This window comes from Orbicella franksi, chromosome 11, assembly GCF_964199315.1.
Source record: "Orbicella franksi chromosome 11, jaOrbFran1.1, whole genome shotgun sequence".
Lineage (NCBI taxonomy): Eukaryota > Metazoa > Cnidaria > Anthozoa > Scleractinia > Merulinidae > Orbicella > Orbicella franksi.
The window spans coordinates 4656263-4798398 of record NC_138155.1 but is presented as its reverse complement, the minus strand read 5'-3'; the positions used below and the strand labels follow the sequence as shown (position 1 = coordinate 4798398).

Sequence of the window (142136 nt, the reverse complement as noted above, 5' to 3'; positions counted from 1 at the left end):
TTCATATTCTTAACCAACTGGACGTTCACCATATTAAACATCTACTTTGTCTATGCAACAACGCTGTCTTGCATTTCCCTTTATAAAGACCTGAGGAGTCCCACGCAGACCACTCCAGGGGATCAAGTAGTGGAGATGGAAATGGGGCACGTTGACGGCAACGACTACGGCGCAGTGGAACGCGAAGAATCCCGCGAGAAAGACGCCCTTCGGTTTCACCACAAGTTGCTGTGGTTTCTCTACGTCATCTCTGCAACTGCAGGGGTATGGATAACCGCGGGTTACTGGACCGTGTTGGTAGGCGATGACCCTATCGATGCAAATAATATCACTAAGCACGCGCTAAATTCTGTCTTCATGGTGATTGACACGTGCCTGAGCTCCATCCCAATCCGTCTCTACCATTCCATTTATCCGCTTCTGTACCTTGTCATTTACATCGTCTTCTCCGTCATTTATTGGCTCCTTGATGGCACCAATATACAAGGGGAACCTTTCATATATGAAGCTCTAAACTACAGCGACTTCGACCCGACCATTGGAGGCCTGTTAGTTGTTTTCCTCCTCGTGGTTTTGCCTATTTTGCATCTGATCTTATTTGGCATCACCAAGTTACGAGATCATCTTTACAGGAAGTATAAAGCATGAACTGACACTGCCTGAAATGACGCAAGGTGGACATGACCAGAAGCCATGACATGACATGACAAGACGTGACATGACGTGACATGACGTGACATGACGTGACATAACGTGACATGGCGTGACATAACGTGACATGACGTGAAATGACGTGAAATGACGTGATGTGAAGTCGCATTACATGGTATCCCAGCACATCACCAGACCCGATCTGACCTACAATCCACGACAAAAGTCCTTAGCACGTCTGGATCAGATAGCATGAAAATGCGTTGACAAGCTATTTTGGAAACAACAAGTAACGACATCACTGGAATAGTGTTTTCTACGATTTGTATGAACTATATTAAGGCTGTCTAGCCATGCTACAGGGTCGAAAAACTCATGGGATGTATTCAGGTTTTAATAAAAGGGTGTTTTTTAATAATTCTGAATGTTTACCTGCTGCAGGTTTGTAATAAAGAGTGTGCACCATTCGCAGTGATGCTGGCGGTAACTTTCATAAGTTCCATAAATTTCAATTACCTTTATTTAAAACGAACAGAATGAAGAGCTGTTTGATATATATCCATTGTAAATAAGATGATAGTCAATTGGAATCCTGTGGGATATAGTTTTATATTTATTCTTGATGAATTATGTGTAGCTTATTATGTACAGCCTGTTCTTAATTAATCTAAGTATCTATTTGGAAAGTTTTCACATAATTCAGTCTTGTACTTTAAGGTCACTTGAAGGTTTGAAACTTAATAAACTATCTATCATGATATCAGGAGGTAGTAGTCCGCTAAATTTTCTTCATTTAGTTTAGCACAGTTTATTCATTTGTAGGACGGCACTTCGTTCCTGTATAAAATCCAGTAAGAAGGGCCTTTAACCATCTCAAGCACGTTGAGGCAATTTTTTTCTGTGAAACTAGTATTTTACATTATTATATGGCTGTCTCTCACATGGACTGGGAACTACCGAATTCACGAATTTGATTGGCTGAAATCGATATTGACCGCGGTCCAGATTTTCCCATCTAGACCGACATCTAGACCGGTTTCATTTTGCGTTGAAAAAGTAGCAAACTAAAATACAAAAATATTCACCATTTTCTTTTATTTTCTTCTCAATTATTTATGGAAGTGCCAAAAAGCCTGATGACAAAAAAAAAGTAGAGAGGACGAGCAAATTTCGGCAGGTTTAAGTTAAGCTCATCGCCCCTCGCAAGGAAAATGTCAGCTAGTACAAACCAGTTACATTAAACGAATTAAAGTTTTCTTCTTTGCCATATAACAAACATCTTATTAACCGAGCTAAGTCGGTCTGTACGGGAGAATCTTGATCTCGGTCAAGATTCTCCCATAAAGATCTCCTGCTCGGTTAATAAGAGCTAAGTAACGACCACTTGAGTCAAAAAAAGAAATAATTTAACGTCCTTAAATTCCTTAAGCTGATTCAAGGCCTGGCTAAACTAGGAAACGTTGTTGTGGAAGCATTGTCTTTTGTTATGTTTCCAGGGTGGCTAAATTAGCGGGAAGCAAACAAAATTTTTTGCTGTCCCGGTGGCTGAACGACGAAACATTGTTACGGAAAACAAAGAGTCAAGGGTGCGCATTACAATAAACTGACTCCCGAGCAAGTCTGGAATTCAGTTTACTTTGCTTTTGTAATCGTCCCTTGTGATACCATATTTGACATCTTGACATCGATTTGACAGTAAGCCACATCCTTTTCTGTTCGTATTCATGTTACATCCCGCAAACAGGCTCTGTCCTCATTTAAGGTAATAAGTGACTTCATCTCTTCGTCCTGCCAATTCCTTTCCGTCTCCCCCTTGACCCATGAACTTCTCGCGGCTCTTCTACTTCGACTTCGTGGCCTGCCATTTTTGTACGCTCGCCGTTGCTGGGAAGCACTTGTAGTAAACAACATTGGAATCTAGTTAACATTGCTTTCATGGTGGCTAAACCGGAAAACATATCTTTCGGAAGCAAAATTTGTGTCCGGGAACCAAAAAATGCTTTTAACCCGAGGTAAAAACAGTTTCCTGTTTCCGAGCAGCAAAATTTGTTTCCCCTACGTATGTTTCCCCCGCGACTAAATTAAATTTGGAGACATTTGCCTCCGTGACAATGTTTCCTAGTTTAGCCAGGTCCGAACATTTTAATTGCGTTTCTTGCTGATGATGTGAGCCGGCACAGAAATCAATTTAAAATTAAGTTGAAAAGGTGACAGGGGAAATAAATAAACTATATTACGCATCGGCAGGTGTTTCATTATTTAGCAGAGCTCTGAGTGTATTAGCGAAGAACTTGTTTCTTTAAAGGGAGAAATGATTTTACTTGCGTCTATCCACGGCACGTAATTTTCTGCGAACAGATAACATTAAAGATTTCTAGACGAAGCATAAGACCCAATCATAATTTGGGAACACGAACGAAGTGCAAAAACGCAAGCCAAAGCAAGTGTCAGTGTAATTCGTGACTTTGCCTTTTTGTACTTCATGATTTTGAATTAACGCACTCTACTGAATAATATCACAGTCTTCTTTGTCTCTTGTAAAAGGTAGCTTTTGACCAATAAAGCGTTCGCAAACGCAATCTATATTTTATTTAGCTGCGAGATGAGGTCACAGGATAAAGAATATATTCTGGAATGATTTTTAATGGCTTTATTTTGAGATTAAAATCAGGAAGTGAAAAATGGTAATACATTGATTTTATAATAAGCTGCATTTAAAATACAAAAAGGGAAGCTTTGTTTCATAGCTTTAATGCATTCAATGGCGAAGGATTACACATTTTGAAAATCAATGAAGCAACCGACTTCATTACGTAGTCAGCAAATTAAAACTTTTCGACGATTCCACTAGTGATTCCGTGCTTTTAAACAATCTGTACAAACAAATCTCTTTGAAAGCGGCCCCAACTCTGCCGAAAGGTACTGCCTTCTTCTGGCTGAGACAACGAAAACTGTACAGTAATATGCACCAATTGCTTTGTGGTAAAGCCGTTTGCTAATCTGCGGTTGCCGATGAGGTGCTAATTGCTGGAAATGTAATGCATACGCGAACAGATATCTATTTAAAACGTTTAAGCTGGTATCTTTTCTGTTGCTCGACGAAATCGAAATGTCTTCCTTTATACTTATTTATCAAGCCATCTATAGGAGCAACCGAAAGCGTTCTGGAGTAAAGCGCACCAATGTCTCTGTTGCTCAAAGCTTTCTGACGAGCTGGTCTAAATGATGTGTCAATTGCTGGCAAAGAGATCCATTTATCATTTCTGTTTGCCTCCTGCCCGTGTCTTGATATCCCTCCACTAATAGTTTTGTTATAAGCTCGTTGGTGGTTTTCTTGCGACCTTACGACAGAATTGCGTTTTAGAAAATCGATATACCTGTTACTGTCTTTATGACTTGTGGTTAATGTACTCTGTGCGGGCTTCATTGAAATTTTTATATTCTTGGCACCGCGCTTTTGGGATTTGCAATGGCAGCAGTACAAAATGTCCACATTGCGTCGCGCATTAATAAAACCGTCCTCCAAAGATTTATCCTGTCTCGCTGTACTTTTCTCTGGCGTCCAAAATGGAGAATAAAACGTCTTCGGAACGACACAACGTTTAAAAGCAGAATTTTTCAACCCAAAAGAAGGGTTATTTTCCGCTTTCTTGAGATCCGTAACCCTGATGCTTTCTCGGTTCTTAATTGCATAGTCCCGCTCCTTGTCGCAGGTAGTATGTTCCTCAAGCGATAATAGCTTGAAATTGTCGAATGTTGTTTTTTCAGGTACACTTCCATAAATATTAATATTTTGCTGGAAATTATTTCCGAGATCTTCGCGCGAAGCAGCCGGCGTTGTAATGTTTGCAATCTGCTCGCTTTGGCTGCCAGTTTCAACAGCATCTTTATCGTGACTTCTTGATAGCGTGTTGTCAGTTTCCGTCGCTTCTTGTCTTGTGGCGTTTTGTGTTAGTTCTTCCGCATTTTTGGACACAGTTCTTGAGAGCACTTTCTCAGCGCTTGGGTCAACTTCATTTGTACAAGTATTTTTGTTTTCAGAAAATGAGGTTTGTTGCGAAGCACTGTTTTCCCTTTGCGACACCTTCACGTGCTCGCTTCTGCTGACAAAAAACGTTTCAGCGCCGTCGGTGGTATTTAACTCTTTTTCCAATTTACTCTCGTGTCTTCGCGGTGAAGTTAAAAGTACCGGACTCTCGCTCATTAAATACTGATCTTTCTTATGAGTCGCTGTCGCCGACACTTCATCAGTTCTCCCAGCTATCGAAAAACCTGCTTCAAAAGTGTCAACAAAATCGAAGCTAATATCTTCATCGAAAAAAGTGTTGACTGTCTGCCCAAGGAAATCTTCGCCTTCCCGATAAAGAAACGGACTTGAGCTCAACGAGCCTAGATCGAAACACGGGCTATCCATTTTCCAAACATCTGAATCGAGCGGAAAGTCCGTGCTTGAAATCCTTTAAAACAAGCACCCTGATGTCCAAAACAAAGAAGTAATTGTTGTCTAGATTTTGAAAAAAATGAAAACCATCAGCTGCTGGTGTCGCCATGGAAACAAAAGGGCAATTTATTCATTGCATGGGTGTCACAAAGGGGACGAATTTTCCTGATTGTCGTGAAGACTTAAAGGTGACAAGAGCTTGTTTGTACATGTGCAAGTCTCTTTTGTTGTCTAACCAGCTTTTTTAAAAGCTTCTTTATTTTTAGCACGACATTATGCGAAATATCAATAGTAGAAATTAAATATTTCAGGTTTTTTAAGAAAGCATCTTTTACATAAACTTGAACAAAAAGACAATTCCTACCAAATGCGCGTCAGTGAAGACTTTATAACAATTTATTCTTTTAAAACTTGTCAAAAAGTGCCGCCTGCGTTTACTTTTATTTCCTAACCTCCTTCCAGATATTCATGATATAAATTTATGCCCTGTTTATGATCACTAACACCAGTGGTTGGAATCAAAATGAAATGATAACTAGAAAGAACATGAATGATTTTAGTCATAATCAATAAAAACTAAAGTGCTTTATGTATTGGCTAAACTGATGCCTCGATTTTAACGAGGGTTGAAACATATTGACAGGTCAAGGGACGATATAACACGACAATCAGAAAAGACATCGAGAAATTTAAGGTGACTGTGAATTTCAGCTGCTAAAGAGCTAAATAGACAAGTAAGTTTTTCCGGATTAAGCCGACAGTCGGAAAAACGCAAATTTTCGCACTGACTTTAAAAAGAAAAGGTAGAGGGACGATACAGCACGGAAATCTGAAAATAAGACATTGAGCACTTTACGGTGACTACGACTTTTAGCTGCTGAAGAACTAAGTAGACAATTTTCTCGGCTAAATTAAGCCTGCTGAAAACGCAAATTTAGCAAGCATCGATCATTAAAAAGAAACGATTTAAATCTTCTTGGAAGATCACTCTACAGTCTCCTCCGAATTTTAAAGCAACAAAGTAAAGGAATACAGAAAAATCTTCAATTAGAGAATATTCGTTTGACAGTAATTATTTATGAAATCCCAGCTCGGACTAAACTGTTAATGTAAATGTTTGTGACGCAACCAGTATGATAATTACTAGTTTGCAGGACTTTGAAGGTGAAAATAAATTAGCAAATAACATAATATCTTTGGAGTGGGATCGGAGTTTCAGGTCTTTTCTTCAGTTTAAACTTAAGTTGTGGGGAAAATAATGCAGGAAAAGTGAAGAAAAGCCATATATGAGATTTTTCTCCACTATACGCTGAGGAGACTATGCACGGTCTATGGAAGAAAATTTATTTCAAATTTATATTTGTTTGTGTTCTCCATTAAGCCTAGATCTCTTTCTCTTTCTTCATAAAAATCTTAAAAATCTTCAAAACACTCGTAAATTATCTTAATCGTCTTTGAGCTGCAAGCCCCTTATGGCATTTTAAGATTGAGGATGAAATCTAGATGAAAGAATAGTGCTAAGCTCACGATTTCTTTTTCCAAATAGCAATGACGACAAAACAAACAAACAAACAAACAAACAAACAAACAATCCAAAACAAAACAACAACAGGAATCAATGCCAAGTTTAAAATTTGCTTTCAGAATCGAAGAAAACGTCTTAAATATTAGTTCCCCAATGAGAGAAGCTTGCGATTTTTTTCGGTCCCAGATCCCGAGGCGGGCTCACGTGCGTTACCACGTGTCACAGTTCAGCTCAAGAATTTATTTTTATGAAATAGTACAACTGAGTATTTTTTTGTCACGCAATCTTTTTCTATTGTGTCAGACGTGTAAGTCAAACATTTTTCAAGGGTTTAAAGCAGACTGTTCCACCTATTCAGTGGTGCCTCGCCTTTTTTTGGAAATATTAAACATTAATTGCAAGCTGAAGCGATCAAGAGTCAAACATGGTGTTCGAAGAAGACAGAAAACCTTTACAACCCGTGGATTGGGTTATAATAGCCTTCTACTTCGTTGCCTGCATTCTTGTTGGCCTCTGGGTATGTACAGTCAACAGCCCCTTGTGTTTGTAAATGTTACTGTACTGTTAAATGGAAGTTCAACCAGCTACCGTACCCCAGAACAGAGCCTCTTTATTTGTTCTAGAGGTTCTAGACGATATTTTACACCTGAGGTTTAGAGATTGCTAGAGACGTCCGATCCAAGACCTGAGCAATGCAGAGATATTTTAACAAGGTCTTAATGAATTCTTAGCCGGTCTCATGCATGTCTGCTGCTTCGTTGCAGCGGCTATCTGATAAAATTGCAACTAAGTAAACGATTTTAGCTGACTGGATATTTATTCTCAGCAACGACGCTGTTCTAATTAATCTAATGAATTTTCGAACTTAACTTTTTCTGCTTTGTAAGTTAATAGCACAAAGATTACAACTTTTCAGATTTATAGAAATTCCTGTCCTTTAAACCAGCTTAGCAATACCTTGCCTGATATTTCGAAATGTTAAGCGAAGGAGCTTTAGAACTTGAACTAAAAAATTAATAACAGTTCTCCTTCGCTGGCTTTCAATACAGGCGTCTTTATCAAAGCCTAGCTGGTTTTTAAAGTACAACTGCATGCAACTGACCTTTCCATAAGTACAAATAGAATGTTTGTTTAAGTTGGCAAACTGTCACTCGACCCTGTTTCAATAATAACTGAGATTAAAGTGAGGGTCTGTACGGCGTGTCAGCTGAGAAGTGCTTAGAGTTCTAACCGACAACTCAGAGGTACTCAGAGAAGCATCGAAATAACGTGAACTGTTAGAATGAAATCATGTTTATAGCAGTAACACGCTTAACTTCATCTAGCTAGTTCACAGGTATGCCATGCACCTAAAGTGAACGAAACAAATATTTCAAATGATTGAACACAATACGACTTAACATGATCTCAACTGGCTGGAAGCAGACAAGCTGGCTTTTAACAAACGTAACCGAGGAGTTGAACTAAGGTCTCGAGCGGGACTTGAACCCGCGACCTGCGAATTTCAAGCCCAGCGCCCGAACCACTCGGCTACACCAGTCTTCCTTAGCAGATTTGAGTTCTGGTGTGAGATGCTGTAACTTAGAGGCAATGTAAATGGACACTTTTCACTTTATTCAAAGTTTAAACAAAGAAAGCCCAATCTCAGCGTCCGAGAAGTAATTTGTGGGTATTATAGATTTTAGATGGGTAGCTTATGAGCAAAATGTTTCACGAAAAATTGGTTGAATTTTAATTTTAAAGTTCCCGATGATTTCATTGATCCTCGACACGTGAACAGCAAATGCCACACACGCGTTTCGTTGCTTTTGTGTAAAGACGTGACCCATAGTTGACAAATCGGAACGACAGAAAAATTGAGCATGATCCGTCGTTTTTACGGTTTTGTAGACGAAGATGACCCTTGCCTTCCTACCTGGTGAAGAGCTGCGAAGATAATTTTTGACCTTTTGACGAATGCAGACAATCTAGCGAATATTTCGGCAGAATTCATGAGATTTTATGAAGAATGTCAAAGCACAAGCGACTAGCTTTAATTTTAACTGAGATTTGTTAAATTCTCACAGCTGAAAAATTTGGCAAAACGTTTTAACTGGTAGCTGAGAAATGACCAAATTTTGACTGACTAACGGAGAATCCTGACTCTCTCTAACATCCCTCTATAGCCACCTTGGTGGACTGTGAACACGATATGGCTTACTCGCCTAAATTGTGTTTTCTCGATGATTGCATAAATGAAAAAAATCAATCAATAAATATAATAATAATAATGATAATAATAATAATCAGAAAATCAGCAAAAAGGAAAGAACAGTATCTGAAATGGGAGCCCGTAATCACAGCGTAGATGACGCTAGTTTTAGCAAAGATTTTCTGTGTCTACATTCCCGTTTTACAAGGTTATATCAGCGTTTAGTCTGGCCTCCCAAGTGAATGATTGGACCGGGATAATAAATGTTCGATCGTGTAAGTGACTGTTTGTCTGTGAATGAAATCTTTTCCAGACCAAGTTCAGACAGCAGAAAGGAAAGGCCCAGACCGCAGAAACGTTTTTCTTAGCTGGAAGATCTATGATGTGGTGGGCGGTAAGTTTGACCTTTGTAAATGTTTCATCTCCAAGCAGCGCCTTTACATGTTTACGATCAGCTAAGAAATGCAATTGATCGCCGATTAGAGGCTGAGCAATCTCAGTGATCTGATGTCATGATTATGGCCATGCAGCTTACAAAAGGTTCTCAGATCTTATACTGTATAAATCTATTTGAACGAGTCATCAAATTAAGGCGCCAGTATGTTTCGCCTTACCTTTTGAAGGTTGGACCCAGTTTGTTTGTGAGCAACATCGGCAGTGAGCACTTTATTGGGTTGGCTGGGTCAGGAGCTGCTACAGGGATTGGTGTAGGATCCTATGAGTGGCAGGTGAGACAAATCCAATAGGGCCTTACGTGAACAGAAAAGCATTATTGCTAATTCAAGTGTCTCTGTTATCATGGAGTGATATGAAGTCGCAGTACTAGCCCGGTAAATAACTATAGCGGAAAGTTACTTTTCTGGCTGGTGGTACGGGAATAAAGAAGCTCTCCAAAAAGAACCTTTGTCGCAAGTTTTTTTCAATTCCGAGCCTACCAACTGTAATATATTCGTAACCGGAAGTTGTGTTAAGCTGTTGTATTACCCAAGATGCTTAGAGAATAAAGTTGTTGTGTTGAGCAAGCCTAGTCAACTTGTGTTGTTATGTCACCGAGCCATACTTTTGCTAGTATGTTTCATTTTGGCGACGAGGATGGGATCCTCTACATGCACGAAGACGCATGAGAAATCCAGTGAAGTTTTGATTTTCTCTGTGTGAGGAAAAAGGTTTGTTTTCGACCGAGGCAACTTGATCAAAGTTTGAGCACGTGCTATCAAAATGGCGGGAATTGGATTGTTTGGTCGTGTCGGCGAGTTCAGCCCTGAGCGAGAGACTTTTCGTTCCTATGTGGAAAGAATGGAAATGTTCTTCATGGCAAATAATATCATAGAAGAAACAGGCGAGGGTAAAGAGGAAGCCAATCTCGCAGTTGCAAATAGAAAACGTGCTATCTTTCTGACTGAGATTGGACCCGAAGCATATTCTACCCTGAGCAATCTGCTGGCACCAGTGAAACCAAAAGACACTCCTTTTGCGGACATTGTCAAAGCATTGGAGAAACATTACAATCCAGCGCCATTGGAGATAGCAGAGAGTTTTCATTTTGGAACTCGCTATCAAAAACAAGACGAATCCATCAGTGACTTTATTGTGGCCTTGAAGAAGTTATCGATTCATTGTAACTATGGAGAGTTTCTCAACCGAGCTCTGAGAGACCGTTTTGTGTGCGGATTGAACAATCCCAAAATACAGAATAAACTTTTGAACACCGAGGATCTTTCTTTTGAGAAAGCGTGCCAGATTGCAAAGTCAATGGAAATGGCAGAGAAGAACACCCAAGAATTCCGTCCTGTCAGTGCAAGTGATGACAGCCAAGGCATAGTAAATAAACTGGAAACTGTAAACACTAAGGAACCCTCATGTTACCGGTGTGGTGGTAAGCATGCTGCACCTAAGTGTAAATTTAAGTCAGCAAAATGCTACAAATGTAGCAAAGTAGGTCACCTTGCATCAGTTTGTCGCAGTAAAGATGTTGAGTCTGGCATGAAAACAAAACAACCAGGAGCTAAAGGTACTGTTCATAGTGTCTTAGAATCAAACACAGAAGGTTGTGATGATAATGATGAGTTAGGTATTTATTCCATGTATGCAGTTGGTACAGATAATCCTACCAACAAAAGTTATACTGTAGAAATGACCATAAATGGTTCACCATGTGCAATGGAAGTAGACACTGCAGCTGATTACTCAATAATGAGTAAGAGCACACATTCTCAGAAATTCAGTAATTTTCCACTTCGTCCGTCAAAAGTTGAATTGAAAACCTATACGGGTGAAACCCTTACAGTGTGTGGTGAAATGCTGTGTGATGTAGTGTACAAGGGCCATGAATATACATTGCCAATTATTGTAGCTGATTATGAGAAGAAGCCTACTTTGCTGGGAAGAAATTGGTTAAACCAGATAAGGCTTGAGTGGGGTGAAATATTTAGTTTAACAAGATCCGAGTTGGAAAGTGCCAAAAGTCAACTTGATGGATTACTAGTTAAACACAGTGAGTTGTTCAAAGATAGCTATGAGGGCATGAAAGGGTTGGAAGCACACATCACCATGAAAGACGGTGCAAAGCCCATATTTATTAAGCCACGTAGAGTTCCATATGCACTAAAAGATGAAGTCGAAAAGGAGTTGGATAAGTTAGAGAAAAATGGGGTAATCGTTAAAACTGACAGATCAGACTGGGCAAGCCCAATAGTAGTTGTGCCAAAGGCTGACAAATCGGTTAGAATTTGTGGGGACTACAAAGTAACCATCAACTCAGCTGTTGAAGATGAGCAGTATCCCCTTCCCACCCAACAGGACTTGTATGCTGCCCTCTCGGGATCAAAATTTTTCAGCAAACTTGATTTGTCGCATGCATATGCTCAGCTAAGTGTTGATAAAGCAAGTCGTGAGTACCTGACAATTAGCACACACAAGGGACTCTATTCCTACACCAAATTACCATATGGGGTTAAATCAGCACCTAAAATATTCCAAGCTAAAATGGATATGATTTTGCAAGGAGTAGAAAAATGTGTGTGTAAGCAGGATGACATTCTTATTGGTGGTGTCAGTTGGCAGGAGAATATCAAAATCCTGGCTGAGGTATTGGAGAGGTTGCATAAATATAACCTGCATTTGAAGATGGCAAAGTGTGAATTTCTGAAGAGGGAAGTTGTCTATTTGGGTTTGAAGATAGATGCTGAAGGTTTGCATCCAGTTGAGGAAAAAGTGGCTGCCGTAAAAAGGGCACCAGTACCACAAAACGTCAGTGAGTTGAGATCTTTTTTGGGCATGGTCCAGTACTATCACTCATTTCTTCCAGGTTTAGCAACCACACTAGCACCATTACATGAGCTCCTCAAAAAGGGTGTCCAGTGGACATGGACAAAAGAGTGTCAGCAAGCATACGACGCTTGTAAACAAGGTCTCACCAGTGATGCACTGTTGGTGCATTATGATGGGGACCGTGAACTGAGACTTGCTTGTGATGCGTCCAGCTATGGAATTGGAGCAGTTATTAGCCATGTGATGGATGATGGCCAGGAGAGGCCAATAGCCTATGCCTCTCGGACACTGAGTTCAAGTGAAAAGAACTATGCACAAATTGAGCGTGAAGCATTATCAATTGTTTTTGGTGTAAAAAAATTTCACCAGTTTTTGTATGGGCGTAAATTTACCCTGATCACTGATCACAAACCATTATTGGCAATTTTCAATCCAAAATCCGCTATCCCCACACTAGCAGCAGCTCGAATGCAGAGGTGGGCTCTAGTACTTTCGGCGTATGACTATGAGATTGAATACAAAAGATCTGAAGACCATGCCAACTGTGATGCTCTCTCAAGGCTACCACATGAGGACTCCACAGTGGGAAGTGAGGGTGTGGTCTACAGTGTGAGGGTAATTGATGATGATTTTCCAATCACTGCAGAAGATATCGGAAAGGCAACCCTTGTAGATCCTGTACTTGGTAAGGTACATCAATTTGTGATGTCAGGTTGGCCAGAAGGGTGTCCTGATGAGACCCTCAAACCCTATCATAATAGAAGAAATGAGCTGTCCTGTGAACAGGACTGTGTCCTTTGGGGCTCTAGGGTGATTATTCCACCAATCTTTAGAGCCAAAATGCTGGGGCAGTTGCATTGGGAACACCCTGGTATATGTGGTATGAAAGCAATTGCTCGTACATGCATGTGGTGGCCAAAAATGGATCAGGAAATCGAGGAAGCAGTGAGAGTATGTACAGTATGCCAAAATGTTAGAAATGCCCCACCCAGTGCACCCCTGATCCCATGGAAGTGGCCAACTAGACCATTTCAACGGATCCATATTGATTTCTGTCAGAAGGGTAATGATTACTTCCTTGTAGTAATCGATAGCCACTCAAAGTGGATTGAAGTGAAACATATGAGCTCTACAACTACTGAACGGACTATTGATGAGCTCCGTTTAATTTTTGCTACTCATGGTTTACCTGAAGAGGTGGTGTCTGACAACGGACCACAGTTTACGTCCATTGAATTTACCGAATTCATGCGCAAAAACGGCATCAAGCACACGTTGGTTCCACCCTATCACCCTCAATCTAATGGGGCAGCGGAGAGGTCTGTGAGAGTTGTTAAGGATGCTTTAGTTAAACAGGTGCTTGAGGGTAAAAAGGGCATCTCTATGAAGCACAGACTTGCTAATTTTCTATTTCGGTATCGCACAACCCCTCACAGTACAACCGGTGTGACCCCCGCTGAGTTGATGGTGAAGCGTTGCCTAAGAACAAGATTAAGTCTGATTAAGCCTAATCTGGCACAAGTTGTAGAGAATAAGCAAGAGAAACAGAAAATGTATAAGGATTTGAAATGTAAGAGGGAAAGATCCTTTGTAAGAAATGACAGGGTGCGGGTACGAAACTCGAGGGCCAATTCTAAGACTGATGAGTGGATTCCAGGCACTATAATTAAAGTTTGTGGGCCCAGAACCTATGTAGTTAGGACAGGACACAAAACCAGATATGTGCACACTGATCACATGATAAGAGCACATGATAATGTACCAGATGATGTCAGTGAGCCAGATGTCGTGGTGCCTGAATCAAGTGGTCAGAAAATAAATGATGATAATGTGAATCCTCTCGATAGTACTTCTGAACCACATGTAGATCTGCCTGAAAACGAGGATACTGTTGTATCTCCTTTAGTTGTAAGTAGTCCACCTACAGTTTTGCGAAGATCTCAAAGGATTAGAAAACCAGTTGTTAAACTTAACCTGTAACTGTAGGTTATCACTATGTCTTGAGTATAAGTGCATCCTGAAAATCTGGGGGAAAGCAGTGTAATATATTCGTAACCGGAAGTTGTGTTAAGCTGTTGTATTACCCAAGATGCTTAGAGAATAAAGTTGTTGTGTTGAGCAAGCCTAGTCAACTTGTGTTGTTATGTCACCGAGCCATACTTTTGCTAGTATGTTTCACCAACTTGTGTCAATTGCTACCTCGAGGAAAATGTTATAATCATATCGCCTCACGAATTATAATTTAAAATAGACAACTGGTCACAGCAATAAATAACGTGGGCCAAGAATATACAGTCCATGAGGAGATCAAACAAGTTGCTCTGTATGAGTAGTGACAATTATTCAATTATAGTGGAAAATAAAAAAGACGAGGTAGAAGTATAAAATTAAGAGTCCATTGGAAGTATACATTTAATTTTAAAGCCAAACCACGGAGAAGAGACCACGAATCACGGAGGTACAAAACTAGTGAGTAGTAGAGGTATATAACGTAAGGGACTTCTAGATGAGAAGCAAAATGTAAAGACCACATTTATAAGCAATAAATTATAAAAGAAATGCTTCAAAGAGCCAAAACTTGAATACACGACTAAGGGTCGATAAAAAGAGTCCACTAATATATTACCTTTCAATACTTTGCAGGCACCTTTTATCTTACTCCTTCTTGGATGGGTTTTTGTGCCAATTTACCTCAAATCCAGGGTAAGTTTGCTGTCGAATGTTTCTGTAGGACATTGTACAGTGGCAATGACAGATTATTGTACTGCGCGTATAAAAGATTCTACAGATTTCCTTCACTGAAGAGAGTTTGCTAACCATTTTGGAGAGGCTGGTCATTGTTGAAAGGTTAAAATAAGAGTAAATCTCCCACCTGGAACGAAAATATGTGGCCACTATAGAGACGTCAGCCGTTGTGGGAAGGTGGCCATTCAATAGAGATTCGACTGTAGTAATCTTAAGAGTTCGTCTGCTAACAGTGCCAGTTACATGATTAGATTTTGTATTTTTCAGTATCATTATCATAACTAAATAAATAATTGACTATTTTGATTCCTTTAGGTGTACACGACGCCTGAATACTTGCTGAAAAGATTCCACAGCACAAAGATTCGAACATGTTTGACAGCAGTGGCTCTTATCTCGTATGTCCTCACCAAAATTTCTGTAAGTGATATCCACCTAAATTCGAATGCAGTATCTAAACAACTTGTATGAACCCGAACACAAAATGAAGTTGACGACTCCATTTCGTCTTGAGCTCTTGCGTGTAATACACGCCAGTCACAACAACTTTGTCGGGGGAATCGAATATAAGGCAAAGTAGATATGTAAGCCAAGGCTTTCCTTGGAAACGCAAAGTAACGACAGCAGAAATATATATCACCTGGATAATCGATTATTATCAGTTCTTTCATTTTATGACGTCGAAAGGTAGATAAATGTTCTTCATTTCTCTATTACAGGTCGATATCTATGCCGGCAGTGTGTTTCTGTATGAAGCTGTTGGTTGGAATGTTTATCTCTCTGCTGCTTGTATTTTGGCCATCACAGCTGTCTACACTGTCTTGGGTAATTATAACTCTACAGGGATACAGCTTGTAGTTAACAGAAGCCTCTGTCACGTCGGCACCCTTAATGGGCCCTTTGCAGCCGATGATCACATGGAATGCACTCATGTCGCATGGAGAGCACGCTGCGAAACGGGACATTCAAAGCAAAGCGACCTCGACCATTCAAACTTTACTTTTGTTTCCTTCGAATGTCCCAGTCCGTGGCTTTCTCTCCATTTTGGGGGATTTTGTACCATGTGACCGTTACCTACAAAGGGCCCACTCCGACTTGAATTCCCAATATGAGGAAGAGCTCGGCGACGCGACATGAACATTCCATAATATAGCTCTGCGGAGATCGGCGTAGTCTCTGATTGGTTTTTACTTTCGCGCGAAAATTCAAAACCGACTATCAGTGCAGCCAATCAAAGCACCGCAGATGTCTCTTTAGAGCTTAGTTAGCAGAATGGCATTTTTCGGGTCGAAGATCAGACGTTTTTCCGAGAGTTAGGGATAAATAATCGAGGGCTTAAAAAGACGTGTATGTTTACTCTGGCTAAAAGACACAAAATAAATTAAAAGCAAAAATTCCTACTACAGTTCGAATGCCTCTGTTATGGTTGATGATACTGTGAATAATAGTACTTTAGTTTAGAGACCCAAGTCCACTGAACTTTGTACTTCACCAAGAGGAGATCAAGTTAAGTGTTCAAGGTACTTACCTTAATTTTCTCTTGACTTCACCAAGCATTAGTATAAGACGGTCAGGTAAGCCTCGTGCTGATCAAAATTCTTTCCTTTTTCCCTTGCAGGTGGTTTAACGGCTGTATTCTTCACCGACGTGCTGCAGTGTACCATAATGATCATTGGTGCCATTGTTGTCGCTATAATGAGTGCGTAGGTAGTTCAATAACGTCGAAATAACAAAAAGGCGCCTTTTCAGGATAGTCTGCGTTCTCTAAGTGGCAGACGTCATGCCTCAGGCATGGGCACTTTGAGAAGTGGACATTCTCTTCCCATATCCATCCATAAAGGATTTCACATTTGGGCATTCCTGAAGAAACTTGATTCCGGTATGTGGGTCAAATTTTCTCATTTGTTTGTACTTTTTATGAGCTTGACAACTCACATCATTTTATAGAAGGCATTCTATCTGTACGTTTAAATCTCTGAGAAGCGACAGAGTCTTTGCTTTTTCCATAGTTAATAGAGGGGACTGGTTATGAAACCCGGCAAACATCAAAGGAGCAAACAAAGATGCCAAGACTTATGTTGGAAGGTCCACGACCGTGCACAAACTGTTGTTTTGCGTTCATATACTATGCATGAATTACGTAACCAACACGTTTCTATTGGTCAGTTCCTCAGGACGGAGTAAACAAATATTGTGTTTTATACTTTTTCCAGAACGGTAGTTAACAAACAATGAAATCTAAAAAAATGGGACGGACAAGAACCCAAAACTTTCAGTTTTTAGTTAGCATTCCAGTTGCGGTCCCTAAATAAACTTTCTTTTCACCAAGGCTTTTCGAAAGTTGGTGGAATGGATGGTCTGTGGGAGAAATATGGTTCTGCTATCGGTCAATCCATTACAACCACCACTGTTGCACCAACAACGGTAGCCAGCAATTTCACGACAGTAGCTGCTGCTTTAAGCACCGTGACATCCACAGCTTCGAATCACAGCAGCAACCAAACTGCTGATAGCTGCTTCAAGTTAACTCCTTATTGGGGTAACCTGGTGCGACCACTGGACGACCCAGACTACCCCTGGTTGGGATTGTGGACGTCTCTGTTCATTACATCTGTGTGGTACTTTTGCACTGACCAGGTAAAATGTGAAAAAAAATCTAATTTTATTTACTGAGTATACTGAGTACTGAATTGCGATGCTCGCACCCTATAAGTTTGAATCAGTATGGAAATGGAAGTAAATGTTTTGGGCTCGCGGTGCAGCGTACAGAACGGAAACCCTAAAAGTTCATATGCTTCTGTTTATAAAGGGGGTTCGAGTTTATTGTCATTCAGTGATTGAATAAGGTGTATCGTTGTCACAGTAGTAGTATTTTTAACGGAAATCTCAGGGTTGTTTATCGTGTATTTCTGATCTACTTCATTGCCATGAATTGTTAATAGTTGCAACTTTTTTGAATAGTAAACTGGCTTGCCTTAGGCGGAAATATAAATTGTCGCTGTTATCAAAAGGAGCTATATTTCAAGAGAGCTATGTCACTATCAAGACATTTCATCGATGCACAAAATTACCACCAAATTGAGGGCAACTTTCTGCAAGAGGTGAACAAGCGTAGAAAAACTGCACAGATCACTGTAAGACAAAAGTGGACAAGGATGACTCGTTAACATTAGGAAAATTAAGAGAACAGTTGAACGTACTTCGGTTATCCCGAATACCTCTATATCTCGACCCCAAATTGGATTTTTTCTTGGATATGTTTCTTGAGCCACTCTATTATTAATTGTCTCGAACCTCAGCCATCTCGAACTATTTTTCGTTTCTCTTGAAAATTCAACATACGGGGTTTCGACTGAAATTGAAAATTTGGGCTTTTTTTAAGCTTATGTGTCAGTAGCTAACAAGTTTCATATGAAAGGTTATTTTACTAGCATCATTTGATTTAAATTTTAGGTTCTTGTCCAGCGCGCCCTGGGAGCTAAGAACCACATTCAAGCCAGAGCTGGGACAATATTTGCGGGATTTCTGAAAATCCTTCCCATGTTTGTTATGGTGATGCCAAGCATGATCAGCCGAGTTCTCTTCCCTAACTCTATTGCCTGTCCGGACCCTGAGAGTTGTAAGCTTGCCTGTGATAATAAATGGGGCTGCACCAACAATGCGTATCCTAAGTAAGTCCTCATTTTCGATTTTAGCTAACCTTGTATGGCCTGTCCAAATCTTGAGGGGGTGAGGGCTAAAAATACCCAGTTGCAGTTGCATGAATATCGCGCTCAAAAATCTCAAGGGTCCAAAGCTATTTTGATAATTTTCCAACGAGAGAACTTAGCGGTTCATCATGACCAATCGTATCCCAGCTAGACCATCGAAATATGTTAAACAAGAAGCAAAATAGCCAAAAGCAAAATAAACACAGCTAGCTAGTCAAGAATTCATGAGGTCCTGGATCCTTGGGGATGCTGGAATGTCAGCTATCAGTTAAATTTTGGAAGATATCTCGACTTTCAGTGAAAATGTCAGCCCGTTTTACAGCTACTCGTTTATTTTGTAGCTCACATCTCATTGTGTCAGTTGTTGGATAAATACCTCGTCATTTTCAGTTTCACCAGTATCAGTCAAAGCCTCCTTATAGATCCTCAATTCTCACTTTATTCACATACAATTCCTAATTCTCCCAAACGTTCTCTAATGTTTGCGGGTGGTTCTATATTGATTTTTTAACTCAGTGAAATAAGTCAACTGAATACAATTTACGATAAGTTACACCGATGTCTAATGCTAATGCCTCATTTAATACGGCTTCGCCAAAACTCACAGCACGCGTTAAATCTTTATTATACATTTGGCCGCAGACTGGTGTTGAACATCCTGCCTACTGGCATGGTTGGCTTGATGATGGCAGTTATGATGGCTGCGGTCATGTCGTCTCTGTCTTCAGCATTTAATAGCAGTGCCACCATATTCACTGTTGATGTATGGCTTCGACTAAGACCTCAGGTAAATATATACCAGATTTACTGACTGGTGAACCCCTTGAAAAAGGTTTATATACCAGTTTTGTCTGACTGGTGAACATCAACCCAGGTAATAACAGATTAGTTTTGTTTCACGGATACTGGCTTCGATTCGGGAGAAGGTATTATTGTTGTTGGAACGATAGATATCAAATAAAGTAAATAATCAGTTTTCCTTTTAATCAAGATCATTAAATCCACGGGTATCAACAAGACCACCTTGGCCAAATTTGAATCCTGGAGTAACTTTAATCAGCTCCAGGCTGCGTTCCCACTTGGTGTCCGTACATTGGTGTCTGAACACCGGCACAAAAAAAGTGTTGCGTTCAGATGCTGGTACTCCAAGTACCCAAGTAACATTTAGTGCCCAGCACAAGGTGAAGACCTTTTATTCAGACACGGACACTGTGCCCGAATTCTTGTGTGAGTACTTGGAAAAAAGGTGTGTTCACATTATTGCCAGCGAGACTGATCGTACGCGGGCAGCGGGCTCGGGGCACCAAGTGTGAACATAGCCTCAGTATCGAATCACTAGTAGACCAGATTTGGTTTTTTTCTCATTTTCATCATTCTGTTCTCTCCAAAACAGGCCCGGGATAGAGAACGAATTATAGTGGGTCGAATAGTCGTTGCTATTCTTGTTTGTATCAGTTTGTTGTGGCTACCTGTCGTTAAAGGTAAGTCCTCAGCGTTAAACCATGTCGTTAAACCATCTCGCCAACTTGTTTGGGATTTCAACATCATTCATTCATGAAACAGTTTTAAGTCTTAACTATCCTGAAATTCCAAACATTTAAATTAAGGTGGATCCCAATCTCTAATCCTAACGAAATGTTGTATCTTGACTAAACTGGCTGATCTTTATTCAATGATAAAAATGTAAGTCGAGCCCATTTTTAAGCTATAAATTTATAAGCTACAAATTAAAGGTATTTTTGACAGGTTAAACTGTTGGTATGGTAGCCTGGTGTGTCAAAAATATGAGTATAGCTTCCCTTTCATTTACAAGGTATACGTTTGATAGTATTTTTAAAGCATCAACTGTTGCAGCTGTGGTAATTTTGATCTATCGAAACTCAAGTGCTGTAAACCACTATCAATCACCGTAACTTGAGATCGTAAATGTGACCTGCTTAAAACCTGTTTTGCAGGTTTTGCTGGAAGCCAGCTGTTTGTGTATCTCCAGAATATCCAGTCGTACCTGGCACCGTCGATCTCGTCGATGTTCCTCTTGGGAATCCTGTGGACTGGACTCACGGAATATGGAGCGGTAGCTGGACTCTTGGTCGGGTTTAGTATGGGAATTGTCAAGTTCATTGTGGAGAATGTGTACACAAGGCCACATTGCGGCGAGGAGGATACACGGCCAGGGTTAGCCAAGCTTCATTTTATGTATTATTGTAAGTAATCTTCGAAAATCCTTAAAACTGAATTGAAAAATCTTAAAGCTAACCCGTGCAGAAACTTTGCTGTTAAGAAATCATCAGCCTTAGCCGGTTTTCATGCGGGTTCTCAATCCTGGTCGAACTGGAATTTGGAGCGGATGTTGGTTTTGTGGAGGGAGGAAAACCGGAGAAGCCGGCGCAAAACACTCGGAGCTGAGGCGAGAACCAACAACAAACTCAACTCACATATGACACCGAGCCGGCATCGAGCCCGTATAATGTCAACAAATAAAACTGTATTAACGCTATTTTTCTTTATATTTCAGCCAATATTCTGTTCATCATCAGTGTACTGACAATGGTAGTGGTTAGCTTCTTTACCAAAGAAATTCCACGAGACGAGCTCGGTGGCTTGACTTGGCCCACCATTAATGACCCTCCTATCTCACATGGAGCCATTGGCGAGAACGTCGAGAAAGAAAACGATGAGAAAACCGAAAACAGGGAAATACAGATAAAGGGTAAGGACGGAATATTGAACGAATATTCCCTTTACCAAAAGTCCATAACCATTACTTATGGACTTCCATGAGGGACAATTGAGAAGCAACGATTTTACTTAATTCCTGGGGTACTTCCAAAAATAGGTACACCAAATGGAAAAGTAAGAAAAAAAAATGCCATTTCCATTGCTTTGTGCTTCTGTTTCGAAACGAATCCTGACGCAAAACTTTCCGCATGAAAATGAGTTTGATTTACATAAATGAACATGCAGGCGAAATCGGTCGTGCAGTTTTCGAATAAGTGGTCGCGCACAAGACTCCCTTTGACACAGAGGCAATAACTCAAAAATATGTTATGGTATAAGTTAATAACTGGAGTTTGGTGTCTGGATGGTGTTAAAGTAATTTTGGAGCCAGCTTGCAGGCATCATAGTTAGTCTGCTCTACTAACTATGCAGGCATTAAAGCCTGATACGACACACATAACTTCTTGCAGAAATGTTGTTAGCGTCGAACATAGGGCTAGTGCTGAGTTTGTTGCTTTTTGGCCAGTATTACCGTTTGGAGGAAACAAAAATTTTATACGGTACAGCTAAAAACATAATTGTACTTTATTTACAAATTTTCAACAAACACAATTGTAACACTGTATATTCTTTTCAAAATCTCAGCCTCAGGTTATAATTCTTAAAATATCCTTAAAAATTTCGCAAATTTGAACCTCCATATTCTTATAAATGATATTCTTATCTTATTAACAAGAGTGTAATTAAGCAGCAAGACAACCGTAGTCCAATTCTGGCTCTTTGTCACGCAACGCTACTTTCTCCGGAGGCGCAGCGTTGCGTGACAGACAGAGGGTCAGAACTGGACTAGAGACAACTAGGACGTTACACCATAGTTATCCTCCAACGCAGACGTTCTTTAGCCTCGTCACGGTGAGGATGATTGCGTGACGAGCCCAAAGAGCGCTTGCGTAGGGGGCTGACAAGGTCCCATTCTCTTCCCCAGTGCTGCTCGTCTCAAAATGTCGCCGACCATGTGACCAAAAGAACCGGAGGCTCTGGGGACGAGAATGACATGGTCCTAGGTCATTTTCCAGGTGATGATTCTATTTTCACTTTCTTCTTATGCAGGCCAGACTGAATCCAATCTGCCTGATACACCATCTGCTTCTATGGCAGTGTTTCACCCCGAGGAAAAAACAGAGAGGGTATTCCTACCTGTAGTTCAGTTCCCAGTTGAAGAGCCCTGGTTGAAATGGCTTTTACGAATAATGACTGTAGTGTTGATCATATCTCTGATTGGACTGTGGATAAGATTCGCGTAGAAGACAAGAACTTAAAGGAGCTACGTCATGGTTTGTGCATCTTGAAAAGTTTAGCCTAAATTTTTCAAGTTCGTCGTTTGTAATCCGTGTCAATCTTTGCCATCCTTGTTCCTTTATGGTTTATTATTATCTCTTCGGTGTTTTGCCATCTCAGTAAATTACTGTGCTACACATTTCCTTCAACTGAAGGGTAAATACCGTGACTGAGCTCCTTTAAGGGACACTTAAATACAACTAGTCGCTTTCTAGAATGAAACCTTTTATACAGCTAGCTTAATTAGACCTTCGCGCGGAGTTAGTTTAAGACTAGATTTGCAGTACATGTAACTCGGAATTATCAGGCAAATTTAGCGCACTTCAGAGATGTTAGGGTATCAGCTTTTCAAGCTTGGTCGTTCCTTTGTTAATGTTCCCAGGTTTACCTGGACTATCCTTATTCTGTACAGACTTAAAGGACGCAAAACAAGTAAGCGTGTGAGCGTGACGTGCGAGCGGCGATGCCGCGAGCCGCTGGTAGCGCACGCTCCCAGTCCGCCTCACACGTCGCTTACTTGTTTTGTGTTCTTCCCCGCGGATTTTCCAGGGAAAGAGACTGCTCGCAGTCTACACAGACTTATCTTATTCTCTCTGGTGCTTGTCTAATATATGTTCGTCAAACCTTTGGGTGGTGTCGCCACAATATGCAAACTGTCAGAACAGTGGGTCACAAGATCTACATAGAATCTTTGATACACAAATCAAAGCACAGGGAGCACTCTTGTTGTATTCAACTTTAATTACTCGTTCACGTAAAAACTACATTATTTGTCACTCCCTTAATTACATGACACTTAATTAAGGTCTTCCAATAGATAAATGGGGTAGTCCCGTGTACACCGGTTCGATAATCTATAACCAATAAAATAATCTACTTTACATGGCTTCATGGCGGCCATATTGACTTTACTAAAAATGAAATTTCTCTCCCTTACGAAAATGATTCACTTTCTCATGCAAAAATTTCATGTTGTAGCATTACTAATATGGCCGCTGTGAAACCGCCCCGGCTCTATTCACGCCGACCAGATATGTTAAAATAAGTTTTTAAAACAAATAAAACTGGGTCCTAGAGAGTAAATAAGCGGACGTGATTGTCCAAAAATCTTTATATTGAAGATTACCGTGTCACGTTTACTTGACAAAGCTTTTGATCAATTTTTGACGTTTTAGCAACTTTCTGACACTTCCATGGCTTCCGTTCAAACTGGCTAAGTTAAGTTGCAAGAACTGGTGGACACAGCTGTCAATTGTCAGAACGAGGAGAAGCTTGACAACTTTGCCTTTGGAAGACGTTTTTGCATTTCGATCCGCCATTTGAAACAAAACGCATCGAAAGCTGCCTAAAAATTGCAAGTAAAAAAATTCGAAAAAATTCCGAATACCTTGTCAAACGTTATGGCAAACTTCACTATAACTAACCGTCCACCAAAATTAACAATATTGATCACACACCGTTAAATAAATGCAAGATCAATAAGATCTTCTAACAAATACCGAGAATACTTGTTTATACTGGACAGCTAACCTACGCGTACCAAATAAACGAAGTTCATACGATGACATGGTAGTCATGCTGGTGTTCAAAAACAGTGGGAATTCTCCTCTTTTGGAAATGCGTTTTTTTCTTATGCAAACAATTCCTCTTGCTAAGAAACACTCGCATGCCCGCTGCGAAAACGCTCTATTCGCACTAACCTACATACCTTCTAACTAAGGTTCTAAAAATACTAAAACTAGATCTTGTAGATGGGCATATGAAGAAATGATTCACCAAAGATATGAAATTATTTTAAACAGACTGAGAGAAGTCCGAAAAGAGTAGTTTTTTAAGGTATAAAGATGCTGGGAGGGTATTTAGGTATTCAAACCACGTACGATGATTAAGATGTTTTAGGATTAGCATGGATTAGCATGGATTAAAATTAGCTCGCCAGTTGAATCAACTGTAGGAATGCAAAGGTCTATTGCGACTTTCAGCCAGAGAAAACAATATGAAACTCACATTTGACCTACATTGCATAGCACCAAATCAAAACTTATTCTGTAGAAGTTAAGTTACTCAATTGTTCCTTGCTGGAATTCCAATTTTTTGAGCTTCAAAATGTTTTCTGTTGACATGTCTTCTCTTAAATCAACCAAATCTGACTAATACCGCGTTAAGGCCCTGAATCACGCACTCAAGGAAGGAAGCATAAGGCTTAGTTCTTCTCAGTTCGTTTACAAGGCATGTTAAGCGACTAAGCTTGTTTCAAAGGCGAATGTCTACCTTTGAACACTACGCCCGTTATAAATAGCATACTACTACAGACCACACTCATTACTGTTACGTTAAGAAAGTTAGTTTGTTATCATTTGGGTGTTCGTTTTAAAAATATCCAATTAGACGAAAACTGCGTTCTATTGGCTGCTATCAATATAAAACCAGTCAGAGATTACATAAAAGAAAACCAGTAGAATAAAGTCCGAAAAAATTTACGCTGACCTTGTGTTACACACGTTACAAGACCACTGAAAAAACCTTGCCAAGCAAGCGTCTTAAACCACGTTTAACGTGGACAAATCTCCAAAATGTTAAAGAAAGTAAAACAAAGTTTCTAAATTTCCCAAAATCTCAACCAAGTTCTCTTTCCTGGAAAGGTAAACGTGGCAAAGTAAACCCGCACATCAAGGAAAAAAAACCATGGTTTTTAAAAACATAATTTTAGCCATTGCCACAACTTTCCTCTTCTCTTCTCCCGCATGGAAACTTTTGAGGAAAAAAAGGAGAAAACACGACCAAAAGAAAACTAATGTGTACTTAGCTTCATCGAATGAAAGCATTATAGACTAGTGGAAATAGCACATATCTATCAGTACTGTAGAACTTGCTTTCTCATCAGAAAACAGGGAGAAAAAGTGACGATAAACTCAGTCTCGAGCAAGAAAATCACGGAGCAAGGATAGCGCGGATCTTGTGGTCTGGGACCGGTTCAGTTTAATTAAGTTGTTGGTTTCCACTTGGCTTTTTTCCCTCTCGTTTTCCTTTGTTCTTCGAAAACTATCATTACCAAATTCTAATACAATCTAAAGATATCACGAAACAAAACCTTATGAATTTGAAAATGACATTCTCTGAGACTACCCTCTGTACTCAAACTATCCAAAAATTTTTTCTACAGTATTGTAATTCAATAGCTACTGTCCTGCCTATTTCAGACGAACTCAACTTTACAGTTAATTAAAAGGAATAATATACATTCCATTACGTGACTACAAACCGCTGGACTTCTGTTTTGCTATTACGAGCGAGATGGAGGTGTTACGAGCTACATGGTGTATAAATGTTAATAAATGTGTAAAGGAGATTACCTTGTGTTTCATTTTTTCCCCCTCCAATCACGTCCTATCCTGCTACTCATGGTAATTGAGCGGATTTCACTTGAGTGTCGAATTTAAGTAATTGGCTAATTGCATTACTAGACCTAACTATGCTACACGATTGGCTTAAAAAACTCGCGCCACTTTTTCATCCAATCAAAAGTAAATCCACAACTAATCTCAACTCGCTCGCACACGTTTTCCCGCGCTTTGCGTCAACTACGTGTAATTACTTCCAGTTCTGATAGGTTCATTGGACCGTCTACGTCCTTTGTGACTGGCTAGAGAGATTACTTTGGTTTTTGCTTTACGACACTCAATTGAAAAAAGCTCTAAGCTTATATTTTCAGCCATTTTACTTTACCTATCTAGTACTGCATGTAACAATCACTGATCTATATACAGTTCTTGCCCCTCAGCAAACCTAACGATAGTAAATCCACAAGAAGAGCAAACAGACGAGTAACATTATACTCATGATCCGTAAGAACCACTTGAGTCCAGGATCTTCTCGTTCAAACTGTACTACGGTCAGTTTGACTTTGTCGTGTGTTGTAGTAGGAAGAACACTCACAGCTTGGTCTTCCGGTATGACATGCCTGTCATCGCATTTTGTAGGTCCTGACGCATCGAACGATGTCTCCAAGCGCGTTGTTGGACTTAATTTACCTAGAGATTTAAAGTAATTTTGTTGTCAGAATGTGGCTAAATGTAATGAAGGCAAAGTTTGACTAGAGCCAATGCTAGTCGGCGGCCTTTCAGGGCGTGCATACTCCGCGGGGACTCTAACGGGGCTTACGCGTTTTACTTTCCAGCTATTTAAGAGCGTACACTTCCACTTCCCCTTATTAGCACCTTTCCGAAGCTCATCAATTGGTGATGACTTTTTGCTTTTGAAAGATTTTAGCTGAATATAGCCGAGGATTTTAGCTGAAAATAACTGACGTATGAAACACAAAACAAGCATCAATTAACAGGCGTTAAAATAATAAATTAGCCTGCAAATACAACGGTGTCTCACCGCTTAGAACATTCAAAAATGTGCCGGATGTATGCCATTCCCCCACCTCCCACTCTCTTCCCCCACCAATTTACAAGCCTAACCAAAATCCCTTTAAGAAATTGTAGAAGCTCAGGCTTATAATCAGAATATAACAGTAGCGTCCTAAGCAGAACCTCTTTGGGATAGTCACGCAATCTTAGAATGCGTGACGAAAAGGTATCTGCATAAATAGCGACTCTGTAAGGGCAATTAGCAACTTGGAGGGCCCCTAAAAGGTTTAATCAGATGCAGCCTTACCATTCTTCTCCAAAAGCTCAATGCCCTCTGTGTGAGCCATTGTTCCATTCTCGACCTTTTCAGGGTCATCATCCTCGCCAATCGCTCCATGTGCAATAGGAGGTTCATTGATAGTGGGCCAAGTCAGTCCACCAAGCTCGTCTCGTGGAATTTTCCTTGTGAACAAGCTTACCACAACCATAATAGAGCCACTCACTCCAAAAATGATGATTGCTGAGGAGAGAAAGGAAGAGACGTTTCTGTATTTAACTCCCTCCACCCTACAGTCAAACGCTGAGTTACAGGTGTACACGATATGATTCTACCTTTATGTCTGTGGATGAAACCCTAGTACGTGACCATTCAAACGAAAGCTATTGAGCAGTACTTTCATGTGGTACTGTTTATTATGCCGTACAAGGTGGTTCTAAGTTTTAAGTATGAGGATGACACCCTAGTGTGTGACCATTCAAATGAAAGCTATTTAGCAGTACTTTCATGTGGTACTGTTTATTATGCCGTACAAGGTGGTTCTAACTTTTGGGTTTGTGGATGAAAACCTAGTGTGTGACCAGCTATTGAGCAGTGCTTTGATGTGGTACTGTTTACTATGTCGCGGAAGGTTGTTCTATAAACTGTTAGAAACTCTATGAGCGAAACCCTACGCTAACTGTGTGACCATTAAGTTCTTTACAAGCAATTGTTATTTCTTGTACTTAAACTACTTCATGGTAGAACAAGTATTTTTTTTTGTTCCTGCTCTCCCTGGTTTGGAATGAGTTATGAAGAGCTTAACACGTCATTCACTGCTAGTTTACAACTGCATCGGATGTATAATGCCTTGTTCAAACGTGATTGACATGATGCGTGTATTCCTTATACATCGGAGCACAGTGCACCTTTAACAGTTACAATTTCTCACCATAAAACATGAAGTGCATTTTGGCAAATCCAGGACGATCATCTACAGTGCCACATTTAGGAGTAGACCATACATTTCCAGCAATAAACTTAGCCATTCCCAAGAAGAAGCCGATCACCAGACCCGAAAGAGCACCAGCAGGGGTCAGACCAGTCCACAGGATGCCCAGGCCAAACACCATGGTGATGGGCGGGGCAAGGTACGACTGAATGGTCTGGATGTACACAAAGAGCTCTTTCCCAGCAGAGCCTGGAAATAAAAGAGTGCATTGATTTACTATTTGTGTGATAATAATTATCATTCATAACAGTAATTTAATTACACATTAAATTATTTGTGAGGATCACTGATTATACAATACAAAGTATTTTTGTGTTTCCACTGAGTTGTAGTGCTCAATTTTTTTTATGGTGATCACTTCTCAAGTTCTCACAAACTTGTCTTCCTGCATGATAACATGACCACGTGACTGTCTTGAGACTGTGAGGAGAAATTTGATACTTATCAAACTAGAATTACCTTGGATGATTGGCAACCAGCACAAACTGACACCAACGAGGATAAGTACCACCACACGGCCAACAATGACTCTTTCTCTCTCGTTGGACTAAAGCAAGGAGAACGAAGTAATGTACAGTCAATACAATTTTTAGTACTATTTTGCAGTTTCTTCTGCTTGTCCATGTGGTGATTTCTTCGTTAACTACATGTCACTGTGACATATCCCTGCTGAATACATGTACATTGTATGTCCCTTTTATGCCCTGTCACATGGACAGTCTCAAGCTGGAGTGTTCAATCTCTAAGAATCCACTGCGTTACAATGTAGGTCTGCAATTCGTGTAGAGAGGTAGATAAGTCTGCAATGTGTGCCAAAAAGATACTGTACTAATGACATCATAACTCCCAGAGGGTCACTGGAAATTCTGAGGGATTGGTTGGTGGGTTCTTAAAGACCAATGTTTTTGTAAATGAAGGTATGAATACTCCAACTACACTAGAATTTTAGGAGTAGTGGGTATTTACCACCAGAAAACCTTTCGTGAGGGAGGGGGGAAGGACATTTTCTGGAGCAAAAACCTACAGAAAGGGTAAAGATACAAAATGTACATGTAGTTTATTGCAAGGTACATACTTTATAACTACTGTATGTGTTACATACAATATCAGTCTATATTACAAAGTATACATGTAGTACCATAGGTCTGAAGCGCAGCCAAACATCAACAGTAAAGATGGTCGCACTACTGTTAAATGCCGAGGAGAGTGATGACATCAGAGCAGCCATCATGACAGCCATCATTAGACCAACCATTCCAACTGGTAGAACGTTTAGAACCAGTCTAAGAAGCAAGAAAGATGATCATCAGTACTTAAGCTGTGAATGCTTCAGTTCTATTGAGCAGTACTTTCATGTGGTACTGTTTATTATACTGTACAAGGTCGTTCTAACGTTTAAGTCTGTGGATGAAACCCTAGTGTGTGTCCATTCAAATGAAAGCTTAATTGAGCTGTACTTTCATGTGGTACTGTTTATTATGCTGTACAAGGTGACATGGTTCTGACGTGGTCTATAGATGAAACTGTAGCATGTGACCATCCCAGCAATGAACACTACAATGTATTTTTTTACAATACATGATAATGCATGCTGATTATGCTTCAAAATGTAGCTCTGACTTTCAAATCTCACTAGTATGCCATTACAACTAAGGCATAGTATGAATTCTTAAATTCTTCAAGGTTGTAAACTCACTTAGGATAAGCATTGTTGAAACAGCCCCATTCATTATCACAGTAATGCGTACAGCTGATGGGGTCAGCACAGGCAATGGAGTTAGGATACAGAACTCGGCTGATCATTCCTGGCATCACCATGATAAAAATTGGCAGGGTCTTCAAAAATCCAGCAAAGATTGAACCTGCTTTAGCGTGGATGTTGTTCTTTGCTCCAAGGGTACGCTGCACAATCACCTGTAATTTAACAAAAAATATTTATATTGTAATACAGTTCAGATTGGAGATGGCATGTAATGCTGTCTAGTTTCCACAGCATATGCTGATGAGTTTAATGCTATGTAAATACAACCATATGTACAATGTAGCTGCGGCACTCCCTGGAGGGTTGCATACACACCTGCCAACTCTCACACCTTGGATGAAGTCTCATGCCATCAGGTTGAATCTCGCGCCTACTCATGCAAACGAACTCAAATCCCTTGCATAGCTAAAAGATTTGAACTACTACAGCCTCGTCTTAAACACTTCTGAAAAATATGTATTTAAATAGCTAATGGACTAATGGAAGATAGCAACGCCGATATATAAAACGAAATAAATAAACAAGAAGATCTGTTAGATCTTATAACCGTGCTTTTAAAATTTAACTGTTCGCTTAGCACTACTGTCAGAACGCAGTGCACATTCCAAAGCAGTCATTGATGATTCTTTTCTTACTGTAGACATCACATCACTTGATCAACACAAACTGTATTATTGCACCATCAGTGGTAGCCATTGACAAATCTCCGATGACGTAATGGTCTTAATCTAGAACTTTCTTCGGGATATGTATGGGCATGAACGATATGAACGACACAATAACAACACTATTAACAACAGCTTTCTTTCTTAAAAGTCATGATTAAATTTAATTGGTGTTTTCCACGAGTAAAGGGCTAGCAAAGTAGTCAAACAAGTCATATAAAAAAACACTCTACCCGACCGATGTATCGATTTTGGTCACTGCAGTGACCACAGATTGAAAACGTGACAGAAAATTGGCGTTACTTTTGATTCTCACCAAATTTGTCATATCCCCCCCTCGGAAGAATTTTGTTAAGTTAGCCAATTTAGTATGCAAGCCACTGTAATGGTGGTCGCTGTCGGCGAAATGTTTATTTGATCAAAATTGGGGCAAAATCTTTCGGAGATGGAAATCAGGGCATTTGCAAGGATACAGAAAGTAATTTGGGACCAGTTGCTGGCTTCTAAGGCTGAATTTATCCAGAAGTACATGTAAGCTGTATTTTCGTTTTCGTGTCGAAAGCCACGCGATGAAATATTATCGGCTTGTTCTGCTGTCTTGTTCTGCTTTTTCTCTTGGTCTTTTTTGTAGCCCGCCGAGGCCAGTCTTTTGCCTAAATCAGTTGAAAAAAGTTCGAAAAAGATGTTCCCATTCAAGTTAAAGCTCTCAGGCGATAATTCTGGAGTTTTTTGGCCAAAACGTCGGCTTTGTTATGTTCGTGTTTTTCGGTTGCTATGGACGACCGTGGCTTCCTTTGTTAGGTCAAGTCTGGGGAGTGAGGTCACAAAAAATTCTAATTCTGGTTTTGTTCGATTTCACTGAAATTTTGACACGATAAAGCTGGATTGTTAAGGAATAGATTAACCGTCTGCCGATGTGTGGTAGCTATTAACGCTAAAGTGATATATCACTTCGAAGTCAGGGTTTTGAAGAGATTTTTTTGCAACGTGTGGGTTCGGCGTGATTTTGTAATTGCAGGTTTTTGTTGACCCCGAAAGAAAAAATATCCGGAAAAGGTCATTTCATGGACGATTCAAAGGAATATAAATATGTATATGTTCCGAGCTAAATTTCTGGTGAAAAAATATAATTTTTGACGAGCGCTGGGTTTTTAATTTTTTTCCCGCGAAAGTCAGTATCGGAGATGAGATTTATTAACGTTTCAACAGCTTTTGGCGCGTAAACATCATAGGTTGCGTGACTCAAAATGTGGCCGAGTGGAAGCTTGGGTCTGGTCGCGTACAAATCGAAAAAAAAATACCACGGGTAAACCATGAACCGCGCTCAGCCCATGGCCGCATGGTTAATTAAATGAGAGTGTGTAAACTTCTCCCAAATTGTGCGACTTCTAAGGGAAAAGTCTGGTGACCACATTACATTTGACGAAACACTTCCTGGGACTCAGGGACCAGAAAATATTCAAAATGCCTTAGTTTGGAAATCTGTGAAATATCCCCAAATATCCTCAGATACTGTATCTTCTGATATGATTGGCAGACGTCAAAACTCAAAGCCCTCCTACATTTAGGTTAATAATACAACGCTCCTGATTCAGGTATAGGATACAAGGCCACTTTTCCTGTCACTAAATGCTACCTTCGAATAAAATATTATGTACATGCTAAAATTACACAATAGACATACCTGATCTGTGCACCAATACCAAATACCCATAATCGGCAAGGTAGTCCACAATCCCAACCAGGGATAGTCAGGATCATTGATTGGTCGGAACATGTGATCCCAGTAAGGAGTCAACCTGAAGCACGAACTCAGGTCTGTTCCATTGTCCATGGTTGCATTTACAGGAACATATGGCTTGCCCATGGATTGGCCGTATTTCTCCCACAGACCATTGTATCCGCCCACTTCTACAAAACCTGAAAACATATAGGTATGCATAGCTCTTGAATTTAACGAGCAAGAAACAAGAGACCAGTTTGTTTGGGGTTTTGTTTTCTTATTTTGTGATATACAACATCTATACCATTCCACATACTTAGAATTGCCAGTGTGATTGCCCCAAGGATCATGATTACACATTGCAAGACATCAGTGAAGATAACTGCAGTCAAACCACCTGAAAAAATGAGAATAATAATTAATAATTAATTGATAATGATGATGATCAATAGACCAATTTTGATGTATTAAAATTCAGTCTGAAACAATAGCCCTCAGTATGAGGCTCTGGGGAATAACTACAGAGTTTGTGGGGTTTATTCTTCAGAGCCTCGTGCTGAGGTCTATTGTGTTAGGCTGAATTTTAATATATGAAAATTGGTCTATTGTACTGTCTTAACCCCTTCAGTACAATTTGCTTGTTTAACAGAACTTTGCAAGAGCTTAATACATGAACTTCCAACGAAGTGAAAAGGATGTGATACAGCATACTATAATTTATATAAAGCATTTTTGCATTTTAAAATTATAATTTTATATGTAAAGTAATTGGAACTGAGCTTTTATGTTTACAAAAGTTAGCCTTGTGACTTTGCATGAATACCTTGAAGAGGTCTTACATGTAATTGTCTGTTGCAAAGAAAACTTAGCAAAAATTCTCCACACATCACAAAACAAGTTTGTACATGTACCAACTTAATTACCTCCTCAAATGCAAATCAGTAGTTCAAAGACTGTCAGTGATCCTAAACTATTTACTACTAAGAGGTTGGCAACTTGATAATGGTTTAATATGGAAGCTGTATTTTAAGCTTACCTAAGATGGTGTAGACCGCTGTGATGGCCAGGACACAGGCAGCAGAGACGTAAATGTTCCAACCAACAGCTTCATAAAGAAACAAACTGCCAGCATAGATGTCAACCTATATTTGTACAATTCATTTAACACTCTGGTGAGGAAATGTACCACGATTCAATTTAATTTAATATACAACATGATTTACCTAGAATTGCAATTTTATAGAGACTGTCTTCAAAACAATGTGTTAGCCACATTGAGTATTAAGAAGATACATATGATGGGATCACTGAATGTCCCCGAAGTAATCACGCCAAAATCAACACTTGTAACAAACAACAAACTTGGAGGTGAATTACAAATTTCAGAATCTATAGTAACTCCATATTTGCATGGCACTGGGTAACACAGCTCACTCAAAACGTCAGGTGAAAATTTTTAGGAAAACAGAAATTTGTACTTGTCTGACATTACTGTAATTTATAAATGAATTAATGAACTTTACATTACATAATAAATGTAAGCCTACCGAAAACTTTGTGAACACATAAGAAAACAAAGCCACAACAGTCAAGTATGTTCTGATCCACTGGCTCTGGAACCTTTTTTGCAAAAATTCAGGCATCGTAAACACCTGCGGGCCAGTATAAAACAAACATCAAATTATCTCGTTTAGAAAAAGAAAAGTCAACAAATTAAAAATTCCTTGAATTTCTAAATTAGAAGTTAACTTACCCTTGATCTCAAGTAAATTGGCAGAAATACCCATCCAAGAAGGAGCAGAACCCAGCAGGCCTGCAAACAATGAACAGCAAGATTACTACTTACAGTTGTAGATGAGCTTACATACTTACTTACTGCCGTTTAATGCCTGCTGGTATGTCACTTAACATATGTGGGATATGGTTAATTATAACCCGTACAATTATTCAGAGCCAGCCAACTTCAAGTCAGTGATATCTGCGCTCACCTACAGGTGAACGTAAGCTCTATTCAGGCTAACCGGACCACTACTTACTATACGCTAACTGTAGTGACATTTCATCATTTTGCCATTTCCTGTTTTAAACACGCCCCCCAGTGGACACCCCTCCCAAGTGGAGGCTTTTTCTGGTTCCCTGTTTTCTGCATACAAGAGGTTTGGCTGCATGACAACAAGCTAGACACCTACAATTTGCTGAATACTTGTCTGAAAGGATTATTTAAAAGTTGCCGTAAATGAGGGCAAGTGCTAATTGTCATCTACACTCTGATGCTGAATATTGCCTTGAATGAATACATTGTCTGGCAAATGTTGCAATCTTACTGCTTATGTTCCCAAATATTTAATAGATTTATAATCATAAAATTCATTTATTCCCGCTCACCTGCCACTCGAAGGATACTACACCAATGCCAGTAGCAGCCCCAGACCCAGCCAACCCAACAAAGTGCTCACTGCCAATGTTACTGGCAAAAAGACTGGGTCCAACCTACAAGTCACAGCATGAAGGTCATAAAATTAATACACTATACATGTATAATTATACAGCTAGTACAATAGAGTATGAATACAGATGACAGTTCATCAATGCCAAAAACAATCAACTTACTGCCCACCACATCATTGACCGTCCTGCCAAGAAGTAAGTTTCCGCAGTTTCATCCTTTCCTCTTTGTTTCCTGAATTTGGACTGAAATAATCATTGTGCGTTATTAACTCATAATACAGAAGCCACTTAACTCCCTAAGAGTGCCATGGCCAATTCATGCACAAATTCATAACCCTGAAATATTTGACAGATCTCTATGAATTTTTGCCAGGAAAATGTTCTTGTTATGATCTGCTCTTTGATCGTGAGGTCATAAAATTGTGACTCCTAGCCTGCAGTGCAGGCGTTTTCTATGTGTTCATGAATTAGCTCACGATTGAGTAGAGTTGCCGCCATGTTGGCTTAAAAGAAGTGGGCAGGGAGGGGATCCCTCTGTCAGCCTAACTCCCACTATCCAGAACGCCATTTCGTCTCTCCTCAAGCCTCTTCCAAATTTGAATCCAAGATGGCGCTTGCTTGATCAAAATGCGCATGCTTGCCAAAATACGCCTGCATTGTGAGCTATGTGAACCCTTCCTATATGTGCATAACATTGTAAGACATGGTTGACCACCCCTGCAAGTTTTTAATCATTTTCTTTAAATTTTCTTTTCTTTTTTTTTTTTTTTGCTGCATAATATCTTGACTTGTTTCACATCAAGCTGCATGTACATGTATGCACTATTAGAGCTGTTGTGTGGTTTTGGGTTAGACATGAACCTAAAATATTAGAAAGTTGATCAATGTGTTTTTGAAATGTTTTATTCTTGTATTCTAAAGAAATTTCTCTCAATATGACTACCTTCTTCATAGCTGATGTCAATTCTTATATAGGCTGATCAGTGGCTTTATTCAAATGATGTATTGTACACGTGCATGGTACATATACTTTATTTATAATCCACGACCTGGAGCTCCTTAGCTCTTTAATTAGCTTAAGTAGCTAATGAGTTTAAAACAAAATGTTTGTGCAACACTAGCGAGTCTTTATTTGCTGATAAGGGAAAAACTGCCATGTGCCTTCAGGGTAAGGGTTAATTTATTTTAGAATACACATACATATATACATGTAGCCACTGTTTATTTATGAGTCCAAAGCATGCTTGTAGCATGCACTGTACATGCACGGCTGGAGTTTATATATCATATCGAAGCACCGTGTCCCGGATGCAAGGAATATATTTTAATATTAAAAGCTGAATGTCTGAGAGAGCGATATCTAATCTCTTGCTGTGTTGTCTTACTTGTATATTTTTAAAAAGCATGATTTCACAAGAAAATGTTCCTTAGTTTAAATGGAAGAGAGACATTGTCAAAGAAGTCATACTGATGAAGAAAAGAATTGAGCCAATATTTCATTTGAAGTCGGCAACAAAACCGTCATCTTGGCACATGCACTGTGATGAAATTGGTTAAGAATTAATTCTGTCAGCAAACCATGCTAGACTCTGGAAACATGCCACAGGTAAGAAATTAAAATACTTTTATTATATTTATACATGCATGTAGCTGTAAACTGAAAATAAAACACTTCACACTGCAAAACTCTCACATAAGAAGGTTTGAATTATTAAACTTACGAGAATTTGAACATACTCCAACCACAGGTTTGTCAGAATTTTGGGGTCAGTTTCTTACACCGGTAAATATAATAGAGCCCGGAGAACAATTTTATGGGTCAAATTAATGGAATATAGTGTACAAGCCTTCTTTCATGTGTTCAAGGGAGAGGCACAATGAACTTTTGCTTTGACAACATTGCAACCATCTGAAATAGTGCTGGGCCTAATTAGACGAAAACTTTTTTCTACTACATTTTAAACCGAATACCGAAATACATGAAGATGATACTTTGTAGTTTCCCCAATGTCCCAGGAGAAAATAAACTTGTATTAACAGTGAATGTAACTTTCATATACCCAAAACAAGTATACTTTCAATATTCTCTTCTTTAATATCAAACAAAAATAATTATACATGTATTTGAATAACATATTAACCACTCAACTGTAACTGTAGTAAACGATTCCATTTATGCAAATAACGGATTGTGCTGCCACACACAAGGCATGTTACGTAATCATGTTTATCTCGACCATGTAAAAGTTCCACCATACGTTTCCCTTCACTGTATATATGGAGTCTAAGGAATGGTTGTATCAAAGAGGTATTTTAAAACACGTGTGTTAAGAAGTATACCCTTATTCAGCCTTTCTGATGTTTTGCCCTATATTGGAACATATATTTAAAGGCTCCAGATGAGCGAATACAATTGTTTGATACGTAATTCACTGCATGGGATTCTTAAACATGTAATGTCAAGTTTCTATCGATCATTTAGGCCCTTCCATTCATATATACATGTAAGCAGTCTAATGAGTGGTTGTATTTACGCTATTAAAAAACATGCATGTAAAGAAGTACCCTTACATTTACTCGATGTTTCTGTTGTTTTGCCCTATATTGGAACATGCAAATATAGGCTATAGATATGGGTGAATTGACAATTGTTACGTAATACTGCACGCTGTTCCAAAACAAAGAGTGCAAAGAATCTAATTACAGTGTTTAAAATACTTTAAATTGGTAGATTACCCTATAAAGATTATTATTTTTCTCAATTATTCCATGATACAACAATCTTTTTTTCCTGGCCTTCCACACTGGCCAAAAAACCCTTGACATATCTGTTTGTTTACATTGTACATTTACATAGCCAACAGAATTAAGTGTACAGTAGATGGTTTTTCAAGCTTTGTCAAAACACTAAATAAATCTATCTTCATGTATACTGTAAGCAAGGGTAACGCTGAGCAAATTAAGCCAACTTCAAATAAGACACAAGCTATGCCTTTGTTCTGAGTTGGGCAACATTGATCTCACAATAGAATTTGCTCCGCAGTTTTCCTACGTTCAGTGATAGTAATAAATATCAAATGGATATTGTTTACCATTCCAAAGATATTTTTAACAAATGCATCTTGAGTGGAATAGCAGGTTCAAAAATCTTCAATTACTACAACACCTCTTAAATTGCCATTAAAATTGCTCAAGGTATTTCTCAAGCATTAATTGCTTGATTTTTATCTAAATCATACAATTTGCAGACACAATTGAACACAATATGAACACATGCAATATTGTTGATGACGCATTTTTGCAGACTGGTGGCACACACTTATCAGATTCTCTAGCCATTTTGAACAAATTTATATGAAACTGTGGTTACAACCTCATTAAAACCACAAAAATGTACATACACTGTATCAAATATATCGCTAGACAGTCTGAGGAAAGTCTAAATATACAAGCCAGATTTATGAACAAATCAGCACTGATCACATCCTTAAAAAAATTTATTTATATCAGGACAAAGTATTGACCACAGATGGATTTATTTGGGTCTGAGAGAATGATACAAATACTGAATTGATCTTGGTTCGTAATTCAAATCCCGCCAGTGACCCCAGGCCCTTGGGTCCAAACACCATGGTTTTCCCATAGTTTGGTCATGTGCTAAACCATGGGAAGAAAAAGCTGTTTAAACTTTGTGCCAGTGTTAGTCTAATATACAATATACCATGTCCAGTATACGATGACATGGTTTCATACCGCTTATACATGTATTTTCATGTACGGACACTTTTGTTTTCTTTGCGAACTACATCCAGCAGGGCGCACATGACCCCCTCAGGGCTTGGATGATGAAACCTGTTCTAGTATGCTTTGAGACTGACTTAATACTGAACCAAGCAAGCTGGTGCAAGTCTTCAAACTGGAGCAAAAATCTTGACTGGAACAGCATTCAAACAGTGCCAACTTCACCTGGTACTGACCTGGCATGACATAATTTCAGGTATATTTCTTTCAGCGTATTCCTTTAAGTACATGCATACATATAAAGGAATACACTGTTGAGCTGTAATAAATTAAAAGAAGAGGGGACTGAAGTGGACTCGTACCCACAATGAAAGTCACATCAATTTGCTTAGTTCCATTTTGAAGTGATGGTTGCTTCAGATGGTGTACTTGACTCAAATTCAATACAGGAACATCATTTGGTAAACAACAATTATGACTGATGTGGAATGTCTGTTCTAGTAATAAAAGGCTGGATTTTATGCAAATTGACGGGCTAATTTGCGGTAAAAAGAGCAAGAATAGCAAATTCACTTGAAGGATTGCTTTATTGCAACTGGTTTGCTCTTGGTAAATTTTATTTGCAAATTATAAGAAATCTTGTTCCACTACACGTATTTTGAAAAGAAAACATTCAGCAAATTAAAATGAATCAATGCTGGCAGAACTAATTCACTCATAAATTAGCGGTTCTTGCAAAACAAAGGTTAAAAGGGCTTTTCTAATGGCTAAGAGTCTTGATAAAGACCAGATACGTAATGCATTCTTTCGCGCTGTATTTTTGAAGTACTTATTGCCTGTGGCGTCAAGCTACACGCATGACTGACCAATCAGGGAGCGTCGTTGCACTGCAAATACAGTTGCAGTGTAAGTAATATTGATACGCGGCGCTCATCCGCCGCTTACATAATAACACCGAAAGTTTCGCTTAAACATATGTCGCAGACAAACCTCGCCGTTGTTCACCTTTCCAAATAACAGCTGCAGAAATAAAGTGATTCAAGGGCAGATCTTGTTCCGAGCGCTCATTCATAAGTAGCTTTCGCACATACCGTAAGTAGAAAGGCAATTGGTCCCGTGCCTAAGAAGGCTTTAAAAAAAACCGGGCCACTTTATATAGCGTGATTTACTTTGCCATTCATTTAACAATTCACACAAAAGGTGATTAACGAGACGCGCAGTTTTGTGCAGTAGGTTTAAAACAACGCTTCGCAGTATAAATCTTCAATTACTCTAAGTTCCCACACGGGCGAAGGAAATTGAAAACCGCTTTGAATCGCATCGTAAAAACATCTTCATTTCGCCGTGTGATGGTTCGTTGCCAGGCGATTTTCTTTCTCGAATTGAATGATATTTTAGCTGCAAAAGGCAAATACTAGCCAGTTTCACAGTCGAAACCTTGCAGAATTTAAAGATTTGCATAAGCCACGCTGGCAAATATTCACTGGATCGATCATCCGAGTTACTACGAGACGACCCCTTTGCAAAGCGACCAGTACAGAGCAAATATGGCCATTAGTATAATGCCTCGCAAAAGAACTAAGAAGTGTTAAACTTACCCACAGTCCAACAATGATACAAGCCAGGAAATAAACCGCTATTATCGTCCAATCTGCGGCGTGCAAAGGCTTTCTATCTTCGTCCACGAACACCATGTTTATCTGTTCAGTTTACACTGCTGGGGGCTCCTTGTACCACGTTGTAGATTCTTCGACTGAGTGTGTCTTCTTCGCTGAAGCTTTTTACAGCCGTAAAAAATGTGTCAAAACGTTTCTCAACGTGTCTGCTCAAATTGAGGAAGATTTGGAAGGAATCGGATTACCGTCTCGCTATGAAATTTCGGCGAAGAAATACAAAAGCGCCCTGTGCGTCTTTGCCGCTCTAATATTACAACCAAATAGTCAACGGGATAGGTGGGAACGAAGGGGGCGTGACAAAGGACGAGGTGACAAGGCTATTGTGACGTCAATGGCAATGATTGGTCGATTGTACCGTACACTGTTTTCACTTGTTCTTAATGCGTTCACAACCGCGCAATGTTTGTTGACAAGTTTATACGCGGAAGTCCCAATATCAAAATTGTTTCGATTGTAAAGTGGTCTAAATCTTTCTACCTTGTCATTATTTAGTACTTCTTAATTCTCTTCATTGTTTCTAGGCGCTTCCTTTTGTCACTAAGTGGATTTGTTCTTTAACGTCACGCTATTTTAGTCGATTGAGTGGAAGACGTCAGCGTTTAGCGGGAGTAAGTTATAGCTGAAAAGATATTTGCTCACAGATTCATGTCACTCTCGGCGATACTGCAGCACTTGTAACTTCTTCTCTAAATGCCAAATCGCAAAATGTTGCTCAATTAGCTCTTGGAATTAAATTCGAAGTGAAAAACATGGGATTTTAATGGAATTTAAACCTTGTGTCACTGCTGTTAGTAATCAATATTTGAAAGTCACGAGATTGTTGTTGTTTTGTTTGACGTCAGTTAAGCCTTTTCGTCTAATATCGAATATATGAATTTCAATGAACTTTTGAAATAGAACAAGGATCGCCCAAAATAATATTCCTAGCTGACTCAGTTTTATAAACGTTGGTCTAAAGTTTCAATCAACTTTTTTTTCCCGTTTGGTTGAATATGTAATTGTAGTTTGCAAACCCTGATACATTTCAGGTCTGTACAATGTTTACTTGATAGTAAATAACGTAGCGCGTAGTCCAGATTATTCACGTGATATAAATCTTTAATTCTGAATCTCAGTGAGAGAATGAGAAAATGAAGAAACTCGCAACGATTGACTTTCTAAGCTCCAAAAAATATCCAAAAAACTATCACGATGCAGCATTTAGACAGCAATGTTTTCAACCTGATATACAAATGACAAATTTGAACAGACATATGAATTTGAAATGAACCAGTTACCGGTTTGGCGTGGGTTGCATTGAAACAAATCTGATAAGATATACATAAACGATTTCAAGTGCGAGTTCCGCGATATCAGGGAAAATGTCAAGTTTTGTTCCTCGAAAACTGATACTTAAAAAACTATTTTGTCGCTAGAAACGTGAAAAAATTTCTGCAATGTACAGAAAAACAACGCACGGTGGAATTCGGTTCCTTGAAATCCAACCCGCAATGCAAGACCGCCACTTTAAAAGATCGAAAAAAAAATTAAATTAAAGTTAATGCAGACAGGAAATTGTTTAAGTGCCCACCATTCCTCATCAGTGAATCTTGGGGTTTAGGGCAAGTACGTGCAGTCTATTATTCCAAAGGTCACGGGCATTTTTGAATATTTATATTTGTTTTCAGGTCTAATCTTGACTAATTTGTCTTGAAAACTTCATGGCAAATTAAAGGGCTGTTTACTTTCCAATGAAACTTCTTCGGAAACGTCAGCACTTAGGTTCATCACATCCTTCCTTCCTCAGTGTGTGTACTTACAAGTCAATGTAAAACAAAACGAGCAGGCGAACTGAAGACTGATTGAAAGCAAAAAGAAGGCAATTAAAAATATACCAGCCTTTTGAAAACGCTTCGTTGTAGCTTCTTTTGTATCGTGTCTGTATTGTTTGGAATCGATTACAAATGCCCAAAGGCTTTATTTTAATTATTTTTATCTTAACCTGATTGGTGCGGACAATGTTGTTTACATTTTTTGCGGCTGCCGAAGTTTCCAGGAGACAAGTCAAATCTCTTTGTTCCGTTTCAGATAGTGTTTTGTGTGTCGGTTAATCATTTTTCAGGGACAAAAGAGGCACTACTTTTCTAATTACTAGAATCTCAAAGTTCTTATTCAACCGATGCCACCAATTTATCTTTCCACGGTTTTCTGTTGCTATCCACAGTCTTTCTGATCGAAGGGTAGATGTAAGAAACTAGCTCGAAAGTCTAAATTAAAAGCGGGCTAAACTAATCTAGGTCTTTATTTCCTATCAGTTTAAGACAAGAAAAAACATATATATAATTTGAAATAAGGCACTTTGTCGGCCAGTTAGAAACTTACAACGTTGTTACAGTCATGATCTGTTTAGAGTCGCGTGTACTGAGTTCGCGAAACGATTGACTTCTCACAGCTCTACTCGCATCGTTAAACCTCGTTATACCTTTAGCGGAAGACCTACCCGACACGGGCAAACGAATCGACTTATTAGTTTTTTGGTCCCAGTTAGGTCGATGTTTATATATCCCATTTTCAATGAGCTCTGCCATTGTTTTTAGCAGTGCGTATTTACTGATTCCAAAATCGACACCAGTCACTGCCTCCCGACCGCCATCGACCCTGCACAACATGTGCATGTAGAAGGCCTCATTTGAACAGGAGCTCTCAACAAAACCTGCTCGGCTTAATTACAAGGAAAGCATCTGTAGGTGACATTCGAAAGTATCTTTCAATGAAAGAATAACTGTCTTGTTTAATCAAGCGTCTTTTATAAACATTGTTGCATAATCATGTCTCTTGAGGAGAAAAACTCTCGATTACAAAATTCCGCTACAAAGATCACGTGAATTGACGATAGTTCAAGGCCATCACGATCACGCGATCACGCAAATGCTGAATGCATGCTCTCAGTTCACCATATCATGCTCTCAGTTCACTTGATAAAATAACTATAATGAAGCTCGTATTACAGTTATATTCTTAAAAAAAGAAAACTAAAAGTCACACAACACGCGTACAAATCCGGTGGCGGCGTTTCAATTTGTAGCGCGCTGTTAAAATCTTGTTTTAAAACTTGATGTGCGTCGAGAGGTCTGTTACGATGATTACAGCGCAAGGTGTGAAAACAGCGCGCGGTGTAAACTTCTGATTAAGATACACTTCCTTTTGCACTAAAGAATTGTGACTGGAAAGTAGAGCAGGTTAGAGGTCACTGAAAAAGTAGGACAAGCGATCTTGCAGATCTTGAAACTGCCGGATTTATTAGCTACTTGTAACAAGAAGCACCGATCGTGTATCTAGCTTAGGTTCACATTGGACATATAATTGCGACCAATTTTTTTTTACGGACAATATTTTTTACGAGTTTCACTGATTGCCTGAACCCTTGGGCTTTGCAAATATGGCGCTGTTTATGTCAAAGGTTGGCCAAACAATGCATTCAGAAAAAATGATCGCCTCGTCTCTGCTATTTGCTGCAACTAAAGACTGTGTTAAAACAAGAATTACAAGTCATCCCACAAGAGTCATGTTGACATGTCTAGGGTGAGCATCATGTTTTCGCAGTTGTTCCCACCCGCAATGAAAAATTTCCGGACACTATGGTTAGAACACTAAGATCTGGATATGAGCCAAGATGAGATTAAAACTCCGCTACAAAAATCAGCAACTAATCTGTGTAAGAGTAAATTGTACTAGTATATTTTTTCGCTAGTGTTTTTGTATGTGATTATATGTAATTTTTACCGCAGTCAGCTGGCTACGCCAGTATTTAACAGCAAATTTCATCCAAATTTATAACGCGTGACTGTTTGCGTGGGCCGGTATCATAATACCTAATTGTTTCCAATGAAGTACTTTGCGAGGAAGAATGGCTTGGAGAATAAACAAGCTTATCACCTGAATAGTATTGATATAATATCAAATTCTCAACTAAGACATTTTCAAGCAAACCACATTAGTATAAAGGTCTCGAAAAGGGCCGGTCAAACGCACGAGAATTTTAACACATTTTACAATGTTGTTTCACCACGAGCGTGCTGCAGTGAGATGTTACGAGGAAGTAGGCTAAACCCAGACGCTCGTAGAATTATGCGGAAACTTGAGGGAATAGGTTTTGCTGAATTTCATAATAGTGTCAACATATAACAAGTGCTCTCATTGGCTCCATGTGCCCTTGGAGCCTTGAAGTATGTGGAGGGCTTCGAGTTGTATCGACGACGGCATTGTCAGATTCAAGTAGCTCTACTTCGGTGGAATATTAAAAGAGAAGGCAAAATAGATCAAACTTGGTCATGTTTGAGTAAGAGCAGACCAGAGGAATTTTAACTGCAAGTATTGTGCAGGAGTTAATGTTAGGAGCCACGGCGATATAGGGAAATGTCTGAACATTTGAAAACACCAAACCAAACTAGTGCGCATGCTCTGATGCAAAATTGGCCATCTCTCAAGCTTGATACAACATTTAACACCAGCGTCTAGCAACACAACACACACTGAAGAGAAACCAAACGCGTAAACACATCGTGGGCAACAAAGTTTTAGAGGGTTGCGTTGAAATGTTTCGTGCGTTTAGCCATGTTTTATGATAAAATAACAATTTTTCTTTGAGGTCAGACTGAGAGAGCTTAAGGGCAAAATGGAACCGGCGTCTGTCTGAATCTGTCTTGAAGGACTTTTGTTAATTCCCAATGAAAACTGCACAGCTGACTGGTCAGAATGTCTAATTTTTATGAAAATTATTAAATGCGTCCGTTAAATAACCTGGAAATAAATCATTGTGAAACAGGCCTGATCAAGCAAGAGTCGCCGAGATGGTTTTCCTGATAGTGGTGCAAATTAAGCCTCGTGATTCCTAAGGAACAAACAACTGAAAATTGGGACTGATCGCAACTAGATTCTTTGTAAAATTATGCCTGAGTGAATGCACGTATAATGTTTGCTTCTGATAATGTTGTAAATTTAAAATGATACGTTTGGAAATACACTATGTTTTGGTGCATTTGTAAAAAGAAAAAATACATAAATAAATAAACGGATTGTCATATTGGTGAAAACTCAGAATACAACGCGAATAATTTCAAAATGCAGGCCATTTAAATTCCCATTATAGTTATCTAAAATAGACGTCGAGCCGATAATTTTAGCGCAAGATGGAATATAGGTTAATAGCATGCTGTCGGTCGTCAATAAGGCCCGCTATTAAACATAGTTCTCTTTGTCAGATCCAACCTAAAGTAGTCTAAACGCCAGAGGTAGTTAGCCCGTTGTATCACGAGGCTGTCCGCACCAAAAAAGTTTTTAATAAAAAAGAACCGATGTTAAAATGAAGAGTTTGCCTTCGGGCATTTGTCATTGATTCCAGACAATACAGACACGATACAAAAGCAGCTACCGTCAGCGAAACGGTTTATTTTTTGTGTTGTAGAGATAGCGACGATAGCGAAGGCTAATTAACTTTCAACTCTAAGATGTCTTTTATAACAAAATAAATCGAAAGAAAAGAAAATGTTTGTGCAATTGTGACCTCGACATGAGAGTTTCAAAGTATATAAGATACGAAAAAGTTAAAAAAAAATGTCGTCATTGAAACTGGACCATTGTAACTCTGAGAGTCTCTACAATGTGTAGAGCAGCACTTGAAATTACTTAACATCAGGTCAGAGATCTTGAATGCCGCGGAAATTCTACTTCTGCGAAACACGCGAGCGCAAGCGCCACCCATACTCAAAAACATAAGCTTTGAAGTATAGCTTTATCAATATATATATATTTCTTTGTCCATCAGTGAAAACGTAGGTAACATTTAAGGATGGATCGTGTTACAAAATGCAACACCAAGACAAAATATTTTGTATGATTCTGCAATATAAAGTCGCAGGCAGGTATATTTGGTACTCGCGAAGCAGCGCCCCTTGATCGACAACATGATAGAAACTGGTTGCATTAACTTTTTACGAGTTGCAAACTTTGTCCAGTTAGCACTGCGTGACAAGGTCAAACGTCTACGAATTTACTGGTCTAGTATAAGACGGACCTATGCAGAGTGAGTGAATTTTGGAATTTGAGAATTGTTTTTTTATTGGTGATGTCGAACAGAGACTATCTATATTGATTTTATGATTAGTTGAGAAAAAAAAAAAATCTTGAAACAGTTTATAAAAGCGAGGAGCCGTTCTGTTGCACATCAATCGCCGGTAAATAAATCGCTTCCTTAATATTTAAAAAAAAATTTGTCAAAAGTCACGTTCGCAGATTTCTCACAGAGTGTTTTCCGGTGTAGCAGTGAATATTACATTCCGCATCGTGTGATTTCGTGCCTGGGTGGGAGGGCTTCCGTGTTTTCGCCTGTTACTGTGTGACAACTTGCAAAGCTCAAGGCCAAAGGGCACTTCATTGTAATTTATTAAAAGCAAGCCAAAAATAATATGATAATCATTACTACTTTTTATATGCTATGGTGTTTTACTAAAGCGTTTATTTCTAAGGGAAATACCAAAAGAAAAGCTGTTCTCTTCAGTAAGCCATGAATAACACAACCGTCGATATTAAGACGAAATTAAAACGCCCGCAAATTTTAACAACCGGTGAAAACCTAGAAATCACGTTAATGAACTGAACTTTTATATCGGTTCCCCTTTAAAATTAGTTTCTTCGCCGAATTCATTGTAAACATCTTCATCGACGTTTTTTTGTAACATGTTTTGCACGCCTGTGATCAGTTGCACGTTTATGCTCTACTGAGGGAATCGAAAAGCTTCCGCTCGTTATACGTTTATATAAAAGCGTACGTCCGGTTTAGAAATAACCTCGCGCTCATTTCAGATATCCATTCAGTCGTTCGTTTTTAAACCGGGCATGCGCGGTAAAAATTTTGGTCGGAAGTGGCTTGATGAGCGGAAAGTACAGGAAATAGCGGGTTTATTTGGCGCCGAAAGTAACACTTAAAAAGCTAAGCTTTAATATCATGTATTAGCTATTTAACGTTAACAGGATATTCAGGCAAAATTCTGCCATCCCCGCTGACAGTTATTTTAAAATTATTCAACGCTCAGTTTAAAAATCTTACGGCTATTTCGTACTTCGATCAGTTACCGGCTAAGATAATGTAGAACTGATTCAAGCAAAGGATCTTATAAAGGTAATCCTTTCTAATATGATAAAACGGAGGTGTCAATTAAAATGAGAACAGAATGCTTCGATCGTTTCGAGTGATCAAAACATTGTTTTCTGACTCCCATTTAAAAAAAAAATGATAAACAAAAGATGTCTGGCCATGAATCGAAACTTTTAAGCTTCTCAGTAACCTACGGACTCGTCGCTTTTTAAGTATAGAAGGTTAAAGATTTTAAAGCGCTGTGTTTATGGGCTCTCTGGCCCACATGGAAAGCCATTACGGACTTTTCGCTTGCTCTGTCGTGTCACACTCACTATGCAAGAGGTTGAGGCCTGTCCAACGCTAAATGATAATTTTTCCCCTAGCTGCCTTAGAACTCGTGCGACGGCCGTGCCCCCAGTAAATTCGTGTCGTGATCTGAGCGTCTTTCCCCATCAACAACTCTGTACCAATCCCCCTACTTAGTAAAATCCCCTTCAATTAATCTTACCCCTCTCGTAACCCTCGGTGAGGTCGTAATCTCTTAATCTTTTAAAATGTGGAGAACTGCAGGCGTACTTATTGAGCGATAGTTCATTTACCACGTGAAGTCCAATGACCGGGAGCGCGGTGATAAAATATTTCCGGCAAAACATGTACAAGCGCTGACAAATTTTCAAAGTACTATTTTCACGGCAGCATCTCTCGAAATACTTATTCAACTGACTTTTGAACGTCGCACAGCAAAGTAGAAAATTGAAGAGAGATTAGTTTAGTCTAGATTCAAACCATTTCAACTGTAAAAGGTGAAACTGAGATTAAAATGTGAACTTTAATCTATTGGCCAATTAGTGATGTCAAAGGTTATTTGCGGTAAAGTACTTTGTTGTTAAAAGGAAGTTAGATTGTCATGCATTTTTTTTTTAAAATAAGTTCCTTGGACAAAAGTTCAAGCGTTAGGGGTTCCTTGACCGAAAAGCAATACTGGAGCAAACTACAGTCAAAAAGACAGTAACTCAAAGGAATAAATTAAAAAATTTCAGAAATCTGTAATAAAATTACTAGTAAGTTGCTAACAAAGACATTGTTATCTTTTTGACTCGCTGTTATCCTGTTCAGAATATTTGTCAAAGTCGTGAGATTCAACTTTTTGCAAAACGTGGAACCCCTTCTTACGACCTCCCCGTTAACACAGCCACCTCGTTATTACGGCCAATTTATTCTGGCCCGAACAAAAGCTCAGTCAGTCATTTTCTTATTTAAAGAACCCCTTTGATACGGTCACCCCGTTAATACAGCTAGCCCTGATTTTAGTGGCCCGTTGGTGACCGGATTAACGAGGTTCTACTTTACTTCAATCATTTTATAGCGCACAATATGCATGGATAGGTAAGTATGATTGTGTTTAAGCAAGATCTTATCACATGCTTTATAGTCGAGCCTCATTACTGATAACACTGCAATTCCATGTATTTGCTTGTCTGTTTTATTGAAAACAATGTATACAAACCGCATTAAGCAGGGCGCGATCGATGAAAACGGGTGGCTTATTTAGTTCGTACTTTTTTATAGTCAGATAGAGTCGAATAAGCTCGATTCTGGAGGCCAATTTGCCAGAAGCAGTGTTAGAACAGAATGAAATTACAACCAGTGTCCCACGGCATCTAGAAGCTTGCCATATATATAATGGGCATATAATTACCAGAAATTTATCACAGTATGGCCTATATTTGAAGAGTTCCATGGATAACCTGAATTCATGGGGCGACCCTCCAACGCTGGAAACTCTGTTGTCCAAGGTCAGCAAAGCATATCGATAATTAGCCGACTCATCATGATCGATCAGCCCAACGGAAAGACCGCATTTACAGCATGAATTACGCAGTCGTAGTGTGACTTTGCTTTTTTATTAAAAGATGATTTTCGACTTGCTCCCTCTAACTCTAATCCGATGTAATATATCCAGAGATACTGATGATAATGCTAATACCTGAATGAGATCGATGTAGGATAAGATTAACACAGACCTCTGCAAACAATGGATAACAAGACTTCGGAATAAGTTTGTGCTAGAGTAAAAAGTGTACCTGCTAGACTATTATAATGTGTACCTAAATTGTATCTACATTCAGTCGTGGTATTTTTTACGAAGTAAATTCCATATATTAGTTTGCAAAGTGACCGATATTAGAGGCTGTGATTTCTTCGCGCAAACATTAATACGTTGTACAGAAGACTAAGTTACATGAACAAACAAGTTGATAATGCAGATGGATTGTCTTGATATAATACAAAAGAGTCTGTATACATAAAGAGACATCTGTATTCAGACTTCGTTGTAGAAGAGCCTAAGTTGACCTGACGTTTTCTTATTGCTAATTAGCGTCTCATTCTACGATAATAAATTTCGATATCGGTTACCATTAACAACAACGACCACAACAGCAACAACAATTTTATTGGTATGTATATTTATATCGTAATATTCATGTCAGATTTAGACATGGTATTATCACAAAAATAAACATTGGTTATTGTCCGAGCGTGTGGTACTGAGTTGGCTTGATATCGGTCAAGATCTTGAGTTGTTTTGCAGGCCGTGTTTATGGACCGCGACGCGGTCGAATGTGCTGTCCGTGAAGACACACGCAAAAATGATCGAGGGAAATATCCAGTCATCTTGACGAAGCAAGCTTGTTCAAATAAAATATTTTATCATATGACATACATGACCTATTTTACTTGTGGGAGCGCTATCACGCTTTAGCGGGTAGCCAACCACACCACAGGACTTCCCGTGCTCCCAGGATTATCCAAATAATAAAGCAGAGTGTAACTGAGAAGCAAAATAACTGATCATCATGCCGGGAAACAAGTAAATGCTGAATTCTAACGTAACTCGCTCTGTGGGGTCCATCTTCGGTATGTGGGGTACAACTGACCTGCCTCGGGCAGTAATCTGTTGTACCAATATACTGTGAGGCAAAATTAATTGCGTTTTTGGTTGTGTAAACTATGGAAAACTTTGAGCTCCAATAATTGATCCATATGGTTTACTTACAATCGTCATTTAGAATATTCAGTCATAGAATCATGATATTGTACGAGCAATGTTTCAATTTTTACACCAAAAGGGAAATTAATTATGACTGAAAGAGCACAGGAAGTGAAAAAAAAAAAAAAAAAATGCATCATTGTTTAGTTAATTTTGCACTTGATCTGATGGCCATATGTCTTGCGTAAGATGGTTGATGCACATCGTAGCGCGTAGCGACCGCCCAGGTCATAATTAGCAGCTCACGGAATGCTTTACGAATTCTAAACTTTAACAAAAATCGTACCTTAAGGTAAAACGGCCTGGAGTTGGTTGTACTCTACAGGAGCCATAGCTTTGTAAAAAGACGTCAATATGGCCGAGTTAAGAAGTTTTATTGATGAAGCCTGTCAAAGGCAAAAGCCGGACAAATTTTTGCAGTTAAGAGCTTACTCCAAAAACATTTTGATATACGTGTTACCTTTCAGATGGAATATTCGTCAATCGTAATTGGGGTTATGGAGGGTACCCCAAACAAAACTTTAAATGCAACGGTCTCCCCTTGAAAAAAAAAAAGAAATGTTCTTACTCCAGCGCTCAAGGACATAACACATAGGGCGTTGGCCAGCTAGATTTCAGCCCTAGCTGAACCTCAACTATCGATCTGATCCTTGATGATAAGGACGTATTCACATTTCCTTACATGCTAACTACGAGGGATTTAAACTGGTTTTGTTCGATCGTTTTCACTTTTTTCGCAACCAGAAAGAGTAAGGAGCAAGAAAAAACACCTGAACATGCAAACTTCTTATTATCCTGATTGATCAATGCTAAGAGTCACGTTCGCTCAGTTTCATTTGTTTGCTGTAAGTGTTTTGGGTGTTTATCGGTGTAGCAGGTGAATTTTTATTGTCGTGCGATTTCGCCCCTACGTGTGTGGGAGGGCCACGCAAAGTTTCTGCTTGATAATAACCGAGAACATGCGAAGATCCGGGCCAAAGAAAAATTGATTAAGTTTATTAAAAACAGACCAAACTAAGGTCATTATCGTTTATTTACAGTCTTTATTTTATGCAGCTTTTATTTCTAAGGAAAATTCTACAAACGAAACTGTTATCTTGGTACCTGGGTCGTATAAGTGTTGGCCTTTTCAATATTTCCCCCTATTTTCTTATTTGCACTTGTCTCAGGTTCGATCAGGTAATTGCAATAGGACGATGAGAAGTAATATCAAGAATCGATCAAGAGTTATCGTCAGTTCCTTTTTTTAAAGAAGAAAAGAGAAAGCATCCGCGATGCAGCGGTAATAACAGCGGTAAATGTCAATTCAGGGCAATTTAATTTATTTACTGATTTAGAGATTTCTGTTTTCGAATTCATGGAAAACATATGCCAAAAGCATTCTTTTTTGCGCCGGCTGTTGGGTTTACATTCTGTACGGACCTAGGTTTATATAAAAATAGACGACATGTAACCGGTTGGAAATCATCTCTGAAGTCCTGTTCATCCTGACGGGAAAACGGCATTTTTCAAAGAACAGCGCTAAATTAAGACCTGCCAATATTGTTCATTCAGGTTAGTTTAAATTGAACAAGCATTGCAGCAATAGTCGCGAGCGAATAGAGCGATCTATAGTTAATCCGGCACCATTGATGAGTGGTAAGGCCATCAACTACAGTAAACAATCGAACGAGACTGGTTTTTTGGCGCCAAAAGAGTGACGTCTGAAGCCTGTCTTTCTTGTTTCTCAAGTTTATAAAACAGGAATTATATCCATACAGGTGAAGCGGGCTTGTTGGAAGTGACAAGATAAGATTAGAGTTTTCCTGTCGTTAATATTTGTGTATTTGAACATGCCGCAATGTATGATGAATGATGCAGTTAACAATTTAAGTCATTTACTTGTTAGCCGTGATGAAATGGTACAAAATTTTGTAATCTTCTCTCAAGCTCAAAGAAACGAAAACAACTGAAAAAAAAAAGAAAAAAAAAAACACTATAAAACAAAATACAATTTTCAGTAAAAACGTGTTTTTTTCAGAATTTATTTTTTCCATGTCTTCATCAATTTCTCGTATTACCTCAATTCCCACAGTTCCTGTTTTTTTTTTTTTTTTCACTCGCTTTCTCCTCGGCTCGGGTTTTTTTCTCATGAAGTTTTTACCATGGCAACTGTCATGGAAGTTTAGTCATAATTCCAACCTCGTCCACAGGGCATTGCTGACCTCACTAACGTTTGAAGGAAAAAACGTACAATGAAAATGACAGCTGATGCTTTTTGGAGAGGGTCTAGACAATTAGCAGTTAAGAGGTTTTGACCGAGCCAAAACAAGAGAGGAAGGGGAAGATAAACATCCATCTCCCAAGATGGAAAGTGTGGGAATATGGGCTTATATTATTGTTAACTGTGCAATTACAACGTAACGCAATGCTATAAACCTATTTGTTAAAATGTCATGCACACTTTTATGAAGTATCATAAAATTGTGCAATTGTGCAATCTACTCAAAGTTCTGTAAACTAAGTAAAGACCATCTGTAAAATACCAGCATCTTGTAACCGCGCGATTTCAATTTGTTACCGATACGCAATCTGTAAAGCACGCGATATCAATTTGTTACTGATTCCGGCACAATATCTTGTAAGGCACGTGATATCAATTTGTAAAATAACCAATAATTTTGTAAACCGCGCAATTTCTCGTCTGAAAAAAAGTGCGCGTCTTGAAAAGTGCCCAACTTTAAAACAAATGTTCTTTTACCACATCACTCTAGCAGTTATTACTGACGTAATTGCTGTTTTATGCGTTAACTGAGGAAATAGATGAACCGAATGGAATAACAAAAAAATTGTCACAACTTCAACACTAGACTCAAAGGCATGCACAATATGCTTCTACAAGTCAGACGCTGTTCATTAGACAGTTTAGTTTTCAACGCACACAAAGGAAAAAGCGAACGCGAGTGCGAAGCACGAGGGGGTGGGGGCAAAGAAGCGAGCAAAGCGAGCGACTTATCTCCGTCCCTACCCCTTCCCCGTCAAAACTCCCGTTTTGCGCTTGCGCCCAGTTAAGTTCTCTCGCGATTGTACTCGCGCGTTCAACGATCGAATAAAAATACGAGAAAACTAGGGGACAAGCTGTTCACAAAAACTGTCTTTCGAGAGATAGTGCGCACCTACATCATTTGGCGTATTATTAAGTTTTATATTTTCTGTGCTTTTGTTTTGCGCTGCGTAGAAAAGATTTGCAATTTTTTCGTGTTATGCTTAAACTAGCTAGGGCTATGACATCCCTGAGCACAATGGTATGCATCATAACAAATTCAACTCTAGCCTCGCCTCTATTCAAAGGTCTGATCAATGAGCACAGATCTGTAAAATGGTCTATTAGCCTTCGATTTGCTATCGAGGAAAATAAAAAATGAAAGGCGAATGAGAATATTAACTTAAAATAAGAGAAAGAAATCAAACAGTGGCTTTACGAAAGCATAAAAACTACTATTTATTTGTTTTTGAGCACTGGTTTCTATATACAATATTGCAAACACCAAATAAAAATATATATATATAAAAAAGTAAAAGTTTAATCTTGATTAAACCCGACATGATTATCTTTCTTTAAAAGGCTAAAAAGCCACCGAAATCCTGATCCATTTTCACCCGTGAATATAACTGCCTTGTCGCAGTATAATGTTGAGAAAACACCTTATCCCTTTAAAACAGTTACAACTCTTGCAAAAACATTGGAAAACTGAACCTTCATGTAACTTCATGTTAAACGGAACGAGAGCTTAGCTGTTAACGAACAAAAATATTTCCGTGTGGATTAACCACACCTTTTAACTGATTTGCGTTATTTGCTCCACATGGATCATGGGTAGGCCAATTACCACTTGTGCTACCATCAAAATAGTAGTAGTGATCGCCTCGGTTGACGCCCGGCCCATTGCCAAACACTTGGAAGGATGTTGGCACAGCAGCGCATTTCTTGGAAACCTGTTTAACCAGTTTACAAGTGATTGACCCCTTCCTCTGTTGCACCAAGCTGCCAGTGCCTTCCTTGCATGCGATCCAGTTGTTGATGTTGCTCTTGATCAGGAATTCTTTCCCAATGTTGCGCCACAAAGAAAAGTTCATGGCCTCATAATGTGTCTCACTCAGAGGAACTGTTGTGGACACTCGAGTGTTAGCTCCAGTGGCTGTCCAGCTTGGACGTGGCGTGACAGCGTTTGCGCCACTATTAAAACTAGAGTAGGCTGTGAAGGTGTAACTCCAAACTAGTGTCCAGCCTCCACCGTCCGTCTGTTGGTCGCAGTAGGCCTGAAATGCGTTACCATGGGAACCACCATCTGGATCTATCCAATAGACGCCTGACACGAGTGATGGCGCTTTCTGTTTCAAGTCCTTGCAGTTCAACACTGGAGACGACTTGCTCATTCCTGCGTTAAGTAACGGAAGAAAAAGTATTGAAATATAGGTTGTCATGGCTTTTTTCCCGACCGGAGTTTTTTTGTACAATGTCGAGGGAGAGGCAGTTCTGTCATTAAACTTTAAAAATTTAAGCGCTTATGTCAATCTTACAGGCAAAGAGAAATTACATCAAGCGTTGTAAGTAAGGTGCTCTGAGTTCTCAATCGTTTTACGCAATGAAGTAAGTAAATTACCTATAGGGCTTTGTTCTTCCAGATGATATTTTCCACTGGTCAGTCGCTCGATGATCTCGTACTTGCAGAGCAGAGCGTTCTTGTGAAAGTAAAGATTGCCTTGTAAGTCCATCTCCAACACTTTATATCTCTGCTGTTTCAATCCTCTGATGGTTAAAATAAAAATGATTTTAATTTTGACATTTGAAGTTCTAGATATGTTCCCTATAATCAAGCAATAAATCAGCAACAGTCAAGGGGCGATTTATTTTCATAGCGTTCTTTGAGGGAATTAAAGAAATTTCCATTTCAGTGAGTTTTTGACTAAATCGGGGGTCACAATTGAGGTAAAATTTTGATCCTATCTCGAAATTAATTAAAATCCTAATCAACAATGGGAGACATAATATACAAGTAATTTTTTCTAAATTACAAATCGAGACCAACAAAAAGATGATAAACTGGCGTAGTCCACGTAATTTGCACAAAATCTATTACATGTAAAATACCGATCGCTTTCCGGGATTATCGTTGAGTTGACTCAAACAGGTGAATGGCGCGAAGTACAATTGATTTTCCCACCTTGTTGCCGTCAAACAGGAGAAGAAAAACAAATCCAACAGAATACGGAACATCATTTTCTTTCCACGATCAGAGCCGAAGGAGTACTGAATGTCTCTACTATCGATCTGTGCTCTATTCTTGTTACAAGAATAATAGTCCACCGAGAAACTTTGACTCAGTATAATCATATCAATGTATAATTTATAAGATAACAAGATAGAACTCGTAGCACTTTATTTTTAGCTCATTCATACGGGGACCAAATATCGACGGAAGTTTGTTGACGGAAGTTTGTGGACGGACGTTTGTGTATTGTGGACCGTAGACGGAAGTGAAAGTGTCGTCGCCACCCCTCCCCGCTTCGGCTTAATAAAAGCCCAACTAAACTGCGATGTCGCTGCAATAAGCAAGTGCAAAGAATAAAAAAAAAAGTGTTTGCGATAAACAAATTTTAACATCTAGTCAGAATTTCTCAACCTCTGAAAATTGCAATATGGATTGAGAGACCGAATGTTCACACTTAGGGGACCCTAAATGGGTTATTTTAAAACACGCTACCACTAGGAATCAATGAGGCGGCCATATTGGCGAAACACATATCTGCTTTCGTATTGGTAAGTAATTATTGCTTTATTACTATGCTTTTCCTTTGGAACTCTTCAGCATAAAACGCACACATCAATCATAGCAGCCAAGATACTGTAGCCTCACCAAACCATTTTTCGAGCTCCAATTTCGAGACTTTGGAGGCTCGCTCGAACAAAAACTGTCTGACGATGTGCCTAAAATATGTCAGCACTTTTTAACATAGCAGAAAACAATCCCTTATTAAAAAGTTACTTGACACATTAGATCAACAACAGGCAATGTTGTAGGGTACATTACGACGAAGCTGGTTTGGAAGTTTAAATTAGAATGAAAAGGGAAAATGTGACTTCATCATCCTCAGCAAGGGAAAGAAATGTTGACAAAGTTCCAAGAAGAACCAAATATACCTCATTGTTTTCTGTTTTGGAAGTTTCTTTCGTAAGGTTAATATTATAATTTGCATTTATAAACCGTTAGTTAAAGATACAATTATGGTTACCGTTGTGAGTTTGTAGAACACTTGCTTGTGAGCAAACATTAAACGGAATTTAAGGTTACACTTGTGTGATTTCATTAGCCTTGACAAGCTCAAGAATTTTGTAAGGAGGAGAGAATATAGCTTTTTTTTGTGATCTGGTAGTTAAATATTTGTAATGTGGCTTTAAAGTATGTTGTTCTATTTACAAAAACTATTTTTTGCTTCTTTAGCAAACAGCTATGGTAGGCTAACACACCATTAATAAAAGCCAAACCTCATAGTTACCCTGAAACAAGGATAATTACCAGTCTGACTACATGTAGATATCCTAGGAAATTGAAAAGTGGTTCTAACAAGTGTTGATATAATGACATTTTAACAATTTTAGCATTGTTTCAAAAACAATTTCAGTTTTGTACCTTAACAATAAGTGCTGCACTGCAAAACAAAGTTGGGTTACAGGGGATAGTCCTGAACTGGTTCAAAACATAGTTAATGTTTAATAGAAGTCAGCAGATATTCTTCAGTGGAACACTCTAGATGCTTCGACCTGGATTGCCAGGTACCTCAAGGTTCTTGTTTAGGGCCTCTACTATTTATAGTTTTATTTACTCATCTCAGTTGTTCAATGTTATAGAAAAACACTTACCACATGTGCATTGCTTTACTAACAACACTCGGCTTCATTTTAAGCTTCAAGCCAGATGGCCAAGTCAATCAAGATGTTGGAATGAGGGCTTTGGAAAGGTGTATTGCAGATATTCGAAGCTGGATGATTGATTATAGACTCTTACTTAAGTATGACAAAACCGAGGTGTTGTTGATAAACATTTATTGCAACATGGTATCAGCTATTAAAATAGATTAATTTGCAACATTTGGGTACATATTGTTGATAATGATATTGCTCTGTTGCCTGAGCTTGATATTTAGGAGTCTGGTTTTACTGAAAAAATGTCTGTTTCTGCACATATCACCACGGCATGCAGGAGTGTATTCTTTCATTTACATAATATTAGAAAAATTAAGAAATATTTATCTGAGGATAGTCTGTGTACAATTTTCCATGCCTTTATCACTTGTCAACTCAGCTGCTGTAGCTTAAGGTGACTGAACACAGTTTTAGATACCTGTGTTTCATTCACCTTTTTCTCTAAAACCCTTGATCCCTCGGTCGCCAAAAATGACAGCTTTGGTTTTTGGATGATTAAGCTGACATATGTGCCATTGCCATGGCAACATGAATAAATATAAACAGGCCTTTAAAATCGGTTTTGTTTATTTTTAGAAAATCTAGTCATTAGATTTTCTCTATAATTTGCATGCAACAAGCTTGTAACGATTCTCACAAGTTAACACCATTTTGCTAATAATTTAACACGGAGATCTTTAATTATCCCTTGTTCAAAGGTTCACTGGAATATCTAGAATTTCCTTTGTTGAAGTTCAATTATTTTCGATACTCCAGTTACTTATTTCCTAAAGTATTTTCGTGCCGCTACGAACAGGAACCCTACACCTGTTACTACAGTGACTATACCTTACATTAAGGGCACTTCTGAGACCATCTCACGGATCCTACAGCCCTACAACATTCGTGTAGCCCACAAACCTACAACTACGTTACGACACTTACTGACCAACGTGAAAGACAGAGACGAACCTAACGACAGACAGGGAGCAGTTTACAAGATCAAATGCTCCGACTGCCAGGCTTCCTACATTGGTGAGACTGGCAGAATCCTTAACACGAGACTGACTGAACACAAACGAGCAACGAGAAATGGTGATGCCAACAATCACATTGCTGTTCATCATCAACTGACAAACCACAACATTGACTGGGACTCTGCTCAGTGCTTAACCTACAGTACAAACTATTTTCAACGACTGACTCTGGAAAGCTAGTACACTAACCTAGAACAAACGCCTCTTAACAGATGTCAACAACTACCGGCGCCTTACAAACGACTTATCCATGACAGAAACGAAACCGACAAACGGACTTCTAACAGACCGACTTAACAATACACGGACCAAAAACCGACCTATTTGACTAACAACAGACGGATCGAAACCCACCAATGACTGATGACAAACTTTACACGAGTCTTTCAGCCAATACCATGATGGTTATACTGACCAATCACGTTCAACGGACCAGACTTATAAGATCATGGACTGACAACACTATTCACTTGACTCTGAAGATGACTTCCGCTCAGGTTGTCGAAACGTCAGTCACCAACAACAGTTCTTTTCAGAACTACACTCACCCGGACGATCACACTATACGAAACTTTGTTGTCCACTGAGGTCAGCAAAGCATATCGATAATTAGCCGACTCATCATGATCAGCCCAACGGGAAAAACCCCATTACAGCATGAATTACGCAGTCGTAGTGTGACTTTGCTTTTTTAAAAGATGATTTTCGACTTCCTTCCTCTAACTCTAATCCGATGTAATATATCCAGAGATACTGATGATAGTGCTAATATCGGAATGAGATCGATGTAGGATAAGATTAACACAGACCTCTGCAAACAATGGATAACAAGACTTCGGAATAAGTTTGTGCTAGAGTAAAAAGTGTACCTGCTAGACTATTATAATGTGTACCTAAATTGTATCTACATTCAGTCGTGGTATTTTTTACGAAGTAAATTCCATATATTAGTTTGCAAAGTGACCGATATTAGAGGCTGTGATTTCTTCGCGCAAACATTAATACGTTGTACAGAAGACTAAGTTACATGAACAAACAAGTTGATAATGCAGATGGATTGTCTTGATAAAATACAAAAGAGTCTGTATACATAAAGAGACATCTGTATTCAGACTTCGTTGTAGAAGAGCCTAGGTTGACCTGACGTTTTCTTATTGCTAATTAGCGTCTCATTCTACGATAATAAATTTCGATATCGGTTACCATTAACAACAACAACCACAACAGCAACAACAATTTTATTGGTATGTATATTTATATCGTAATATTCATGTCAGATTTAGACATGGTATTATCACAAAAATAAACATTGGTTATTGTCCGAGCGTGTGGTACTGAGTTGGCTTGATATCGGTCAAGATCTTGAGTTGTTTTGCAGGCCGTGTTTATGGACCGCGACGCGGTCGAATGTGCTGTCCGTGAACACACACGCAAACATGATCGAGGGAAATATCCAGTCATCTTGACGAAGCAAGCTTGTTCAAATAAAATATTTTATCATACGACATACATGACCTATTTTACTTGTGGGAGCGCTATCACGCTTTAGCGGGTAGCCAACCACACCACAAGACTTCCCGTGCTCCCAGGATTATCCAAATAATAAAGCAGAGTGTAACTGAGAAGCAAAATAATTGATCATCATGCCGGGAAACAAGTAAATGCTGAATTCTAACGTAACTCGCTCTGTGGGGTCCATCTTCGGTATGTGGGGTACAACTGACCTGCCTCGGGCAGTAATCTGTTGTACCAATATACTGTGAGGCAAAATTAATTGCGTTTTTGGTTGTGTAAACTATGGAAAACTTTGAGCTCCAATAATTGATCCATATGGCTTACTTAGAATCGTCATTTAGAATATTCAGTCATAGAATCATGATATTGTACGAGCAATGTTTCAATTTTTACACCAAAAGGGAAATTAATTATGACTGAAAGAGCACAGGAAGTGAAAAAAAAAATGCATCATTGTTTAGTTAATTTTGCACTTGATCTGATGGCCATATGTCTTGCGTAAGATGGTTGATGCACATCGTAGCGCGTAGCGACCGCCCAGGTCATAATTAGCAGCTCACGGAATGCTTTACGAATTCTAAACTTTAACAAAAATCGTACCTTAAGGTAAAACGGCCTGGAGTTGGTTGTACTCTACAGGAGCCATAGCTTTGTAAAAAGGCGTCAATATGGCCGAGTTAAGAAGTTTTATTGATGAAGCCTGTCAAAGGCAAAAGCCGGACAAATTTTTGCAGTTAAGAGCTTACTCCAAAAAACATTTTGATATACGTGTTACCGTTCAGATGGAATATTCGTCAATCGTAATTGGGGTTATCGAGGGTACCCCAAACAAAACTTTAAATGCAACGGTCTCCCCTTGAAAAAAAAAAAATGTTCTTACTCCAGCGCTCAAGGACATAACACATAGGGCGTTGGCCAGCCAGATTTCAGCCCTAGCTGAACTTCAACTATCGATCTGATCCTTGATGATAAGGACGTATTCACATTTCCTTACATGCTAACTACGAGGGATTTAAACTGGTTTTGTTCGATCGTTTTCACTTTTTTCGCAACCAGAAAGAGTAAGGAGCAAGAAAAAACACCTGAACATGCAAACTTCTTATTATCCTGATTGATCAATGATAAGAGTCACGTTCGCTCAGTTTCATTTGTTTAATGTAAGTGTTTTGGGTGTTTATCGGTGTAGCAGGTGAATTTTTATTGTCGTGCGATTTCGCCCGTACGTGTGTGGGAGGGCCACGCAAAGTTTCTACTTGATAATAACCGAGAACATGCGAAGATCCGGGCCAAAGAAAAATTGATTAAGTTTATTAAAAACAGACCAAACTAAGGTCATTATCGTTTATTTACAGTCTTTATTTTATGCCGCTTTTATTTCTAAGGAAAATACTACAAACGAAACTGTTATCTTGGTACCTGGGTCGTATAAGTGTTGGCCTTTTCAATATTTCCCCCTATTTTCTTACTTGCACTTGTCTCAGGTTCGATCAGGTAATTGCAATAGGACGATGAGAAGTAATATCAAGAATCGATCAAGAGTTATCGTCAGTTCCTTTTTTTAAAGAAGAAAAGAGAAAGCATCCGCGATGCAGCGGTAATAACAGCGGTAAATGTCAATTCAGGGCAATTTAATTTATTTACTGATTTAGAGATTTCTGTTTTCGAATTCATGGAAAACATATGCCAAAAGCATTCTTTTTTGCGCCGGCTGTTGGGTTTACATTCTGTACGGACCTACGTTTATATAAAAATAGACGACATGTAACCGGTTGGAAATCATCTCTGAAGTCCTGTTCATCCTGACGGGAAAACGGCATTTTTCAAAGAACAGCGCCAAATTAAGACCTGCCAATATTGTTCATTCAGGTTAGTTTAAATTGAACAAGCATTGCAGCAATAGTCGCGAGCGAATAGAGCGATCTATAGTTAATCCGGCACCATTGATGAGTGGTAAGGCCATCAACTAAACAATCGAACGAGACTGGTTTTTTGGCGCCAAAAGAGTGACGTCTGAAGCCTGTCTTTCTTGTTTCTCAAGTTTATAAAACAGGAATTATATCCGTACAGGTGAAGCGGGCTTGCTGGAAGTGACAAGATAAGATTAGAGTTTTCCTGTCGTTAATATTTGTGTATTTGAACATGCCGCAATGTATGATGAATAATGCAGTTAACAATTTAAGCCATTTCCTTGTTAGCCGTGATGAAATGGTACAAAATTTTGTAATCTTCTCTCAAGCTCAAAGGAACGAAAACAACTGAAAAAAAAAAAGAAAAAAAAAACATAAAACAAAATACAATTTTCAGTAAAAACGTGTTTTTTTCAGAATTTATTTTTTCCATGTCTTCATCAATTTCTCATATTACCTCAATTCCCACAGTTCCTGGTTTTTTTTTTTTTTCACTCGCTTTCTCCTCGGCTCGGGTTTTTTTCTCATGAAGTTTTTACCATGGCAACTGTCATGGAAGTTTAGTCATAATTCCAACCTCGTCCACAGGGCATTGCTGACCCCACTAACGTTTGAAGGAAAAAACGTACAATGAAAATGACAGCTGATGCTTTTTGGAGAGGGTCTAGACAATTAGCAATTAAGAGGTTTTGACGAAGCCAAAACAAGGGAGGAAGGGGAAGATAAACATCCATCTCCCAAGATGGAAAGTGTGGGAATATGGGCTTATATTATTGTTAACTGTGCAATTACAACGTAACGCAATGCTATAAACCTATTTGTTAAAATGTCATGCACACTTTTATGAAACATCATAAAATTGTGCAATTGTGCAATCTACTCAAAGTTCTGTAAACTAAGTAAAGACCATCTGTAAAATACCAGTATCTTGTAACCGCGCGATTTCAATTTGTTACCGATACGCAATCTGTAAAGCACGCGCTATCAATTTGTTACTGATTCCAGCACAATATCTTGTAAGGCACGTGATATCAATTTGTAAAATAACCAATAATTTTGTAAACCGCGCAATTTCTCGTCTGAAAAAAAGTGCGCGTCTTGAAAAGTGCCCAAAGGCATGCACAATATGCTTCTACAAGTCAGACGCTGTTCATTAGACAGTTTAGGTTTCAACGCACACAAAGGAAAAAGCGAACGCGAGTGCGAAGCACGAGGGGGTGGGGGCAAAGAACCGAGCAAAGCGAGCGACTTATCTCCGTCCCTACCCCTTCCCCGTCAAAACTCCCGTTTCGCGCTTGCGCCCAGTTAAGTTCTCTCGCGATTGTACTCGTGCGTTCAACGATCGAATAAAAATACGAGAAAACTAGGGGACAAGCTGTTCACAAAAACTGTCTTTCGAGAGATAGTGCGCACCTACATCATTTGGCGTATTATTAAGTTTTATATTTTCTGTGCTTTTGTTTTGCGCTGCGTAGAAAAGATTTGCAATTTTTTCGTGTTATGCTTAAACTAGCTAGGGCTATGACATCCCTGAGCACAATGGTATGCATCATAACAAATTCAACTCTAGCCTCGCCTCTATTCAAAGGTCTGATCAATGAGCACAGATCTGTAAAATGGTCTATTAGCCTTCGATTTGCTATCGCGGAAAATAAAGAATGAAAGGCGAATGAGAATATTAACTTAAAATAAGAAAAAGAAATCAAACAGTGGCTTTACGAAAGCATAAAAACTACTATTTATTTGTTTTTGAGCACTGGTTTCTATATACAATATTGCAAACACCAAATAAAAAATATATATATAAAAAAATAAAAGTTTAATCTTGATTAAACCCGACATGATTATCTTTCTTTAAAAGGCCAAAAAGCCACCGAAATCCTGATCCATTTTCACCCGTGAATATAACTGCCTTGTCGCAGTATAATGTTGAGAAAACACCTTATCCCTTTAAAACAGTTACAACTCTTGCAAAAACATTGGAAAACTGAACCTTCATGTAACTTCATGTTAAACGGAACGAGAGCTTAGCTGTTAACGAACAAAAATATTTCCGTGTGGATTAACCACACCTTTTAACTGATTTGCGTTATTTGCTCCACATGGATCATGAGTAGGCCAGTTACCACTTGTGCTACCATCAAAATAGTAGTAGTGATTGCCTCGGTTGACGCCCGGTCCATTGCCAAACACTTGGAAGGATGTTGGCACAGCAGCGCATTTCTTGGAAACCTGTTTAACCAGTTTACAAGTGATTGACCCCTTCCTCTGTTGCACCAAGCTGCCAGTGCCTTCCTTGCATGCGATCCAGTTGTTGATGTTGCTCTTGATCAGGAATTCTTTCCCAATGTTGCGCCACAAAGAAAAGTTCATGGCCTCATAATGTGTCTCACTCAGAGGAACTGTTGTGGACACTCGAGTGTTAGCTCCAGTGGCTGTCCAGCTTGGACGTGGCGTGACAGCGTTTGCGCCACTATTAAAACTAGAGTAGGCTGTGAAGGTGTAACTCCAAACTAGTGTCCAGCCTCCACCGTCCGTCTGTTGGTCGCAGTAGGCCTGAAATGCGTTACCATGGGAACCACCATCTGGATCTATCCAATAGACGCCTGACACGAGTGATGGCGCTTTCTGTTTCAAGTCCTTGCAGTTCAACACTGGAGACGACTTGCTCATTCCTGCGTTAAGTAACGGAAGAAAAAGTATTGAAATATAGGTTGTCATGGCTTTTTTCCCGACCGGAGTTTTTTTGTACAATGTCGAGGGAGAGGCAGTTCTGTCATTAAACTTCAAAAATTTAAGCGCTTATGTCAATCTTACAGGCAAAGAGAAATTACATCAAGCGTTGTAAGTAAGGTGCTCTGAGTTCTCAATCGTTTTACGCAATGAAGTAAGTAAATTACCTATAGGGCTTTGTTCTTCCAGATGATATTTTCCACTGGTCAGTCGCTCGATGATCTGGTACTTGCAGAGCAGAGCGTTCTTGTGAAAGTAAAGATTGCCTTGTAAGTCCATCTCCAACACTTTATATCTCTGCTGTTTCAATCCTCTGATGGTTAAAATAAAAATGATTTTAATTTTGACATTTGAAGTTTTAGATATGTTCCCTATAATCAAGCAATAAATCAGCAACAGTTAAGGGGCGATTTATTTTCATAGCGTTCTTTGAGGGAATTAAAGAAATTTCCATTTCAGTGAGTTTTTGACTAAATCGGGGGTCACAATTGAGGTAAAATTTTGATCCTATCTCGAAATTAATTAAAATCCTAATCAACAATGGGAGACATAATATACAAGTAATTTTTTCTAAATTACAAATCGAGACCAACAAAAAGATGATAAACTGGCGTAGTCCACGTAATTTGCATAAAATCTATTACATGTAAAATACCGATCGCTTTCCGGGATTATCGTTGAGTTGACTCAAACAGGTGAATGGCGCGAAGTACAATTGATTTTCCCACCTTGTTGCCGTCAAACAGGAGAAGAAAAACAAATCCAACAGAATACGGAACATCATTTTCTTTCCACGATCAGAGCCGAAGGAGTACTGAATGTCTCTACTATCGATCTGTGCTCTATTCTTGTTACAAGAATAATAGTCCACCGAGAAACTTTGACTCAGTATAATCATATCAATGTATAATTTATAAGATAACAAGATAGAACTCGTAGCACTTTATTTTTAGCTCATTCATACGGGGACCAAATATCGACGGAAGTTTGTTGACGGAAGTTTGTGGACGGACGTTTGTGTATTGTGGACCGTAGACGGAAGTGAAAGTGTCGTCGCCACCCCTCCCCGCTTCGGCTTAATAAAAGCCCAACTAAACTGCGATGTCGCTGCAATAAGCAAGTGCAAAGAATAAAAAAAAAAGTGTTTGCGATAAACAAATTTTAACATCTAGTCAGAATTTCTCAACCTCTGAAAATTGCAATATGGATTGAGAGACCGAATGTTCACACTTAGGGGACCCTAAATGGGTTATTTTAAAACACGCTACCACTAGGAATCAATGAGGCGGCCATATTGGCGAAACACATATCTGCTTTCGTATTGGTAAGTAATTATTGCTTTATTACTATGCTTTTCCTTTGGAACTCTTCAGCATAAAACGCACACATCAATCATAGCAGCCAAGATACTGTAGCCTCACCAAACCATTTTTCGAGCTCCAATTTCGAGACTTTGGAGGCTCGCTCGAACAAAAACTGTCTGACGATGTGCCTAAAATATGTCAGCACTTTTTAACATAGCAGAAAACAATCCCTTATTAAAAAGTTACTTGACACATTAGATCAACAACAGGCAATGTTGTAGGGTACATTACGACGAAGCTGGTTTGGAAGTTTAAATTAGAATGAAAAGGGAAAATGTGACTTCATCATCCTCAGCAAGGGAAAGAAATGTTGACAAAGTTCCAAGAAGAACCAAATATACCTCATTGTTTTCTGTTTTGGAAGTTTCTTTCGTAAGGTTAATATTATAATTTGCATTTATAAACCGTTAGTTAAAGATACAATTATGGTTACCGTTGTGAGTTTGTAGAACACTTGCTTGTGAGCAAACATTAAACGGAATTTAAGGTTACACTTGTGTGATTTCATTAGCCTTGACAAGCTCAAGAATTTTGTAAGGAGGAGAGAATATAGCTTTTTTTTGTGATCTGGTAGTTAAATATTTGTAATGTGGCTTTAAAGTATGTTGTTCTATTTACAAAAACTATTTTTTGCTTCTTTAGCAAACAGCTATGGTAGGCTAACACACCATTAATAAAAGCCAAACCTCATAGTTACCCTGAAACAAGGATAATTACCAGTCTGACTACATGTAGATATCCTAGGAAATTGAAAAGTGGTTCTAACAAGTGTTGATATAATGACATTTTAACAATTTTAGCATTGTTTCAAAAACAATTTCAGTTTTGTACCTTAACAATAAGTGCTGCACTGCAAAACAAAGTTGGGTTACAGGGGATAGTCCTGAACTGGTTCAAAACATAGTTAATGTTTAATAGAAGTCAGCAGATATTCTTCAGTGGAACACTCTAGATGCTTCGACCTGGATTGCCAGGTACCTCAAGGTTCTTGTTTAGGGCCTCTACTATTTATAGTTTTATTTACTCATCTCAGTTGTTCAATGTTATAGAAAAACACTTACCACATGTGCATTGCTTTACTAACAACACTCGGCTTCATTTTAAGCTTCAAGCCAGATGGCCAAGTCAATCAAGATGTTGGAATGAGGGCTTTGGAAAGGTGTATTGCAGATATTCGAAGCTGGATGATTGATTATAGACTCTTACTTAAGTATGACAAAACCGAGGTGTTGTTGATAAACATTTATTGCAACATGGTATCAGCTATTAAAATAGATTAATTTGCAACATTTGGGTACATATTGTTGATAATGATATTGCTCTGTTGCCTGAGCTTGATATTTAGGAGTCTGGTTTTACTGAAAAAATATCTGTTTCTGCACATATCACCAAGGCATGCAGGAGTGTATTCTTTCATTTACATAATATTAGAAAAATTAAGAAATATTTATCTGAGGATAGTCTGTGTACAATTTTCCATGCCTTTATCACTTGTCAACTCAGCTGCTGTAGCTTAAGGTGACTGAACACAGTTTTAGATACCTGTGTTTCATTCACCTTTTTCTCTAAAACCCTTGATCCCTCGGTCGCCAAAAATGACAGCTTTGGTTTTTGGATGATTAAGCTGACATATGTGCCATTGCCATGGCAACATGAATAAATATAAACAGGCCTTTAAAATCGGTTTTGTTTATTTTTAGAAAATCTAGTCATTAGATTTTCTCTATAATTTGCATGCAACAAGCTTGTAACGATTCTCACAAGTTAACACCATTTTGCTAATAATTTAACACGGAGATCTTTAATTATCCCTTGTTCAAAGGTTCACTGGAATATCTAGAATTTCCTTTGTTGAAGTTCAATTATTTTCGATACTCCAGTTACTTATTTCCTAAAGTATTTTCGTGCCGCTACGAACAGGAACCCTACACCTGTTACTACAGTGACTATACCTTACATTAAGGGCACTTCTGAGACCATCTCACGGATCCTACAGTCCTACAACATTCGTGTAGCCCACAAACCTACAACTACGTTACGACACTTACTGACCTACGTGAAAGACAGAGACGAACCTAACGACTGACAGGGAGCAGTTTACAAGATCAAATGCTCCGACTGCCAGGCTTCCTACATTGGTGAGACTGGCAGAAACCTTAACACGAGACTGACTGAACACAAACGAGCCACGAGAAATGGTGATGCCAACAATCACATTGCTGTTCATCATAAACTGACAAACCACAACATTGACTGGGACTCTGCTCAGTGCTTAACTTACAGTACAAACTATTTTCAACGACTGACTCTGGAAAGCTGGTACACTAACCTAGAACAAACGCCTCTTAACAGATGTCAACAACTACCGGCGCCTTACAAACGACTTATCCACGACAGAAACGAAACCGACAAACGGACTTCTAACAGACCGACTTAACAATACACGGACCAAAAACCGACCTATTTGACTAACAACAGACGGATCGAAACCCACCAATGACTGATGACAAACTTTACACGAGTCTTTCAGCCAATACCATCATGGCTATACTGACCAATCACGTTCAACGGACCAGACTTATAAGATCATGGACTGACAACACTATTCACTTGACTCTGAAGATGACTTCCGCTCAGGTTGTCGAAACGTCAGCCACCAACAACAGTTCTTTTCAGAACTACACTCACCCGGACGATCACACTATACGAAACTTTGTTGTCCACTGAGGTCAGCAAAGCATATCAATAATTAGGCGACTCATCATGATCAGCTCAACGGGAAAAACCCCATTACAGCATGAATTACGTAGTCGTAGTGTGACTTTGCTTTTTTAAAAGATGATTTTCGACTTCCTTCCTCTAACTCTAATCCGATGTAATATATCCAGAGATACTGATGATAGTGCTAATATCGGAATGAGATCGAGTAGGATAAGATTAACACAGACCTCTGCAAACAATGGATAACAAGACTTCGGAATAAGTTTGTGCTAGAGTAAAAAGTGTACCTGCTAGACTATTATAATGTGTACCTAAATTGTATCTACATTCAGTCGTGGTATTTTTTACGAAGTAAATTCCATATATTAGTTTGCAAAGTGACCGATATTAGAGGCTGTGATTTCTTCGCGCAAACATCAATACGTTGTACAGAACACTAAGTTACATGAACAAACAAGTTGATAATGCAGATGGATTGTCTTGATATAATACAAAAGAGTCTGTATACATAAAGAGACATCTGTATTCTGACTTCGTTGTAGAAGAGCCTAGGTTGACCTGACATTTTCTTATTGCTAATTAGCGTCTCATTCTACGATAATAAATTTCGATATCGGTTACCATTAACAACAACGACCACAACAGCAACAACAATTTTATTGGTATGTATATTTATATCGTAATATTCATGTCAGATTTAGACATGGTATTATCACAAAAATAAACATTGGTTATTGTCCGAGCGTGTGGTACTGAGTTGGCTTGATATCGGTCAAGATCTTGAGTTGTTTTGCAGGCCGTGTTTATGGACCGCGACGCGGTCGAATGTGCTGTCCGTGAACACACGAAAAAATGATCGAGGGAAATATCCAGTCATCTTGACGAAGCAAGCTTGTTCAAATAAAATATTTTATCATATGACATACATGACCTATTTTACTTGTGGGAGCGCTATCACGCTTTAGCGGGTAGCCAACCACACCACAGGACTTCCCGTGCTCCCAGGATTATCCAAATAATAAAGCAGAGTGTAACTGAGAAGCAAAATAACTGATCATCATGCCGGGAAACAAGTAAATGCTGAATTCTAACGTAACTCGCTCTGTGGGGTCCATCTTCGGTATGTGGGGTACAACTGACCTGCCTCGGGCAGTAATCTGTTGTACCAATATACTGTGAGGCAAAATTAATTGCGTTTTTGGTTGTGTAAACTATGGAAAACTTTGAGCTCCAATAATTGATCCATATGGCTTACTTACAATCGTCATTTAGAATATTCAGTCATAGAATCATGATATTGTACGAGCAATGTTTCAATTTTTACACCAAAAGGGAAATTAATTATGACTGAAAGAGCACAGGAAGTCAAAAAAAAAAAAAAAAAAAAAAAAAAATGCATCATTGTTTAGTTAATTTTGCACTTGATCTGATGGCCATATGTCTTGCGTAAGATGGTTGATGCACATCGTAGCGCGTAACGACCGCCCAGGTCATAATTAGCAGCTCACGGAATGCTTTACGAATTCTAAACTTTAACAAAAATCGTACCTTAAGGTAAAACGGCCTGGAGTTGGTTGTACTCTACAGGAGCCATAGCTTTGTAAAAAGGCGTCAATATGGCCGAGTTAAGAAGTTTTATTGATGAAGCCTGTCAAAGGCAAAAGCCGGACAAATTTTTGCAGTTAAGAGCTTACTCCAAAAACATTTTGATATACGTGTTACCTTTCAGATGGAATATTCGTCAATCGTAATTGGGGTTATGGGGGGTATCCCAAACAAAACTTTAAATGCAACGGTCTCCCCTTGAAAAAAAAAAATATATTGTTACTCCAGCGCTCAAGGACATAACACATAGGGCGTTGGCCAGCCAGATTTCAGCCCTAGCTGAACCTCAACTATCGATCTGATCCTTGATGATACGGACGTATTCACATTTCCTTACATGCTAACTACGAGGGATTTAAACTGGTTTTGTTCGATCGTTTTCACTTTTTTCGCAACCAGAAAGAGTAAGGAGCAAGAAAAAACACCTGAACATGCAAACTTCTTATTATTGTGATTGATCAATGCTAAGAGTCACGTTCGCTCAGTTTCATTTGTTTGCTGTAAGTGTTTTGGGTGTTTATCGGTGTAGCAGGTGAATTTTTATTGTCGTGCGATTTCGCCCGTACGTGTGTGGGAGGGCCACGCAAAGTTTGTGCTTGATAATAACCGAGAACATGCGAAGATCCGGGCCAAAGAAAAATTAATTAAGTTTATTAAAAACAGACCAAACTAAGGTCATTATCGTTTATTTACAGTCTTTATTTTATGCAGCTTTTATTTCTAAGGAAAATACTACAAACGAAACTGTTATCTTGGTACCTGGGTCGTATAAGTGTTGGTCTTCTCAATATTTCCCCCTATTTTCTTATTTGCACTTGTCTCAGGTTCGATCAGGTAATTGCAATAGGACGATGAGAAGTAATATCAAGAATCGATCAAGAGTTATCGTCAGTATTTTTTTTTTTTAAGAAGAAATGAGAAAGCATCCGCAATACAGCGGTAATAACAGCGGTAAATGTCAATTCAGGGCAATTTAATTTATTTACTGATTTAGAGATTTCTGTTTTCGAATTCATGGAAAACATATGCCAAAAACATTCTTTTTTGCGCCGGCTGTTGGGTTTACATTCCGTACGGACCTACGTTTATATAAAAATAGACGACATGTAACCGGTTGGAAATCATCTCTGAAGTCCTGTTCATCCTGACGGGAAAACGGTATTTTTCAAAGAACAGCGCCAAATTAAGACCTGCCAATATTGTTCATTCACGTTAGTTTAAATTGAACAAGCATTGCAGCAATAGTCGCGAGCGAATAGAGCGATCTATAGTTAATCCGGCACCATTGATGAGTGGTAAGGCCATCAACTAAACAATCGAACGAGACTGGTTTTTTGGCGCCAAAAGAGTGACGTCTGAAGCCTGTCTTTCTTGTTTCTCAAGTTTATAAAACAGGAATTATATCCGTACAGGTGAAGCGGGCTTGCTGGAAGTGACAAGATAAGATTAGAGTTTTCCTGTCGTTAATATTTGTGTATTTGAACATGCCGCAATGTATGATGAATGATGCAGTTAACAATTTAAGTCATTTACTTGTTAGCCGTGATGAAATGGTACGAAATTTTGTAATCTTCTCTCAAGCTCAAAGAAACGAAAACAACTGAAAAAAAAAAAAGAAAAAAAAAAAACATTATAAAACAAAATACAATTTTCAGTAAAAACGTGTTTTTTTCAGAATTTATTTTTTCCATGTCTTCATCAATTTCTCGTATTACCTCAATTCCCACAGTTCCTGGGGTTTTTTTTTTTTTTTTTCACTCGCTTTCTCCTCGGCTCGGGTTTTTTTCTCATGAAGTTTTTACCATGGCAACTGTCATGGAAGTTTAGTCATAATTCCAACCTCGTCCACAGGGCATTGCTGACCCCACCCACGTTTGAAGGAAAAAACGTACAATGAAAATAACAGCTGATGCTTTTTGGAGAGGGTCTAGACAATTAGCAATTAAAAGGTTTTTGACGGAGCCAAAACAAGGGAGGAAGGGGAAGATAAACATCCATCTCACAAGATGGAAAGTGTGGGAATATGGGCTTATATTATTGTTAACTGTGCAATTACAACGTAACGCAATGCTATAAACCTATTTGTTAAAATGTCATGCACACTTTTATGAAGCATCATAAAATTGTGCAAATGCGAAATCTACTCAAAGTTCTGTAAACTAAGTAAAGGCCATCTGTAAAATACCAGTATCTTGTAACCGCGCGATTTCAGTTTGTTACCGATACGCAATCTGTAAAGCACGCGATATCAATTTGTTACTGATACCGGCACAATATCTTGTAAGGCACGTGGTATCAATTTGTAAAATAACCAATAATTTTGTAAACGGCGCAATTTCTCATCTGAAAAAAAGTGTTCGTCTTGAAAAGTGCGCGACTTCAAAACAAATGTTCTTTTACCACATCAGTCTAGAAGTTACCACTGACGTAATTGCTGAAACAGATGAACCGAATGGAATAACAAAGAAATTGTCACAACTTCAACACCAGACTTAACGGGCATGCACAATATGCTTCTACAAGTCAGACGCTGTTCATTAGACTATCTATTTTTCAACGAACACGAAGGAAAAAGCGAACGCGAGTGCGAAGCACGAGGGGGTGGGGGCAAAGAAGCGAGCAAAGCGAGTGACTTATCTCCGTCCCTACCCCTTCCCCGTCAAAACTCCCGTTTTGCGCTTGCGCCCAGTTAAGTTCTCTCGCGATTGTACTCGCGCGTTCAACGATTGAATAAAAATGCGAGAAGACTGGGGGACAAGCTGTTCACAAAAACTGTCTTTCGAGCGATAGTGCCCACCTACATCATTTGGCGTATTATTAAGTTCTATATTTTCTGTCCTTTTGTTTTGCGCTGCGCAGAAAAGATATGCAATTTTTTCGTGTTATGCTTAAACACAGTTAGAGTGAACTATGGCTTAAACTAGCTAGGGGTATGACATCTCTAAGCACAATGGTTTGCATCATAACAAATTCAACTCTAGCCTCGCCTCTGTTCAAAGGTCTGATCAGTGAGCACGGATCTGTAAAATGGGCTATTAGCCTTCGATTCGCTATCGAGGAAAATAAAGAATGAAAGGCGAGTAAGAATATTAACTTAAAATAGCAAAAGAAATCAAACATTGGCTTTACGAAAGTATAAAACCCCTATTTATTTGCTTTTGAGCACTGTTTTCTCTACAATATTGCAAACACCAAATAAAAATATGTATATAAAAAAAAGTTTAATCTTGATTAAACCCGACATGATTATCTTTCTTTAAAAGTCTAAAAAACCAACGAAATCCGGATCCATTTTCACCCGTGAATATTGCTGCCTTGTTGCAGTATAATGTTGAGAAAACACCTTATTCCATTAAAACAGTTACAACTCTTGCAAAAACATTGGAAAACTGAGCCTTCATGTAGCTTAGCTGTTAACGAACAAAAATATTTCCGTGTGGATTTACCACACCTTTTAACTGGTTTGCTTGGTTTTTTCCACATGGATCATGGGTAGGCCAACTACCACTTGTATTACCATCAAAGTAATAATAGAGGCTGCTGCTGGAGAGATATGGTCCGCGAGAGTACAGCGTCAATGATTTGGGCACCACACCAGCACACTGCTTAGAGACCTGTTTAACCTGTTTACAAGTGATTGATCCCGCCTTCCATTGCACCAAGCTGCCAGTGCCTTCCTTGCATGCGATCCAGTTGTTGATGTTGCTCTTGATCAGGAATTCTTTACCAATGGCGCGCCACAAAGCAAAGTTCATGGCCTCGTAATGTGTTTCACTCAGTGGAACTGTCGTAGACACTCGAGTGTTAGCTCCACTGGCTGTCCAGCTTGGACGCGGCGTGACAGCGTTTGCTCCACTCGTGAAACTTGAGTAGGCTGTGAAGGTGTAACTCCAAACTAGTGTCCAGCCTCCACCGTCCGTCTGTTGGTCACAGTAGGCTTGAAATGCGTTACCATGGGAACCACCATCTGGATCTATCCAATAGACGCCTGACACGAGTGATGGCGCTTTCTGTTTCAAGTCCTTACAGTTCAACACTGGAGACGACTTGCTCATTCCTGCGTTAAGTAACGGAAGAAAAAGTATTTAAATATAGGTTGTCACGGCTTTTTTCTCGACCGGAGTTTTTTTGTACAATGTCGAGGGAGAGGCAGTTTTGTGATTAAACTTTAAAAATTTAAGCGCTGGTGTCAATCTTACAGGCAAAGAGAAATTACATCAATCATTGTAAGTAAGGTGCTCTGAGTTCTCAATCGTTTTACGCAATGAAGTAAGTAAATTACCTATAGGGCTTTGTTCTTCCAGATGATATTTTCCACTGGTCAGTCGCTTGATGATCTCGTACTTGCAGAGCAGAGCGTTCTTGTGAAAGTAAAGATTACCTTTTAAGTCCATCTCCAACACTTTATATCTCTGCTGATTCAATCCTCTGATGGTTAAAATAAAAATGATTTTAATTTTGATAGTTGAAGTTTTAGATATGTTCCCTATAATCAAGCAATAAATCAGCAACAGTTAAGTACCGTTTTATTTTCATAGTGTTCTTTGAGGGAATTAAAGAAATTTTACATTTAAAAGCGTATCAAGAAAAATTCATTTTAGTGAGTTTTAGTGACTAAATCGGGGGTGAGAAATGAGGTAAAATTTTGATCCTATCTCGAAATTAGTTAAAATCCCAATCATATCAACAATGGGAGACGTGATATACAAGTAATTTTTTCTAAATTGCAAATCGAGACCAAAAAAAAAGATGATAAACTGGCGTAGTCCACGTGATTTGCACAGAATCTATTAAAATACCGATTGCTTTGGATTATCGTTGAGTTGACTCAAATAGATGAATGGCGCGAAGTACAATTGATTTTCTCACCTTGTTGCCGTCAAACAGGAGAAGAAGAACAAACCCAACAGAATACGGAACATCATTTCCTTTCCACGATCAGAGCTGACGGAGTACTGAATGTCTCTACTGTCGATCTGTACTGTATTCTTGTTACAAGAATAATGGTCCACAGAGAAACGTTGACTCAGTATAATCATATTAATGCATAATTTATAAGATAACAAGATAGAACTCGTAGCATTTTTTTTATGACTAGTTTTAGTTTTCATCCAATGGTTGGCTTCGAGAAAATGATGCTTATGACAGAATTACGACAACAAAATATCCTTTGAAATACCTTGGGACATAACTTTAAAAGATATTTTATTTGCCCTGTATTTTTCCTATAAGCGCAAATTAATCATTTAAAAATCGGTACATTTTGGCGTTTGCGCTGATTATGAAAACCTATTTTGTGAGTCTTCTAACGGCCTTGTTGAAAGAGACTGAGAGATTGATGTCTTTTACATGTTTGTGTAGAAGCCATTATCAGTGGGTAAAACCAAAACCTCAGTTTTCGGATAGGAAGAGAGTAAAGAGCTGAGAACTGGTCAAAAGTTTAACTGTCAACTGAGAAATGACGAGTTGTTAAGCCGAGAATTAAGATCTGCAAAATTCACTGATAAAGCTCACTGAGAAAAAATGGGGTTAAAAGTTTTACAGAAGGGCAGAGAATTCGCCGAAAATGCAGCTAATAACCGAGATTCCAGCTGCACACTTATTCGAACCCTGACCAGCTTGGACATTCGTAAACGGCCCAAAGTTAGTTTATTTACGTCCCGTTTGTTCAGTCAGTAATCAATTTCCGCCTAGTAAATGTTGGAACAGGTGGTATCTGCGAAAAATGTTTGAGTGTCTACATGTTTATTCAGTTGGGCAAGTCAAAGTGTACTGAAAAATTCTTCAGCGTAATATTGAATGAGCCAAGAACGCGAAAGAAAGCGATATTATTATTGCATTACAAAGGTGAAACTTTTAAGAAATTTAGAAAGCGCGGCTTTCATCATCAAGACATCAAGACTGTATGTATACGAATGACGGCATGAATTTATTTAGTAAATTGTTGATCTAAGAAAAAACTCTATACCGATTTAGTTTGATTACATTATTCTACGTTATTTTCCGGAAATATACCACAACTGCGACAAAAGATGAAACAAACCTCGCAAGAGAATAACTAGCAATTTAGTGTGATTCCTTAAGCAAAACCATTGGTTACCTTTCTAATATTTTCACTTACTTGAGTTGATTCTCTCCATTCGTGGGGAATCAGGAACTACAAATACCACGCTTTTAGAGTCAAAATTACTTGCCATCAGCTTCCACTTCTTCTCTACCCTCTGTCTTTATGTCTCCGTCTTGGTCTGCTCCCACCTCTTGTCTCAGCTCTACCGATCCCAAATCAGTGCAGACTCGGTTCCTTCACCCTCCATTTCGTAACGCAGTCAGCTGCACTACCCCCAAATTACACTGCCGCAGTTGTCCTTGTCTCCCGCCAAGTTCTGTTGTTTGATTCGCCCCCTTCATCCTCCAGTCGACTTCAGTGAACTCATCATTTTCTTCACTCTGTTCGACCGTAGACCGCCATTATCCACCGTAGACACTTCTGTTTGAATGCCTCTAGTCTCGGCCTCGTTAATATTTTTGTAGAGGGATTATCGGAGCGGCTCCGTCTGTCAAGTTTTTCCCGTTTAGTCTAGCTGCGACGATCGGTTCTCTAGCACACGCCACTGAAGAGAAGCGTCAAGTTAATGCATCGACTGTGTAAACACATTCGCTACAGTAAACATGATCCACCGAGGAATCGGAAAAAATTCTTCGCCAATCCACATATCTCATCCTATACTCATCACTGTATGCAGTAGGAGAAATTTACAGTGCAATAAACGAGGCCAAAATTTCGATATTCGCTATTTTGAAAGTGAGTTAAATTTCCTCTCTAGCGAGAAATCAAAGTGTTTATTAGGGCAACAAGTTTCTCTAAAATTTGCCTCGGAAATATTTATAATATGTAAATAGATAAAGGGAAGAAAAAGAAAAGATTTAAGTAATTTTAATATGTCAGATCATATACTGAACGTCTAATTTTTTGCTGCAAAATTTCAAACGGTATTATAATGATAAATGTGATAATATTTATTGCCCTTGTGCTGTCAGCGTAAAACAGCCGCTTTTTCAGCTTCCTATTCTAATTGTCTGTAAAGTGGTGGCTGGTTTTGTAAGAATGATGTCAAGGAAAAAAAAAAAATAAAGAGAAAGATTTTGACAGAATGTCGGTTTTTCCGTTTGCCGCGGACCATTTTAGCAAATAAAGTTTGGTTTGTTTTATGACTGTCCTAATGAGAATTGCAACTGCGCACTATAGAAAACTCGACGAAGCGCTGTGATTTTGCTCCAACCGACTGTACAGTAAAGCTTAATCACATGCAGTTTGCAGGAAAATCGCCGTAGTTTCGACTTGCCGAAGTAAAATTTGACAAATACGAAATGTCACATACTGTGGCTTGAGAACTAGTTACAGCCTTGTTCAAACATCGAACTTTTACACGTTCTTCGGTAGCAGCATAATGCAAATGTATGAATGTTGAAGTCAACGGCTCCTGCTTTCTGTTCTTGCTCGCCTAATTTCAATCCCGCTTATAACAAAGTAATAGTAGTAAACAAGAATTAATTTTTCACTAGTCGCGATTATTTCAGATGTAAAATGAAATACGTGCATCACAACATTAATTTTCCATTTTGTGAATGTCAACAAACTGATAATGGTGGCATTTATTTTTTTTTGACAAATCAAAATTATAAGCTTCGAATTCGAAGACGAAAAATCAAATACACGGTGCAAATAATTGTGATGTTAATTCAAATAATCTGGAGAAATTGGAATGACTGGAAGGGGAGAGGGGGAAACGCGGCTGAATTTACGCAAATGCAAACCGTTAAGTTTCCTTTCTGCTGTAAAGTTTCTACACAGGTTTTCGAAACAAAATGTGTGCAGTGTAATCTACATAAAAAAAGGGCATACACCCAACTCTCTCTAAGACGGACACCATTGGGACCAGCCTCAGCTGTCCGTCTTAGAGAGGTGTCCGGCTTGTAGAGAGTCGACGCGTACGTAACATGACCCCAGGAATTTTAAGATAATAATGTTGAACCTGTGCACAGTGAATACGCGACTGCTTAAAGTTTGTTTTAAGTTATTTACATGAACGAAACCTACAAACTGGAACAAAAAGAAATTTATTAAATTGAATCTCTTGTCGTATTACAATCAATAGTTAATGGGTTAACTAGAGTCCAAACAGTGAACGGCTGTTTTTTTCTGTAAAAAGAGTCACGTACTTGGTAATTTAAGAATTTTTCTTCCCTAAATCGAAATTTGCGGTCACATTGAGCACCTCACAAGTGTCCGTTGAAGATTTCAACGTGTCCGTTGTCCGTCTTATGGAGGTGTCCGTCTTATAGAGAGTTTGATTATAGTAAAATGACTGAGAAACGGCCGGGACCAGCACCAGGTGTTCGTCTTATAGAGGTGTCCGTTAAGACAGAGTTGATTGTATTCCGTTGCCAGTATATATAATAAAAGTAAAATTGTCGATACTCCTCTAGTATTATGGTGTAAATAACCATAGGCTTGAAGACGTGAATGAGGCAAACTTCTTTGGCAAAAGAATATTTTAATTTGTGCAATATTGGACAAAATATCAGCTATTCTTTACGTTATCTTGCAGAACAAGTACGTTTCTATTTTGAATTGAAACTACTCCTTTCAATGTGGGCAGTTTACATCTATACAATACAAAAACTTTATTGACCCTCCCCTAGTGAGGCCTTACATCAGGAGTTGCCAAGCAACATGACCTTCCGTCACGATGGCAAGCTGGCGTGACAACTTTCGATGGCTGCGTATTTGTGGTTGGTCACTTTTTCCACCGGAAACAGTTCGAGTCCTAAGAAGTGAACTGACCAAAACGCAACAGGTTAGCTTCGTCTGAAGGGATCTGTAACTTCTCTTTGCCTAACGTAAGCTTTTCCAAACGATTGAAAATGGGCATTCATCACTAGAAAGCTCAATAAACCAAGTTGAGAAAAATCCAAGCGTTTCTTGAATTATTACTGACAACAGTATATTCTCTCAAAGAGGATTTTTTCGAAGTTCAAAGCAGCTGTCTCTTTTCTCATTCTAACCACGTGGCTCGCGAACGTTTACAAGCGAGCCACACCCAGTGCTAATGGCCAGGAAATCCGAAGACAAAGAGAAAGTTCAGTGAACGTTAACACGTACACATGTACATTGAAACCTTGTTTCTAACACTGGTTATTTTCTAGATCCTAAGAGCTAAAAAATAGTGTACAAAGAGATAATTAAAGAAACAAGACATTAATACTTCAAAAAAAGTGTTAAGGTGATTTCATTAAATTAAAAGTCCATGGTACAAAAATCTGTTTTTTTTTCCTCTCTCAAACAAGTCTAAATCTAGTAACAGAGACAAACCTAAAAAAAAGAAAGCTAAATTGGCTTACTCTACGTATTTGTTGCACACAAGGACGCAAAATTACCTGTGACATGACTACAAATTATTTTTGCAAGACGTTTCTTTTCCTATAGTATAACTAAGCCATACATGTAACTATCTACTGCACTTAATTTCAATGCATTTTCCCCAAGTGTGGTGAATGCATGTCGCGTAGATATAATTAACTTAACTCACAAAACCCTTATAATTTAAGCCAGTATCGGTGTGACGGAGGACATGTCACCCTGAAATTTTAAAACAAGGAAACCATTCTAAGTGCTTTAACTCAACTTTCCACGAGCAGTGGAATCCAGACCAGCGATAATTAGTTACATGATTGCCAATCAAGAATTTCTCCTGACTTTTCACACTGTTTTCTATTTACTGTTTGAATTTTCTCATGCAGAAAATGATATTCACTGACAACAATGAAAGAAAATCTACAATACTCTCCACGAAAATCTGCAGCAACAACAAACTCATCACTTTGGCGAGAAATTTAGAATTTCCCTAATCAGATACTAATTCTAGGGATGTAAATAATAGGTTGAGTACAAAAAGTTGACTGCTGAAGGATCTGTTTTCAGGGTACAAAGAAGACAGATCTTCAGGGTTGCTCTATCTATGATTTATCTATGATTTAAGAAGCCTCATTGCACTTTGGGCAAGTGAAGGACAGACAGAATCCACCACCCTGAATGGAAAATCCGTTGGACCTCGACTATCAGACAGGACTTTCCTTGCACACACTGTTTCTTGATTTCTCTGGCTGAGAAAACATCTCTTTGTTTACTGTAACCCAGTGATCAAGAAAATTTGCACCTCCAAGAGATTTTAGCTATATTCAGGGCTTGAAAAAATACTTGAATTCCAGCTTACCTTTCAGATAACAGCTCTCAATTTTTGCTTGCCCTGGGCAAGTCCAAGTTTAATTTTTTTCTAATTTAGTTGGCAGATGATTTGCCTGGGCAAGTGAGAATGAAAAGTTGCTTGCCTGGCAGAAAAATCTACTTGTTCCGAACTACTGGATGACACTTTTTTTTTTGAGCCCTGTACATATACATCAAGGCTGTGGTCTAAGAAAAATTAAGAGGAGCCCAAAGGTTCCAAGCATAAAATCCTGGGTACCCAGAACTTAAGCTTATATGAAAAAAAGTAAGTTTTTCCAGTCACCCAAAGGCAATAGTCAGTCGCCTGTGGCACCGGGACGCTTCTGGAGCACAGCCCTGTACATGTACATCTGTGAAATTTCCAGACTTTTTCCCTATTCTCCCATACTTTAAACTGATCTATACCAAGTCCCTGCAAAATGCTAAACAGTCTGGAAGAAAAAGGCCCTAGCACAGGGCGAGAGGGTGTGCTTAAACAAACACTTTGCAACAAACAGGAAGAACATTACAACCTATACTAGATGCACTTGCCACTACAAATGAATTACTTTCCTTCTATCTCATTTTTGGGCATTTCTTCCATCAGATGGTAAATTAAAAATATTGTGAAGACAAGAAAAACTACCACGGCAAGTAAAATTTGAATGTGAGGACCACAAATGCCTTTTTCTTCTTTGGTTGGTGGAGACTTCTTCTTGACAGCTACAGTTTCCACAGAATCAGTTTGTTTCACACTGTTCCCTGTATCGTTGCTGTAAGTTTGTCTAGTCTGCTGTCGTGTTGTCACTGTGCTTGTAACAACTCTTTTTCTGGGTGTTGATGTTGATGGTGTTGAACTCAATCTTGGAAGAGGAAGGTCTTCTGGGCGAGCAAATTGTTGATCTGTAAGTAGAGACAAACTGGAATCTTATATAAATGCATTAGGGTTAGTTTTCACTAACAAAGTAAAGTATAAACACAAGGCATACAAGTAATCTACATGTACGTATAGAAAGGCCCATACAAACATACATGGTACATTTATAAACATAAACACAAGCATAAGAACAAAGAACAGACTTGTTCTTCTTATGTACAATGTACTTGTAAGACAGTTGTAGCTTGTTACTGTATGTTGCTCTCAATAGGGATTACCACAGCACAAGCATAAGCATGTATAAAGTATTAAACTAAGCATAAGGCACCATAAACCAAATGTTTGACGTGTTTTGTGCCTGAAAGTGTAAGCTCAAACTTCATTCCTAAGAAGAATGTATCAAATTCAAAGGCCTTTTATTTTAAACTAGACTGCCTAGATCTTTACTTCCATGTTATTGTGTGTTACTTCATTGTGCTTATTATATAATCTAATTACTTGTTTCACCTACACCGCTTTTTATATCATGCACAGTGGAATATTTTCTTTACATTCCCTGATGATCCCATAGATTGGTAAAAGCTTGGAATTAAAACAATAACAATAGCGGCTTCAATTGAATTGTCTATTAAGCACCCAACATGAAGGAAAACTTCAAAGTTTGATAATCCAAATAATTTAAGTAAAAGCATAAGAACATGAAAAACAAACAGAGCTATGCAGAAAAAAAAAAAAAATCCAACCTCAGAATTCCTTTTCCAATTGTCAATACCATTCTTAGCTTTACATGTACATGTATTCTTGTAGTATAGAATTTATATCCTTATGCTTTGAATGGATTTGAACACATAACATTAAATTTATAGCAAGTGAGAATTTTTTTCTCCCTCTGTTTCTGCTCAAGACAAGCCGCAGGTTAGATGGTCATTTAAGTGAACATTCTTCAAAGTACCTTTCTGATCTTCATCCATGTTATAAGAGTCTAAATGTTCTACTGACTCCAGATCCATTTCATCTGCTGTAGCATCATCAGTACCATCTGAAAAGTCTTCATATTCCTTCTTAATCTTTCGTTCTGGTGGGGATGCCTTTGTTTGCTTGGGTGAGATTTTTGCTGAGGGTGGGATGGCAGGGTGTTTTAACTCCTCAGTCAGCAACTTAGCTAAGAGAAGCACAAGGGAAGAATGGTTGAGTAATGTCAAATTTCTTGATCCTGGCAACTCAGGATGGCAGTAATAACTATTAATAGAATTCTACTAATATTTTTATTCAAATGCTGCAATCTGATTGGCTGAGCTACTAGTACACTATCAGACTTTGCATCTCCACCCTATCTGTAAGAGTAAAGAAGAAGTCCAATATAGTTTTAAAATAACTTAATAAGAATACATGTAGTTACATATTCCTTTGCATATAATTATGTTCCTTGCAATCACAGACTATGCTAGGGCCGCTTGCGGTCTGCAGTATAAGATGGATTATACGAAGATAAAGGAGACAAATAATTTATAACAATGTGTTACCAACTTTATTTCGCTCTGAAATACAGTGCATTAAAAGCAAATTTCAACAATTAACGTAATTAACATAATTCAAACAGCTCATAAGTCCCTGCCCCACACCACACCAATCCACCATTTTATTGAGCGTATACAAGTGGACCGCAGGAAAGGTAAACGAGTTTGTAAATCAAGAGAACACAACTATTGCAAAAATTTATTCTGGAACGGCAGAACCTGTAAACAGGAGAAGAAGACAATGGATTAAACATAGGAAGCACCTGGTATGAACATGACCTGAAAAAGTGTGTCCTCAGAAAAGGGAGAGGCGGGATGGACATTGTTATATTCGTCTCCTTTATCTTCGTATAATCCATCTTATACTGCAAGCCGCAAGTGGCCCTAGCATAATCTGTGATTATACTTCAGAACAGTCGCCTCATATAACAATGTGTTTTCAAAGGGGTCATCTTCACTGAATTGGTAAACTTTGCACATTAAGCAATGTCTTAGTAATGCTAGAATTGTGTTTAAGCCTGTAATAAAAGTGCCTGAATGTGGAGTTGGTTGACGAATCAGCAAGATCTACAATATCCTGCAAAGAAGCACCCCTTTCATAGGCAGCTGATGCAGATGCTCCTCTAACTGAGTGAGCTTTAAAAATACTTGTATCAATACCTGCCTAAGAGATTATATCCTTCAGCCACCTACTGAGGGAAGCACCTGAAATGGGCTTGTGGGGGCAAATGTATGATAACAAAAGCTTGTTGGGTTCTGATGGGTCCAAGGGGCAGAATTCTGAAGTGCAATGTTCATAAACTCTAAGACACAACCACCAAAGGTTAGGATTTTCCTCAAAACTAGCATGAAACGAAGTTTTTAGATCCTGGCCTACTCGAGATTTCTTTGTTAAATCTGGGAGTGCAAAGGTCACTCCTTCAGGGTTAAAGTGCCTGTACCTAAGGTCATGAGAATCCACTTCAGATACCCTTTCTATTGCAGTAAGGGCTAAGAGAAAACCAAGTTTCTGGGATAAATCCTTGAGAGGGAGACTCGTTGAACCCTAAACCACTGATAAAGGAAACAACAAGGCTGACATCCCAGGTACTAGAATATTGAGGTAACGGCGGTCTAAGCTTGTGTCAGTACCGTAGTACCTGTCTTTATTTGTTCTCAAAACAAACGTCGAAAACTCACAGTTCACAATGGGCCCAAACTTAAAATGCACACATTGACCGCACGATCTCGGTCAATGAACAAAGTCACAACAACTTGAATAAAACTTTTTGCTTCCATCAAAGGCATATGTGTATGAATGTATACGTAAGTAAGGTTTTCTGAAAATTACAAAAAGATATTAAGTTCCAAATGCTTCTTTGAATAGCAAAGGTGAAATGTTAACTTACTGAACTGTTTGCTTCGAGCTAAACGAACGGCACAATAACAACTTTTGACAAACTCCTGCGATTCAAAACACTCGCTTACTTGATTAACACATGGCGACTAAAGTCCAATGGTCACATCGCGTGACCGACAAAAAAATCTCCCAAGGGGAGTCGGAGTGACAGCTTGTATGTTCCCTTTAACAGTTGAACCACTAAGGGGTGTTCCCCAACCCTAACTGAATCAATTTTATGGTGAGTACTAGAAATGGCAGACTGGTAAACATGAAGAGTCCTATAAGCTCTCCCAAGATTAAATTCAGAAGTGAGGAACTCTAAAATGGATGCTACAGAAGCTTGAACCGAATTAAGTTTCTGTTCTCGACACCAGCTATCCCATCTTCGCCAAGCTGATGTATAGGCCTTGGATGTTCCATCCCTCCAGGCTGCAACAAGTAGGGTTTGAGCTGATTGTGAAATGCCTACCTCTGAATATGATTGGCAGATAGTAGCCAACCTGCTGGTTGAAGGTTCAACAAGGGATGGACTTCCCCTTGTCGTGTCAGCAGGCCCTGTTAGCGAGGGAACAGAATGGGAGGTGCTACACACAACTTAAGAAGCAGAGGGTACCATGGCTGAGACTGCCAGACCAGGGCGACTAGAACAAGGTGTGACACATTCTGGTCTAGTAACTGTCTGAGGCAGTGGCCTACTAGAGCAAAGGGAGGGAATGCATATACCCTTACTTTGCTCCAGTCCTGAGAAAATGCATCCACTGCCTCTGAATGAGAGTCTGGTCTCCAACTGTAAAACTGTGGAAGTTGCGTTGAGAGCCGAGAGGCAAACAGGTCTACCTCTAAGGGCTCCCAGACCTGATTTATCCGCAAACAACAAGGGGTCCAGTTTCCAGTCGTGATGGTCTAAACACACTCGAGATTTGCTTGGATATTCAGTAACCCTGGTAAATACTGAGTCTCGATGAGGATATTGTGGTGAAGGTACCACTCCCATAGATCTAATGCCAGACGTACCAGAACAGGGGATTTTGTGCCCCCATCTTGTTTATGAAATGGGCGGCAGTCAAATTCTCCATTAACAAGTGGACTCGCATTTGAACTTTGCCTTTCACAAAGATCTTGACAGCAAATGCTCCAGCCAGAAGTTCGAGACAATTTATGTGGAAAAGAGATTCCCCTTGAGACCATTGACCCCCTGTGGACACTCCGTTGCAAAATGCCCCCCAACCTTGTCGGGAGGCATCTGTCTCGATTACTAAGTCTGGAAAACCCGAAACCAGAGCTTTTCCTTTCCAAGCTTCCAGGTTGTCCCTCCCCCAAACCAATTCCTCTTTGTCCTGAGGAGAAAGGGGAGTAGCGGAGTCGTAGGCTTAAGAATGTACTAAAGCCCTGTTTTTCTCGTTTTGCAAGTGGTGGAAGTGAAGGGGCCCTGGAAAGACAGCTTGAATGGTAGAGGTAAGGTGTCCCAGTAACTTGACTAGTTGTCTCACCTTTACTAACAGCGAGTCCAGTAAGGTCTGACACTCCTTTCTTACATTCTTGATTTTGTCCCGAGGGAGTGCAAGGGACAGAGTGATGGAGTCTATCACAAATCCTAGAAATTCTATCTTTGTGGAAGGGACTAGGACTGACTTCAGAAAGTTTATCATGAAGCCCAACCCTTGCAAAAGATCTAGAGCAGTTGAGGCATGTTGGAGGGCAATGTCCCGGGATTGAACCATTATAAGTATGTTGTCTAAATAGTTTCTCAGTCTGCTGCCTAGTTGTCGTAACAGGCCTACTACAGGTTTCATAAGTTTCATGAAGACTCTGGGAGCACTTGCCAGCCCAAAGGGCGGGTAGGCAAACTCGTACACCATTTCTTTCCAAACAAACCTCAGAGACTTTTGGTTGTTCTGCCAGACAGGCCCAAGGGTCTTTGCTTATAACAACCCGGTTTGAAATGCAATGTTTCAGGCGTCCTGCCAAGGGGAGGTGATTTACGGCTAAAGGATTTAAATGTAACATCATACCTGGTGGCAAGTGAGAAGGCCTCTCTACTGGGTGGCCGGAGGGATTTGCTGCAGGGCTCCTCTGGCAGCTCTGCCTCGGCCTCTGAATGAACCCTCTAAACTGGCCGAAGTTGCTGGCATTTGGAAACCTTTGACTGGCACCACCCCAGCGGTTCCCTCGTGTCTCCTGAAGGGGGTGGTGCGGCCTCGAAAAAACAGAGCTGGTCTTGAATTCTGCCCCACAGAAGCAGCTGAAAGTACGGTCTTTGCTGTCTCTGATTTGGTCTTGATCCTTGCTTTGAATCCTTCCCCAAACAAACTTTTGCCAGCTTGTGGAAACTCTTCAGAGGCGAGAGATGATAGAGTTCCCTTTGAATTGATTTTGTTAAGGACAGCCTTGCGTCGCTCCTTAGACAAAAGTGCAGAGGCATTGCCCAATAGACGTACATGTATAGCATATGATGTGATTGCTCCAAGATCCTTCATCTGCTCATAACTGAGGATCACGTTTTCACCTGGCTTAGTTTCAGCAAGGAAGCCGTAAACATGCTCAAATAACATGGCTACCGGGCCCATGGTGTCTAACACACGATCCTGCAAAAATTTATTGTCCTTGTCGACAGTCTTGACACCAGGCAAGAGTGATGAGAGATAGTTATCCAAAGAGGGAGTGTAAACACAATCAACATCTGGTACTTTTTAGTAATTGCTTTTCTCTCAAAGGTAGACAATGGCTTATGCAATGTGCCTAAGAATGCTGATAACTGTTCACTTGCTTGCCAGCGAGCGCTATGGCAAAGTTCATAGTGTTCATCATCCTCTCCCATAGGATGAGAAGTGCCCGGGTTTGTACCATCCGACTCTATTACAACTACCTCGTCAGAGTAGTTTTCCGCCCCTCTTCACGTTTTAGTCGCCGGGGTATAGGTAGTGGTGTCATTTTCATTTGCCGAGTGAGCCCTGAACGCTCTGGCGGAGTTTGATTTCGTAACAGAACTTGGAGCCTTGGGTGCTCTGTGGACACCATCTTCGTGTGAAGAACCATTAAAAGCTTGCCAAAGCAAATTTAGAGCTTCTGGATCACTAAAAATCTGCTGAACGAGGGAGACAGGACGTACACTACCTTCCCCTTCCTTCGGCTCAGCTCTTTGAAGTGAGATGGCTGTATTATTCGAAGGATTGTCATCACCATGCTCAGAAGCGGACATCTTGGTTCAGAGCGAAATAAAATGGTGGATTGGTGTGGTGTGGGGCAGGGACTTATGGGCTGTTTGAATTATGTTAATTATGTCAATTGTTCAAATTTGCTTTTAACGCGCAGTATTTCCGAGTGAAATAAAGTTGGTAACACATTGTTATATGAGGCGACTGTTCTGAGGTATAATCTTGTATAACGTCAAGGGTCCATCAAACATACTCAGTCAAAGGGGATGTTACAAGTTACAGCAATAATTTGTATTGACATGTAATAGCCCCTGCTTTGGAGTTTCCTTACTGAACAGTAGTTCCTAGCAAAAAATACTGAAATTATAATTTGCTGTGGGCCATGAAAGGAACCTTACCAAGTTTCTTCTGATACAGTGGACGAGTGGAGTCCGTGATTGGTCCTGCAGGGGTGCCAAAGGATTTCAACTGCCTTGCAAGATCACCATCAGACAAAGCTGTCACATCAAATGGAAGACCACCTTTCACTCTTTTATTGAGTACAATCTTTTGTGGTTGCTTACTAGGAAGTTTCTGCAATTGAATTGCCATAAATAGTAAAACAGATGGTTCAGGAACACAATCGTAGTTGCCATGTACTACTAGGCAATGGCAACGTATAATTTTCTCTCCCAAGAGTACGGTAAGGGATTAATACAGGCCAGGGTACACAGGCGTTTCATTTAGGGTAGGGCACCGGCCAAATTGACTGGCTATGAGGTTGATTTTTCCCACCTGGTTTGTCCATCTGGAGGAAAGATTTTCTTATAAAAAAAGTTCAGTTCAAAAAGTTTTGCCTGCCTGTGAAAACCAGTTGCCCTCTGAAAAACGTTAATAAAAACCCCTGGGGTACACTGTGGCTGTGCTAGAGTTGAAATCAGAATGAAAAATACACAGCAATTTGCTCATATTTTTTTCTCCTAACAGCAGAAGTTCTATGGACTTTTAAAATCTCCAATTCTTTTCCATACAAGCCAATATTAATCTGCATAGGCTTGATTACTAACTGCTGTTCAGGAAAATTACCCTGCACATCTTCCCCTGAACTCCCTTTTCAGAGGGAACCTTCAGAACCAGGTCCAAGAGAACGTCAAAAATCAAGCCTATCATCTGCATTATTTCCTGCACTTGCAAACAGAAAGTAGAAATATTTTTTGTTGACACAATGTGAGCAGTTCTTGATAACCACCAGGGCATCACATACGGAGTAGAAAATCGGTGTACATACATTGTGTAACATTTGCAGACTGCAGACTGGAGACTACATTTGGGACAAAATAGCATTCTGGTTAGCCTGAATAGCACTCAGGTTAGCCTGTTTACAGTTAACTCTTGGTAACCGAATTGGGAATACTTACATGTAAGAACGTGAAGAGTTAAAAAGTCTGCATTCTGCAGTCTGCAAATGTCATACACCGGTAGAAAATATAACAAAATCTTTTGTAAAATGGAGAACAAGAATTACTTGCCAGCTAGAAGTAATGATAGTTAACCTAAGATTGTATTGTATTTCTCTGATGCTGGGAAAACTGTTAACTAACAATCACCAATTTTACTGCACTTCAAGACTTCAGAAACAAGTTACAACTTTCATTCTATTCTGTTGATTGGCATTATCTGTTTGATTAAATAAAGGTTTTTGCCAACTAGCTGACTAGCAACAATTAACATCATTGTGCAAGCTATTGTTTTTAAATCGGTTTATAATAATTAATTATACCCAACAAAATAAAAACGCCCAAAAAGACCCATTTAGCAATAAAAGGAAGTAAGATTAAGGAAAATTCGACATCTGCGCTACATTTATGTGTAAGCTTATTACTTTTTGACATTTACAACCAATTTATTCCTCACCTGCTCTGGCATTTTGAAGTACAGAAATAACAATAACAAACGATGCCAAGTTCTGTTTGCTAGAGTTTAACCATTTTTTGTATTCTGCGCGCCTGCAAACGCATGGATATTCACCGATTTTGAGAGTTGGAAACGATAAAAGATTGAGAAGAACATCAAAAGCTTAGCAAGGAGAAAATCCCTGAGACGAACCTCTCGTAAGTTTTCCAAGCTTAAGGAAATAAAGCCGCATTCTGAATGAAACCTGCTGTTTGGCTTGGAACAACAAATCACAACGAGTTTGAAAACGCACAAGTTAACCGCGTCAAAACCGCAGACGCTTATACCAGACCCATGCTGCAAAAGTCCTCCAAGCTATCTTAAAATATTAAAATATTACAGTAGAATACATTAGTGAAGAGCTCGAGTACCTCACTGGCTCGCATCGGAGAATATTCGGACGATTCATCATCATCTGATGAAAATTCCTCCTCGTCATCTTGGGAAGTCAAGTGCTCGAGGTACAAGTCGACATAGAAAGCTTTCTTTTGCTCCGCTCTCGGCAGAGGAATATTGTTGGCTCTCAAAGCACTCTTTAATCTTTCCTTTGTTAGCAGATGTGGAGTTTTGGAGAAGGTTGACATTCTGTAAAATGCACCAAAACTTACCAAGACAAGAGCACGATTTTGTTCAAAATGGGAAAATCAAGGAAATTTTGCGAAAGCGCGCCATTGGTAATCCCTCTGCGCATACTCCATAGCCCCGACCGCTAGCATCGCGTGCTCGCGGAGTGGAAAATGGCGGATTAATCAGCAGTGGAGTTGTGGTGAAATTTTCTTGTTGAAAAATGGCTCTTCCTCCTGCAAAGGAAGGCGAAAAGACGTTGGCACTTTGCCGCTTATCAGGTAACCATCTTAGTGTACTTTTGTAATGCGCTAAGCGCACTCGTGACCAAGCATGCGTTATGAATGAAATTAGAGGAACAGTCGATACAATTTTCGAGAAAAGATTTAAAAAGTAGTGATGCAGGATCGCAACATTACAATATATAGGCTTTATTTTCGTCCAGATGAGAAATTTCCCAATCTGGGATGTAACTTTTTAATTGCATTGTATAATGTAGATTGGTACACAAGCACATAGAAGCTTACACTGTACATGGTTATCAAATGTAACTTTTTTCAGCTCTTCCTGAACAATCTGTTTGTATTTCTGTATTCATTTACTCTATATTCTGAAGATCTTTGGGGTGGGTTTTCAAATTGTGGTGTACGTGTATTGGTGCAGCCTTCCCTTATCATGCCATCAACCAGAAATATTTTGTTATTTATTTGTCTATTTATTTTAATTTTTGTCATAGCGCCATCCTCTCTTCGATTTGAGCCAGTTGGCCGATGGTATGAAGCTAACATTCATCGGCGTCAACATGGCCTTTCTTCACACCACTCCAGCTCCAGTGCTAGTTCCAGTGCTAGCTCTGAGGGAGGTTATTCTTCAGATGAAGAAGATCACAGATTTCTCCTAACTTTGGATCCTACAGATTGGAAGGTAGAGTGTTAAAATTGGTAGACTATGAGTAGTCCCTCTTTTGCTTAGTCTGTCATGCGTGACGCGAAAGAACACTGCAAGAAAAAAATGGCCACGTGAAATCCTGGGGGCGAGGAGCACGCGAAAGGAGGCACCGCTGCCTAAGCCCAAGAGTTTGCCCTTTCATGGCCGAGTGATTTTTCGGTGTAGAATTTCTCATCTTGACGTCCTCTTATTATCGCCTGTTGTCAATAACCCTGGGAGATATCCTGAATAAAATTGCTCTACTCTACTCTTCAAGTAGCAAGGCAAAAACATATGCCATAAGAAGTATAGTACTGTACATGTTAGTACAGAAATGCCAGCCTTATGAAACTGAAATCTGGGAGATTGCCAATTTAACCTTCTTCCCCTGGGAAAAAAGTCGTTCAAAGTACACATAGAACTCCACCAAATTCGATGACAAAAATGCTTCAAACATCGAGAACAATTTTATCCTCAAGAAATGCCAATAACTGGCTAAAATATGTCTGAAAAATGTATATTATGCACATTCCTTCGTATTTTCCGGGAGATTAGGTGACGTGTCGATATTGAAGACTGTGCAAAGATTTGCTCTACATGTACATCCAGGGGACTCCTGCATGTAGATCATAATCCAGGAGAGTTGATATACAGTGTCTGTGTCTGCCTGTAGACTACCTGAACATAACTATGTACATGTAGCACAAAACATCAGCATGCGAAGAAAGCTGTGTGGATTTTGCAGTCAAGGCAAACACTTGTGGATTCTGTCAAGTGAACTTTCTTGGGAGTATTTTTGAGGAAATTTAAATTACAGAAACATTTTTGGGCTACTGAGAATAACTTTTGGTTCTTTTGCATACTGAATATTTTACTTTAACATGTATTTTATCTGTATCCCCAATTAGTGCTGTTGGCGCTAGAACGACCAGACACTTTAATAAAGGATATGTATGTATGTATATATCAGGAGTTAATATGCCAGTACCCAAATTATTATACTCCTGAGAGGAGAAAGGCATAATGTAACAATCAAGTATCTTGCACATTAGAACACAACACAGTTATGCTGAGTAGGGCTTGAAACTGGACTGCTAATTCACTAACAATACGGTCAGTATGCCTTGCAACATACTGTATTAGTCTCACTACAGACGTATAATATTTTACAGCAACAAGATCATTATAGGGTTCTTGGACTTGGAAAACTCAGGCACAAGGCTACTGCAGGAGACATCAAGAAAGCATGTAATTACACCTTTATAATAATGTTTATGTAAATTTATGCATTGTGTTTTCTCATACCCTTACCAATGATGTACAAGTGGATCAGTGTTCTATTGGGTTTTAGTACAAATCTACTGGCGTTCTATCACGAATGCCGTTCTCTGATTGGCTATGCTACTCGCTATCTATTCTGTGATAGATAGTGAGTAGCGTAGCAGTGTGCACTTGTTGACAAAATGATGGCCTCTTCTTGGTGTTTTTGAAGTGTCTGTGAAGAGGAATTAGATAAAGTTTTGAACAACTAGTAGATTTTAACATACTGTACTAAAACAATCAGATTATTCACTCTTGATTTCTATACGTAATAGTTGACAAGTGCGCAGCCCGAGTCAACTATCATGCGATAGAAATCTCGAGCTCATAATCTAATTGTTTAGTAGAACCCATCCCCCGAAAAAGTCAACATTTAATCCTTGTGGCCTATCTGACTGGCACAATGTACTTTCACTATACTCAGTGTTTGTGGTTTTAGCAGCATGAAAGAACTGCGGCTACTGTATGCCTGCTTCCCACTGGATAGATGTCCATTGCAAGGTTACCCTTCAGCATTTAATTGGCTGGTTTCCATAACCTACATGTAGCGAAGGCAGGCTTTATTAAATGAAACTCTTTTGTCTAAGCACACAACACACTCTGAGCAACTCGGGTTCAAAACCAGAACACTAGATTCAAAGTCCAGTTCACTGACCATCAGGCTACCATACATGTACTGCTCCCAAAATTTTATAATATTGTCCTCAAAGTGTTTTTGCTCAAGCAGTCATTTGTAATATGTAATACATGTAAAACTACTTTTTCAGAGAATTTTTTAGCCAGTTCAGGCTCAAAGTTTTATAATTAATTGTCCCCAAAACGTTTGCGCTCAAGCAGTTACAAAGTACATGCACTGTAATATGTAATAAAACTACTATTACAGAGTCAACCAGCTCAGGCTTTCTTAACTGAGCAGTCTTTTTTTAGTGGTACTTAACTTTTTGGATGAATAATTCCACTTTGAGACCATACACTCCTGTACACACATTTTTTGATGTTGATTTATTTTCTTGAATAATTCTATTTTTCAGTTCGAAAGAAAGTGCTTCGACACCACCCAGACAAAAAGAAATCAACTGCAGGCTCTTCAGATAAAAAGCTTTCTGATGAAGATCTTTTTGCATGCATAACCATAGCAAATGACATTTTAAGCAACAAAGAGAAGCGGCAAGCTTATGATAGTGTAGATCCATTGTTTGACGATTCCATTCCATCTGCGAATGCCAACTCTAGAAGTAATTTTATTGACGTATTTGGCCCAGTGTTTGAAAGAAATGCAAGGTTAGTCGAAGTTATTACAGTTGAACATCCACTAATGGCAGCCTCCCTACAATGGGCATCTCTCCACAATGGTAAATGCTTTTTGTCCCAGGGGATGGTTCATACATTCACTCTTATTTTAACCTCTCAGTATACAGTGGCCACCTCTCCACAATGGCAACAGCCAGTAAAGTGCATCCCAAACTACATGTACATGTACCAAAATAACCTCTCTATAATGGCCAGTTAATCAACGGCTGATGAATGGTGTCTACCAAACCCCATGTTACATTGTAAAAGTTCATGAAAATTGATCCGCACCACACGTCCTTGGTCTCTGTTTCTGTTTGGTTTCTGCAGTTTTAGTGATATATTTTGATTGTGTTAGGTATTTCTATGATACAGTAAGCATTTTTTAAATACATAAATGTTGTACCCCCCCCCCAAAAAAAAACAGGTGTCATATTACACCCCTACCTCCCCATAATGGCCACCTCTCTATAACAGCCACTTTCATCTGTCCTCAAGGTGGCCACTGTAGAGAGGTTGGACTATATCTTTTTATTTACTTGACATTAACATGTATTTTTGTAACTGAACACTTCATGAACTATCACATCTCCATTACAACTTCAGTACAGAATTTTTCAATACATGATTATTCCTTTCTTGGTAGTGGTTATTTTCCCCAAGGAAACCTGTCAGTTTTGCAGAAAGTCAGTCATTTATTTACTTTTTGCTTGTTCACTTTCCTTTTGTATCACAGATGGTCCAAAGTTCAACCAGTCCCACCATTAGGAGATTATAATTCTACATTTGAAGAAGTTGACAATTTTTATAGTTTTTGGTAAGTTACCAGTTGATTAGCATTAGGTTTTATCACTGGTTTGGACATAGGACACAGGACACCCAAACACTGTATCAGCTGCAATATTTAATCATTCACATTCATGTAAAATAAATGTACTGTTATTTACCTGTGTTCCTGGGTCTGTTTGAACCATTTAGAAGGGATTTGACCAGAGGCAAAGGTGGTTTACATTTCTCGTCTGCCACTTTGTGAATGTGACGCTCTGATTATGTCTCAAGTTTTCATTACATCTTCATTAACTATGACCTCTCATGCGTGTCCATTATGAAACCTGAGAATCTCTCCCCCAATGAGAGTTAGTAGTTAATAACGATAATGAAAACTCGGTAATCAGAGCATCATATTGACAAAGTGGCAGACAAGATGGCTTCGCTTCTATTCAAATCCCCTCTAACAGATCAAAAAGAAACAGGAACACAGGTAAATGACAGTACATTTATTTTGCATGAATGTAAATGATTACATTATTGCTGATACAGTGTTTGGGTCCCCAAATTTTGGCTCATGCACATGCACCAAATTAAAATATTGTACATTTATGTACCTACATGTAATATTGGGAAATCTATCTTTTTGGTTAAAAAAATAGTTTTTTCAGCATTGAAATTAAGGCCCATTTAGCATCACGGCAGCCAAAAACTAATTTAACAGTTAAAACAACAATTTTTGTGAAAATATGGGTGTTAAAGGGTTAAACAGTTACATTAACTATTAGCAACTCCAGATAATTTTTGAGCGTATTACCGGTAATTAACTGCTTTCCACTTTGAACAGTTTTCTTTTAGAACACATAGGCATGTCCATGTACTTTTATTGGACTGCAGCCCTATGTATGCATTGCAGACTTATGATACAAGGTCATTTTATTCTTGGTCCTTTTCGTTTACATGTAGGTATAATTTTGATTCATGGAGAGAGTATTCCTATCTTGATGAAGAAGAAAAAGAAAAAGGAGAGAAGTAAGTAATCCAAATCACATGGTAAGGCAAAGAAGATTGATATTATTCACTGAGGTCAACGAGATGTCTTATCTCTTTGAATTAACAAGGTCTTTTCTTTTGTACGTGTAACAGGCATTTTTGAATTTTCCATGAACAAGTTAAGAGAATGTAGTATGAATTTGAATCATTACTTGAGTGATAAAGGATGAAACGCTTGTGACAACCTCTGTTTATTTGCAGCCGTGATGAGAGAAGATGGATTGAAAAGCAGAACAAAGTGATGAGACAAAAGCGGAAAAAGGAAGAAGTCGCTCGTATTAGGAATCTAATTGGTAAGTACAAAGCCTCTTATTCTGCTAAGCTAATTCTATGGAAAAACACATTGTGAACTGACCTGTGTAGGACCAGACACATTACCGACACACCACCGACACACCACCAACACGTTAGCCTCTTCCAGGCGTTCAGTTAGTTGCGCGTTGGCCGAATCACTACCAACGCGTCCACCGACCCGAAAATAAAATAAAAAATAAAACAAAAATGAAATAAAATCCTTAACCTTCCTCAACAGATGAAAGGTATTCGTTGACAATGCCGTTACAGTCACTTTGCTCTTCTTTTGATGTGTGTTGTACAGTGCCATTTTTTAACGTAATATGTCAAACACGAAAAACCATGTCTCACCACATTTTCAAACACCGAGACGAGAGTTGAAAAAACCTTTTTTAGTACCTTAAGTACTTGTTTCTACTATTTCATGGCGGAAAGCAAAAATAATATAATAGCGATTCCCCTAATTATTTTGACATGCAAGGAATTTCACATCAGAAAAAAATCTTGTAGGGGCAACCGAGAGACAAAGTTGCATTCTGCGCGCTTTTTTAATCAATGGAAACGATGAGAAAGAACCACTGCCTGTAAATATGGAGAATCCGACGACACGACCGAAAATTCGAATTTTCTTTCATTGCGTCTATTACCGTTCGCGACCTTTTTGTACATTTGCCGTTTTCTTTTGATTTTCGGTCTCTCGGCCTTTCTTTGCTTCACACGGGTTTCCTATTAAAGGACACTTGGTGCATAAGTGCTGTGTTATTAGGAGGAACTTTTAGTAGAGTAGAGCCGTTTGACTGTGCTATTACAAATTATTTGAGAGGTCGTTAAAAGGTCTGCATGGTTTCCACTGTTATCTTTATGTGGCTTTGTTGATAGCCTGTAATGCAAGCGTATTTTGGCGAGCGATCGAGCGCATTGTGACAAAGCGAGCGCCAGTTTGGATTCAAACTCGGAAGAGACTTGGGGAGAGACGAAAAGGTGTCCTAGGGAGTGGGTGTTAGGCTGAAAGAGGAGTAACGAGCTAATACCGCTGTAATTCGTGAATACACGGAAAACGCCTGCACTGTAGGCTACTTTGTTGAGTATGACACTGTAATTTGGCATGTGCTTGCGGTGCACTTTTTTAGCTTCATGACATGTTGTTGACAGATTAATGACAGGTTAATTACAAGGGGGCTGAGCGGCGGCTTCAATACTTTGTCTACAGACTCTCCCCTTCTTTCTCTCTCCCCATTTCCCCCTTCTCTTCTCTCTCTTCTATCCTCTTTCCTCCCGCTTTCTCTTCACTCCGTCCTTGACTGTTGATCCCGTTCACAGGCTAACACTTCCGACACACTACTGACACACTACTGCGACCGACACATTACCGACGCGTCGGCCGAAATACTTACCAGATTCTTTACCTTTACCGAAAGTTGCACAGACAAGTTGAGTGAACTTCTATCCAGATCTGAAAAAGTTCTTGTTTAGGACGCACAAAGCTCATTGCGTTCGATCCGTATGTCTTGAGTTCAAGCCAAACACTTCCCCATCCATGCTCACTTATATCTGATATATAATGATTGTTGGATGCTTATTTTTTAATTTTTTCTTGTTGTAGATAACGCTTACGCACGCGATCCTAGAATAAAGAAATTTAAAGATGAGGAAAAAGAAAAGAAACTCGCAGAAAAGAAAGCAAAAGAGGAAGCTGCCCGTGCAGTGGCTGAAGAAAAAGAACGAGTGAGTAAACTAAACAACCTCTCGCTTTACAAATATTATATTTACCAAGACTGCTATTTTGGGTCAAAATTAAATCTCTTCTCAACTTTGCATTTCAACTTTAATTTTTGGTACCCCACAAGCAGAGTCTCCTTCATCGAAGACGACGCTGCTCGGAGGGGAAAATTATTGGCGAAAATTTTTGGCGAATTCGTTTTAAAAGCGTTTGCAATGTTTTGCAATGTGAATCAGTGAACTAATCATTTTTACTGAATTCCTGTCAAATTTCTATTTGATTGTAGCAAAGACTTGAAGTATTAGAAAACGAAAGAAAGCTTAAAGAAAAGGAAGAACAAGAGGCAAGGGAAAAGGTGAGGAGATTTTTATCAATAATCTTTTAATTTTTTAGCAGTTGTGTTTGATCTGGCTATCACAAACACCGGGCTGTTTGCAGTCTCTTCGTTCTTTACATCGCGACAAGTGGCCTGGGGCCCGTTGCTCGAAAGGCCCGGAAACTTTTCGGGCCCGTAAATCCATTTTTAGTTAATCTGTATCTAAAAACATACAGGTGTACAGTGTATACGCCTGAAACTTTTTGCACGAAGAGAACGTCTTTTCATATTAAGAATATGTGAATAAAACAGCTCTGTAATCAAAAGGTTTGAGAAACGGCTCCCTAGAGCCCCGACCAAACGATCAAAACATGTCAACGCAACATATCGCAACATTGTTGGGCGCAACATGTTGCGTGCGTTTGGCCACCGTGTTGCGATGTGTTGCGACATGTTGGGTGTTGTTGGCTCAAATTTGAAATGGTCAAATTTGAGCCAACAACACCCAGCATGTCGCAACACATGGCAACACGGTGGCCAAACGTACGCAACATGTTGCGCCCAACAATGTCTTAACGAGCGAGAGGAGGTTTGGTCCCAGTCCCCTCTCAACAGCGTCAGTCCACGAACGAGCTGCCTCTCTTTATTAAGGTGGTTCGATACAGTTTTTTCTCAACCATACCTAGCATTTACAATTGGCGTTTTACCAACCTTGCCTTGCTCCGATCGACGTGGAAATTACACCAGTTTTTGGAAAAAGATTGAAATTTGGTTTAATATATAATTTTAGCATAATTTTTTTATATATCGGGATTTTGTAACACAACTTTTTCGTGGGTTCGAGCGCCTCCTTCATCGACAAATTTAAAAGTTTTCCGGTGTATCAATGCTAATGAAACTTTGGAATAAATGTTAACATTATCAGGCATACATGGTTAACGTTTTAGAAAAATCTATCCTCCTGATTTAAGACTTCGGAAAAAGCGCTGAAAATCGAAAATTGTTCTAAATTTATTATGGAAGTGATGTTGTGTAACGAAAGGTGTTCCGTGCGGAACTGCACGGTTAAGGACGGATTTGAACTATCAGATTGGGAACTGTTGAATACAGGGATAACGGCGGACGGACTTGTCTTGGGGAAAGCTCTGAAGAGCACAGGCTCGCTGCACGGCACTCGTTAGTCAGTGCCAAAGGTACAGGGTCGTTGTCTCTCGTCAGCCGGACAGTAAATCAGCAAGGACTCTCACAGATCTGGAACTCTCTTGTCTTCTTTATTGTAGATTAAACCTCGTAGTACATAGCTCGAAGGTAACTCAGTACGTGCCTGCTTATATGTGCTCACGGTACGATAATGATGGCAGGTAAACTTTAAGGTTTCCAGCGAAATAAACGTCTAAGTCAAGTCTTACCAATACCAGCATCCGTAAAGGAAATTGCCAAACGTTTAGAGCTTCCGTTCAAGATAAGTTCGAGGAAATTGCTCAAGATATAGGTAAACAATGGTGTTGGTTGACAATACACTACGTCGCAGCTGAGAACAGGTAATATGAATAAATTACTGATATTAATACGAAATGCTAGACTATGAATGATCTTAAGCGTTAACGAGAAGTTCCTTTCTATGTCAACATTTATGAATTTGTAATTATTCTGCATTTAAGATTCATACATTTATCTCATGACATTTCCTGTAGATTACGATAAGTTTACAATTCTAGGTAAAGTGCGGAACTTATTCACGATAAGGATATATAGAAGAGCAAATATTACGCATAAACCTACTTCTTGTTTTGGGGAGTATTTCTCTTCTGTGACAGTTGAAAAAAAGTCTCGTTCTCGAGATCAAGAAATCACAAACCAACAAAACTTTCATGGCTTCAAAACATAACTTCAAGGCACATTTTGGTATCTTTTGAAGTAATTTAATTAAAATAGTGTTCTCCTTTCAGTCCATTTAATTTCATTAAATTACGTGGGTTGAAATGTTTTCGCGATTTATTCGAAGTCAAACATACAGAAATTTTTTATTCTTGGATATTCCCCTACCATACATTGTAATTTCAGAAATTGGCGTCAGATTTTCTATAACAGATCTGGTTGGTTTCGTTTCCATGGAAATATCGATTACTCTAAAGAACACATTCAACCAAACTTCAATCCTTTTCCAAAAACATGTGTCATTTCCACATCGATCAGATCAAGGGAAGGTTGGTAAAACGTCAATTGAAAATGCTAGGTATGGTCGAGAAAAAACTGTATCGAACCACCTTAATGCTAGTCTCCTTCGCAGCCGTTATTAGGGTGGTCACGCAACGCTTCTCCCCCACCAACTGGTGGGGGAGAAGCGTTGCGTGACGACCCTAATAACGGCTGCGAAGGAGACTACCTTAATGCTCGTAACATTTGATTTGTGTAATATTTACGTGTGTTTGCTTTTTCTATTTATCTGTTTATTTGCATTATCCTTTCAGGCGCAGGCAGCCAAAGTGGAAAAAACTAAGATGAAGAATATAATGAAGAAAGAAAGGAAAACAATACGAACTATAATAAAGGTAGAAAGGTTTTAGTTCCTTAAGAAACTACGTGGTACATTGAGACGAGGTATTTTAAAAGCAGTTTTCTCTTCTACTGGATCAGCAACAGTATTGTCTGTTTTTTTATTGTCAGAATTATGAATATTTTGTCGACGATGAAGAAGCAAGAATACGGGAAATGGAAGTGATGGACCGACTTCTTGAGGTTACTTCACTTGAAAGGTAATACATGCTCAAAAGTGCATGCGGTCTGTTCAGATCTTCAATGAGTTCTGCATTATGTTCACATCAGCTCACTTCAACTCTCGTGGACTGACTTAGTCATGATGAGGCCCAATTAGTGGTTTTCGGGATATAGGATATTAATTAGGCCAAAAAGTAACGGGATCCTCAGATTCACCCCCTCCCCCTCCCCTCCTTAATGGTACCTCTAATTATGATATTTTAAATTTTGTGTTAGTTTACAGTCTTTTCGAGAAGGTCTCGAAAAAGCCGATTCAAAGGATGAAGTTAGAGGAATTTATGAGAAAGAGGTGAGGCAACCTTACTATCACGTATCTATTGCATTGTGACCACTGATTTATTGTTTACTTTTTATAAATGAGTTTAAAGAATTGAATTGTTGCAAGACGCCAACCGCTGGTATCGATGGAGGAACTTCGACCAGATGACCATAGCACGAGAACGTTGTTGAACTGAAGGTTTAGCAGTACAATTGCTTTGCTTATAAGTTCTACATCTCGAAACATTTCGTAGTTGTCCTCTGCAAAATAGTGACGTGATGTTAACAAAATCTACTTTTTGTGAAAAACTTTCACGAACCAAGAGTTTTTTTTTTTATGTGCTCTTTAAAAAGACCGCATTTGACACTATTATCAAGCTAGTATCCCAAATTTGAACGATTGAAGAAATGATCGCCGTTCTTGTAAAAATTAACCTGCAGAACTGAAATTTTGATTTTGTAGTTACTTGAGGGGAGTAGTGATGGCACAGTGGTGAGAGCCTCGCCTTCTACCAGTGTGGCCCGGGTTCGATTCTGGGGCCCGTTTCTCAAAAGCCCCTTAAACCTTTTTGGGCTCGTAAAGCCATTTTTAGTTCATCTGTGTCTGACAACGGAGAAGTGTATGCGCCTGAAACTTCTTGTAGAAGGGAACCTCTGTTCATATTAAGAATGTGTGAATAAAACAGCTCTGTAATCATAAGGTTCGAGATTTTGCTATGGTTTTCCGGGTGCAAAAACGTTTCGGGACCTTCGAGAAACGGGCCCCTGGCCCGGTGTTGTATGCGAGTTAAGTTTGTAGTTGGTTCTCGCCTTTCTCAGGGCTCTCCGGTTTTCCTCCCTCCACAAAAACCAACACTCCAAATTCCAATTCGACCAGGATAGAGGACCGCATGAAAACAAGCTAAATTCCTCTCTAAATATTGTAATTGATTTTCTCGTCTGTTGATCGATATTTCAACATTCTTTTTGCAATAGATGGAACAAATGAGAGAAAAAATGAGACAAGAAGCTATAGCAGAAACAAAACAGACTACGAAGAACAAAGATGATGGAGCAATTAGTGACGACTGGACAGAAGATCAGACACAGCTGCTTATTAAAGCTGTTAATCTGTTTCCAGCTGGAACAGCCTCAAGGTACAAAGCGTGTATAGGGATCTTAAAGGCAGACCACAACGGTAACGAGAAAGTTGTTGAACAAACTATTTTAAAAACGTTTGTTCATTGACTACTTAAATCTGATTAACAGGCTAGTCGATCGGCGTGCACATTGAGCGTTGAACATAGGCTCTTGCAATCCTGTTTATCTCGACCCCGCCTGGTTAGAGTTGCAGTTTTATTTCCGTAACGTGTGTTTTCATCCCGTATCCCGCCGTCAGTTTTAAAACTATCCCGCTTCCCGCACGTCAAAATGGGCAAATTCCACTCCCGCTGAAGTATTTGTATCGCGCATCCCGCCATTCATTTCTGATCGGAGTAGGGTCAGTTGACAACGACAACATTAACAACAACAACAACAACAGCAACAGCAACAGCAACAACAACAACAGCAAACCCTAATACATTCCTGTCTGTCTTGTTGTGTTTTGGTTTTGTTTAGATGGAAGGTAATTGCTGATTACGTCAACATGCATGCCAAGACAGGCACTTTACGCGACTCTAAACACGTGATCAAGAAAGTCAAGACTTTACAAAAGCTAGGTTAGTTAAGTAGCTCCATCTTTCTGTTGTACCATCGTTCAGGCGGTAGCTAATGTGAGCTCTTATTAGGCGTTAGTTTCCAAGAGCAACATAACTCACATTACAAGTGAATATATGAAAGATCATATATTTGAACTGCGGAGAAAGATATGAAGACGTTGAGACCTGAATTTTTTTCGTGCTTTAATTTTACAAGTGCTTAAGTTGTATGTACAACTGCGATGATCAGTCAGGTCTTCATATCTTCACTTTACGGGTATATTATGAACTCACAACGTGACCAGTTCCCAGTCGGCTTGATAGCTCAGTTGGTAAAGCACTGCTGCGGTATCGCAGAGGTCATGGGTTCGAATCCCGTTCAAGCCTGACTGATTTTTTTTTTTTTTTTCAGGCTTTAATTTCCCTTCGATGATCAATCATGTCTCCATATAGCTCACATTAGTTGCCAACTTCTCTCGAAATATCGATTCTCCTTACTGGTTGTGATCCATTTCTTTAATGATGGTTTTGAGAATTTTGCAGTACATCAAGTTAATTGCGTAGTTGTTGATTTTCTCGGTTATCCGTTGGGAGTCGGTTAGGAGAATTTAGATTTTGAGCGCTTCTGGAAGCAATACAAATAAAGTCAATCTATGTATTTGTTGCACAGATAACAGAGGCGCGACTCCAGTGATCTTAACTAGTGTAATGCTGGAAAAAATGTTTGTTCCACAGACCCAGCCGTCAAACAGGAAGTTAATCGAAATGCTTTTGCGAAATTTGACAAAGATCGCTCACAAGGCAAGGCCACCTCATCCACGGAGTCTGACCCAACAGTAAGATATGATGGTGAGTAGAGGGACATAACGAAGCAGAAATAGTTCTTAAATACAGTACAACCCTGTGTAATCTACCTTTTCTTAATGGGCTAAATGGGGTTGTTTTAATTCACAACTCAAAAATGAAATTCATATCTTCGCACCGCCGTCTAATAGTGATATTTGATGATGTAGAAATAGCTAGCAATTCTTACCCTGTTTTCGATCTTTGTTTGTAAGCGAACAAATCTACAGAAGGTGCTCAGCAGACATCAGCATGGACGTCGGAGGAACAAAGAGTAAGATGCTGCCCTGTATCAATAAAATAATGTAAAGCAGTTTAAAGTTCATTGACCGATCGATGGACGAATCGAGCGAAGATCCATCGTTCGACTGCTTGCTTGCTTGCTCGATTGATGGATTGCTTCCTATTTAGATTCCGCACTTAATAATAAGTTTATGAAGTGGATCATACGTGTGAAAAGTGAATGAGAGAAAATCGGAGAGAAAAAATTCTTTGAGATACCGTAACTACGGGAATCGATAGAACTCGCAATTGATCAGCTCCAAGAATTCTACTCAGAGGTAGAGCGTTCACACTAACTTCGTGATGGTCGCAATCTGGATTGATTTTCACACCTTTTCTACAGCCGCTTAAGTCGCTGCATAACTACAAACTTGAAGACGTCTTCTCCTTATTTCTTTTATGCCCACAAATGGTAGCGCGGTTTGTGCATAGATTGCTCATATTCGCTGATATTTATTTTTCGCGAGAGCTCAGTTCAGTTTTTTTTTTTTTTTTTTTTTTTTTTTTTTCAGTTTTTTATTATCGCACACTATATACAGAAAAACAACTTGACGTAAGATGGTTTACAATGATATAGGAGAAATAAATACAGATAGAAATTAACTAGAAGTAACAATATTTAATTGTGTACAGTGACCAAAGTAACCAATGAGCTTTCGAGTTGGTCACTGTCATGTAGTTATAAGTTGGCGTTGGCCGCATGCTAAGTTAATTTAAATTAATATTTACATTAAAGACGATATTATTATCATAGAAGAAGAAAGACATACATAAATGCAAGCTAAAATAAAGGAGAAACAATATCCTGAATATTGTACAGCAGTATCTTACATAACTAATAGTTAAACTATGATCAAGTAGAAATAGCAGTAACATTTGCTTTATCCGTTTTTTTAGCTTTTAGAGAAAGCCCTTCGCACATATCCTGCGAATACACCCGAAAGATGGGAGCGAATAGCTGAAGCTGTACCGGGGAGAACTAAAAAGGAATGCATGAAAAGATACAAGGTATAGTAGTGTACATGAAGTTGCAGTTGAACCTGATCTCGATTACCAGCCGCTGGTCGGGAAAGGAGCCCGCGCTCAGGGTCTGGACTCGAGACAACGGCGGAAATCGAGGCTAGGTTGAACCTCGCTGTTTCGAGCTCTTTAAAAGAAACGAAAAATAGTTCGGCATGTCGGAGATCCGACTTAAAAAGTACATTCAAGGGTAAATAATTTGATTCGAGACAGCGGGAAGTTCAATCGAGATAACGGAGTTCGGAATAGCGAGGTTCTACCGTAATCGGGCGGATGCGTGTGCAGGTCAGGATTTTAGACTATTCGTGAAAAATTTTCCAAAAAATTGCACGAGCCTCAATATGGAAGAATTTTCAAATATCACAATTTCTTATTTATTATGTGACAGAGAAATACGAACACGTGCGTTTTAGTTTACACCGTAGGGCAAATTAAAAAGCACCTGTTTTCTCTCAGCCAATCACAATGAAGTAATCTTTGAAGTAATTTTCTCTATCATAGAGTAAAGTGCGCAATCTTTTGAAGACGTTTGTTTAGTCTCTGCAAATAAACAGTATTTGGGGATTTTAAGCGATTTGCTTTTAAGCCAATTTTTTTGAGACGACGAGGCGCAATGGCCCAGTGGTTAATAGTCAGCTCATCGCTTGATAGAACGGCCAGTGCTCGTTATGTCATGTGCAGGGCCATTGTCTCGTCTGCTCAGACAAGACACTTTACTCCCAGGAATGTAAATGAGAAGCAACGAATCCTCTGGTCTATTCTTTCTCCTTAAACCCTGCAACTCTCGTGGTCGATTGATTCAGCCCAAACACCGATGGCTTACAATACCAAACCCAGCATTGCTGTATTGCGATGGACGCAGGTGTTTTATTTTGTTTTATACCTATGTTTAATCCTGCTATGTTTTTTCATTTAAATCCTAGGACTTGGTTGAGATGGTGAAGGCTAAGAAAGCGGCTCAAAGTAAAGACAAAGCGTGACAGATATTGTTGAGACAGGAAGTGTGCCGCCAAAATAATCCTTACAAATATTACTTCAAGAGTTGCTGTGACGGAATATGCCAGCTGGTGTCTTTGCAGCTCCATAAACAGCCAAAGGCGTTAGCAGAGCCTTTTAACTCTGCATTGCACTCATTCTCTTGTAAATAAAGTTGAACAATTTCGTACTAAGTGTGAGTTTCATTTTCTGTTCCATTCGGTGAGAAACCAGCAAGGCCCGTATTCAGTAGGCATATCGCTTTCTCGAGACGCTTAGAACTAACGTGCAAACAGAAAGCGGAAAAAATGATAATCTTTCGTCGTCTGTCTTGAGTTGTTTGTCCATGAAAGTGAGAATATTAATGTTTGCTAAATAAGAGTTTGTTTTGCCTATTTTTATGCTGGATTGCTCGTTCAAGGAAAAGAAAACAAAGTCATAAGCTCTTAAAAAGTTCTGCCGCTTACCGTAAACTTAAATTCTGCATTGCGATGAGTAAACTTGAGATTTTTTCAAGGCTGGTTTTATTGTGTAGTTAACTGGTGTCAAGGGATTGTGTGATGTTTTTTTGTTGTTTTTTTTTTTCAGCGGGAACAATAAATTAGTTTGTCAGGAAAATATATGGACAGATCGATTGTGATGAATATGTCAAAATTAGGCGGTTAAATGGAGCAAGAATCATAGCGTGATAGCAGTATGATATAAATAAGAGGTTTGAATATCATTTCCTTAGCCTGGGGGGGGGGGGGGGCGGCGGGGGGTACTCCCTTATATGGGCTATAGAGGCATGTGTGGCCCCAAATGCTACGGGTTTTTAGCCGTTTTGGTCAAATAAGGTATCGATTTTGGCTAAAATGTAAAAAGGCTATTTTGGTCTCAGATGGGGTATGGCTTTTGCACTCTAGTCTTGAACTGGGTATGGTTCTTAGAAGACGCTACCTTTTCGTCATTATCAATAAGACCATCGACAAAAGCCCTTCGCAATGCCTTTAACATCGGTCTGAACTAGGAAATTAATAATAAGGTAGCTGGTCTGAAACAGGATATTGATTTTGGGTCTGGCCTTAAACACGATATCAAATTTTTGGTCAGGTCACAAATACGTTCAGGAAAATTGCAGATTTTGGTCTTAAATGAGGTAAGGGTTTTGGGAAGCGGACCGCATACCCTCACCCGATTTTTCTGGAAGTACCCCCCGGGTCCCTGAGGCAGCTGATTTAACTTGTGATTTAATTTTTCACATTCTCTCAGCAGAAAACAATACGGCAGGATTTGGCAGAAACCAGAGCTCGAGCTAAATACTGCTTAAGTTCGACGGATGGCCATCTTGTTCTTCTTTTTAAATGGAGTTGTCTTTCTGTTTCTCGCCAAAGGCACCGTCAAATAAATTGTTTAGCTTAGCGGTAGGTGATTTCATAAGCAGTAGGCGATATCGTAACTTTGTTCATCAATGGAGTTTCTGACCATAATTGTGTTAATGAAAGTCATTACTGGTACACCTGGTTTTAAATGATTATTTTTCTTGCATATTCCACCTAAAAATATCATTAGTAATGGAAAAAAAGCTTTTAAGCCGGTTTTACAACCGGTGGGCGTCTTGGTTATAGATGCGATTCAATCTTTCCAGAAAAACTGTCGTGGTAAAATTATTGAAGATCTTAAATCGCCGAAAGCAAAGGGCGCTGGTTGCTATTAAACCAAGTTTTGCTGCCTTCCTAACGTAACTTTTGGGACTTTGATATCACTACAAACGTGTACGTTCTAATATGTCGGAAACTAAATGTGTTAAAACTGTTGTAAATGTTTTATTTAAAAGAAACACACTATCAGAAATTCTATACATTTGTTCCCAGTATTTATTGATTTTCAGATTGTGCTCTTAATAACAAGGTTCTTTATTCCAAGCCGAGCAACTTTAGAGAGTCGCTTTATTTGAAATATGATAACCGTAGAATCAGTTTTAACTCCGCTTTGGAAGGGTCGCTACTTTCGCATAAAAGTGGAGAGGGGAGCTCGTTGCATTCAAAATTTCAAGTGGGATACAGTTAGTGTGTTCATTTCTTTCTTCCATAAGGATGACATTATATTCTTGACATGTTTCTTTTTTGTACCTGCTGACAAAGCTTTAATAAACACAGTACGTCAGTTTGTTAGTTGAAAGTCAGTTTGGATAGATTGACTGAGGCATTAATGTCACGTTTTCGACGTGAATACTAAGAACTGGGCATCCTGCTGCCGTGACATCAGCATGATATCAATTTGTAGATTGCCAATCTTTACCTGGTGCAGCTGATAAGGCACTTCCTGTGACTGAAAGCGGTCGGTTACTGACAGATCTTTGGCAGAAAAAACAGAATGATATTAAATCCTCGGAAAATACAACAAGGGAACTCAGAACGTTCTACCCTGCTGTAAAGATTCAATCAGCCTGTTTCGTTTTTCACACGCTTGCAACTGTAAATTTGAATTAATTGACAATCAAGATTTATCAAGATCGAGAACACCATTTGATTACAAGAGCACCGTTTTAAAGTTTCGACCATGTCTGTGGCGAGTTCCAACTCTTCGGCAATTTCAACGGACGACGTAAGCACAAGCCACAGTTTTAAGGGCGTAATGGCTCAGCTCCTGCCAATTGCCGTCTCGATTATCATTGTAAACGGCGTAGTATTTCTGTTATTCGCCAAAGAAAAGCGCTTGAGGACACCGAGAAATTATTTATTGTTAAGTTTAGCCGTGTGCGACTTTATGACGGGGCTCATCAATGTTCCTCTTATCGTTATCGCTTTTTCTACCCCGCCAGATTTTATTTTGGGATTTTTCGTAGCTGCTCTGCATTACTTGGTCGTGGTGCTAGTGGCGTATCACATCTTTGCCATAACAGCGGAGAGATATTTCTCCATCGTTTATCCTTTTCGCCATCGGTGGAAGATGACAAAGAAATCCTCTCTCAAGATTGTTGGCGCCATTTGGACGGCAGCTGTGGTGATCGCCTTCCTACCTGTCGCGTGGTGGTTTCCAAGATTTCGCGTAAATTCACCACAGAACAACATTGCAACTGTGACACGCCAAATTCAAACAGGCCATACTGTATTCTGTATTGTTTTCGTGTTTTTAGTGCCGTATGTTTTCATTGTCTATTCTCAAGTTGTCATGTTCAAAACCATCAGAATTCGAAGGAAGACGCGAAGGGTTGGAAGAAAAAACTATGCTGGCTCGTCCGTCGCCCGGAAAGCTAAAGATATAATAAGATGTCTGATAATTTTCGCGTTTATGGCATTTCTTTTTGCTATCTGCTGGTTCCCTTGGTTTGTGATCAGCTTTTTCCAAGGTCTCTGGTTTCCTATAGGTGAAGACGCAAAGTTTATTTTAGAAGACTTCGCGCGAGCATTTCTCATCTTGAAGTATCTCACCTCAATTTTTAATCCTCTTCTTTATACATTTCTCAAGAGAGACTTCCTGGACGCGTTCAAGGCTATTATTTTAAGAAGGAAAATTCAACCGAGGAACGGTGAAACACCAACAGTGAGACTAGAAGTTTTAACACCTTACCGTACCGGGAATTCAAAATGCACTCGAGCTGACTCATCAACGGCAATGGAAGAGGATGTCATTGAATATATAACAGTATTGTAGAAAATTGAACATTTTTCAACTTGAAGCTGGTACAGGCAAGAGGAAATGAAGGGTAACACAGTTAATCCCCCATATTATCTCTCAAGCTATTTTTAGATGTGGTATCTAGTCGTCCCATGGATAATGCTACCGTACGCGTTAAGCCCCTGCCAAACGATCGCAACATTTCAACGCAACATATCGCAACTTTGTTGGGCGCAACATGTAGCGCAACATACATGTTGTGCGCGTTTGGCCACCTGTTGTGATGTGTTGACCTGTGTTGCGACATGTTGAGTGTTGTTGGCTCAAGTTTCAAAATGGTCGCTCTTCTCTTGTGGCTTAGCTTGCACGCGCGACGAAACGGTGACCCTGATTATAATGGTATAGATCAATACGTCCTTGCTAAATTACGGTAAACATCAGATTCGTTTTTATAGTTGAACAGAAGACATGAAGTAAAGATTTCAAGGTACAAAGTTCGATGTAACGTCGTCAAACACGAGAGACAGTATTTATAATCTCGTCCAAACAACATAGAGAGAGCTGAATGTATGACGAGCAATACAGGATCAAAGTGTACGTGACAAAAAGATACGATGAAACTCTTCTCGTGTGTTTGATGTATCTCAGGCTCCTGATATAATAATTAAAACTAAGTAGTATGTGGAGAAATAAAAAAGGGGCGTCCTTGGCACGACCAGGACTTTCAACGACCATGTCGTTTAAACAGACGATCGCGGCTGATAGCATTCGCAGCAGAGTCGGGGCCCATCTAGCCTTTAACTATGCAAACCATAACTAGACTTAAGAAATCCTAGTTCAACCAAGCAATATAATCAAGCAAACGTTCTCTAGCTCTAGAATAAGGAGACTACTGGCAGTCGGTCTTTTTACTTAGGGTCAGACGAGTGTTGCAGGAAGGGCTGTATGCATGGGCGTAAAGGGGTTGAGGCGAGTGCCGCGCCTAGTACCTCGAAGTAAGTCGCGATGAATGCCTCGCCCATGACTCGTACCCAATCCCTTCTCTAGTCTGAAACCTCTCGCCTGATTTCGAGAGAAAAACAGACTGACAGTAATCTATTGTATATTTGACCACAATTGCTACTAATCTCGCAATTTGATTGGCTAATTTGCCGTTGTCGATATGTCACGCAATGCCTTTTTCAGCTCGCGTTCGGAAAAACAAAAACACTTCTTTGACGTTTTCTTTTTTGGTAAAAAACAAATCGAAATGTGGTTTAGCGTGGTCTGTACTCTTATCGACAACGATACGCGTCATCACAGTGGTCAAAATGTTGTGGACTCAAGAGGCGCAGGCGAGTGAGTCCACAGACCACGCTAAGCCTCATTCGATTTGTTAAGCATATAGGTCGCGAAGCTGAAGAATAAGCACGCATGTACCAAGAGATTTTGATCTGATAACCTCTTGATGTGTACGTATAAAGATTCGCTAGAATTATTGAATCAAACAAGGCCATTACTATGAACGAGTGAGACAATCTCAGATGTGCAGAGTGCAATTATATTGCTCCGTGAAGTACTCTACCCCTGCTCAGTTCACTTCCGGTTTGTATTTGCCTTGGTAGTCTGCTAGGACTTTTCCCCTTAGCAGTGTGTATGTTTCATGGTTGTATTTTCATTCCAGGTCCAAAAATCACCTACAGTTACTGTTTTTCATGACAGTCTTTAAATTTTACTTTGCTGTTTTACGTTGTTTTACGTCCATTTTAAATTCAACATTACGTTTAAGCAGCAAGCATAACAATTTAGCTTTTTACGCCAACTTTGTAACACGCCAAAACACACGGAAGATGTACTTTTTTTTTTTCTTTCGCCTCTGGAGATATATAAAAGAAAGTTAAATATCTGATGAATAAATGGAAGAAAAACGATTTTGTTTTACTCAAAATGTAAATGTTTTTCACCGATAAACAAGAACTAATTTAATTATCAGAGAGTCACGGAATACCACGTTCTTTTTCTTTGGTTGGTGCCACCTTTGTTGTTAACAAAGCTTCTCGGCCAAATATTCATTTTTCGGACAATCTCTCAACCGCGGATATCATCAGTCGACATACCAGCCACCTGAAGGGGTTTATTTACTAAATATTCACATAATCCAGATTATGACAATTTACATCACAACAGCGCAACTTAGTTGGCTCGTCAGAGCGCAAAAAAGGACGATAAACAAAGCTGCGATTTGGCGTCTAGACAGTGGATTAGCATCCGGCGAAGCATACTCAGGCATGTACCTTTTTTTGAAAGGTATAGGGGGGTGTGAGGGTTTGGCAATTTTCTGGGACATGAAATTTTTCCTCACCTTTAGGTTGTGCATGATTTTCAGTGTTGGGCAATAGCTTGGGTAAGAGTTTGTTATTATTATTTTAAGTCAAACACAGGACCCATATGGTAGAAAGCACTTGCTCGATGTTTTTTCCCGTGACTGTCCATAACATGATTTTTTTAACAGTTTTTTCTGTGCAGGAATGTATTGGAAATTGCCTTCCCCGCCCCCCCCAACCCCCCACAAAAAATGGACATCCCGTGGCATGACAACACGTAGTACCTAACTGACCCATTCCTTATCGCTGTATAACAATATCAAAGTTTAAAAAATCAGTTCTTTTTTTTACCTTTTTTAAGTCGCTGCTATCATTTGTGCCCGATTATATTAATCTACGCGCTAAATAAGTTCAACTTTTGGCGGTGGTTAAAAAATTCGAGAGTAACCAGCAATTAGCAATCCACTAAGGATAATTAATTTCCGTAAATCGGACTGATAAATCTGATTTCCTTTTTTGAAATTAATTTCTTCATATTCTCTTCGATTCCGCTAGAAATAAGCTTAAACTTGATTTTATTTACACACAAAGCTAACATAATTTGACAGCTGTCATTTAAAATGACAATGCGACGAGTTTTAAGGCCCTCTAGCATGCAAATGGAATAATGAAATATTTGATCCAAGCTGGGATTAAATCTTTTTTGTGAATATTTCTTATTATTCTAATGTTGACGGGCCACGGGGGAGTTGAACAGTAGCATCCTAAACACGAACTGTGAAGCTTGATCTCGCTTCGGACAACAATAGAAACGTACACCTAAGTTATTTCATCATGCGAAAGGCACAGGTTTTTTTTGTGTGTATACTGGTAATCCATGGAGCTTTACTCGTTAACGGCGATATTGGTACGTATTGTAGGTAGAAATTTTAAAAGTGTTGATAGGGAAGGTTCCTTCAACGTTGGTTTCACCTTAAAATGATGACTCAACTGATCAAAGTTTCTTAAGATGCCTTTTATTTCTCAATTTAATAATTTCCAATTCTACTGTACAACGTCGAGAGATTAGAAATAAGTAGTTGTTCATGCACAGAGTTTTGTCTCTATTTATAAAGAGCTAGTTAATGTCCTTTGCGGTCTGCTGAAATGTCAGGCCAGACGATATGCTACAGTCAGCCATTCTCTTTTATCACACACCTGTGATCTGGGTTAGTATCAGTAACGTTCATCGAATTCCAAGGCAGGCTAAGGCAGATAGCAGAGGCCGGGTTTTGCTTTTTATGGCCCTAAATCTTAGAAATTTAATTATTCTAATGCCAAAATTAAAAGCCATGGTGAGCCAAGTTAACCCTGAAGAGGAGCAGATTGCGATCGTTTAATTACGGACAAAGGCGCAAATCAGGGCATCAATATTAGATATTTATAATAACAAGTTTTCTAGATTATCGATCATCACCGACTGGGCGAATCGTGTCTGAAATCCCGGCAATTGTTAATTTTTTGATCAGTGTTTGGGATGAAAACACCAGTCATGCATGTCCATGGAACTGTCACTCGAACACAAGAGGTTGGCGGAGATTATTCCTAATTAGGCCGAGGATATATTAATATTTCCCTCTCAGTATTTACAGAGTTTATTTATTCTGTTAAAAGTTACAAAACTTTTCTATTCGTCCCTAAGTTTCCCCACATATCCTGATATTTCAACGATACATTACTGATAGAATTTTAATGCAAAGTTAATTAAAAACCTAGAGCAATATTTACTTAGTTTTCAGAAAGTGCTGCTTGCTCGGTCAGATATCATGGGGTATACGACTGCTTGGCTATTCACTAACCCATATTCTAACTATTTAAGTTCACGTTTCTATTCATAACACAGTGACCATGGGTACTCCGTCTCTTAACAGGCAATATCTTTCTAAATACCCCGTTTTAATTTGACTTTTTTAACGAACCATTTAGGCCAAGCAACATCTTGAATACTGATGAGATTTTACACAATAACCTGCTCCCGCATATAATTAACGATGTTAATCAAGTCACTGATATGATTTCAAAGTTTAAAATCGTAAAGAAAGCTTTGTGACATTCTCTGAGACTAGGAACTCCGCTAAACTACAATACAAAAACTCATTTTTAATAGTTAACAAGGGCAGCACATTTCTATTGAGTTCATTTTTGGTAGCTAGGCAACGCGAAATCACTTCGAGCCACTAAAAAAAGATTAGTAACGACATTTATACCATTGAGAACACATAACGATATCGCTTCCTTTTTTCAGTCCGCCGAGACATGGGCAAAATTTTGCATGCGTTTGCCAGTTAAACACTGACACTTTTTTCGGGAATCCACTTTGAATACTTCTTTCCTTAGTTTTTACAAGTGTTCAGATCCGGCCATTAGAAATGATATATGCAGTTAGGTCATGTTTACAAGTGACCAAATGGATACGATCTAATAAGACTACTGAATCTTGAGGTGGATGTCAAGTCATCCCTCTTTTATCTGCCAAAAAAAAACAAATAGTCATAAAATAGAAATTAAATAGCAGCATACTGGAAATATGTCTCACAATTAAAATATATCTGTTCGTGCACAGCAGCCATCTTTTGCTAAACACTAGTTTTCCGTGCAAATTCGATCACTGACAAATTCATAAACATGTGCAAAATTTTCATGCATCCCCACATAACAGTAAACTTGGCCTCGGGTACACGCCAAAAAGAAAAAAAAATGTTTACCATTAAGTGGCTCCCCATAGTTTTACGATCGCACGCGCACTTAGGACGAAAGCTCAAGTAATCTGCGCACGCCCAACGGAAAACGTCAGTGTTTTTCGATATTTTATGACGTCAACATGAGCACAAAAAGCAAAACTGACAATGAATTTTCTCGCGTTTCCTAGAGTGAAACTCCGTAAAATTTAGCAGACTGGTAATAAATATTTTACTTTAGTTGCAACTCTTTTTTCAGCGAAATCTACCTGACCAGTTTTTCTTTTTTCGCAACGGTAAAAGACATAAATTTGCAAAAATCTAAAACAAACTGCCAGTAAAAACCCTACTTTTTTGTGTTTAGAATTCGTATCCCGCCGTATTCAATGTGCTGTAAAAATTTTGGAAAATTTCACCGAGGCAATTCAAGAAAATTACAAATAGAGCCATAAAAACGGTAAACAACGCATTCCTTCGGGCATTTATAATTCAACATTAAAAGCCAAGATTTTAAGAGAGATGATAGTAAATCAACATATCATCATTGCTTATTACATTTGATTAGTTTGAAAGGACTGGGTGTAAAAACGAATGCAAAAACAGCTGATTCAAAGTATGACACTAGCGCGCACAACGTGATAAATGATTAGCCTATGGAGCCACCTTAAGTGCACACAGCGGATAGAGACTTCTGTTACGTTGTTAAGATTTGTGAGAGAATGTGTATAACGCACGTTCTTTATCCGCATTTGATCGTTGTTGATGTTGTGGTGGTTTTATTTTCAGTCTGTCAGGACCTAGTGGAAGAGATTATATGCATAGAGGAGAAAGCAGGTGGAAATTGTGATGAATATCCTTGGAATGCAAAATGCCGTAAAACTTGTGGGCGCTGTGGTAAGTTCAAAACGAATAACTTATGATTGATGTCGAGGAGTTTCAACCTCAAGGAATGTACATAGTGTAAAAAATTATTCTTGAAGACATTTAGATGAAAACAACAACAACAACAACAACAACATGTACAACAGCAACAAAGTGGCTACGACACGTGAGCGTAGCCACAAAAACTGTTGTTGTTGTTATGGCTTTTTCAGTGACAGTGGCGAAATACTGTACCGAGAAAATGGGAAAGAAAAAGTGATCAACCGTTCCAATTCCACCGCCTCTTATTCAGGTCCCGTCCACATTCCGCAGGAGAAATTTCAAAATGCAGCTCTATTTTTCCGGTTAGGCACTGATCCGTAATGAAAACGGAGCTTTTCCAAAACGCTCTTCGAAGCAGAGGAATTTGAAAACGTCGGCTTTTCGTTTCACGTGTGGACGGAAAACATTTTTGAAAAAGGCCGTTTTCGAAAACGATGGCGTGAAGGTAATCATGTGATATCCTTGACCAAGTTTTCCTCAAACTCAAATTCAAAACGACCGGTGACGTGCTTGTTGCGTCTTTTAGATTCCTCCGGCGTAGTGAGGACGGAAAACATTTGATGCGTTTTCGGAGTGAAATCTCCGTATTCAAGTTTCTCCGGTGCGGTGTTAAGACCGGGCACAGTATCACAGCTCGAATAACTGCAGCAAGTTCTAGTGTTGATTGCATATTATTTACTTTCTAATGAAAAAAGTTCGTGTAGTCGCCTAAATTCATTGTCTCCTGATTACTTGGCCTCTCTATATCTTGCAAAAGAGTTTGCCGAAGGTTTCCCTGGCGATCTGGCGAACTTCAGGTATTCTCCAACAATACAATGCTGGGTTAAATGAGGAATTGGCAAAGACGAATACCAAAGAAATATGTACCCAAAGTGATAGCGTAGCGTTTTGTTCAGATCTTCGAGCAGCTACGGACAAACACAGGTAAGGCGTATAGCACAGGAGGAGAAAAACAAACACGTAAATTGTGCTTGTGACTGTTTTCTTGTAACGTCCTAAATGGCATGCTGCGTTTCCTTGTACTTGATTGGCATTGAGCCCGACTTGAAATTGCCGCACCAACATGAACACCCGGATGTAGGAGACACATGCGATAGTGATACATGAAATCAAGAGTGTGTTTCTGAAAATTCTATGAAGTGCTATATTCCAGATCCACACCGTCGACAAAAAGGCACATAAAACCCAAATAAAGGCGAGGAGAGTGAATGTCTTCCTCAAAGTAGCAAATTGGCGGTATCGTATGCGCAGCTGGATGGCGAAAAATCTGTCTAAAGCGATAGAAGTCGTGGTTACAAATGAAACCGCTGCAATAAAGTACCCGATTGTGTTGTACACCACTTGAATGACGCAAAAAGAGTTCATGTTCTTAGTTAACGCAATGTAGTTTGACGCTAAGAACAAAGGCTGCACAACTAAACCAACACCAAGGTCGGAGAGTACCAGGTTTCGAAGAAGTGCCTTAAATGGCGGATGCAAAGAACGACATTTCCACAAACAGAACAACATTATGAAGTTTCCAACGATGGAAGTAAGCAAGAACGGAATAGTGACTAAACAGCTTACTGTATACGCTGTTCGGAAAGCGTCGACGTCATTAAAAGCCTTTTTGATGTGAGGAAAACAAAAATCTTCTGGTTTCATTGTGTAACCTTGATTGAACACGAAGTTTCTGCATATGTTGTCCTTCAATATTGGTTACAGAAGATACAACTGTACACCTGCGAGATTTCCAGGATTACACCTTTCAAATATAAGTAATACAATTCATTATGTTTCACCCCCAAACTGTCTATTTTTTCTCTTAAATTAATTACATTATCCTGTGTAATCCCCCACTCTGTCTGAGTGATTGATAATTTCTGAAAATTTCAAGTAAAAATGATAATTCGCGTTTTCATCTCCGCTTTAAGGCAAAGAAATAAATAAAAGCAATTAAGTATCAACTGTTACGCTTCAAAGTGCTACTGAAGCAACTATGCAACAATTTCTTAATTGAACAGCTTGAAATTCTATTTATTTCGTGAAAAACCTTTTTTGTTTAGGGAAATGGCATACGCTTGCTAAGCTATATATGAGGATTTCATGTCGCGATGAGAATTTAGCAGAAACATTCGGTTTGTTAGGAAATTGTAAAACAGAAATATTGAGGTTGTTTTTTATTAAGGAAACCATTTCCCCGGGATATTAACAGCTGTTACGATTCAAAAAGTAATCTTCTTAATTCAGAATAATCACGGTCGATCCATTTTAAAATACTCAGTGTTCTACAGCTTTCATTTGAACGGTCTCATACTCAGATTCAAATTTTAGAACCATCTCAGGATTGCATGATAAACGGTAATTTGCTAGGCCCTGAAAATTGAAAGCATTTTTTTTTGAAAAAGATAATTGCGGAAAGATTCCAACCAAGACATGTTAACAAACAGAACCTTACTGTATTTACATGTAATTATCTTTCTTCCCAAAAATATATGGCAAGTAATCTGTTTAAGCTGTCTGTTTAATTATGGTGAAAATATTAATTTATATCTTAAAAGACTCATGTAAACGTAATGGTTTGTCTGCTCATATTTGAGAAAATGTCAAAATTAGAACTGCGGTGATATTCAACAATTTCCGTTTTCTAGAGAAAGCCCCATGAAAAATTAAGCTTGCAGATAAAATCAGTGGTCTTGGTCTGGTACAATTAAAAAAATACATATTTTGAATACAAAATGGGAATTACGAGAGCTGACTGAAATTCGCTGTGAAATAAGAAAACTTACTGGGAATTTGTATAATTTGGTCGACTTTTTAAATGTGATTTCTTATACTGCTCTCAATAATAACAAAAAATAATAATTACTCCTTCCATAAGATATTAAAATTGATACACGAAAGAAGACTAAAACTTTACAATTCTAAATATCGGTTAAAAATAGATGAAATTACAAAGTTAAAATCTTCAATCTAAAATTTGGATGAAAGTCCCAGAGCTTTCGTAGCTTTCCTCGAGGTGGTCTCCTTGCTCGAAATGAAGATTCGGTCCACATGTTACTGTACCTGGTCAAGAGATTATCAATCTCTTGACTCGGCATAAACTGATAGGGATACCGAATGGTCTTTGCGAGCATTTGCGAGCATACGAACAGTGCGTTTATTTTTGCGAACACGAGCAGTGATCAAATTTGTCTTGCGAGCAGCGAGCATTTCAGAAAATACAGATGGCGAGCAGCGAGAACTTCGTAAATTTTCCGCTAGCTGGAATCTCTCTTTTCAATTAAAAGGAAAAGTTGTTTTGCGCCAAGTAATCTGGCTGACACTTCCAAATTAGGACAATAAACACAACTCTAGAGGCAACATGCTAGGACCTTATCGTGGCTCAGCCAATCTCAGCTGCTTACTGCGCTAACAACCAGTATGCCTTGTTTGATTTCAAATTACGTCGCTTAGCTGCACGTAAGTCAGTGGATAAATGCTTAAGGAGATCTAAAGCCAGTTTCTTTCCACGAGAAGAAGCTAAATGCTACCAGACTCCAGAATCCGAGCATGCGAGCAGTGGCAAAAATTTCGAGAGCACGAGCGAGCGAGCACTCACCTAATTTTTACGAGCAATTCGAGCAAAGGCCCAATTTTGCGAGCACTTTTAAATTGAATGGGACCGTTCAATACCTCTACTGATGACATCGCTAGCCAGACTTGCATGGCAGTGATAATAATTTTAAGCGAAGTAACGCAGCGGTACGTTTAGACCGTACCGGGGTAACAACTTAGCTCTTTTTTCTTTCCACTTTCATGCAGATAAGTGTTACGATGCTAGCAACTTCATAACATGCGAGGGTGAACTGGAAAAAGGAAACTGTGGCGACATTGAAGTTGCGCATACGTGTAGTCGAACATGTGCAACTCTCTCCTGTACTGGTAACATACATGAGATTGTGCATCAGGTAACAAATTATGTTTCTTCTTTTTCTTCACGGGGCTGGGCCGTTTACAGGGAAAATGTTTTTTCCTTATAGTGCCACTATGATCAAATTCTCCATACCCATTTTTTTACATTTTCGCACACAATAGGTCTTTCCTAGATTTCTTGCCAAATTTCAATCTATTAGGAACATTAGAACTAATGTCGTTTGGACCTTTATTTCCGAGAATTTACGGCCGCCATTAATTTTCCTTGTTCCAAGTCTTGGTTGAGAATTTGAGAAAATGACGTCATTTTCTCAAAAATACCACACGGGTTGAAATTATAATAACAATTAGCACAGCAATTCGCATAAAGAGTAACAAAAACTTTGGCTCATATATTCGTGCAATTTTTTACATTAATTGTTATCATAATTTCAACCAGTGCGGTATTTTTGAGGAAATGACGTCATTTTCTCAAATTTTCAACCAAGACTTGGAACAAGGAAAATTAATGGCGGCCGTAAATTCTCGGAAATTAAGGTCCAAAAACCAGGAGTTTTAATGTTCGTAGAAAATTGAAATTTGGCAAGATGTCTAGGAAAGAGCTAATATGTACGAAAATGTAAAGAAATGGATATCGAGAATTTCATCATAGTGGCACTTTAACATTTAAGACCACATTTTGAAATGTGGCCTTTTTTTGTGGGCCTGGCATAGGTATTTATGAAAATAAAATAAAATACCAGCGTGAACGAGGAGCTGACCTGGTGTCTACCGAGAGACAATTTCAGCTTATATTAGTGGTCAGAGCGAGACTTGAACCCGCGATCTCCGGATTTCAAGTCCGGCGCCCTAACTACTGGACCACGCTGTCTCCTGCGCTCCTATGTATCGACCTACCAGAGATATTTCGGCGAACATTAATTTGCAAAAACGGTCGATTTAGGCTGTTTCCAGTCGCAGAACAAACATTCTAACCGAATTTAACGTTCCTTCTGTTTCTTAATCGGATATATCTACCTACGAGAATCAGTGTCGATCAGTGGCTTACTGTGTGTGTGGCATATCTTGTTCTTATTGATTGGTGTACCTTGTTTTTTTGTCTCTTATTGAGCGCTTTTAAAGCTAGCAGAGAGGGCCTCCCAAGGGAGGGGGAAAAGGAGTCATATATTCCCTTGATCCCTTGAATATTTGACTTTTTCTCCCTTGCCAGTCCCTGTTAATAAATTCTATTGTTCCCTGAAATCTTTTGTCAGAGTTTCCTTTAAGAGTAGGGATATCCTTTGTTCCCCCCATACCCCCCCCCCCGAATTAATCCCAAAAATATCCCTTGCTCCCTTGAAATAAATGATCCTGCTCGCTTGTTCCCCCAAACTCCTGGGAGGTCCTCAGTAGTGTGGCATGTTCCGGCCTGTCCCCGTTAGCAGCCATGGAGAACTCTGCCCGACCGCCTGCATGGAACACGGTCAAACAGTAGCCGTTGCCCCTTGATCGGTTGTAAGTCCTCCAGTGCTACTCGTTTTACGCTATCAAACGAAACGGAGGCTCTGGGGACGAGAATCCGACCTCCCATGATATTAATGTGTGGCCATCCATCTGTTCAAAGGGAAAAAAAGTGAATTTACTGTTGATGCTCTGATACTATCAGTTCCGGAAGTGAAAACTTTTTAGGGGCTGTCCAGTGGCATGCGTTTGTAATCACGAATTACTTACGCTCAATACGTCAGCCAGTCCCAAACGCCATGGCGTTCATTTTACCTGTATTTCACAAGGCTCGATTTCCAGCCGTTTTGTAAATCTACTTTCCCTACTCGCATCATGTAAGAGTGTTGATGAACCGGACTAGCAACGCGGCTAGGAAATCGAGCCAGGCATTTGAAAGAATCGCTAAAGATATCTTGTGGGGTAGACTTCCTTTGTTAGAGAATTGATAACAAAAAACTTGACAAAGACTACTGAAGGGTGATCATACAGTTTTTATTTGCTTTTTTTTATTCTAACATTTTTTTTTTTACTTGTTTTTACAGCACGATGAAGTGCGCTGATTACCTTATCATGACGCCATGACGTTTAAACCACTTCAATAACTTCACCAACTCTAATTTGAATGAATTATCTACATATATGGAGAAGAACAGGCCTCCTAGATCCCGAGCTCGTACCCAGTCGCTATTTACGGGTTAGATTGGATTTTCTCAAAGAGAAAACGGTCTGGACCGAGTGGAGCGCGCAGAGAGTTATGGGAAGAGGCGGGAAACCTTGCACTCTTCTCGTGACACCCCCACGCTTTAATCCACCCTAGTATCCAATCTTCTCTCGATCTGCCCGGATTACGTAAATAGCGACTGGGTACGAATCTGTTCTAGATCTGTATAATACGTTGACAAGTCTTTCACAAGTCGGCTAGTGTTCACAAATTTACTTGAATTCTCTAACATGTGGCAGATATGATTTTGTGAAGTCCGGTTTCTGTTCGACAAAAGAAAACAACTTCCCTTTGATTACATGACTTTGTAATGTTGATAAACAATAAAGCCAATTCGTTGACATTGGTAAGTTGAAATCAGTAATAAAAGTAGATATATAGAGTTACGTTTCGGGGGCCAAAAATAACCTGATTCTCACTATGTTAACCCGGCCATAAGTGACAAGCAATCTAGCTTTTGTCATTTGCGCACCTGCATGCATGAGTGTCCCGACGGGGCTGGGTACGAGGCTGCCTCTGCTGCACTCTTCTGCGCATGTGTGGCCATGCGCTTTTTATCTGATCCGATGGTTCACTTCTAAGAGTTTGTGGTGAATCACCACAAAAATTGGAGTTGTGCAACCCGGGTGAGAGTCATGATGTGCAAACATAAAAATTTAGGTGAACTATCACTTGATATCAACTAGCTTCTTTAAAATCTGTGTCTACTTTCAAAGAGCATTCTTCCTATGAATGAAGTGTTTTTGTATAAGCCTATTCGGTTTAACCCCGATCGTTGACACTTAGCTTTCATTAGACTACACCAGCCAAATGGTCCCTTGTCTTTTACACTCTTTCAACTGTGAACCCCTCCTCTTTTTGAAATATATCCAACGAACATTGAAAGATTGTTCAACTCTTTATAATCTTCTCTGGCTTTTAGCCTTTTCTCCGCCATGTTGAAATTAATCCATATGGGCATGCGTTTAACGGTTTTGTAAACCGCATGCCACTCGTATCATGGGCGCAGAATGTCGCGGATTTCTGTGCAACGAGGACTGAAACCCACCACTGCCCTGATTCGGAAGCGATACCTCTTCCCGTGTTTGCAACCAAGTTCTGAGTTTGTAACTTGTAGCCAAGAACAAAGCCTCCTGCTTTCAGTTCTCACCAGTACATGTAGTAACAAGAACAGAATCAAAAATACGTTCCTATTTAAAATTGTACAGTAGCATAGTTTCGATATGCTTTTGTGCCAGTTATTACAAGCCAGAATTTTTTTGATATTTGCCAATTTATCCAAATTAAAGCATTTGGAAGAAAAAAGACAGAACCGCGCGCACTAGCAGATCTTTTTGCTTCTGAAATTTTCTGCTGATGATTCAATGTCCAGACTTTGTACAGTTGATGAGATACATCAAAATTTGTTTGATTTTTCGAGCCGGCAAAAGAAATACAGGATACATGTATCATTATATGTAATAAAGCTTTCTGTGTTGAATTGAACCTCCTCATTATTGGTTAATCTTTGTTTACAATTAATATTTGCCTTATTAGCATGCGGACTTCAGCGTCTATCCGAGGTATAAACCTATTGGCTCTGATTATTGAAAGGCATGGAACGATAAACTGTCTCAAAAATACTTGAACGTGGTGTATCTATTATCGTTTGTGGGACGCGAGTTTTAAAATGTAAAATTCCGGAAAGAGCTCGCCGGTATGGCCTCATCATCAGCGCTTTTGCTCCTATATATTTTACGGTTTTTGAAAGCCAATACCTCCTCCTACCATGTTAACTCCAAAAAGCGACGATTTCTAGCAATATTACCATTTTTGTAACAGCATTTAGATTATACTGATGTAATGCGCTCATGTGGAGTCAATTCATATCTTGCATGATACCTCACATGTAGGGCAAAATGTAAATCGCACTGCCACGTATAAAAGTACAATGTAAGAACTTTAGTCTTTTTCAAGAGTCCGAAGTACACCTACACAAGCGCGCAAGTTCCAGGGTTTATTTCATCCAGACTTTTTCTGTTTAAATCGCAAGTTTCAATTTGACATTAAATTATCCGATTCAGTTGGTAGGCACTAATTTAGGACGACAATTTTAATGACAATACAATAACAGATCGGTGATAAACCGCCGGAAGGGTAATAGAACTTAAATTAACTACAGAAAGCTGTCAAAATATCATTGTTTTGACATTGATAGCTTTTAATTGACATTTCTACAAAGCCTACCATTGGAGAGTAATTGAAAGAGGTTGATAATAAAATCCACGAGTTTTATCTTGTTACGTTTATTAATACACATTTTTGTGGTCGAGAAAACTCGTAGAAAAAGTCGATTGAACGGAGGAAATTAAAGCGGAAAAATTGCTCTCCCATTGCTGATCAAAATCGGTCAAAACAATGTTGTTCCGTAGTCTACTGGCCTTTATTTTCTGCCTCTCGGTCACAAGGTACGTGAGACTGAACATTTCCACTTCTTATAACAACTTTCTTATATCTTTCTGACTGCGGAGTGATAGCCCGGCGACGTCACTGAAAAAGGTCGCTTCCAGTAGATTTCGCTTACAGCAGTATATTCAGTGAATTAATTGAAGCCGATCAGATGTCATCCCAAGTTCACCATTTTAGGTTCATTGCTCTCATGTGTAAGTCTAGATACGAGAAAGTAACGAGCCATCAGGATTGAAATTCAGTATTCAGTATTTAAACGATCGAACATAAGGTATTTAATCTCCAAAAAAGACTGACATATAAATATTTCACGGCCCTAAAACATTTTAAATTCTCTTATCTCAACCATCAGAGGGCTGGGGGAACGGAGCAACAAAATGTGTGTGTTGGACAAGGATGAAAAAGGCAATCTTTACCTTTACAAGGCTGCACTGCTGTGCAAGAACGAGATTATCAAGCGGCTGATCAATGGAACATACCATGTGGCAGACCCGAGTACTATAGGTAAATCATTTACCTCACTTTATCTTAAAGAGACTCATTTCCTTGCAGCGTTTTTATTATTTTACAAAACAAACTGTAGACCGTAAAGCTTAGTGATATTTTTCTTCGACATAAAAGACTGCGATAGCACAAAACTGTAATAAAGCCCATTATCTTAACCATTTTTGAAAAGGTTTTTTCAGTAAGCCTATTTCAGAGAGACGTAGCATGTAAAGGAATTTTGCTTCGTTAAAAGGGAGCGTCATGTAGCTTGTATTTGGAAGGGATTTTGCGTTTGAGCAATTTTCAGTAGTTTGAGAACATTGCACGATAATACGACGCTCCAAAAGATAACGGTAAGAACTTTGAACATGCTGTACGATACCGTGACACTCAATAATTTTTTGGGAACAGTGAATTTTGTTTCCCTCGAATCTCAATGTTTCCCTCGGCTTCGTCTCGGGAAACATTGAGATTCTCGGGAAACAAAATTCACTGTTCCCCTCGGGACCAGTCATTATGTTGGCCCAATACGAGAGATGTTTTGTTATTTCAAATGGCGTTTGAGATTTTCATTTCATTTTGAGACATGTTTTTTTACGGGGGGGGAGAGGGGGGGTCGGGAGGTGCTTATATATGACGTTTATATTTAGCGACACTAATTCAATCGGAATTTGGGTTACAGTAAACATATCAGCCCTTATTTAGGATAAAGAAACGAGCAGAACAGAAAGGTTTTCTCATTTTCTTTTCGCCTTTTTCCTGATTACAGGGCTAAGCAAAGTCTCCTGTGCCTTGAACTGCAAGGACCTAAAACAGAAAGCACCATCACTCTTGTCAGGGGTCTATTGGATAGACCCAGATGGTGGTTTCCATGGTAACACATTCCAGGCCTACTGTGACCAACAGACGGACGGTGGGGGCTGGACACTAGTGTGGAGTAATACCTCCACCGAATACACGAACTTCTGGTCTGGTGCAAATGCTGTCACGCCGCGTCCAAGCTGAACAGCGAAACAAGCGAACACTCGAGTGTCCACAACAGTTCCTCTCACTGAGACACATTACGAGGCCATGAATTTTACTTTGTGGCGTCCTATTGGCAAGGACTTCTTAATCAAGAGCAACATCAACAACTGGATCGCATGCAAGGAGGGTACTGGCAGCTTGGTACAACAGAAGGCGGGCTCAATCGCTTGTAAACTGGGTAAACGGGTTTCCAAGCAGTGTACTGGTGTAGTACCGGAGTCCTTCGGGAGCGGGTCTGATTACTATGAACCAGGCTTACGCGCCACTAAAGCCTACTATTATTTTGATTGTAACAAAAACATAAATTCGCCTACTCGTGATCCATGCGGAACAAACAAACCAAATCAATTAAACGGTGTGGCTAATCCACACGGAAATATCTTTATTCGCTAAGCAATTTTCCGTCGTCCATTTCTCATTTTGCTAAAATAGCTCAGGGCTAAACGCAGACGCGAGGGTTAAAAGGGAAAAGGTATTCACATAGATCACTTTTCCAAGGCATCTACTGCTCATGCATGCGCGAAAACATCGGGATTTTCAAAAATCATTTCAGTTTATACCAGTTTCTATTTTTCTACATTTTAAGGATTTTTGCAGGTTCGTTCTTTAAAAAAATGCAAATGAACATGGTTTTATATTCACCTAGAGCCAATGATGTCTTTTATTTTTGGTATTTCAAGTTGATAGCTAGTCACCAATCTGTTCCAAAGTGAACGTACATAGTCGACTGTCCCTGCAGCCCCAAATGTTGAGCGAAAAAAAGTCCAATCAAGTATTCAAAACTCACCTTTAAGGCTGGTAACCTGTATAGCAATCCTCCTTAATTTTTTGGCCACAAGATTTCATGTATCAAGCTCCCCATCTTCATAGCCCCTTTATCCCTTTGGCTCTTTGTCAGAGCTAATAGTATGGACATGGCGATTGCATTTAAACTTAAACATGAAACTTAAAGCAACTCAGTTCAAAAAGAGCTATAGAAGATTTACCTGCCATGAATAACCACCACTCTTCGATACAACCACGAATTTGCGATTCCATTCTTGGTAAAAGTGGTCTTTGCCACACGCAGCAATTAGACTATAAGCTCGAGATTTCTATCGCGTGATAGCTGTCGAGGGCGCAACCTGAGTCAACTAACCCGTATTCTCTATTTTCCAATTGCCCACAATTTACTCTGTTTGCCCCCCAAATTTTCCATAAACTATTGTTGTGAAATGCTCCTGGGAATATGCAGACCTCCAAAGAGCATTTCACAACAAAAGTTTATTCAAAATTCGGAGGACAAACAGAGTGAATTATAGGCAATTGGAGAATAGAGAATAGAAATCGAGAGCGAATAATCTTACGGCCGCTAGTACAAATCCCAACCTCGTTCCTAGGCTTTCTCGCCTTTTACTCCCTTGTCATTGAGGAGGAAGAGCCTGGTTGCGGCTGGCCACGTGACCACCCAGAATTTGGCGGTACTAAAAAAATCTGTTGGGTGGGAGGGGTGGCAGAGTGTTTTGAATGTTGCTGTGACAAACTTTGTGGGTTTCAAATCCTACCCGCTTCATTGGGGTTCGAAGTCGAATTTTGCCGACGAATAATGCATGCTTATTTCTGGCGTCTCCAAAGTAAAGAAGCCTTCCGTTTATAAAGATATTTGGCAGCCGACTGAAGCACAAACGTTTCCACGGTTAGCACATGTAAAACGTCATGTGCAAAATTAACGTAAAACGAATGGTTCAGGATCTTGAATCTTTGAACTTGGAGATAATTTATTTTCTTCTCCGTGCGGTATTTTGGATGTTACAGAGTATTTCTGTCACACGGCCGATTAGCCGATTATTGTGACTTGCATTTGATTCACAGCAATGCAAAATGATTTACAGTTTTGTTGACATTAAGCCCGCGCATATATTTCATCTGCAACAGGTTCATGTAAGTCATTATATTTAGACACAGAAGTTTAAACAGGATTCATGGCATAGTCAAGAATTATACTTTGCAAATGTCAAATAAAACGTCGTTTTATATAGTGACAATGTGTGAGCTTCAGGCAACATGAAACAGCGAAACAGTTGTTCTTCGATTCTTACTGAATCGACCGACTGGAATTGAAATCAGAGTGATACTTCAATACGCTGGATATATAAGTAATAGCCTCCATTTGGCGCGAAAATATGCTCGGATGTTTGTCCGCGGACATTGTGTGTTCCGAGAAGCGAACAGTTTTCCGAGAGTGTAGCTCGAGGAAAACTCTGAGTTTTGAGGAACAGATAATGTCCAAGGACAAATATCCGAGCATATTTTCAAAGTCAAATGTAGGCTATTGTGTTTATTATCCTTCAAATATATCTGCGCAAAACTCGCAGTTTTGAAAATTGGGAATATATATATCTTATTAGTTGTTTTGGCGTGTAGTATCGTTGCATATTTTTACGAGTTGTGCTGTATTTTTTGCATTCTCAATGTTGTTAACTTGGCATGCTCCCATAAGCGGACATACAAATCTTATAACTCTAGTGGCCGCTTACGAGAGCTATTCTCGTAAGCAGCCAGCCCCAGTTACGGACACCCTTTTTGTGTCCCGGAAGTGTCCGCTTACGAGAGCTTCCACTGTATTTCAATATCAGGGTTCTATACTAGCATACGATATAGTAAATAGCAATTAAGAACGGCCGGCTTACACTTATAAGCAGCGCACACAATCTCATCTCATCTTTCAGACACACCATGAAAACGGTCTTGTCGAAAGAATAATCGCTGTCGAAGGAATAAACACAAATGCAAGCATAAGCATATATGTATAAGTAATCACAATTTTTTCTTTCCCTCGAGCATGTGTGTCATCTCCAGTTTCCAAGTGAATCTCCGTCTTTTCAGCCTCAGTTTTCCCTTCAGTTTTTTCGCTTCCAACGAAATGAAGGACAGCCAGTTGTTCGAAAACTTTATTTTCGGCGGAGACAAGCGACAGCCGGAAATACGTCTGCGTTCGCAGGCTAGCATTTGAGGAATGCTGCCAGGAATTCATTATTATATTATCCCGTGTCACAGCCGTCCCTCCCCGAAAGAAAGGCTACCATTATAACATCCTAGTTTTGCAAATGCTTTCCGTATTTCAGGAACCTGAGACGCTAATTTAAGGTTGCAACGTCTTAGTGTGAAATTTTTTTTGGATGAACTAAGCAAACGTACCTTTGTTGATACGTTCAAGCGCAATACAATACTTATACACACCTATATCACAAATGGCACCAGGAAAGCACGTAACGTGAATTATGAGACAGAACTCCATGTCTGCCCTTTGACATCCAGGATCTTTATTTACCGCTGCCTGATTGGATAAACCTCCAAACTGGTTCATCAATAGCGGTGTCTCATTACAGTCCTAAAATGCCAACCATTCAGGAACATTCTAACCGACTTCCGTATAAGCAAGAGAGGAAGATCTACATCCCACTCTCTTGTTTTCAGTTCCGCCCCAATTCACTATTACAATGACCTGTGTCACAGCCGCCCTTCCTCGAAGGAAAGTTTATCATTATAACAGTGTAGTTTTACAAACACTTCCCGTATTTCAGGAGCCTGATACGCTAATTTACAGGTTGCAACGTCTTAGTGCTAATTTTTTTGGATGAACTAAGCAAACGTACCCTTGTTAGCTGCATACGTTCAAGTGCAATACAATACTTGTATATCACAAATTAGTGGCTCCAGGAAAGCACGTAGCGTGAATCATGAGACAAAACTCCATGTCTACCCTTTGACAGGATCGTTATTTGCCACCTTCTGCTTGGATAAACCTCCAAACTGGTTCATCAATAGCGGTGTCTCATTACAGTCCTAAAATGCTAACCATTCAGGAACATTCTAGCTGACTTCCGTATCAGCAAGAAAGGAAGATCTACATCTTCCTCTCTTGTTTTCAGTTCCACCCAAATTCACCATTACAATGACCTGTGTCACATCCGCCCTTCCTCGAGGGAAAGGTTACCATTATAATAGTCTTGTTTTGCAAATACTTCCCGTATTTAAGGAGCCTGAGATGTTAATTTACAGGTTGCAACGTCTTAGTGTGAAATGTTTTGGATGAACAAAGAAAACGTACCCTTGTTAGCTGCATACGTTCAAGTGCAATACAATACGTATATACTTAAATCACAAATTAATGGCTCCAGGAAAGCACGTAGCGTGAATCAGGAGACAAAACTCCATGTCTGCCCTTTGACAGGATCGTTATTTGCCACCTTCTGCTTGGATAAACCTCCAAACTGGTTCATCAATAGCAGTGTCTCATTACAGTCCTAAAATGCCAACCATTCTGAAACATTCTAGCCGACTTCCTTATCAGCAAGAGAGGAAGATCTACATCTTCCTCTCTTGTTTTCAGTTCCGCCCCAACTAAGCGGGATCACAACTACAAGTTCAGTGTAGCTTTGAGTCGACCCATCTGAGTATTTGTACGTTATTTGTGAGGTTCTACAGATGGAAATCTCCAAAATGCTTCACATTGGTTTAACTGTGTTTTTCTTCTCCAGCAGTTTCTTAATATCCAGGTAAGACAGAAATCGAGCTGCATTTATTTGATAAATAGCGGCACTTTCCCCGATTTAAACCTTGGGAATGGCATCTCGATCCCACATCAGGATTTGTTGACTGATAGCCGACTTAAGAAGCTTCTGGTCTTTTGGAAAACGGCTAAAATTCAATGAATATTCGGCTTTATAATTACGGGAAATCAGTGTGGGTATATTGATTCCATCCTTCATTTTAAGTCTGTATTTGACTTTCTCTGAGTGTCAACTTTCCCACTCAGTTTTCAAAGGCTAAATGTTATTTTCTGAGTGGTTGCATGCACTGATGTTTGGTCCTTTAGAAGTCGTAAACTGGATAAATCCAACCGCATAGCTCATAGTGCAAAAGAACGCAATTTTTTTCAGCATATGTTCCCAAATCCAGTCATAAATACTCTTGCAATTTATATCAGGGTTCGTCTGACACGACACGTTAAGTTCATTCTCTGTCCATACTAGTTTACGATATAGTTAATAGCAATTAAGAACGGCCGGTTTACACTAAGCAGCGCAAAAAGTCTCATCTTTCAGATACGTCATGATCTGAAAACAGTCTTGTCGAGAGATTAAATGCAAACGCAAGCATAAGCATATGAGGATCACAATTTTTCCTTTCCTCGAGCATGTGTGTCAGTTTCAATTTTCAAACGAATCTCTGTCTTTTCAGCGTCAGTTTTCATTTCAGGGTTTTGCTTCTAACTAAAAGAAGGACTGCCAGTTGTTCCGAAAACTTTTTTCGCAATGCATACACGATAAGTACACGGTGTACTTCCCAGCTAAAGGTCAACCTCTTTCAGTATCCACTGATTTAACCATACCGCTGTATTTATCTTTTCAGCTCGTTTGCATTTGAGGAATACTGTTAGGAATCGATCTACTACCATTAAAACAGCGTAGTTTTGCAAATACTTCCCGTATTTCAGGAGACGCTTATTTGAGGTTACAAAGACAAAATGTGAATTTTTTTGGATGAACTAAACAAACGTACCCTTGTTAGCTGCATACGTTCAAGTACAATACAATACTTATATGTACTTATATCAGAAATTAATGCCGGACTCCAGAAAAGCACGTAACGTGAAGAATAATAAAAAAAACTCCATGTCTGCCCTTTGACAACCAGGATCTTAATTTGCCGCCGTCTGATTGGATAAATCTCCAAACTGGTTCATAAATTGCCAACCATTCAGGAACATTCTGGCTGACTTCCTTATCAGCAATAGAGGATCTAGATCCTCCTCAGTCTCTTGTTTTCAGTTCCGCCTCAAATGAACTGCATCACAACTACAAGTTCAACATTACTTTGAATCGACCCACCCAACTTTATTAAGAATGTCATCAACCACCTAGCTGGGGAAAAACTCCCCTACTAATACGGGGGACATAACAAAAACGAGTTAAATTAAAAAAAAAAAAAAAAAAAAAAAGAAGAGAAAAAAGAAGCATTGGGATAACTTGCGTCGATCTTGGTTTCGCTAACGAATATAATATGAGTATTTGTACATTACTTGTGAGGCTCTACAGATGCAAATCTCCAAAATGTTTCTCCATATTAACTTTGTTTTTCTTCGGCAGCAGCCTCTTAACAGCCAGGTAAGACAGAAATCGAGCTCGATTCAAACCTTGAGAATGGCACCTCGATCCAACATCAGGCTTTGCTAACTGATAGCCGACTAAAGTAGCTTCTGGTTTTTCTTTAGTTCAAAACTGCTTTGCTAAGCTTGCTGAGGGAGGACTGAAGTATGTTGTTATTCGCAAAAGAAAAACAGCGAAGCTATACTTTTACTTAAGACGTTTTTATTTAGGGGAGGGTCATACAGGGATATTCTGTCTCGTGATGGGTGATTATTAGCTGATTTTATTTTCCGTGGAACGTGAACTTAAGAAATTATTCTTCGTGGTGCGTGACCTGAAGGTTCTGTGTGACCAGTGAAGAACTTACCGGTGCAGAATTACTAATCGATATTCGTGATTTCACTACTCTATTCTTCGTGATTTCGAGACGCAAGTACTCCGAATGGTTAGAGTCGTCTATCAAAGGTGATTTAAGCATGCGATTTGTAATAAGGAGACTTTACTTAGCCTTTCACGATTTGCTTTCTTCAAACACTCTCTCTAGCGTCAGAGCAGGTTATTAAAAAGAGTACCTAACTAGCTTATTTTCGTGAATCGAGAAAATGAAATTTTGATTTCCGCGATCCGTGAGTCGCTATTTTTTCCGCTCGTGAACCGTACCAAAGAACCCCCCATCCCCTCACCAGTGCGATCCTCTCTCAACGTAAACTGTTTTCTGGCATAAGTTGTTTGCAAATCCAATGTATCATTCTGAAATTAGAGTTCCCAAGGGCTACCTCGACTATTAACTGGGACAACGTAATACATGTTAAGACATTTTCTTCTTTTCTTTCTTAATAAGTGGGATGGCTAAGCAAAGATACAAGGTGCTGGAAATGGACGCAGACGGAAATCTTTATCTTCATAAGTCTCCACTGTTATGTGTGAATGAGATTATCAAACGACTGACGGAAGGAACATACCAGACTGAACCCATTATGTGGCAAGGTTAGGCAACACACTCAATCAATCCAACAAACACATGTATCATGTAAACTTAGAAAACAGCCCTAAAAAAATACGCGCGCTGATTGGTTAAAAAGCGTGTTTCTGTAACTGGATGGAAACACAGAACTAGCACGAGCTGTTGACGTAATGATGGCGCGAGCAAAGAGAATTTACATTTTGATGATCAAAGTAAACAAGCTGTTTTTCTTTTTTTTCGCCGCGTTGTTTTCTAAAAGAAATAGAAAACATGTTCTCCGTGTTTCTATCGAGTTATAGGAACACTCGTGAAAGTTTGGGAGAACTCGTAAAAGCTGTGGGAACACGAGCTGCAGGCTCTGCAGAATCTTCAATATGCACGAGATAATTTTATATAAGGTTTAAATATATTTTGTTACTGGTACAAAGCACTTCTCTACTTAGTTTGCATCTCGTTATACCATCTGCTAGTCTCGGCCTCAAATCCTTTTTTACAAGGCTTCAGATTTTTTGATGATTGTAATTTTGTCTGCTAAACTACGAGGCGACACTGTTACTATCCCTTCTGAACGACTAATGAGAAAGTATACTGGTGAAATTCTTTTCTCTCCTCCTCACTCAATCTAGCTTTACTTTTAATGTTTGTATAACTGTTTCTACGGTAAATTGATGCAGAGTTAGTTATCGATAAATCGATTGATTCATTGTTTGATTGACTGATTGATTGATTGATTGATTGATTGATTGATTGATTGATTGGTTGGCTGTTTACTTAATGTGTGGTTGAATGGTAATGTAATACGAGTGACTACCTCGAAAATCAGACCACGTAGTGGGGTCCGATTTGTTTAATCACGCGTATGATTATAGACAGAATTGGACCAATCCAATCGAGGTCCTGTTAGCAATTGATCAGAACAATAACATTTTAAACATACAGCTACATTTCCGTTGAGTTTCTTTTCGACCAAAATAAGCAACACAAGGAACTTCAAGTATATTTCTCCAAAACACAGTGACAAAGTGCACCTAAAATTACACTTATACATGTGACCCATACACTGTCCTACCTGGGTTACAGTCGAGTGTGTTGATAGTAAATCAGATGAGAGAATTTTATTACAGTTTTCAGATTATTGGATTAATTATTGGTTGGGTAGTAGCTTTGATTAAATGAGTGATTTGCCCTGCACTGATAGGACTGTCTAAAGAACTCGCAGTAACGAACTGTCAAGACCTTAAGCTCAAAGTGCCTTCTGTCGTGTCAGGCGTCTATTGGATAGACCCAGATGGTGGTTCTCATGGTAACGCATTCCAGGCCTACTGCGACCAACAGACGGATGGTGGAGGCTGGACACTAGTTTGGAGCTACACCTTCACAGCTTACTCAAGTTTCACAAGTAACGCAAACGCTGTCACGCCGCGTCCAAGCTGGTCAGCCAGTTCAGCTAACACTAGAGTGTCTACAACAGTTCCACTGAGTGAGACACATTACGAGGCCATGAACTTTCCTTTGTGGCGCACCATTGGCAAAGAATTCCTGATCAAGAGCAACATCAACAACTGGATCGCATGCAAGGAAGGCACCGGCAGCTAGGTGCAACTGAAGGAGGGGTCAATCACTTGTAGAGTGGTTAAACAGGTTTCCGAGCAGTGTGCTGGCGTGGTGCCGAACTTCCTCCGTTTATACAACAGGGGACCGGGTCTCAACCGAGGCAGTCACTACTACTACTTCGATAGTGACACGAGTGGTAATTGGCCTACCCATGATCCATGTGGAACAAACGGGGCAAATCAGCTAAAAGATGTGACCTATCCATATGGAAATATTTTTGTTCGCTAAAAAATTATTAGCAACCGCTCACTTCATTATAAACTGCTTTCAGAATTGTTTTAATGGTTTTAACATACACAAGTAAACACTCAAGGCATCAGTTAGTGTAAGAGTGAACAGAAGTTTTTAATCTGTTAGAAGAACAATTGCTTTTATAAGACCCAGTAAAGAAAACGGAATGTTATTTCGGTTTAATTTCATTATTTTGAGTGCGCTTTACAGCACCAAAGGTCATCTTGCGACGTCATGGCGAGACGTCACATACTCAGGACGCCAGAGGTCAACTAGAAGGGGAAACCTGGGTTCTAAAATATTTTCATTGGATGACTGTGTACAACCACAGGTATCTCAAGCTCCTTGGGAGTCGTCAACATTATTATATGACGTTGCGTAAAAGCGCAAATATAACAGTTTGCACTGTTATAATATGCATTAGCACGTGCCTCTAGGGACCTGTTCCCGCGGTGCTTTAGTTTATTTAGTATTCTGTTATGGCTTGAAGTTCAGTTGTAATCGTGTCGAGTTCGAGTAAAGTGTTTTTCGTTTTGGTCCGTTTGTGTCCTTCATAATATTACATGCACGGAAATGTTACAGTTCCAAACATGGAAAAGAAATTGAATAAAAACGGCTTACTTCGAGTCTAGAGAAAATTACGAACGACCAACCCCCACACGACCGATCTCATGTGGCTTTGATGGCTCACTTGGCAGAGCATTGCACCGGTAACACAAAGGTCGTGGGTTCGAATCCCGTCCATAGCCTGAAATTTTTGCCGGGTCGTTTTTCCAGTAGTGTTATGGCTGCATTCGCATCTTTCATTCTGTCATTATTTAATTGCTACTGTTGGACACCAATTACCATAAAAATGCACGTTTTACGGCAGCGAAAACCACGGCATTACTTCCTTGAAACTGATTTGCCAAATACAACTGAACAATACTGTGGACAGGACCTGTGTTACGAATGGAGCGTAAAGACATTGGAAGAAGAATATATAGCAAACCGAGTAAAGTTAAGTAAGACTTGCATGTAGGGTCCAATTAGACTGAAGGAATGTCAGTTGATGGGTCTAAAGAACGTGGTCAGAGGCGCTCGCGAAAACCTGCTAAAGACAAGTTGTTCTGGATGAAAATAGTTTGCTAGCCGTGATTCCACGAGTGGCCATGGAGATGAAGTCAAGTCAAGTAAGTTAAGGTAGGAATTCGAAATAGTTATTTCCGCCATACCATGACGGTTCCGTTTTCTTTCCTTTCGTCAGTTTAATCACAGTGGATATTGACTTAACACACGTTAACTGTTCCTCAGGGTCAGGTTGTGACAAATACGTTTTCGCGCTTTCGATTAGCGAAGCAATAAATTAACTTAAGGTTACCGTATATCTTTAAAGCACTTAAGGATGTCTCGATTCCAAGCGATGTAGCGCGTCCGGTTTAAAGGAGAACGGAAGGCTAGCAGTCGTATTTTATATGGGAGCTTAACACTATTGAAATGGCTTAGATTTGTAGCAAAAAGGAAGAAAAAGTGAATTTTACCTTTCGAAAGAGCCGAAAAGAGTCCAAAACCCGTCGCCATTTTTCAAAATTGAACGTCCGCCATTTTGGACATCTTACCTTCCGTTTACTTCCATAAAAGGAGTACCCGCCGCCATGTTGTGACGTCACCACGCACATGCATTTTTTTCATGTCAACAAAAATTTGTGAAGAATCGATCTTGTGTCGAACCTGCATTTAGCTTGCATTATGGCTGAGATCGAGCCTTATTCTTTTGAACCTCTGCGAGACAGTTAAGAGTCAGAGGAAGACGATGTTCGCGAGAGTCAAGATGAGCGCCGAAGAGGAAATACATCGTGGTGTGTATGCGATTGTTGTGCGAACTGGGAAGTGCAACAAGGAAGCCGTAAATAAAATACAATTTCAGGTGAATAATACTTTTGTATTCAGCAGATGTTGATTATTTTGGCACTAGGAAGCTAATAAACAGCTATTGCCTCGGTGGGAAGAAAGTGTTGTTTGATTTATTTCATTTATTTCGTATCTTGTCGTGGCGTGCGTGGAAGGCTCACATAGCAGCGAAATGGTTGCGATATATCCTGTTTATATTTTTTTGGTTCAGACATAGAGGCAGCTCAACCGACTTCTAGATGTATAACATAGCACCCTCTCTTTCAAACGATTTGTTTACAAAGGGAAGTCCTAGAGATCGCTGTCGCGGGTTTGTGTCAAGTGTGCAGAATGAGAGCACCAAGAGAACTAAATAACATGTAAGCTTATGTACACAAATGGTCACAAATAATTTGCCAGCTGTGAGACTTATTTCGAACGTTTCGTTGAACTCAGTTAATCCCCCAACATAAGATTCAATTATGCACAAACGTAACATTTCAAGCTCTACAGTGCCATATATAATTCGATTTGACGACAATCTCAGTGAAAACGTGGTACTTGAAATTCGGGTGTTTTTCCCCTGTGCGCAGTGACGTCACGCTACGCGCCCAAGCCTTCAACATAGCTTCCAAAATGGCGGACGTTCAAATTGTTCAGATACGGAGCTTTTTCCTGTTACAATCAGGCTAAAAAGTTAGTTTACATCCTAAAACATAGCGATTTGATTACGACGTATCATGTGCTTTCGGAAGAACGACTTTTTACAAAATGGGTTTTCGTTAGAAATTTAAGCATTTAAACTGTGGTTAATGAGCTCTGTAGTCTACATCACCGCTGTCATCTAAGGTTGTCACCAGTTCTGTTATCTTCCCCCTATTAGCCATTGTGCAATAAGTTTAGGTCAATGTCCAATGCAACCAAATAGTTTTACCGTATGGGAAATCATACGAGAAAGCTCCCAGTGATTTCCACCATGCTGTCATGTGATTTCAGCGTGCTATACCCCTCCCAACTCCCTCAATCCCCAGTTAGAAAAATCCCATTGTTTTCTGACCCTGTCCCAGTTGTGAGTTAGTATTCAAGCTAGGCCGTTCTCCGCTTTCCCCTCCTTCCCTCCCTGTATTGGTAGCTTTGTTCTTTCCCATCTTTTTTCTCCATGTGGTTGTAATTACCTCTCATGAGAAAGTGGCTTTCACCTGCTGAACCTTCTCGGTTTCTTCACTGCCACATTCTATTTGTTATATTGTGTGTAAACCATAGCTGCTTGGTCAATAAAGGTTCTTTTGGTGGCAGGGAAGTGCAACATAGGCTGCACTTTGCCCCACAGTAAGTGCTATGGCCACCCTTGGAAATAGGTCCGGATCTCTCCAGGATGGTGTCATCGTACCATCTGACCTATTGTCCTCCCAGAGGGGCACCCCCTCTTCTGGTCCATCCTATGTTACTTCCAAGGAAATAGGTCCGGATCTCTCCAGGATGGTGCCATCATACCATCTGAACTATTGTCCTCCCAGAGGGGCACCCCCTCTTCTGGTCCATCCTATGTTACTTCCAAGGAAATAGGTCCGGATCTCTCCAGGATGGTGCCATCATACCATCTGAACTATTGTCCTCCCAGAGGGGCACCCCCTCTTCTGGTCCATCCTATGTTACTTCCAAGGAAATAGGTCCGGATCTCTCCAGGATGGTGCCATCATACCATCTGAACTATTGTCCTCCCAGAGGGGCACCCCCTCTTCTGGTCCATCCTATGTTACTTCCAAGGAAATAGGTCCGGATCTCTCCAGGATGGTGCCATCATACCATCTGAACTATTGTCCTCCCAGAGGGGCACCCCCTCTTCTGGTCCATCCTATGTTACTTCCAAGGAAATAGGTCCGGATCTCTCCAGGATGGTGCCATCATACCATCTGAACTATTGTCCTCCCAGAGGGGCACCCCCTCTTCTGGTCCATCCTATGTTACTTCCAAGGAAATAGGTCCGGATCTCTCCAGGATGGTGCCATCATACCATCTGAACTATTGTCCTCCCAGAGGGGCACCCCCTCTTCTGGTCCATCCTATGTTACTTCCAAGGAAATAGGTCCGGATCTCTCCAGGATGGTGCCATCATACCATCTGAACTATTGTCCTCCCAGAAGGGCACCCCTCTTCTGGTCCCCTTAGTAACATAGGTTCCCTTAGAGACGCCGCTACTCTAGGGGAGATAGGCTCTGTCTTCCCTGCCACCCATGTTTTGCCACCATAATCAGTGTTTTGTTTCTGTTTCCTGTATCTACCCAGCAAAGGGGAGGGGTGGGGGGGGGGAGGGTTGCAATGTTGTTACCCATATAAATATCCTTGCTGGTACTGTTAGATCTGCCCCTCCCCCTGTGTGGGTGTGGCTTTAATAATTTATACTAAATGGCACACCAGCAGGGTCTCATTAAGCTTCCGTTCTCCTTTAAACTGTAGATACCTATAAACCCCTATATCAAATTAAAGCTTATAGAGATGGCTATCACACTATACCAAGAATGTTAATTTGGAATGAAATAAACTGTCGAATTTTTCACGACCTTAAAATATGAGCGTCGATCCGAATAATTTTTTGGGTCCCTCTTGACAGCTACGAGCCAAAGGGAATTTGTTCGTTTGCCCCCAAATTTGGATAGTAGCCAGTTCGACATATAAGCAACAAAAACGTGTCTGCGAATTTTTGATTTCAAAACTTTTTTTCTCCTAAACTGATTTCAGTTCATATTTTTTTAATCCTATATCGCAAATGCGCTGTAACTGTTCACTGAAATTGAATATGGAAAATAGCAGACACGTTTGTTAGCGCTTTGGGTCCGGAAACTTACTTGGGGACAATTTAAGTAAGGGAAAAACAAAATTCGCTTTGACTTGTAGCCTTCCAGCAAAAGATGATTCGGACGCTGGCATTTAAAGGTCGTAAAAAATTCGACAATTCACGATATTCCAAACTTTTTGGTATAGTCTGATAGCCAGCTCTATAAGCATTAAATGGATTTGATATAGGGATTTAGGTATCTACAATTTAAACCGGACGAGCTACATCGCTTGCACGCGAGACACCTCTAAAGGTATACGGTAACCTTAACGCAGTTTAGGTGATCGGAGGTGATCGGTGATAGAAAACAATCAAATCTGACGGTATGACAAATACAGCCTTCAGCCGAAACGCGAAACCAAGACATTGATACAAAAGTTAATCAAAATATATTTTGATTCGCGGAATTCTAGAGGCTCTGCTATCTTTCTAAATGTTTAAGCTTTCACGTCTGACAAAATTGCAGATGATCAGTTCTTACTTCAGTCAATAGTCCAACAGAGAACTGTGGGTGAAGAAAAGGAAAATGCAGTTAAGCTGGAATGCCTAAATTTTCTAGCCGCACACTTGAATCAAGATTGGAGATCACTGCCGCAAACTCCTTGCTACCTAGAAATACCTTTTCGGGAATTAGGTGATCTTTTTTATGTCCTATATATCCACTACGCCATGGTCCTCCAAAATTGCTAAACGGGACAAACAAACACAACGATAATTAACTAGCTTTGGGCATCTGTGAATGACCAAACCCAATTAATATCTTAGGCAATAACTTTCCGTTAAAGTTCGATTTTTGAGCAAGGCTGTAACAAGAGCTACCAAGACCGAGCAGTAAAGAGGATATATAGCTTTTTTATTTGATTAACTTCTGTCCACCTAAAAAAAATTCCAGATGTACAGAAATCGATTTCATCTCGTTTAATTGAACTGGACTGAACCTACGAGAAACTAGAAGAGTGGAGAAATATCTGTTTGTTTGATTTTCTTTTTAGTTAGCTGAATAATTTCAAATGACAGAAACTTTGTTATAACTCAATTTATTCACCTTCACCCATCTCGTTCCTGACTAGGAGTCACGTAAGGTCCCAATTTTTCATACACGTCAGTTTGAAACTAAGGCCCGGTTCATACGTCGCATTTCTGCCGTGTCGAATTCAATTCAACGAATTCAATTCGACAGAAATTCGACGTCTGAATCGGCTGCCGCATTTCTGCTGCACGTTCGACTGGTCTTGCTGCATTATCCGACAGAAATGCGACACCGATTCAAACGTCGAATTTCTGCTGTGTCGAATCTAAGTCATACATTATGTTCTTGTATTGAGCATGCGTAAATTTGGTCCCGCCAAAGAGAAAGAAGAAACTTGGCCGTTCTCGTCCATTTTCATTTTTTTTTTTTTTCATTTTGTTATTTATTTATTCCATTCTAAAATTACAAAGATAAATATAAAGTAAACAAGTAAGAGGAGAAATGGAAAAGGGCAAAAATATAGCAAGCTAATTAGATGCCCTTGTCTGACTGACAATAATGATTGATTCTCGTCCCAATGCAACCTGAAAATATTGCAAAACGAAGTGCTGCATTGTCAGCCTTCTCCTTCTCGTTCCATTGGAGGACAATTTTTCGCAAAATCTAAGTCCTTCGTCCCTCAGTATCTCCGTCCGCCATATTGAATACTCTACGTTTAAAACATTTTCCGCTGACCGATATACCCGCCAGTATTAAGGTAATTCCTCTAAAATAAAAGTGACGATAGATTTTTGTTCAAACTTTGTCCACTGAATATTTGTCATATGATAACTTCAATTTTGAAATAAAAAAGGGGGGTGCCCATGCTCATTAAGGAGCAGTGAGGCATTGAAAATGCCCCATTTTGGCATTATTTAATGCTTATTATGAGAACGCATTCCCAGTAATTGTAACATCTTTGTGAGCCCGGACTCATAAGAACACGCATTAAACTACAGTCAATACAATGTGTCGGACACAAATAAACGTTTTAAGTTTGATTCAGACAGAAAGCTAAATCCTCGATTAAAAATTTGAACCAAATTCCTTGACGTGGTTACCGACTGCAAAATAGAAAAGACCACAGTGTATCTGCTATTTTTCCTATTTATTCAATTTTCAGCAATAGAAATTAGATCAGTCTTTTCTCACGCAAAGCTTATGATTAGTTGATTACAATGACTGGAAAAAAGATTGGAGTGCCCGTGCTCGTTGGTGAGCTAGAGCCATTTTTCAACTGACAGAGCTCAATATCAAGGCAAATCCGTCATGTTTTCAATATGCGCGTGCACGAGCGCGCGCATGACGCCATAAATTATGCGCAGTAAGGATGCGCAATGCAAATGTGAGGAATGACCTTAATTCTGAATTAAATTCGACACAAGTGCGACGTATGAATCGAGAGTCGCATTTCTGCCGCACTTAATTGAATTGAATTCGACACGGCAAAAGTGCGACGTATGAACCGGGCCTAAGTTAAACATATAACATTTGTCACTCTTTTGTAGAAAACGGCTTGAAGCTCAATAAATATGTGGTTTCATGATTGCGAGGAATCAGTGTGTGTGTTGATTTAATCCAGTCTGTATTTGTCTTCCTCTATCGATTATATCAGCTCCGAGACTAAATGCATGTTATTTGGTTAGTTATATCATATCCCTTGCGAAACGAAATGCTACGCTGTTATAAATCTGAAATGATCCTGAATTGAAGCCAAAGAAGCTTTTACTCCTGCATGCAGACAAGGGAACTGATTTCTCTCATTCACAATTTGGGGAAGATATGGTTATTCTTTCCGGGAAGTTCCTCCCAAGACTTTACGCATTTGTTTGTATTTTCTTTCTTTTTCCTGCCAGATATTTGTTTCCTTTTTTACACTCTATCTTCTTCTTGTTTTTAGGTTTTGGTGTTTAAACCTTTAATATCCGGAAAACGTTGTCTCGCAAACCCCTGTTTTTTTTCACAGCTAGATCGCCTGATTAACCAATCAACGCACTTTTTGCGTTAATTAGTGACCTTGAAGTTTTTCAATTGGGCCTGATATGGTAGAAAAAGCAGTAACCTTTTGATTTGACTTGGGAACTTTGAATGCACGTTAATTGGAATTGTTTTAGTATCCTAACCATCAAGACTGTACATGACTACATATTACAGACCAGTTCGAGACAGACCATTAAAATCGCTAGCCGTACGAAAAGTTGTTCCGTTCAAAATCATTACATCTTAGTTTTGGTCAGATGTAAAACGTCTTCCAAAACATGTTTATGTTACGCAATACAACTAAACACCAGAATTTCCGAAGATTAGATGTTAGGGAAAATTTCATAAGCGTACCGTATACATCTTGATCAGCTAAAGGTCAATCTCTTTCAGTATCCATGTCGCATGATCAGTGACACTTACGAAGCTTATCTGCAGTTGAAGAATGTTGCCAACCTTGTTTTTTAGGA

The 142136-nt window shown here is 39.3% G+C and overlaps 11 protein-coding genes and 2 pseudogenes across 15 annotated transcripts in view; 7 read left to right on the top strand and 6 right to left on the bottom strand.

The window, feature by feature from the left end:
• LOC145503009 (protein rolling stone-like) overlaps positions 1–666 on the top strand; it is a 3892-nt gene extending 3226 nt beyond the window's left edge. The window contains exon 2 of the mRNA XM_081482431.1: positions 1–666. This exon is cut by the window's left edge and continues 99 nt beyond it. Within this exon, the coding sequence (XP_081338557.1) occupies positions 1–648 (648 nt within the window). The 3' untranslated portion in view covers positions 649–666.
• A 2542-nt stretch (positions 667–3208) lies between these two features.
• Positions 3209–5089, bottom strand: LOC145503179 (uncharacterized). Its single transcript, XM_081482639.1, has one exon. The coding sequence runs from the start codon at positions 5063–5065 to the stop codon at positions 3710–3712; it is 1356 nt and encodes a 451-aa protein (XP_081338765.1). The 5' UTR covers positions 5066–5089; the 3' UTR covers positions 3209–3709.
• Positions 5090–6636: 1547 nt separating this feature from the next.
• Positions 6637–23407, top strand: LOC145502822 (sodium/mannose cotransporter SLC5A10-like). Its single transcript, XM_081482214.1, has 15 exons — positions 6637–7134; positions 9122–9202; positions 9432–9536; positions 14722–14781; positions 15139–15243; positions 15543–15648; positions 16442–16522; positions 17153–17209; positions 17273–17460; positions 18277–18494; positions 19176–19320; positions 19927–20014; positions 20489–20737; positions 21049–21243; positions 22362–23407. Exons 1-15 carry the CDS (start codon positions 7042–7044, stop codon positions 22553–22555), a joined length of 1965 nt encoding a protein of 654 aa, XP_081338340.1. The 5' UTR covers positions 6637–7041; the 3' UTR covers positions 22556–23407.
• A 96-nt stretch (positions 23408–23503) lies between these two features.
• LOC145502813 (sodium/mannose cotransporter SLC5A10-like) lies at positions 23504–41006 on the bottom strand. The gene is made up of 14 exons (XM_081482200.1): positions 40150–41006; positions 34973–35053; positions 34748–34852; positions 34116–34175; positions 33910–34014; positions 33399–33504; positions 32679–32759; positions 32324–32559; positions 29909–30126; positions 29351–29495; positions 28672–28759; positions 28153–28401; positions 27252–27464; positions 23504–26620 (listed from the first exon to the last, which is right to left on the bottom strand). Exons 1-14 carry the CDS (start codon positions 40243–40245, stop codon positions 26376–26378), a joined length of 2028 nt encoding a protein of 675 aa, XP_081338326.1. The 5' UTR covers positions 40246–41006; the 3' UTR covers positions 23504–26375.
• A 13066-nt stretch (positions 41007–54072) lies between these two features.
• On the bottom strand, positions 54073–55164 carry LOC145502739 (uncharacterized). The gene is made up of 2 exons (XM_081482100.1): positions 55037–55164; positions 54073–54811 (listed from the first exon to the last, which is right to left on the bottom strand). Exons 1-2 carry the CDS (start codon positions 55146–55148, stop codon positions 54171–54173), a joined length of 753 nt encoding a protein of 250 aa, XP_081338226.1. The 5' UTR covers positions 55149–55164; the 3' UTR covers positions 54073–54170.
• An 8665-nt stretch (positions 55165–63829) lies between these two features.
• Positions 63830–67548, bottom strand: LOC145502808 (uncharacterized). Its single transcript, XM_081482195.1, has 3 exons — positions 65257–67548; positions 64696–64841; positions 63830–64470 (listed from the first exon to the last, which is right to left on the bottom strand). Exons 1-3 carry the CDS (start codon positions 65424–65426, stop codon positions 63830–63832), a joined length of 957 nt encoding a protein of 318 aa, XP_081338321.1. The 5' UTR covers positions 65427–67548.
• Positions 67549–69470: 1922 nt separating this feature from the next.
• LOC145502816 (uncharacterized) lies at positions 69471–77118 on the bottom strand. Of its 2 annotated transcripts, XM_081482206.1 has the most exons (4): positions 76340–77118; positions 75088–75206; positions 74501–74646; positions 69471–74275 (listed from the first exon to the last, which is right to left on the bottom strand). In XM_081482206.1, the coding sequence occupies exons 2-4, from the start codon at positions 75141–75143 to the stop codon at positions 73632–73634; spliced, it is 846 nt and encodes a 281-aa protein (XP_081338332.1). In that variant the 5' UTR covers positions 75144–75206; positions 76340–77118; the 3' UTR covers positions 69471–73631. The 2 variants fall into 2 exon arrangements, with proteins under 2 accessions (XP_081338332.1, XP_081338331.1); XM_081482205.1 differs by lacking the exon at positions 76340–77118 and having other exon boundaries at positions 75088–75693.
• Positions 77119–80261: 3143 nt separating this feature from the next.
• Positions 80262–90015, bottom strand: LOC145502818 (uncharacterized). Its single transcript, XM_081482207.1, has 4 exons — positions 89716–90015; positions 87811–87985; positions 82312–82521; positions 80262–81385 (listed from the first exon to the last, which is right to left on the bottom strand). Exons 1-4 carry the CDS (start codon positions 89926–89928, stop codon positions 81048–81050), a joined length of 936 nt encoding a protein of 311 aa, XP_081338333.1. The 5' UTR covers positions 89929–90015; the 3' UTR covers positions 80262–81047.
• A 39-nt stretch (positions 90016–90054) lies between these two features.
• LOC145502814 (dnaJ homolog subfamily C member 2-like) lies at positions 90055–105621 on the top strand. Of its 2 annotated transcripts, XM_081482201.1 has the most exons (18): positions 90055–90189; positions 90645–90832; positions 92008–92083; positions 93187–93436; positions 94182–94262; positions 95180–95245; positions 95468–95559; positions 97164–97285; positions 97567–97635; positions 100068–100148; positions 100264–100352; positions 100591–100663; positions 101608–101768; positions 102232–102332; positions 103047–103160; positions 103370–103428; positions 104334–104444; positions 105380–105621. In XM_081482201.1, exons 1-18 carry the CDS (start codon positions 90132–90134, stop codon positions 105434–105436), a joined length of 1848 nt encoding a protein of 615 aa, XP_081338327.1. In that variant the 5' UTR covers positions 90055–90131; the 3' UTR covers positions 105437–105621. The 2 variants fall into 2 exon arrangements, with proteins under 2 accessions (XP_081338327.1, XP_081338328.1); XM_081482202.1 differs by lacking the exon at positions 103370–103428 and having other exon boundaries at positions 90056–90189.
• Positions 105622–107857: 2236 nt separating this feature from the next.
• Positions 107858–110136, top strand: LOC145460511 (neuromedin-U receptor 2-like). The gene is made up of 2 exons (XM_081445355.1): positions 107858–109461; positions 109587–110136. Exon 1 carries the CDS (start codon positions 107973–107975, stop codon positions 109065–109067), a length of 1095 nt encoding a protein of 364 aa, XP_081301481.1. The 5' UTR covers positions 107858–107972; the 3' UTR covers positions 109068–109461; positions 109587–110136.
• Positions 110137–111994: 1858 nt separating this feature from the next.
• Positions 111995–122370, top strand: LOC145502821 (uncharacterized). 2 transcript variants are annotated; one of them, XM_081482213.1, is made up of 4 exons: positions 111995–112241; positions 114838–114945; positions 118759–118904; positions 120894–122370. In XM_081482213.1, the coding sequence occupies exons 1-4, from the start codon at positions 112169–112171 to the stop codon at positions 120909–120911; spliced, it is 345 nt and encodes a 114-aa protein (XP_081338339.1). In that variant the 5' UTR covers positions 111995–112168; the 3' UTR covers positions 120912–122370. The 2 variants fall into 2 exon arrangements, with proteins under 2 accessions (XP_081338339.1, XP_081338338.1); XM_081482212.1 differs by having other exon boundaries at positions 118759–122370.
• Positions 122371–123393: 1023 nt separating this feature from the next.
• LOC145460517 (uncharacterized) lies at positions 123394–125425 on the top strand (annotated as a pseudogene). Its single transcript, XR_014039859.1, has 3 exons — positions 123394–123519; positions 123873–124024; positions 124776–125425. The product of XR_014039859.1 is annotated as an uncharacterized LOC145460517 (transcript).
• A 4089-nt stretch (positions 125426–129514) lies between these two features.
• Positions 129515–133969, top strand: LOC145460466 (uncharacterized; annotated as a pseudogene).
• Positions 133970–142136: the final 8167 nt, after the last annotated feature.

Excerpts from the sequence above, each read along its gene's own strand:
- LOC145503179 (XM_081482639.1), bottom strand. The coding sequence starts at position 5,065 with ATGGATAGCCCGTGTTTCGATCTAGGCTCGTTGAGCTCAAGTCCGTTT.
- LOC145502822 (XM_081482214.1), top strand. The coding sequence starts at position 7,042 with ATGGTGTTCGAAGAAGACAGAAAACCTTTACAACCCGTGGATTGGGTT. Across the intron at positions 7,135-9,121 it reads GCATTCTTGTTGGCCTCTGG|ACCAAGTTCAGACAGCAGAA; the intron begins GTATGTACAGTC and ends AATCTTTTCCAG. Across the intron at positions 20,015-20,488 it reads GTGGCTACCTGTCGTTAAAG|GTTTTGCTGGAAGCCAGCTG; the intron begins GTAAGTCCTCAG and ends CCTGTTTTGCAG.
- LOC145502813 (XM_081482200.1), bottom strand. The coding sequence starts at position 40,245 with ATGGTGTTCGTGGACGAAGATAGAAAGCCTTTGCACGCCGCAGATTGG. Across the intron at positions 34,176-34,747 it reads TAGTATCCTTCGAGTGGCAG|GCCTGCTGGGTTCTGCTCCT; the intron begins GTGAGCGGGAAT and ends CATTGTTTGCAG. Across the intron at positions 28,402-28,671 it reads CTGGTTGCCAATCATCCAAG|GCTCTGCTGGGAAAGAGCTC; the intron begins GTAATTCTAGTT and ends TTTTATTTCCAG.
- LOC145502739 (XM_081482100.1), bottom strand. The coding sequence starts at position 55,148 with ATGGACTTACAAGGCAATCTTTACTTTCACAAGAACGCTCTGCTCTGC. Across the intron at positions 54,812-55,036 it reads GGAAGAACAAAGCCCTATAG|GAATGAGCAAGTCGTCTCCA; the intron begins GTAATTTACTTA and ends TACTTAACGCAG.
- LOC145502808 (XM_081482195.1), bottom strand. The coding sequence starts at position 65,426 with ATGATTATACTGAGTCAAAGTTTCTCGGTGGACTATTATTCTTGTAAC. Across the intron at positions 64,842-65,256 it reads TCCTGTTTGACGGCAACAAG|AGGATTGAAACAGCAGAGAT; the intron begins GTGGGAAAATCA and ends TTTAACCATCAG. Across the intron at positions 64,471-64,695 it reads GGAAGAACAAAGCCCTATAG|GAATGAGCAAGTCGTCTCCA; the intron begins GTAATTTACTTA and ends TACTTAACGCAG.
- LOC145502816 (XM_081482205.1), bottom strand. The coding sequence starts at position 75,329 with ATGAAAACTAAAACTAGTCATAAAAAAAATGCTACGAGTTCTATCTTG. Across the intron at positions 74,647-75,087 it reads TCCTGTTTGACGGCAACAAG|AGGATTGAATCAGCAGAGAT; the intron begins GTGAGAAAATCA and ends TTTAACCATCAG. Across the intron at positions 74,276-74,500 it reads GGAAGAACAAAGCCCTATAG|GAATGAGCAAGTCGTCTCCA; the intron begins GTAATTTACTTA and ends TACTTAACGCAG.
- LOC145502818 (XM_081482207.1), bottom strand. The coding sequence starts at position 89,928 with ATGTCAACCTTCTCCAAAACTCCACATCTGCTAACAAAGGAAAGATTA. Across the intron at positions 82,522-87,810 it reads ACTGTATCAGAAGAAACTTG|CTAAGTTGCTGACTGAGGAG; the intron begins GTAAGGTTCCTT and ends TGCTTCTCTTAG. Across the intron at positions 81,386-82,311 it reads CATGGATGAAGATCAGAAAG|ATCAACAATTTGCTCGCCCA; the intron begins GTACTTTGAAGA and ends CTCTACTTACAG.
- LOC145502814 (XM_081482201.1), top strand. The coding sequence starts at position 90,132 with ATGGCTCTTCCTCCTGCAAAGGAAGGCGAAAAGACGTTGGCACTTTGC. Across the intron at positions 94,263-95,179 it reads GACAATTTTTATAGTTTTTG|GTATAATTTTGATTCATGGA; the intron begins GTAAGTTACCAG and ends GTTTACATGTAG. Across the intron at positions 101,769-102,231 it reads CCAGCTGGAACAGCCTCAAG|ATGGAAGGTAATTGCTGATT; the intron begins GTACAAAGCGTG and ends GGTTTTGTTTAG.
- LOC145460511 (XM_081445355.1), top strand. The coding sequence starts at position 107,973 with ATGTCTGTGGCGAGTTCCAACTCTTCGGCAATTTCAACGGACGACGTA.
- LOC145502821 (XM_081482212.1), top strand. The coding sequence starts at position 112,169 with ATGCGAAAGGCACAGGTTTTTTTTGTGTGTATACTGGTAATCCATGGA. Across the intron at positions 112,242-114,837 it reads ACTCGTTAACGGCGATATTG|TCTGTCAGGACCTAGTGGAA; the intron begins GTACGTATTGTA and ends TTTTATTTTCAG. Across the intron at positions 114,946-118,758 it reads TAAAACTTGTGGGCGCTGTG|ATAAGTGTTACGATGCTAGC; the intron begins GTAAGTTCAAAA and ends ACTTTCATGCAG.